The sequence below is a fragment of the Neodiprion virginianus genome, chromosome 4 (genome assembly GCF_021901495.1).
Source record: "Neodiprion virginianus isolate iyNeoVirg1 chromosome 4, iyNeoVirg1.1, whole genome shotgun sequence".
In the NCBI taxonomy this organism is placed as follows: domain Eukaryota; kingdom Metazoa; phylum Arthropoda; class Insecta; order Hymenoptera; family Diprionidae; genus Neodiprion; species Neodiprion virginianus.
The window spans coordinates 32,377,456-32,499,351 of record NC_060880.1 but is presented as its reverse complement, the minus strand read 5'-3'; the positions used below and the strand labels follow the sequence as shown (position 1 = coordinate 32,499,351).

Below are 121,896 nucleotides of genomic sequence, written 5' to 3'. Positions count from 1 at the left end.
TCCGTACTCAACACTACCCGAGCAACGAAAAGGGTATAACGATTTTTAACAAGGCCAATATCGCTGCAATGTATTCGCCCAGTTTGGATCTACAACATTTTCCAGAAAATACTCGACTCTTATTGCGCCCCGCGATGTGGGACACGAATGCCACCCATTGGACCTCGACATCCGTCACTTTATCGCGTCGGTTTCACCCTGCATATATTCTCGTTGTTTCTATTATTCATCCTGAGCCGCGTAGGTCGGGAAATATGTACAACGCCGTTGCTCTTTCTTATACATGTATATTCACACGCGGTACGTGATAACCGGGAGAGCCTGGTCTGAAAACGACGGTGAAAAATATACCAGACACTAGAGGTCGTTGAAAAGGTTCGAAACTATCACCGTGGAGACGGAATTCTCCGTCGACGTCGATTCCCCGTCATGATTCAACCCGCGACATTCGTGGAACAGGTTTCACTATATCGCTATTCGACCATGACGTATTGTAAAAGTAATACGTTCAATCGATGTCTTTCATAATATGTTTGGCAGACTCGGTTCATTGGTGAATTGTAATTTAAATTCAGTGGACCACTGAGCTAAAATAACGACTTGTCATTTGAATAAGGTTTTTATGCCTAACGACAGCAAGAATCTGGCATCGTTAACGTCACACAGCTGAGAACACAAGTGGCGGTGTGGCAGGTAATTGTTGGGTGGACGGTTTTTATTTCTCTCATTTAATTGCAGCATTTGTACCGTTCGCCGTTGGAATCGTTCAGTTGGTTTCATACGAATATTTTTCAAACATCACTCGTAAGGGTGAGAAATTTTCTTCACTCCGAACCATTAGAATTCAGAAACAGTGCGATTAGTTCGAGCCTTCACCGATGTAGAATACTCGTAATCAAGCTCTCCGTTACTTTTTACCTCGACTTTTACGTTTTCATTATTTACAGTAATTTTTCTATTCGCGTTTTTATATGCCTATATACATGCACACTACCTCAGGTGAAATTTTTCATCCTTATTCATTTCAGTTTGCCCTTTACCCAACCAGTCGACTTTGCACATTTCGTGCGTCTAGATCTAATTCATTTTAAACTTCGAGAACGTTTTTTGCTTGTTGAACAAAATCAATTTATTATGGATGCGCGGTGCAAAAGTTTTTTCGAGGGAATACGATATTGCGTTGCATAATAAACGGATATGTAGTTCTCAATTTAATAATGCTGTTTCTTTAGCTGTTTTCAAGATTCAAAAAGTTTTTTTACGAGATTCGATAAGTATTACAAAAATTTGGTTTAGTCAAATTTGGAAATTAGTCGGTAGAATTAACGTATTACGTGTTCGTTACTCACGTCGGTTACGTCGAGGATGAATTTATTTCTGGGCTTACACTGGAACAAGATGTAAGCGAATCCCAGGAGGCATTCGTTATTCAAACCCTTATAAATAGGGTATGAAGCATAAAGTTACTTGAGCAAAAAATTACCTAAATCCAGTTTCCTGTAGGTACCCCGTATTACACAATACCAAAGTAGGTTGAATCATTTCCGCGGGTATTTCCGGTAGCGGTCGTGAGAGTTGTTCTTGTAACAGGCTTAACACGCATGTGCCTACACGTGTATATATTTCCATGTCGATATTTGCCAGAGGCTGGAGCTTTGGCAACCATAGCCGTGCGCATTAATTGAACAATTCGACAAGCCAGATCCGGCGATATACGTAACTTCTTGATCTGGGTCGAGACGAGGCGTCGGGCGATTCGCGATCCACGATCCTCGAAACCGCAGTCCGAGTGACGTGTACGACTTGCACGCTTCACGCCAGCTCGCCTCGTTCCGAATTCCTCCAGAAATTCCTAGCGATATTGACCGAGTCATCGCGCCCACGCGGCATGAGAGGAAAATTCGCGATACCTGAACACCGTTGAACCGTGCGACGATGCATGTGCACAGTGAAACCGCACACGCCGCGCATATCGATACATAAATATATTAAAATCCTCTGGCAGATACACGCGGACGTGCACGGCATCCCGCCTTCCAGCTTTATGCGCAATTCACGTAGGCCAACGCTCGCAGATTCTGCCGAAAAGGACTTGACCCGGTTTTCGGTAGCTTTGACAGAATTTAACAAATACCAGAAACGTAAACTAATCGTGCAGTCTCGCAAATATTTGTTTATCCCCGAGTGCGAGGAGCTTGCATGAATTCAATGGCGAGTTATAAAACGAAATTTTACGAACAGCGGTACACCTGCAGCAATTATAACGTGAATTTTAAGCGGATATACGTATCACCTCGATTCACAACGAAAAACAAATCACGGGTAGGCGTTGCAACTTCAATCCCGTGGACAGTTTGTGAAATTTTCATACGACCGACTCGAAATTCTGTCTGATTGTCAGCGTGCCGCTAAATTTGCACGAACTCGTATACCTACCCACCGCGGTATGTATAACTGGAATCACACCTCATAAACGTGTTCAACAGCGCGTATAAAGTCAGTTCATTTAACCGAGTTCCTATCGGCACTAAAATATGGCTTAAGGTCCACAATCCGCCTGCAGCGTGAACTACAAGCGAACGGCAAAAATAGCGACCGACGGATGGCAGAGGGGGGGTCGATTTCTGCGATAGGTGGGGTCGTTCTTTCAAATAAAGTGCAGTAGCGTACCGACGACACAGGAATAAGAGTGTGCCCGCATACCTGGTCCCGTGCAGCAGCGTCTGGGGGGTTGGATAAGGAGCGAAGGGTGCGGCGAGGGTCGACCAAGAGGGAGATCCGGCAGGGGTGGTTTTGTCGAAAAGGTCCGAAAGAGGGACTCCGAGTCGAGGCGAGACGGCGAGTGGAGGGGAGGACCTCGAGCACAGCCAGTCGAGCCCCGGCCCCAGCTTGCAACGCGGTATTCAGTAGAGTGGCGAGAGCCGTTGCGAGCGGTGTAGGCTTCTCGCGATCGCTTCCGAGCTTTTAAACGCACGACGCGGCCGTCGTTCACCGTACGTCACACTGATATAAAGTTGTTGCGAACATAGTTGAGAGTGCGATACGTTTACCCCGACCAAGGATCGTTATCGAACGGGACAAATTCCAAAGGGAAGAAAAAAAGTAAACAATACGGTAGAGATATAAAGCGAGAATCTCCGTCCGTTTGGAGCAGGGCGAATAGTGACTCGGTACTCGGTTCGATTCCTACCCTTAGTTACAGAGGATCACGACAACGAGTGGCAACACGATCAGTGACGTTTTTGGATTATTGTGATTGTTCCGATTTACCGGTTACGTAGTCGGAAAGAGAGAGAGGTGACGAACGGAGGCTTGTCAACGTCGACTAAACTCCCGTGTCGGATTCGCTGCAGAGCCGATCTCACAGTGCGCGCCGATTTTCTTAAGTTCGAAACGGTTTCGTAGGCGCGATTCGAGGTGTCGCTGACGGCGATCGAATACGTCTGATTTGAGTGTCGAGCCTCTTCGGTGGTGTGACGTGTTTTTCGGTATTTGTGTGTGCTGAAGAAGGCGCAGGAAGAGAGGGAGAGTCTTCTCCAAGGCAGAGACGCAACCCATTACCGGACTGCACACAAACGCGATATCATAAAACGGGCGGCAGACTTGAAAGGAATCTCCGTCGAGCAAGTGGTAAGTTTTTCCATCCCGGACTGAAATTGGTTATACTTTGAGACGGAGGGGAGCCGGAGGATCCGGAAGGCTCATCTCGATCTGAAAGAAGGCCTTCCAGCGGCGCGCTTTGACCGTGATACGCGTGTGTTCGCCCACATTGCGTATACGATTATAGGTGGTGCACTAAAAGCCTTGTGTAAACAATCGTCCCCCTTCACCTTCGGCAACACCAGAAGGAGGAAACCCTTTACGACACGTTCATCCCGTTGACTAGTTCTTCAATCGCATTTTCTCTCGGTCCTCTCTGATACCCGAGCGCGAGACTCGACTGATTGCGAGACTCTTGATACGTTCGGGGGAAGTTGAGAATAAGCCTGTCATTAATCCAGCCGTGTGAATCGGTGTTCGATATTTTTCTTGGATTGCGCGTCGAGCTGATCTGTCTTCGTACAAATCCGTACTTTATATCCTCGTTTCCGATACCAGAGACAACTGCCGACGACGACGAGGGTGTTTCAATTCCAATGCGTAAAAATTCAAACTCAGGTCACGTAGATTCAGATCCGAGCTACTGATGCTGCCTGACGAAAGAAACGGAATTAGTTTTTTCAGCTAAATAGGTACTAATCGTGTCGAGGATTTCAGGCGTTAATTCGTTTGGCCGATTGTCTTTGGTTCCGATTTTTGTCGCTCGTAGTAGTACTTGTGAAAAATTTGTTAGAATTTCTTGATACTCACTTTATTTTATTTATTTTACTTCTAGAAATATAGATTGTATATTACGTGATGAGATTTAGATAAAATAAGACCACAAATAGGGAAAAGTGATGACCGAAGCGTTGGAGGTTGTTAACCGTCGGAACTAAATTTATTACCATCTTGGAACGGTGGTATTCTATTAACATGCAACGCATTTATATATCGACGCCTCTTACGAAAAGTAGCATGTTTCAGATTTATTACGAAAACTAGCATGATTTGGCTTTCACCGCGAAACTAGCACGTTTTAGGTGTTGTAGCGAAAATTAGCACGTCTCGGTTACCTCCGCGAAAACAATCATGTCTCGATTATTGCAATAAGGATTTTGTGAAGATTTGTGCGGTGTGCGGTAGACGAAATGAAAGTCAATTTGCGGATGCAGGAGTGTGTTTTTTCCCGTCAAAGTAAACTTATTAACATCCTCGAAATTATTATAATTACAGGTTCTTTACAGATATTTCATTTGATCCAGCTTTATTATCGATATAAATCGATCGGTCTTGTTATATTTACATCAAGTAGTCCTTACCTAAACTATGCGTAATCTTTCTACAAGAGTGTAACAATTATTGTAACTTATTGCAGATGACGTAATCAGTCTTTATGGATTTTCATACCCAGATATACTACACTCTTACTGATCTGTATTAAAACGTGTTAGTTTTCGCGATAAAAACCACAACATGCTACTTTTTGCAAGAGGCGTCGATATTTGTATTAATTTGAAATCGTAATTTAGTCGCAGGCAAAAATTTTTCAAGCTGTGCAAGTCGTCGAATTGTTTGTTCAGGTGATTAATATTATTGTTGACAATAACGTTCGTTGGTCGACGAGGATAGTTGCAAAGCGCCAGCTCGTCTTGGGTTAACCCGTAGATAATTGAGATTGTGTTCCGTCGAGAAAAAGAAAGAGTGAGAGGGAAAGTACTCGAATGTCTTCGTTGTGAAAATCGTCTCCTGGTCCTACAAGCCGTGGTTGAAGAAAGGCACCAAATCTCTCCAGGTTCGACGGTATGTGCAAAAATGCAGCCTCCGACACGTGACGATTGCAACGGAAAATTTGGCCGTTATGTTGAATACGAGTTGAATATTAGTGAATGATTGGATTTGGGCGTAGTGGTATTAATTTTGATTCCTCCCGGCCGGAGGATCCGGAAGCCGATTGCTGTCTTAGTCGTCCCTGATTTTCACAACGGCATGCTGCCTAATAGTTTTGTGGTTCCGTTCCTTCGTCTCTCTTTCTTTCCTTCCTCTCTCTTTCTTCTTCCTTTCTCTCTGTCCTCTTATTCGTATACCTCGCACGGATTCTTGGTTCCTAGAAAATTTGGATAAAACTGTAAGCTGGAATTTCCAAGTTCGGATCTCTGTGCGAGTCTTACACTCCAGCTTTATGCGTCAAAATGTGGAGGAAACCGTCGAGTTTCGTGGTTTGGGTGAGATGTAAAATCCCGACTGCTTCTACGCTGACGTATTTCTGGAAAAAAGTAGTCAGTTCAATTAAGAGATGAGAAAAAGAAGAAGAAGAATAAGAATGCTGGCACACGACTCTGCGAATCTGCAGCAGTGCTGGCCGCGGTCATTGTGCGACGCTCGATTATTGCGCGGGGAGTGAAGAAAGCCTCTTTTACCGAGGGCAAAGTTGCGGAGATCCTGGAAAACACAAAGAAGTTCTTCGCCTTGTCGTCGACGTCCTCGGCAGCTCCGCCCCCGAACACAAGGCTGCTCCCTGGGAACAACAAAACGAAATTAAAAGCATTGTCGTGTTGCTTACGGAAATAAGAAAAGTCCAGGTGAACTATATAAGCGTAAGCGTCTGCCCCTCTCCTCGACGACGCCGGAGAGAATTTCACTCCCTCTCCGACCCTCTTTTTCCCTCTCTCTCTCTCTCTATTTCTCGGAGGAGTTGCACGTGTCTGTAAATCGGACGAAAACTGCGAAGCGTTCGTTCTTTTCTTCTTTCTTTTCGCCTCTCCAAGTTTTCCCTCTTTCGCGTTTTTTTTTTCCTCCTGTTTTTCCTTCACATTTCCCCAACCCGAGTTTGGAATACACAATCAAAGTTATAAGCAGGAAGAAATGGGAAATAAACCAGGGCTCGGTGGAGGAGAGGAAAATTACCCGGCGACGAGAGCTGGGACGTCGAGCCATCTTTCTCTCTTCTTATACCCGTCGCAAAATCCGCTCTCCGCAGTTTGGATCAACGCGGATGCGATATCCATTAGTCGAGGAATAGCTGTTGCAGGTTCTCTCCTCGCAAAGTGGAGAAAAATTTCGGCTCGGATGGAACGAAGCCGGAGAGCCGGGAGTGGTCCAGATTCACGAGCATCTTTCATCGTCTTCGGCTATCCTCTTTAAGGATACCCCGAAGCTTTCTTCCTCTCTCCTCTCTTGTCAGTCTGGTTGGTTGCTTTTTGCGGGCCCGCGTTTTCGCATGAAAATGACGGCGGCGTTTTGTATGCACCGGTCCTGCAAAACGCTCCATTCAAACGAGCCAAAGAATATTTTCTATCCTTTCAACCTCCTTCTCCGACATTCTGACTTTCCGTAACGCTCGACGTTCCTCGTTTCTTCCGCCCGGCACTCGCGCTGCTGAGTCGCACGACAAGAATCATTCAATTTTCAACTTCCGACGCTTCGGCTCTTTTCTCATAATATATACTTGTATAACCGAGCGACATCTGTCACAACGCTTCCATTAAATAGAGAGACGCCCCGAGAATCCCAGGAGAAAACTCTATGCTGCTCCTTCCTTATGCTTACGTATTATTTATCCTAAATTGTATACCCTCCCTTTCTCGTTCCCGCGATCTGTCCCTCCGTCTGCTTGCCTGATTCAATGGCCACCCGGCACGAAACAACTTCGTTCGCCTCGAGCAAAGAATCAGCGTGTTCTCCGCGATGGAACAAGAAACAAATCGAAAGTACTTGTTCCTACTGAACAGTAGCAATACATTCGTGGAAGAGCGTGAGATGAATCGTGCAAAAAAAAATCGATGATATAACGCAGCCTAGTAGTAAAAAAATCGTATTTCGGAATTCGAATTATTGGCTGTCGGCAAATGCAGTGATTTCATGACAAAATTTATACATTTAGATAGAAGATGAGGTTGAAGTTAATATACCGCGATATCGCTGTCAAATCACTATTTCAAAAATTAAGAATAATTTAGGAGCAGTTGAGATTGCAAAGTACGAGTATTTTTTATTCAGTATATATTTTACTAAATTTCAGATAGTCCTAAAGTTACGAAGTAACAATTTTTTGCTGAAAACGCAACTTACGAAAATGAATAACACTGCCTTATTAGATACTCGATTCTGTATCGAACTATCTGCCAAATTGGATAACTGAGAAGTCAGGTAGGTACGTTTCAGCTGCCTGCGTCGGTAGTGACGATAATTGCGAGATGAGAATTTGAACAAGTATGCAAAAAAGTCGAGGGCTTATTCGGTCCGAATATTGCGAAACGTAGGATATGCGAGAAAAATATCGAGTAGGGGAGAAGCGGCGAACGGGAATTGTAACGATATAATAATTACACGATTTCGAATTTAATTGGAACTGATTGGACGCCGAGGCGGAGCACGTCGAATCTCTCCCTCGCGGGGGTTGCAGGCGTATATCACTAATGCGAATTATCAGGATTTGACGAGAAATAATATTAATTTGCACGTTGATTGGCGTCACTTTGCATACGTTTTGTGGACGCCGCTATAACCCGCCTGACAATGCAGTGGGTCTCGAAAATTAAAATAATTATCGAAGGGTTGTTATTGGCTAGGCTCGGACCTGAATTCAAAGCCGTTCTCATCCTGGAAATAATTGCATGTCTCTGTTACGGACCCGGTAATTTGATAACTTGTGATTCGATTAAGCCCCGGAGTGCCCGAACTGTTGGAAATAACTAGTGTTGTAGACTTCAAATTTTTTGGGGGTGAAATTATGTAACACGATTCATAAATTCATTTGAATTTTGCACACGCTTTACCGGTTCAGTTTCCCGAAGTTTTCAACAATACACAGTCGATATATCTCATCGTCAAAAAAAGGGAACACGCAATAACGAAGTTTTCATAATTTTAACCATCGAAAAATCCAACCCCTAATTATTCCTCAACGTTGAATACTAAATTAGAATAATTTATTATTCGCATGCTCAAATTCTGATTCCGAAGTATTCAAACACGCGCCGATAATTCACCCCAAATTTGCGTACGTATGAATTTGTCAAGAAACTCCCGAGGCACGGTACTAGGTCAATCAATTGTACGAGGAGTAGGTACCCACTCGATTCTTGTGCGAAGAAAGAGAGGGAAAAAGGGAGGGCGGAAAACAAGCATCAGAGAGTGTCTTCAATTTTACTGAAGGTGAAATTTAACGGGGCGGAAACGACAGGTTAATACACCGTAGATGTGCTACGTTCATTTTGGGTCGGACGACGTAGGCGTACGGCGATCATTGTATGGGAAGAACCGTTTGTTGATCTACCGTATATTACAACACCAAATAGAATTGGTCCTTCGCCGGAACCTTATTATCATCGTTTAGGTGTCACCCTAATCGTTTTATTTATCTTTCCCTCCCGTCGTCGCGGAGAGAAAGCGAAACTTTGGCCTCGTTGACGTGGTTGCCGAACGTATTTATTTCGCGTTGAGCCTGGGGTGCGAAAGTGAGAGGAAAGCTGAAAGATGGAGAAAAAAAAGAGAGGAAATGAATGAAAAATAAGGAAAGTCCTCTTCCGCTCCCGCAACGCGCTCACGTATGCTTTATTTTACAGCCACGCGTCTTCATCCCCTCCACCTTTCCTTGCCAAACGGTCCCGGCTACTCCTTCTTCTCGTGTTGTTGTTATTCCGACTTTTCCTCTCTCTGCTTTCCAGTGCCGTGCAGTAGTCATAAATCCTAGAAATATATCTAAACTGAACCTCCGTCGTCGTCCGGCGAGCCTGAACCCCTTGGCTCTGTATATTATTCTATGTATCTACGGTGTTTGTTATCGCCGAACGTTTCAACACCAACGCCACCGCAAGGCGAGAGGAATTTTATCCACCTTCTTGTTGCGCTGGATCCCTGGATTATGTATTCTTTTTTGAATTATTATTCCGACCGCTTTTACGAACTCGTTTTAACCAACCCGTACGCCCTACGCCCAAAAATTTTCGATGAACCATGGCTTCGAGAAAGGAAGCTACGCGACACGGCCCAGAGCTTTCAAGCTTCGGGTCTAACCTTGTTACGCTGTTCTCCGAAATCCTTTTTTTTTCTTCTTTCAATTGCAAGTTGACCCCGTTTCTTATGAAACGCACATAGTCGTTGTTACTATAGCAGCTTTTACACCGGACGAAATTATTATGTGTAATATTGTTGACGAGCATTATTTTTACCGTGAAAAAGAGACGCGTTACCCGGTACCAGTTTTCTTATTTGGCATCAGAGCACGAAGCTGACAAAATGTTTATTTTCGGTCGCTAGCTTCGGTCTCGTCATCAGGACTAAGCCGTTACTTTCCTTCTTTGGCTTTCGATCGATTAGTTATCAACGGAACAACGCGGTGTAACGTTAACGTTGTCGAGCCTTATTTTGTGTGAATTATTTATAGAATTTCACGTCGATCTGATAAGCTCAAGCTCGTCCGAGAAGACGGGCCGTTCCTTCCGACGTAAAAATAAGAAGCATATACGTAAAGGTATAACTAGACAGCTAGATAAGAAAAACAGGCATCTTCTTCCTCCACCCGTTGAACACATGTAGCGTCGCATTGCCTTTGAAGTGCATAGGACGTAACGACATCGGCGCATTTCCTGTGAATTAGAATTCGAGCCTGCCTCACCGATGTCACGTGGCCTAGGCTCGGATCGTTTACCAGGTGTCATCCGATCGTGTCCGGTCTTGGAACGTGTGTCGGTACCGGATCACGGTGTCTTGTGTTTGTCGTACGAATCGAAGGTGGGAAATACACACGGGGTTGGAATGTTAAATGCAGTGATGTACAAGAATCGTGATTGTAAAGGTGCATAACGTCGGTGAAACTGTTTAAAAATTGAAAAGTATATAATTGTATTGAAAACTTGACTCAAAAGCACCACACATGAAGTTTGTTAAATTCCACATGGTGAATTTAATTTTTCTACTCGCTTGATATAAAGTGAAAACGTATAATTAGCCTTCGAGATAGATTTTTTTTTTTTTTAAATTTATTTCTTTTTTTTTTTCTTTTATGGAACTGACCGGTTTCTCGTTTTTGGCAAGGTATAACATTTGAAAAATTGTTACATACCTATACCTGGGCTTTGATCCAGCCATGATTGTAATCTTCATCGAGGCGTGGGTCCAGGAGAAATTAATCGGCGTCCATGGGGTCACGGATGTTGGATATAATGCGGAAAAGGGAAGGGCTGAAGGGTGGCGTTGCCGGTGACGACCTCGCGTCGAATATGTGCGAGAGCTGGTGGACCCCGCAGGAACAGCGAGCGAAGAGGGCGTTGGTCGAGGGACGAGTGTGATCTGTAATTTGGTTGTCCGTATATGTATACTTATGAATTACAACGAATAGAATTCGATGGACGATATGACGGTCCGAGACGCACCAGAGGGGTAATTTGAAAGGGCGACGAGGCATTAAAGTCGCCCGTCCGCAGTATAACTGTCATTTGATTCGACAGTCGTCGCGTCCTCTGTAGCTTCTACAACCGGGGGGCGTTAATGGTCGGGGGTGAAGAAAATTCGAACCGTCATTTCCGCTTAAATTAACCAATATCAGTGCCTACTACTCGCCACTTTTCGGGGGTCGCAGACGCCTCGGGACAGACTCGCGCCACCACCCCTCGTCTCTCCTTGATTCGAACATTTTAATTGCGTCTTCTTTACATTCGACTCGGAACTCTCGAGTTTCTTTTGCGAGCCATTCTTTCGTCTCTGGCTCCTTCTATTCAATTTAGTTTCATAATTGAAAGTTATAACCATATAAATTCAATTGTAATTCATTTCTTTAGTGAGCAATTAAATTTCTGAATACGCGTGCCATTGTTTTCCTCATTTCCTTCAATCTTTAAAGGTACAACAGGAATGACCGAAATTCAAGTTCCTTTCTTCTGGCTAAATTTGCAGCTGAGAATATCTCACAGACGTATGTACAGTCTCAGTAGTAGGTTTAAAATACGGTGGTAAACAGCTGCCAAGTGACAGCGGAATCTGGGGGAAATTCGGTTGATATAAACCAATCCACAGAAATTCTATCCCCTCTCTAAGCGTGGTGTGGCTTCTTCTTCGGCAGCTATTCCTCCTCGAATTCGAAGGTTATCTTGGATTACTATTTTCTACCGATGCAAAAAACGCGGATGAACAAAGGTTACCCGGCGTAGGCGTGCGTCTAACGGCACGTACCCTGTACGTTATTATCACCATCAGACGCAGCGGCATCGACGAGGTTGGCCCAGTATCCAGTCTCTGGGGCGTCGAGGGGCGCTATTTAGGGGCGACAGACCCCGGAGCACCGGTTGACAGCACCGCAGGCAATTCAGTGACTGCCTTCGCCGGCTTACACACCACAAGCAATAACGCTGCAGCGTCTATAAATATACAGCATCCACACCGAGACCATACCAGACCATACCAGACCTGGAATAATATAATTATCCTGGTGATATACACACTGTGACTCTCGCGTACATTGGCCTGTTTTCTCTAGACCGTTCGTCACACAGCCTAATACGTTACTCGAAGACTCGACAACCGCCAGCGTGAAAGGCTCGTTCATTTAGGAAGGAGCGGTACGTATACGTCGGTTAAACAGTGAATGAAATACACGCTTCTAATTAGTTTCTGTGCCGTAGCTTCATTCAGCTGCAGATATCCTGGTTCGCGTATTCATGGTTGAGAGTAGAGTCTGTGGTACCAGGGACAATTTTTTTAGTGGCATTTCTCTGGTTGTATTTTGATCTCTTTCCATTGAGGCAATTTCTGGGTAAAAGGGAATGAGAATACTCTCGGCGTGCAGGTTGGTTGGAGCATTCTGAATGAGATCAGCGGTAACGATTCTTGACCGAAGCGAAATATCCGCGAAAAAGGAGTGCTGAGTATCCAATCAACCAGGGCTCCCGCTAATCGAAGGTAAAAAGGGTACTTGGGATTTTTCACTCAGCGTTTGCTGCTCCATTTTACCTGCAGCTGTAGTGGCTCTCAATATTTAAACGTAAGGAGTTCGCAATACCTTTTTGTACACAATACGTTCTTTGTATCGTAGCTTGTGATGCAGGGGCAAATCACTTTGCGATTAGCACGCATGTACTCTCGTTGACAAAAGATCGAGAAATGTTTTCGATTCATTTAAATGTACTTTCGAACGTTACGAGCGACGAACAATAGTATCTCCACTTGAGACCGAGCGAATCAAGGTACGATAATTGATTTGCGTTCAACGTACAATTAGATTCAGGGAGATGCAATCTGGAGTTTGAGGTTGACGCCGAAATGGCGGGTTAACGCTGACTCACAATCAAGTCAAGCCAAAGTGGCTGCTGTGTGGTGGAAAAAGTTTCGGAGTAATCTCGAGTAGTGTCGGTGACCTTTGTCAGTAATTCTCCTTAATTTTTCACTAGTTTTTACAACCTCGGATGCTTTTTGCCAGTTAAGCACAGCCGTTATACGCGATACACATCACGGTTGAGCGTAAATTCAAACAGGAAGAGAAAATTGGTCCCCCAGCTAGCTCGCGCTTGGTAAACACATGGTCAGAAACTTTGTGACGACGCGTTGCCCGCAAGCCGCGCTTATACAACTTATCACGAGCGAGACGACGGAGCGAGCTATTTTCTTTAGCCCTCGAAAGAGCGAGAGCACACCGGCATTATCACTCAATAAGGGTGAGCGGCGTTTAACGGGCAACATATGCGACTAGGTGACGACGAGTCCTTTCCCTCTTTCCCCTCGTCTCGTCTCGTCGCGAGCTTCGAGAGCTTCTCCCGCCGCTTCCACTTCTTTCTGCGTATCCAACGCAGCGTCGCGACGCCCAAGCTTCTCTTGACGAATGTTTGCGATGCAAAGGGGGCGAGTTGCGCCACAGCGCAAGCAGTCTGGCGAGCTTTTCGTAGGGGAATTCCTGCCACGGCTCTTCAGACATGCGCACCGCGACGATTAACGCGTAGGTGCACTTCGTCAGACGGAAGAACGACTCGCCTGGAGTCCTTTTAAGCTCGGGAGCGTGTGCGAGACCTCGTCGCCCTCCTCGTTCAACCCGCGACGCAAATTTATAAACCCCGCAAAGGCCTCGGAGGAAAAACGAATTTCAGAAATCTCTCCACGCGAATAGACTCGCGCCCTTCCCCAGCACACCACCGTAGGTACGGTATAAATTGATTGTTTGCGGACGATGGGGAGGAAGGCGGCAGCCATCGGCTTCTACCCGCCTTACTTAATATCTGATTTTCAGAGGATTCCCACGTCGCCTCGAGCCAGAGAGCTGAGCTGCCATGATAATTCCGAAAACCCCGTTCCGCTCGGTGAACCTTATCGCTTCTACTGGTGAATGGAGCGGGGTGAGCGACGGTTTCCTTCTTCGCGCCAATTCAGGAGCTCGATTTCGTCGAGCCAGAAAGAAACTCTCGATCCTCACTGCGCGATGGCGTTTGATTGTGATCGGTAATTGGACCGGTAGTTAACATTTGATTGGAAACTTTTTTCCTCTACCTTATACCTAGGAATTCCACCCAGGCACATTTCTGTGTGAATTACGTATGAGCGGTGTGCTTGACACACGGCAATGACACAAATTTGTCGGGTTCGAGTTTTTCTGCACAATCAATTTTGTCCGTGGTTCAAGTACCCGTGACAAATTTTATCAGTACTGGGGTGTACGGTGACTTGGAATAACCGAAAATTAGTGCGATATTTTCAATCGCTGGTCACGATAATAACGCAAGTTTCGCCGTCCTTTGAGAAGCAGTATCGCTCAAAACTGTTTCGAAAACTACCCATCGCGATTCCGGACTGTTCTACAATCAATACGAGACTGAATTTTGACCGATTTCGGTTCGATCGCGTACTCGCCGTGTGTAGATACATATATATGTTCCATCCGACGAATATTCTCAAGATCATAAACAACGCCTTTGAGAGGGGATCGTTGCCGGTCGCGGGACTAGAAGGCAGCAGGGTTCAACCCACGTTGTAGTTATGGGCGTGGGCCGAAGGCTGGACACCGAGTATGGATCAACCGAGTGGCCGAAGAGTCCTGAGGCTACGTCGCGACGGCGGTAACGAGTCGCGCATCTGTTGCCACGTGTATAATCTGCTCGTGCCCCGGTCGACGAGCAATGCGTCAATACGAGACATCGGGCGTGGGTCGTCCAGGATATCGCGACGGGACTCGGCCCTTCTTCCTTCATCCCTCTTCGCCGTTCACACACCTCTTTATCCTCCGGCTTTCGCCGCGTATCCAGCAGCTGTCCGACCCGCCATCGGTGTACGCGACGTTACCACGGAAGCTCCGGCTTAGCGGCGGGTGGAGACGCTCGGCTCGGGCGGCCTGTCGAGACTTCCGGTCCCGTCATGGGCTCATAGCCAAATTAAACTTATTACCTACCGGCGACGTTCCAGAACGGCCTCGGATCTCGCATGGATTCGCTCGAAGCATCACGTGTTTTTCATCCATCTCCGGTTACCCTTCGGGACTATTTACGACCCGCACAGACCGGCTTGATATTCCGGACCTCGCTCCGTGACGGGTGAAGGCTGCGGGATGCAGAGACTGATTCGGACCTAACGATTTAGTCGACTGACCCTCGAAAGGTGTCCGAGTACTCTGGACATTTTTAGATGTGTCACAAAATCGTTTCTATCGAACAGTCAATGTTGAAAAAAATGGTTTTCGAACTAATATTGGTACTAAAAATTTGATGACTTTTGTAATAGTTTTAAAAAATTACCAAAAACCAGTTTGCAACCGATTTCAATCTATAATAAATTTCACGGCTTCATACATCCAGAGTATCAGTTGTTAAAATCGGTTAGCTTGAAAATATTTGATCAAAAACCGGGCACTGCACGGTCTTACAAAATTATTTACAAAAAAAAAAAGGAACGGTTACTTAATTTTAGTTGCGTATAATGGCTGGGTTTGTAAAAACGATAAAAATTTCATCAAACTCACAAGAAAATAGTCCTTTCCAAATCGCAGAACAGTCTTCCTATTAGACAGCTGTAAGCTCCAGAAGCTTTTATCCTCACACTCGAATACGTTGGTCGAGTTGAAACGGCTCGTCGGTGCGTCTCAAGGTGGGTACATCTAGGTAATTTTTGACGACCCCGTCCTTTGTCTCCGGTTATGATCAGGATCGCAGTGGACTCTGAGAGACTTTGAAACACCGTCAGCCTTTATGCTAATCCGCTTTGGGCCTGGCCGAGGCGCGGCATTGTCCGCTAATAATCATCTCGGGGACGACGACTCGGGGCCTCCGCTGCGGGAGAACCAGACATCCCTGCGTCCGGAGACTAGCAATTATCACGCTGGTACGTGGTTAGAAAATTCCTGGCTATCATTACAGAGCGTAAGGCATCGTCCTCCGCGTCGAGGAGATGACACTAGCCAGCCCCCTCTGCAGGATTCATGCATCGTACGTGCAGTCCACCTTATCTCTTCAACGCACCCCGTGTATTTATATGACCTTTCGTATTATACGAACGGGTTCGCTTGGGAATGAATTAACAATTGTGAGGTGCGGGTTTCTTGAAAGGATCTGTTCGTGTGATGAAAATACCGCGTCGACGAGCTTTGGATGAATATTAAATAGTCTTGTGTCTGGAAATCTGCTACACTGCTTGGAATACTGTGCTCCGAACGTAAATTAATATTGCAGTGGCGATTTTTTTCCACAAGTGCAATTCGCGAATGTTCATTAATATCCTGATTGCTTTCCTTTTTGCTGCGCCGTGGAGTTTCGCTATTTCGGCGAGCGACTGAATCGAGTTAAAGCGCCCTACGAAGAAGCTGTGGAAATTCGACGCGAGGTGCGGGTGGGCCTTTGGTTATGTAAGAGATTCTCGCGGCCGTCTTGTGCTCCTCCAAGACGTTACGAGTCGTCATCGTCGTCGTCGTCGAGGATTGCGAGAAGAACGATTTAAATTTAAATAAGCGTGACAAAGCTGCGATAAAATATAATTAAGTTTCATAGCGGTGGCGGCGGGAGAGGAAAAAAAGAGAATAAGAAAACAAAGGCGACGTGGACGAGGAAGAGGAAGAAGAAGAAGAAGAAGAAGAAGAAAAAGAAGACGAAGAAACTGCTAGCTCGAGGCGAGACGGCTGGCGGGGAGGATCCTTGAAGTCCTGGCGAAAGAGGTCCTCTCGGGGTTGCGGCGCTGGGCGTCACGTCGCTGCTTAACTTGACGAACTTAATGGGAAAAGGCGTAATGGGTGCAGACTGCGAAAAAAAAAACGTAATTAAGGAAAGGAAGGATACCGAGCTGTTCCGGCGCGAAGATTTATGCATCGCTGCCCTCCTTTAGCGGCGTTCGCGTTTATATACACGGGGGAGAACGAGGAGCCTTGCCGCCTGCTGCAGGACGTTTTCCGTTGAACACGATCGCCAAGTCTCTCGAGAAGCAGCGTGTACGGTATCTCCGCGAAGGGTATGCAGATAGCGCCCGAGCATTTCTCATCCTAATGTGATTTATGGGGCATTTTTAACCCCGGGTAATGGCGCGTGGTGGGAGGAAGGAAACCGCCGCGCCGCTCCGGCTCTTCCAATCCTTCGCCACTCTCCCGACCGAAAAACCTCATACTCGCGGGTTACCGGCTCGAGTCTCCCGCCGCGAAACATCCCCGATATTTTCGCCTAATTATACAGGGGTCTGTGAGGTCCCGGCAATAATATTGCGATAAAAGGGAAGCAAGGCGAAGTAAGGAATACCATATACATTTATTTTACCTCCGTGGGTCGATGTGTTGAGAAAAAAAAATATTACAAACATTTTTTACGTTGATTGGTCTTGCAATTGGATCGTCCGAGGTTTAATGTTTCAAAATATTTTGATCCGTTCGTTGTATGTCTGTCCAACTAGTATGTGAAAGAGATACAATTTGAAGGAAAAAGGATTCTTAGGAATCATTTTTTGAAGTATACGATGATCGGGTGTGAGAATCAGCCGAGGGATTGTTCACCGCCGAGCATACTCGTTTCTCACTACCTTATTTAACTTTTTTTGCCTGTCTATCCAAAGACTCGTCGGTAGTCGCCGATATTCACCGACGAATCAGCATCTGCTGTGGCGAAAGTTCGCGCCCCGCAAAAAAGCATAGCAGTGGATGTAGTCGATTTATTTTTGTATCCTAAGATATGTTAATTAAACTCCTGATCTATTATAGCCCAACGTATACCTAATAAATGATGAGATTCGCCTTTCTTTAAGTCAGACTCATATTGTTTTCAAGTCCTTTCTGCGACCACTTGATCCAGAAACTTTTAACAAGAATTCTTTTCGTACTGGCTTATCTCGACGAGCGATGGAAGGTCAGCTCTCTAAAGGATTTGAGGTTGGGTAATGGAGGTACAGAGTTGGCAGAAAAAAAGAAAAAAAAATAAGAAACGTAGAAAGGAAGAGATAAAATACATGACAACGACGACGCGAGTGCGTAATTCCGTTTTCGGAGTTTCGGGAGAAGGAGGTGGAGGGTTCATACATAAAAAGGTTATACCGGTGACCGGAAGTCCTCTTCACGCGTGGATGGTATCGCTCGTTTCTTTCTCTGTGCGTTTCGCACCCTCGCGAACCCTTCGGATGTTTATCCGCATCCTCCGGACCCTCGCGAGAGAAGGAAATAAAAAGAAGAAAAATTGTGAAACAGGCAAAAGAAAATGTCGAGTTCGGAATTAGACGGCTGTTTTGCCTTCCAAATATCACGCAAAAACGAAGCCGCGACGATGAACGAGCGAGGGGATGCAAGAGTGGGTTCGGTTCGCTGGCTGGTTGGAAGGTTCGCGAGCTGATGAGTTTTTCATAAAGTCACGGCCATCGGGCCATCCTCTCCATGTAGGAAAAGAAAGGGGAGGGGGAGGTGGAGGGGTACCTTATTTTCAACGTTCATTAATCCCCGACATCCCATTACACTTTGCGTCGTAAATAATCGCTGGAGTCTCTCGGACGCGGCGCCTTACGTGTTGCGTCGAGACGCCGCGCAAATAACCACCGGATCGTAAAGCATAATCATAAAGACTGGGCGATGGACCAAAGATTGTCGGTCGCTAGCACAACGCCACTGCTGATCTTCGCCGCGTTGTTGCCGTTGTTGCTACTCCATGCATTCGGACCCTTCGGCCACCCCGGGAACCCGTCGATGATGCCGCTGCTGATGCTGCTGATGTTGCTGCACCGGGCGTAGGTGTCGGCTGTGGTAGGTATTTGTAATGAACAACGCCACTTACGGCTTCCCCTCCCCTCTCCTAACCTCCCCTACCCTACCCTTCTTCGCCCGCTCTCGCCAATTCACGTTCCCGTATATATGCCTTTGTAAATTCATAAATTGATACGCGCACGTACGCCTTATGCACCTACCTACCTTCCACCTTCTGCATGTATATGCCGCGTCCATCCACCCCACGCACAGCAATCATCTCCGCGCGAGATTCGCGGCAATTTGTTCGACATCGGGAGAAAATAGAAAAAAAAAACAACAACAAACGAAAAGAGAAACTCTTGTTTGCGAAAGATTTCGAACCGTCCAATTACGAAAAACGCATCAGATTTGTATGTCGGTCCCGTTTTAAAAAAGAATCATATTAAAATCTGATTGCAAATATCGTACGTGGTATTTTTTGTCGCACCATCGTGATTCATACATTATTATTCATATTCTGATTTGAATTCCATTAAAAACCGATCGATTCAAGGCGTCAACAGATCGAAGGCCTGAAAAAATTGATACTCCTATCATCCCAAGCACGAGTTAGAGAGAGGAATTTTTAGGTATTTTTGCATTTCGTATCAGGAAGCAGGGAAGTGCGGAGGGGCTATCCGAGTTTATTCCTCGCACTCTGTTCCGACCGCTTTTGTTGTAATTAAATACATACGGTGGGTAACGTCCCAAAACGACATTTCCGCAAATTACAAGCTACCGCAGTGGATTTTCCCGCGGTCGGAGCTGCACGGGAGGATGATTTCAGGGGATGTTACTCCGGTTCCGGCCCTCAGGGGGGTTTCGCAGCCATGGTTCTCCGGAGGAAGCGGGGCGATAAATACAACGTTGCACGCCTCACGTTTCATCGACGATACAATATAATAAACCGTGAACAAACCTCCGCACGCCCAACGATTTATGGAACGCCTTCTGGGACCAACAAATTTTTTTTTCTGCGCCCCTCCAATCATCTCTTCGGAGCAAAATGACTTGGGGTCGGAATTAAAGATTCTTCTCCCAACCGCGGATGTGCCATTGAACAATAACTCTACGACAGCATCGTCAACTATATGCCCCTTGGAGGTTGTGAAACGGTATTCCGAAAATGGCGCGCACGGCTCAGGCCTAACAACGTCCATTTCAAGCACCGTCATCATCATCATCCGTTCTTCTTTAAAGATTCACGAAGGAAGAACAGGAAAAGTCGGGAAGACAAAACGGTTGGATATTTTCAAGGTGATGCGACCTACTCTGTCTGTGGCTCGCCTTCTTATCTCTACGGAGTAAAAAATATCTCTCTACCTCAACTCCAGCTTCCTCCTGCTTCCATTCCGCGCCGCGGTGAAGAATGATGAATTATTTTAACCCGTCAGCCTTTCGTTCGTTCCCGCACTTGTACCAGCTCTCGGGTCGAAACAGACATGGATTTGCGGTGCACCGTTCGTGCATTTATCTGCAATATGCACAGCCAACTATGATTTTTTTTCTAATTAGACGTTGAACGGATCTATCTCGGGAGTGAAGACCTTAACCGTCTCAACTTACTTCAATGACCATGATTTCTCTCAATTATTGGATCGTTCGAGAGATGAAAAAAAGAAAAAAAAATTGCAAACTCAGAGATAATCGTACCTGTAGACTTGCAGTAAATATTGAGTCGAACGCAAAGATCAGAGCCGCGTGCATGGATTATTTTCTTTTTCACCTCGGCACTGAATTGTTCGTTATATCGATTGGAATCCGCGCAGCTCAATGCCAGGGTGAAAAAAGCACAGGTAGACAGAGAGCGGAGGCAATGACCCACCGCCCGGTTTCTCTTGCGCGAAGTCTCGACTATTATACATATTTATTTCGCGCGCTATGCGCACAGCTTCGTACACAATCACGGAAACTCGCATAAAGTTACGTAGGTTGTATCCGTGCGCACCAGAAGTGCAAGCCGAGCGAGCATTATTCACGAGTCGTTACAGTGTTTTCGCGTTTCTTTGGAACTTGCATGCGGTTCGCTCGTTCAGTTTCAGTCGTGCCGCACTTCCTACCGAGGTTTACGATGCGGATGACCTCAACGGCGGTTTGTATGCCCGGTGGTGGGAGGACGGACACGATTCCCGTAAGTAATTTGCGGGGACCCATTACCGTCCCAGTTTGTTCTGCCGATTATAGGCGAACTCTAATAACGAGACAATTATGCCATTTCGAGGGAATTCGACCGCCTGTGGTGCTACGGAACAATGGCTTCGTTAAGGACCCCGTACGTGTGTGACGCGCGTATATCGGATGCCACCTACACTCTTCGAGAGCTTCCTCCTGCCTGGACAACAGCTTCGACGCAGCCACGATGACGGGGGTCTTCGTTGCGGGTATAGTTATACGGGTACATTGGTGCCTTCGCCACACCTAGAGATCACCCTAGTTCTGTTTCACCCAAATACGTACCCCTGATGAAGGGGCGGACCTCTTACGGGTAGCTGAGCTGCAGGTATCGGAAAATTCGTCGTTTGCCAGCTGAATTCCACCGTTTTATCAGATCACGTATGTAACTCGCTTATTCCGAATCATCGCATCATTAGGGTCACAGTTTACATGGATTCCACATGCGTTCTTGGAACGGCCGGGACATGGAAGTCTTCTTTGAAAGATCCTCTTTAAAAAATTCTTTCCCACATTTAATCAAACTTTGTAGAACGCTCGGTTATGAAATCTTAATAGAACTACGGTTTGTAATCTAGGTCGATTGAGGAAGAGCTGCCTGTAGCAGCTTATTTTGAAGATCTAAATATCCGGAAAATTGGAGCAAGATGTCGATTTTGTTTGAAATATTCGGTATTCGGTGAGTGCGTGTGGCAATAACTGTTTTAAAATTCACGGATAGGGTGGGGCTTATCATCATTCGTCACTTTCGTTTCCGAGACTGTTTACCCTGGATCAAAAGCATTTTTTAAACCGGCGAAAGAGTCTGGAATTTTGACGTTAAGGATCACTGTTTGTTTGTACGTCGCGGCGTGCGTTAGCGCCTCACCGTTCGAACCGGAACTCGGTCCGACGTAAAACATCAAACTAGTCAAAAGTCGTGCTTTTGATGTTTGCGCAGAGCATAAGGCATTCGGACCTTCTCTCTATCACCTTACTCGAAATAACTCGGCCGCTCGTTACGTTTCGGGCCGATCCCGATCCGCGGCCCTCCGAAATACCGATATCAAAATCTCCGTTGCTTATGTACACAGGAGTCCGAATGTCGGCAGGCAGCATTTTTTATTACTCGATTTCAGACACCGCTCAGCATCCTGCCCGAATGCCATGATTCTCGCACCTCAGAAGCAGGCAGGCTGGCAGGTGGGCTTTGAATAGTCCCCAGAGTGAAATTAATCCGTGCCTCGTGTTTATTTTCCTTCTTCCTCGATGTAGATGTACATGGCTACGTATACGCACGTACATATGTGTATATACGCGACTTTCACGTAACACGTATCTGGGGCGGTGGATTAATGGTGACTGGCTGCTCACCCTTCTCGCGGACTGCCTGTGTCGGTAATCGAATAACGTGAAATTTTACCAGCGAAAAAAAAAAAATAAAAAAATAAATAAAGGAAGATGGAACTGAAAATGGTATAAAAAACGGGGTGCGCCGAGCGCTTCGTCGCTCGAGACATGAATATAAATAGCGTATGATTCCTCGATCCGCTGCCCACGTAATATCATCATCATCGCCACCCCGTTCCGCAATATACCCTAACTGCGTCACAAATATCCTCACGAATTCACGCGGCTGTATAAGAAGGATATTACAAGGAGGCGAGGATAGACCCGGTGCGTAACGAGGTTGCATTATCTCCGGACGGCAATTGCCGCGAGGCGCTAATACGGTCAATGAAAACATTGGTTCGGGCCCAATTTTCTCATCAAGCCTCCGAGCCCCCCAAATTGGAAGTCGGAGTATGCACGCATCCGAAGTTGGCTCTCATCTACACGTCGGAATATACCTAACAGTAGAGGAGAGCTGTCGTGCGTTTTTTGGATAGGTGAAACTCCCGCCTGCCCCCGTACACAACAATTTAATCTAACCGTGCAGCAATAACAAGCAATGACACGGCACGCGGTTTACGAGCCGTAGCTGAGGGACTTGGAGGCGAGAGAAGGCGTCACATAATTACATGCCGGCTGCCGGTGCTGTTAGTTCTGATGCGAAGAACTCTCTTCGGGAGTTCCCAGTTACTCGGAGCGTCGCGGTGTCGGGTACTCTCGAGAGGTCCGCGAAGACGGGGGTTCCTTATGCAGCGTTCCCGGAACGTGCCTTTGGAAGACGAGATGGAAGTTGGTGAAACACGTACGTTCACAGGGACGGATGTTTCCGGCACGAGGTGAAACTTGGAGGGTATGCGCAGGTAGCGGCGTTCCTCGTGTAATCGGGGGAGCTGAAACAGCCTCTGCATAAACGAGCTTAACGTCGCATCACCAAATTATTACTCTGTATTAATATTACATCAGAGCACTCGTCTACGCGGGATCTCCGCAGTATAGACACGGCCTTTGATCCGGAATATACGCGGCTACCCTACTCGATGGATTTTTAACGCATTAAAAATACACTCCGGTACACGTTGCCCGTGATCCATAAGGTGTGTGTGTCTGTGTGTTTGTGTTGGTGGATGTGCGATATACACGTGCCCCGTTTCTTTACCGGGCGACAGGATTTACGATGTCCCCATAATTCAACCTTTTCAAGCACCACCGGCTTCGCCGTGCTGTATAAGTTCAACGTTCATCGATCAAATCTTTTCAAAAGTATCACTTTCCGCCCTTGTAGTTCTCGACATACCCCCACCCCCTCACTCTTTTTAGAATTTTGACGTGTAATCGTCCAGACGTGTTTTAAACACTCGGAACCGTCGAACGTCATCACGATGCTGCTGCGTTACGATGTACGTGCGCTTCCATTTCACGCCCACCCCGACAAAAAAAAAAAAGAACATCAACGCCGATAAAAAGCACTTGAACTTCGTATCAAGACCTCGGATGCTTCAGAGTCAGTGAAAGAAACCGAGTGTAGTGAACTTGGATAGACACGAGAGACAGACGATATGTGTTCTAGACTTGTAGTTACATCCACAATCTGAATTGTAATCAATCCTGTTATCCGTTAAGTGCGATGTTCTTTAAGTGAGTTGTGTATGTGTGTGTATATACATATGTATATATGAAAATGACGCCGGCGGCGTCTGTCAATGCATTCGTTGCATTCTCCTCGATCTTAATTTCTACTATCAATATCTCGCGATCTTTGTCTTGCAATTACAAAGATATTTCTTTTCTCTCCCCCCCCCCCCCCCGCCCTCTCTCTATCGCTCTCTTTGTCAAGTTTCTTTCTCCGAGGCAATGTCGGTAGCTGCAGGAAATCTGCGATCACGCGATCGTCTAAGAGTCTAGACCCGTTCCCCGGTCTTCTTTTCCTCGTCTGCGCTGTTCGTATACATCGCTTCTCGCTAGGCTGACGGTGAAAAACGGTAAAATCGTTTCTCAATCACGCCGCGTCCGCTCAACTTCTCAGGACCGAATCTCTGAGAAGAAGGTGAAGAGGGAGAACGAGGAGAATGAGAATGAGAAAACGAAGAAGAAGAAGCGGATTATTATCTCTGAAAGGGGGCTAGACGGGTACTACCGGAAATGAGAGCTCGGGTGGCGAGGTGCCGGCAACAAGCGGCCCGTCAACATCGAGACACTGCGGCGCCGCGGCTTCTGCGTTCGCAAGCGTTAACAGTCTCTTCGTGATCGCATTCCCAGGCCTAACGACATCTTGCCTTCAAGGGATGCGTGCCGCCGTCATTCGGTACCGCTGCGGTATAATATTCACTCGATGTTTTGCCCGGTGTTTTTTCAACGCCTGTAATACCACCGCGTCACGTCCTTCGCGAAGTCGGTTGCAGTTTCTTCGCCGCTTCGCTATCCGGCTTATCTGCATCGCGCGCGTTGTAATAATAAACGTGACGTACCTACCTCGCACAAGGGTCGGCGATAAATGTTTCCGATAGCTTCTGACCGGACGAGAAGATGGTAAAGTCAGCACCTGCGACGAGACGCGGAGGTGTGCCATTTCTCGCTTCGCGCATCATGTTGCCGCTGATTCGTTTTATTCACCTCAACTTCGCTTTCCCCGAACGCGAATGAAGATCGGAGAACAGGCCGGAGTCCTCATTATTGTACCCAACTCTCGAAGATGACCGTCGATCCGCTTGTCGTAACGCGTACGAGCCACGTGATTTCAAGCTTTTTCATCTCCACCTAGGCACGCGGCCTTTTCTCAAGTTCATCTTGGGTCAGCCGGTGTCAGAGGTCGGAAGGCGACAGCCCCGGGTCGCGGTCCCGTTGCGTTCGTTGCCGGACCGACTCCGCGTCTGCGCCACATCCGAGATCTCACCAGATTCCGGCTCTATCTTGGGATGCGACCGATCGCTCCAGCCTGCGGCAGCCTCGCCTAACTCAGCTCCACGCCACCTCCGATTACACGCCGGCGAACCAGACGAGCCCGAGGTGTAATTCCGCCTGTTTTATTATCCTTGGATCACCGCGCCCATTCCGCTCGCCTCTCCTCTCCTTTTTGCGACACTCTTTTAGCCGCAGAAGCCGGCTAGATCTCTACCTCCGAGGCGCAGGTTGGGCCACCCTGGTCCTTCGGGTCGGCCAGGTCACCTCTGCACGTACCGTTACACACCTCGACTCGTTTGGCTCACGTTTTCTCAGAGGCCGCATCTTGCTCGTCGTCTCTCCCATATACCTCTACCTTGTACCGTCACGTACGGCCGTAAAATATTATGTTGATGTCGTGCCGCGATCCTTACTACAAACGCCACTGCGACTTACGATCTTGTACCCGTCTTTTGTACATACAAAGCGATTACATTTGCTCCGCTGCGGTATGTATACGTGCATTATACACTCGTACATATTTTCACGTCTTCGGTGGACGGGCAAACCTTTCGCTTGTGTGTTTTCCACACAGTGTGCGGGTTGCGTTTTTCATTCTCTTACGCGACACGTGCGATTCCCGACTACTTTCAGTGCATCATACACACGATATCGGTAGTTCAACGAATTCAGTTTTAGACGGAATTCTCCTTTATTTCACTGCGAGAATTTACTTCGGCTTTTCCACCAGCGATAACGTTGAAATTTCGCAAAACTGGTTCTTGTACTTTCTATCGGTGGCGGTACGCTATAGATTCTGTGACTTTGCCGTGTATTTCATACCGCGAGTATATCATGTAACCGCAGCGTACGTTTTATACCGGTCGTAAAGTGCAGATATAACGGTATTGCTTGCACATATCGGCTGCGTATCTGCCAGATGGTGTCCAAGAATATGGCACACTGACCGTGTCTTATACTGTTTGCAGATCGATGAGAAGGACTCTCTGGTATTCGTTCGAATGCCGTTATGAGAGGTCCGGTGGTCGTCTCTCACTCTCTCCTCGCGTCAGATTCCAGGCTGTATCCTCTCTCGTTCTATCCCGGACAATGGGCTCATATGTATTGCAGAGAACACCGCGTTATATCCATCCGTATTCCATCGATTTCGCGAATTCGTCGACACCCTCGGGACGCGAGGTCATTCGGAATCATTTTTTTTTCGCGCAATATCGTTTCTCGATGATATTTTTTTTTTTTTCGTCTTTTTGTCTTTCCATACAATTTTTTTTTCCTTTCACTCCTACCGTTTCTTTTTATTGCCATACGCCCAAACGCTATTGATCGCTTGTACGGAATTACTATTTGGGAATTGGAACTTGCCGCACCTGTGGCTATCAACTTTCCGGCAATCAAGCTCTGCGTTCTTGTACAGCGCTTCAACTTTTTCCCCCCACCGAAGTAAAAACGACGAAGAACGAGCGGGTTGAACCCAGCCGCGTGAACCAAGAAAAATTAAGAAGGAAAAAAACCACTTTGCCCAAACATTGATCTTTCAACTTGTTGATAAATCGTGGATGCAGCGTAGTTGTGCTAACGGTACGGAATGGTGAAAAACCGGGGACTCGAACACTTTGGACATCTGCCACCCTTTTTGGGGGATGGAAAGGCACGCATGTATAAACACTCTAAAACCGAACCTAAAATCGCGGTTGAACCGCGGGCGAAGAGGCTTGAGTGCGGAGCCGTTAAGTGACGAAACACGGTTCTCTGCTCGGTCCTGGGATGCACTAGGATGGGTCGGACAAGAGGATCACGAGAGTTCGGGTCGTCAATTTAACTCGCTGGGTGGGATTTGGCGGACCAAGAACTTCGTCCCGCCGCGCTTCCGAGGACATGAAACAAGTCTGAATTACAAAACACGGCTTCTTGAGATACGGCAACAGGGTATATTTGCGTGACGAGACTTACTGAACTGTATCTGGGTGTAAGCGAAAATCATCGCTTTTACACGTAGATCTGCAGACGAACGTTTTATCGGATTCCAATAGAAATGATTAACTTGACGAAAAGTTTGGAAATACGATCCGCGCCATTATACTTCGTGAAACCGATAGCTTCCTGGATCCTATAAGTCGGACCGACGGACTCGAATCCTGAGAAAAGCAGCTGCTTGTTGCTTCTGTACATCACAGCTACCCGCGGTGCGTAACGCGTGCATCTTGTAACGTAAACTGACACGTAATGTAAAACTGGGAAACGTGGTTAATCCGGCGTGTAACGTTTGCGCGGGGCTGCCGCCCGACGTGCCCGGAGTAAAGTTTGAAGTTTTTCGTGAATGGAGGCATCTGTTAGACCCGGGGGGAAACTTACTTTTGCCAAAGAAAAAATGACGCCAAGTAGGATCGGAGAGGAGGAAGGAAGGCAAGCGGATCGAGGTTCGGCCCGTTCGGTCGGCCGGAGGAGGTAAAAATAAGTGGAGCCCATAACTCAGCTCCCGGGAGTGATTAGAAGACTTATGTTTTCACAGTAACGTTGATGCGAGAATACGTACGAGAACGTCTTCGGCGCCAAGAGGTTTACTCATCATGGTTGCTGCCCAGATGCTCGTCTCGTCGACCGAAATGTCGACAGCATGACGTTTCCCGGTCTCCCAAAGAGACCTCCTCCTCTATTTGATGCCGAAACTTGACCTAACCAACCGTGTCTTTCTTGCTCCGTCTCGATATTCGCTTTGCTTCGGTTCATCCTTCTAACCGCCATGTTCGATTCTTTTTGTTTCAGGTGAGTTTCACGCGGTCCATATACCGATGCGCACAAGTCCGCGTGACGTAGATTCGCAAAGACGAGGATCAGCATCGCTGCACGGAGCTCGAAGAGTCTTCGTCTTCGTGGTCGTAACGCGCGGGTGTTGGTATGCCCGTGATGTACGTTCATCGAACGATAACTATACTTGATACCCGGGTTCGCCGATCAATCTTTCGAACCTTCTATTTTGGGGTATCGGGTTTTCACGCGAGCCCGGGTCAGAGGACCTTGGAATTCGCTCGTGTGTTCAGTTTTACGACCGAGTTGGTGAACCGCTCCGACCCGGGCTGCTGAAAATTCACCGCGTCCTTTTTCCCTCCTTGCAATTAAGGTTCAGAAGTATCCACTCGTAGTAATCAGAGGGCCGTTGCGGAGTCCCCTGTAATATAATATATTATCTTCGCCTGACGATTTCGTGGCACATATATACCCACGTGAGTTGGCAAGTATTTCTTTATCTTTTTCGCCTCGCCCCCTCAGAATTTCCTATCGTACATCCCTATCACGTCTTCCTGATTCGGGGCTGCTTCTATTCGGGTCCTTTTGTACCGACAAGTTGCGCTTCGCCCGACTGAACCCTTAACAAGCGTTCCTCCCTACTGCTTTTCCCGGGAACAAACTTGCCTGGACATTTTCGCCTTGATTGATTCTTTCGTTGTCAATGATCTACTTGGCCGTCTAGTAGAAAATTATGGACGTTTCACGCAAGGAACTGGTTACGCCCCGGATGAATGTTGCACGAGCCATTAGGTATCGTCGTGTCTTTGAAGTAAATTAGCCGAGGATAAGACCGGAATGACAATCCATTATTACACGTACAGTCCGTTAACGGTCGTTTGACGAGTCGTTTCTTTCGTTTCTTTCATTTCATCCGTTCGCTAAAGTTTGAGCGTGAGATTCCGTGTGGACGGTTTACTGTAATGAATTTCACTTTCGCCTTGGGCACTTTTTACTCCTATGAAGTCATTGCACATGCGCATCTTTTCAGTCATTAAAAATAAATTATCCCATCGTTCCTAATTTACGTCTATCATTTTTTACTGCCGCGGTCAGGCTTTCGGCCGTACAACTTTGAAAACTTAACCCGCTTTTAAAATACATTTTTACTGCTTGACCGACCGCTTTGTATCTATACGTATATGATTACGCATGCCACAACAAAGCCTGCGTCTCGACCTGTGTTATACGCTACAAGGCTTTCTGCAACTGTGTCGAGGAAATCCTTCGTAGAGCCGTAAATACGTTGTAATAAAGGCCGTTGAAATTAAAGCATTTGCCTAATTATTTTAAAACCCCGCTTCGTGCTTGTTCCATCCACCATCTCACGAGTGATTCTCAACTTGTATATCCGTGGGGATTACAAAAATCAATATGGAACATTTCTGGCATAGAAAAAGCACCTTCTTCTTTTAAAATTGCCTTTGCATCTTCTCTGCTCTTGTAAAACCCTGCTCCGTATTTTCAACTGCGATAGACACAAATTGCAGAGTCCACCGAGTTTCGTTTTGTTTTTCGTTTCTCATATCTTTGCCTGTCATCGGCGTAAGTTGTCCTCTTCAACTTTCCACGAACCAATTACAATTTCATTTAAAATTTCCCCCTTATTTTCCCTCCGGCGATTCTTCTCCGCATTCGGAGAGATGGTGAAACGGATCTAGGACGATGTTTCTTCTTCCGGGAATACCTCTGTGTCGTCCTTTGTTCCGAGGATCAGGAAAATTTCCTTCTCGGAAAAGCTAAATGAAGCACTCTTTGCGAGGCTTATGGGAAAGACTGAAAACGCGGAATTATGGAATTCTGGGGAAAACGATCGATTTTCTTGCTTCCATTTCCTCTCGCCCTACCGGGTGCGGATGTTACTCGGATACCAACAACACCTGCTCTCCACTGTTGGGGTAAGAAGATGCGGTTGACAAACGACCTAATAACTCAGCGCATCCTTGCAAAGTACTGCCGAACAGCGTTCCGTATAAGCCAGTCCTTGTTGTTTGCGAAGAAGACGACCTATATTGAAGTATCGTTCTGTTCGGCGACCGACCAAGCTTACGAATAGCCAAGCCGGGCATTTCCTGCCGATCCTAAATCCACAGTAACGGGAGACCGAAGGATTCTTCCTACGCGCAAAGACAGGGATAAAGCTATACGTGTGTGTACGCACGCTGCAGGATAGTCGCGTCTGTGGCGGATCTTGATCCCGCTGTTGGTATTTTTTATTCCCTGTTCCATTTCCAGACGGTGTTCCCGATCCTTCAGTCTCGGCCAAGCGGGGGAGGATTAGCCCCGATGACCAAGGTGTCAGGGTTAAGCTCCTCGCCATGATACGGGATTATGCCGGGTTGAAATATCGCCCGATACTCGCACCAACGAACGTCTACGAATTTCTCCGTAGGTCTTGCACGGGTCCTGTTTTTCGTTGCCCGAAACCTGATCCTTCTCCTTCGCCAGAGCTGTACCACCGTACCTCCTGCTCGCATTCCGTTGGCGTTTTGAAACGTTCGGTCGGCGGCAGTCAAGACGCCTCTTTTGAAATCAATTCGAAATCAGATATTCCTGCTTCTGGTGCAGCATGTCTGCTGGCGATGCGCCGCGTCAGTTTTGATTTAACGGGCATGGCTGTAAAGATTAGGCGTCACTGGAATTGGAAGATTCGATGTATTTTGCTGACGGTGAGTTCTCCTTCCTGAAATCCACTCGGTCTCTGGAATCGAATCGTGCAGCTTCTACCGGCCTTTAGCAACGTCCGTTAAACGTCACGTCCGTTTCACGTTCAACGTACGTCGATGCGAAAAGCCCCCGGGGTCCCGACGGGGCACCGGATTCCGCACGGGAATGACGGAGATCGTGACGAAGGGCGACGGAAAAAGGGGGCAAGGTGTCTCGCGGACAGCTCCGGTATTGTGCCGAAGCCGGCTTACGTGTAACGCGATATCCTGCCGACGCAACTACTGCGCGACTTCGTCGTCTTCGTCGTCGTCGCACTTACGTAATCCATGCGGAACACACCGAACACGAGCCCGACGCTGACTCCGGGATACATAACACGGGGCCAAAACAACCGACATCAGGCCCAAAACTTACGACGGTAGGTTCTTTGCCCTCTCTCTAGAATCTTGGATGCTGCGCAGGGAGTTCCCTTTTTGTCACTGAACTCCCGGCTAATTAGTCAAGAAGTTAATTACCCAACCTTCCCATAGCTCGCGGGTCTCTGCAGCTTTTAGATTAAATCTCCTTTCCACGGCGCGATGCAGATAGGTATATTATATCTCCGTCGTGTCGTGTTTGAGATCGAGAAATCTCGAAAGAAACGGAAATGAGAATTGTGCAGAGGTAACAGCTGCCGGTGAGAAGATTATTATTATTGCTTAATTAGTAAGGTGCGACGATGCTGATTATCGTTGCTGATCCGTCAAAGCAGGTGAGGAATGCGGCCGTTTCGGGTTATACCGTGAATTGAGACGCGAGTGTGACGCTGCGCAGTTCCGACTTAATCCTCTGACAGATCTCGGAAAGTCTTCTCATCGAGCGATCCGCGAAACTGAACGAATAAGCCGGTAGCTGAAAAGCGTCGTCGGTCGACAGCCGATTCTTGGTCGGAATGCATTCGGCGTGAAAGTAAATCTTCGCGAAGATTAAATCTAGTCTCGGGTGTAGTCGAGTATTGTATTTGACGCGATGAACGTTCACGCGCATGGATAAACTTGTCCGAGAGAGAGAGAGACGCCTTCCAGCCGAATTTTAAATCCGAAGAAACTAACTGGAATCGACGAAGCAAGGCGATAGATATTCGCACGAGCCAATCGAGCGGCAGTAATAGCGATCATGGCAAACTGCGACGGCGTCTTGAAGGAGGTGGTCGTATGCAAGGGATTCCTCCCATTCGCACTCTGGAAATTATGAGAGAATATTTCACTCTCATTTTTTTTTTTCCGACACCTTTCCCCCTCACCGAAGCTCTCGCATCCGGACATATTTTCTCTCTCTCATCTCGAATATTACTTTGCAGAAACGCGCTGCTGTTCTTTCGTCGCCTCGAGTCGGACTGCTCCGCAGATTTTAATCAACTATGCCTGCCCAAGGTAAAGAAAGTATCACGGGACCTGCTGCTTCGGGACGAACTTCATTTGATCCCAAGTATCCTGTTTTATTCCGCTCCTCTTTTTTTTTCCTCCCTCTCTCTTACTTTCCTCTCACAATCAGCTGTCATCTCCTTCTCGCAGAGACAGATAAAGCGCTGAATTTTCGCCATCTTGGCGCACGTGCGCGGGGGATAAAGAGGAATCGCATTCGCATTATAGATTCGCCTGCGGGGTTAATTTACACCAGCAATAAATACACGCCCCGAACAGTTGGTTGTATTTTTTTTTTTTTTCTTTTTTAAGCTCACGCACAGCTACGTCGCGCTGCCTCGGTGCGAAATCTCTGAGTAGCTCTCAGGTAATTTGTTTTTTATCGTGCGTCTACCATCGGAAAAAAGTTTTTTCTTGCAGAGTAACGCTCGGCGAGCTGCTGCTTCATGCTCCTGTGAATTTTATTAAGATGTCCGCGGATAAGAATCCCAGCTTTTATAAACCCTCGGCTAGGTGTTTACGACCGATCGTTCGCAATTGCTACTCGACCGTTGAGTGACTTTATTACGCCCAGGGGCAAGATATACCACGTATTTTTTTTTTTATTTAGTTCGTTTGCCCTGCATCGCCTGACTCGCATACGCGAAACGGAAAGGGGGTCGAGAGAAATTGGTCGGCACGTGCCCCGGTGTTGTTTGAAAAGTTGTGGAATTCACTTGTACCTACCTACGCCCACGCGATACGTCTAATCAACCGGAATCGGGACCCGACCCTTTTTGTCCCAGGGAAAACTAACGAGGGACAGAACAGGGGGCCTGTTTTCCAGTTTCCTCGCCGGTCTAACGCTCGAAGATTTATAACCCGTCGACCGACTGCGTCCCCCGGAATGAGTAATGATGGATTTGTTGGCATGCAACGCGCCAGAGATTGAAACTCGCGATAAGAGAAACAGTTGCGTCGGGCACGAGTCGGGGTGCCTGGTTGGTTCCACCCGCGGGTTAGTTTGTATGAAAACAATGTCGCCCGGGTCGTACTCGCCCCTAAAATCATCCCCCAGTGTCGACCGTGACCGAAGGTACCCATCTCCCTACCAGAATATTAACGCATCCTGGGTCCGCGAACCTTCGCTTATCCGGCGCAGCCACCGCCGACTCCGAATGCTTCGAGAGAATTTTAACCAGTGGTAAATTAAATTATGTATGAACCTTGCTTACGGCCGTTACATCTATATGTACGCGCTTTCACCTCTTCTTATACCTTTTGGGAAAACTTTCGCCATTTCAGCAGCAGCAAAGTTGTGCGTAAAAAATCCAAATCCTCGCGCCGAGATCATGTCTTGGTTTTCCTCGTTTCGCCGAGGCTGATGGAGCCCAAATTCCAGTCGTATTTTAGGGTCTTGTTTTTCGCTTTTCGGGGGCAAACACGCGGGTGAATCGGAACCGGTTGGCCCGAAACTTGGGAATACAGAATACGTATCGCGTCTTCCCCCCCGCGGCGACGGATGAATGTTATTTTTGTTGAGAAACGTTGAAAATGATGAGGAGTAAATAAACGCGTTCGTGGTGAAAAGAGTAGTGCGATTTTCCAGTGATCGGAAGACCGTAAAATGCCGCGTAAATACCAGGCATTGCAACGAATGCCAGGCATTGTTCCCTCGTCAGTCGCATGAATAAATAATAATGCAGCGGGCAGCGGGACCCGCTCGAGGCCTTCTCTCTTGTTCTCTTCTCGCCCTTTTCGCCCCCGCGGAAACCAAAATATAAATATTTCTATTGAACCGTCTTTAAAGCGATCCCACAACCGGCATTTCCCCATTCATTCACTCCCGTCAATGCGGCTTCTTACCATCCCGCCTTCCTTCCTTCCGTCCTTCCTCCCATCCTCGGAGCACAAGGATCACCGTTCGATGTTCCCGGCAACCACCACCCGTGTCCGTGATGCTGCACCGTTCTCACTCGCTCCGCCTTGCTTCACCTCGCCTCGGTTTAAGTGCCTCCGAACGGCAAAGGGTTGTTTGCTTGGCTTAGCGAAGATCGAGGCGTGTCAGGAACAACAAACTCCTAAGCAAGTCTGAATATTCCCTTTCAACGTAAATCCTTCTCATACTGCTTGTCTATCATCCCTGCAACGGTACGAGGTAGAGTGTAAGGGCGCTCGAGTTCTCGAACGTCAACCGAGCCGCAAGTTCTCGTTATATCCGTTCTCGGCGAATGATCATTATTATACCTGCCTCATGTAGACCTTCTCTTTCCCCTTAATGACCCTTTTGCACGCTTACGCAGTAGAGAAAGAGAGAGAGAGAGAGGACTTTGAATCGTGAAATTTAGGCCGGTTGTCGCAGTCAATTTCAACGACATCAGTCGAAATCGTTTCATCGATCGCGTCGCGTGGACCGGCGCTATCTTTCCGCCAGGATTCCAGCACGAAAGCACCGCAGGAATTATAGACAAGGATTAACAAAAGTGATGTTGGCACACCTGCCCTCCGACGTCGTTGTTTGCTCGGTGCACACAACGGCCGCCCAAACCATCGAAACCCAGCCGGAGTCCCGGCGAGTGGGCTGTGTTTTTAAAATAATATTTCACACGGATTATTGTCCGTACAGTCGTGAGGGGATGCCGCTGGCCGAACGGTGGATCGATCGTGTCCACCGATATAGTTGGCTGCGATTACAAATGCCGTTGGACTTTTATCGATGGGCTGTGGGGAAAAAATTGAATAACGATCAAAGATAATAGAAAGAAGCTCGGTGTAACGAAGCGAGCTTTCGGGCCCTCCGCACGGACCTGGTCCTTCATACACTTTACGGGATAAATGTTTCCCCGCGACGGCAACTCCGCCTCGTTGTCTTTCCGCCCGCCTGCCGACGCTGCAGGTAGTATAATCAGCCGGAACCTCGTATCCGTCTTGGTTGGCGTTTCGGGTATTCTTTGGGGAATACACGAGTTCCAAACGAAGTGTGCGCCTCTGGCTAAAGACTCTAATGACGCGACGTTCATCAAGGAGCACCGAGGCACAAGGAAAGGCCATGCCTCTGCGAACACCGGCGTTCCCGTTTCACTGAGAGGGGGGAAAGCGGATGGAAGCGTGAACCCGGGTTCCCAAAGCTCGGGAACTGGCTGGCTGGGAGAAAGGCTGGTTAACCGTCGAGAATACCGGCGTGCTATGCCCACCCGGAATAGAATGGCATTGAGGCCGAAGATCCTTGCCGGGTCGAAATATAATGTATTATGTGTGCACATCCGACCGCCGATGTTTGCGTTCGCGTAGAATTTTCCCACTTGTTAAAAATGGGAATTCCTCCTTGCTCGAATCGAGGAAAAGGAGGACTTAAAATCACGCGTAATAATGATCGTTGCGTGTGTGCAAACACCGTGCGTGTACCGTACCCGCGACGTCGCGTCTACAACAAATATTGATTTTACCTTAAAGCCGAATGCTACAAAACGACAATGATTTGTCGACGTTTCAAGGTGTGTACCGAACTTGGACCCCGGCACAAGATGCGGTGCCACGATGTTTGTCAAACCGAAAGACGAGGAGAGATGATAGTGGGAATTACAAGAAACCCGGGTCATCTTTCGGTCGTCGCTGGTTCCGACGTCGGGAAGGAGATGGACCGAGGGACCTCGAAATGTTTTGTTCACTGAAATAATCCGTTCCTGTAAAGCCCATCGACCGAAGTCAGTAAAAGCCATTACAAGACGCGGCTAAACGCGGGAATTACAACCTTGTTGAATCGTGTGAAACCCATTTGCGCCTTCATCCGATATCTGTCGCCGCTGAGATACCATACCAGCTATACACACGTACACGTACAGTCTCGGTTCGAGTGTTTTATTGCTTTTATAAAGAAATTAACGACCACGTTTCTTTCCGCCTTTAGACTTGCCTACTTGATGTGTAAGTACTCCTTTATACTCATACTTTACGACTAATTTGTCGGGAAGCATCATCGAAACGAGGGATATAAATATACCTGAAACAAGAAATTCTCCGCGACTTGAAATCCGTTAACGGGCCTCCGGCCGGTCGCAAAGACGGACACGATTCACTCTCTCTCTCTCTCTCTCTTTCTTTCTTCCTCTTTCTCTGCCTTGATATTCGAATTGAAATTCAATAAAAGAGCGGATAGAGCCGGGCATACGTGAACGAGCTAAGCCGGACGTTACTTAGTATTATCTAATTTTACGTCCGAAGCGTTGGAGTCGAACTTTTATGTTCCCTACCTCCCCCTTCCTCCTTCTTTGATCCGTCCTCAAAGGGTCATTTCTTCAAGTTTCTCGTGGTTCCCCAGCAGTTTACGACACGCCTTGGCTTACACCTCCTGCCGCTGCTCTCGTCCTCTTTCATGCCCATGGAGAGACGCGTCTAAACGACCAATTTGTACTCTTCGTAGAAATCTTGTTCTTCGTCAGTGTCACCACGACCACCGTCCTCACCACCGCTGTACCGGCGAAGACACGGGTGATTGTCACGACTATCGTCTCTCGACTTCCCCGCAGAGCGTTACTGAATGCCCGTTTTATACCGGCGTTTGTATGTTGATCGAATCTTTTATTAAGGGAATGCGACTGTAACGTCAAGCCTTCTTCTTCTTCTTCGCGGTTTTATCGATTCTACCGCCTATACCCGTTATTTCACGCCTGCTATTCAAGTCGAGATTCTAGGCGATCTTTATTCCCCTCGGTTTGCTTATTTTATATTTATTTTCACCTTCATTCCTTTCTTCTTCTTTTTCTTCTTCTTCTTCTACTTTTCCTCCTACTCCCCGGCAGGCGGCAGGGATTGTAGTTTTGCTCGGGTTCAAGTTTTAGCGTCATTCAATAATTATTCTCGCCTCAGTCCCTCTAACGAGTTTTGCGAATACCGTGGGATTAAAGGCCGAACCGTCGATCCGGGATAATCCCTTCTCGAAACAGACGAAAACTCGGAGCACTTTGAATATTTGGTTGGAAAGCGTGGGTGCGCGGCGATGTAGGTATACGGATATCGTAGATCGTTGTGTACAGAGGAATCGGAAACGGCATTCATATAAATTCACCAGTCGGCCTACCAAATACGACTTTCCATTATTTCGAGCCCTTGGATCCAAAAGCCGATATTTTATCGCAATATTTACCCACGGATTCCGGCGTTGTACAAACGCAACAAGCAATAATCCTCTCCTCTCCACCTCCCCGGGCAAATACGGGCGTTTCAAATTACCGGGTTTAATCAGAAAATTTCTGATTCCGTAACAAATAAATTCCACTTTCATTCTATTCAATTGTAAATACTAAAGAATCGGCAGTTCTCGATAAACTTTTTAAACCGCGATGCGTCCGCTTATTAAAAAAAAAAAAAAAAAAAAAAATGGATGCGTGGCGCCGAGTTTTAAAATTCATTCGTCAGTTGAGAAAAAAATACATCTTGCGGATGGAAGGGAAATTGAATTCAGAGCCGTACCTCGGTGTCCTTCGGGTACAGCTTTATCCTAATTTTGTCTACATCGAGTCCTGCGGGGTAATGCCGTCGTCACGCATAAAGCACCTGGAGTATAAATATCGACGGGGGAACGCCATTAGTCAGAGACGTCGTCGCGTGCGACTGGATCTTGTGAACTTTCACGGAGGGCGAGTCCGCTGCGTCATTCTGTAAACACATGCCGGCGTCGCAGCACTGTGCTATTTGTTGTAAAGCTCACAGTAACTTTCCTCCTCGTATCTCCTCACAATCTACTCTATGAATTTAACGATTCGGTTTTGAAATTTTTGAAATTGGTAAAAGCATGCGTGGACGAATGTACGACGACTGAGTCTACTACCTTCGATATTTAGACGGCTTGTTTTCGCTCCGGTACAATGAACAAGGAAGAAAAAATGAAGAAAGAAACGACAACCCTGGAACTTTCGGAGCAGGGTTTGAAACGACGGCGACGATTGCTCACCCAGGTCGCGAGGATGTCACCTGAAGTGGGGTCCTTTTACCTTGGTTCGAGTATCGAATGGATAGTAACTTCGTCCCGATGAAGACGGTGTACGTGTGGATGCATCTCGGCACCTGCATCACCACCCTGAACGGTTTTGTGACTACGTCACGATCTTAGAAAGCTAAGACGAGAGATATATGGGCTCGGACCGACTCGTGCCCGAGTAATCGATTGTCATCGACATCAGGCCGGTGTTGGCGACGCCCAGTTGGCCCGGAGGCAAGGGGTGGCGGGAAGGTTGGCTGACCCGCTTTGGCCGAGGACCGCGAGGCCACCCAAGCCGAGGGATCATTATCGTGAAAGTATTTTCCCGTCGCGATAGGGTTTTATTGGATAGCGAACGGGGTGATAAACCGGCTGAAGAACTGCAGATATTACGTAAAATGGCGGGTGCAAGAAAGAAAAGGGAGCGATGTAACAGTGGCAGTCGATGGATGGTGCGGGAGGAAGAAACGGAGGTGGTTCCGCACAATTGCCAATCTGAGAACAGCGCGTAGCGCGGCCGCGCGTGAAGGGGGGAAACGGAAAGCGGAAAAGGAGGACGGATACCGAGCTCACCAAAGGAGCATCAACTCCGTCCCGTTTCCGTTCCACGGCTCCTTGTTAGCGCCTCGCTACGCCAACGATTGGGCGAAACCACGCGAAACTGCGGAGAACCGTCTAAAGGATCCGGAAGCCTCCTCGAGAGCGGATCTCTGACCAGTCGTTTATCCTGCCCTTATTATTACCGTCGACAGGGACCATTTGCCCTGTCCGCCACGTTTGAATTTATCCTGCTGGCGCCTAAAACGTGCAGAAGTTATGGTATCTCCTGCGAAGTGTGCGCTGAACTTTATGGACTGTTGTACCGTTATGAAAAGATAATTAAAGCTCGGTTTGGTGGAATTTAATTGTGGCAACCAGTTGCTGCTTTTAACAATGAAGCTGTTGGCGGGTGTTCATTTTTTCTCACTTTTCACCAAACCGACGCTCCACCCTCGCGACCAGTGTGCTTTTTATCAGCTTCCAGCCTGCCGCGTCGCTTCTGATGCTCCGTTTTGTTCTCGTCGACCGGTTTTCGCGGGGTGACCTTGACCCAGAGTATTCCCAGCCAGACTCGAGTGCACGGCTTAAATAAACGCTGCTCAGACGCTCCTTGGAACACCTTGGAGACATAAATTTACCCATTTTTCGAATTGGCACAGAACCTCCGCCAACTTGGCTGGACTTATTGTGTACCATTTGAAAACGGGGCGCGGATCGATAAATAACTGCTGCATCAGGCGAGGACTACGATTCTCGATATAGTATAAGGTAAACTTGATCCGTGAACCCGTTTCAACGTAACAAGGGGTAAACTACGGGCGAGCTTCCCACAATTGGGAAAACATGTCGGCGAGTTTCTTAGCTCGATCTACAGCCCGAAGGTAATCGGATCAAGTATTGTTTATACTCGACAACGGCGACGCCGGGCAGACGGAGGCTACAACTGATATTTGTGTGTCTACAGATTCGGAGATTCTTAGAACTACAGAGAGCAACCTTCATAGTCGTGTATTATCGACTTCAATCATTCCCAGGACTGTAAAACTGTACACTTTCGGTGAATTTCCGGTTGAATAGAGTAATCTGTTATTTACTTGGGCAAGTATATTTGATGGGCGAATAGAGCAGAGGGAGAAAGAAAACGAGAGAGAGAGAGAGAGAGAGAGAGAGAGAGAGAGAGAGGGGGGGAAGAGAGAGGGAAATGGTGTAGGTGTAGTCAACTAACAACGGTATAAAACCGTTTCAATTTGGCGCCTATCGAGGAATATCGTCGTTTCTACTTTAAAAAGGGAACGAGAAACTCGCGGCTCCACTGTCATGGGTAACATTAGCTTAATTGATATGTTTTACATCGGGAATATGTATGTACATATAACATTGGCACGCAAACAAATTGGAGGATGTACCTACTTACTCTCTGAGTTTATAACGCAGCTCGGCATGGAAAGCGATGGGTTAAATCGCGAGATGAATTTTTGGGATCGAATTCTCCACGAACAAGAACCAATGATTGAAAAATTTACCGCTACGATTTTTCAACTAACTTTCTCCTTACGGCGCGTACCTGCCATAAATTAACTGGTTGTAGTCGCGGTGAACGCAATTATAGCGCCTTAATTAACGTGTTGTACCACTGTTGTAGCAGCAGTGGCGTAATATCCTCGCAGCAAAGAGCACGGAGGATGTTCTCTTCCGGTGATTTGAGAAGAAAAAGAATAATCTTCCTAAATGGAGTGGTGGATTCGAATTTAAAACGAATCTGATCAAGCGAGTACTTGGTTTCAAAATCGAACGGATCGTTGGAACCAGTCAATTCGGCTTAGCGAGTATTTCATTCGGTCATTTCGGTGGTTTCATTAACTTACGCCGTACAATGTGCCTATCAAATTTGTTATTTTAACACATAGTCGTGTGTCAGGTGATTATAGAAGCTTTATTTTTATCACAGATAAAACATCGGTGAAATTTTATCCGCACATATTTGTTCACAGTTGGTTCCATTTCACACCCTTCACTGTTCATTCGGTTTTCAATAACTGGGAGGAAAATACACCCTTTCATACAAACAAGCCTCTCGAGCTCCCGTGTTTTTGTCATTTCGAATATAAAACAATAATTCAGCGTACATGTTTTCCAGCCTACGAATAGTCTCACCGGAGTTTCGTCATCGGTGGAACAATTTAAAATAATTAACCCTTACGCAAAAGCGTGTTGCGGGGCCCGGGGGAATGGTCCATCCTTAATTAAAATGTTTGACTACTGTCTCTGCGCCGCGGTTCGTTATGCTTGATCGCCTTGTGTGACCGATTCCAGGAATAATCGTACGTAATCTGGATAGGGGATAGAAGAACACGAGGGATAAATATCGTACAGCAAAGTCTGTACGGTATTTGTATCCACCCATTCGAGAGCGATCTCGTCCAACGAGGAACTCACGTTCGTGCGACTTGGAGAGTCTTTCAAACTTGAACATAATTTTGAGCAAATTGCCCGGTAAAGTAGTGGAATATTGCTGCACGGAGGGTCGGGACCAGTACTTTGCCACAAAGTGCCCTCTCTTCGGTAGAGGAAACTACCAGATTCCGCGGGGCAGTTTGAGAGAAGATGGCGGAGCGCGACTCGCGAGACCTCGCAGTGTTGCATTAGCCTCTGGCCTCTCGGTACCTGAATTACCTATTACACATTCTTGTACTAGCCGCCACGTTGAGTTCGTAATTTCTTCTCGAATCACTTAGCTTTGTTTCAGCACAGCAAACTCTCTAGCATTCGTTAGTTCTCCATTTGCCAGCGTGCAGCGCACCAGCGGTATTATTATTGAAGAGGACTAAAGTTGGGCTGTGTTTTCATCGTTGAATTAGTATCGTTGCTCGCTAACCGGCCTCCGACCACCTCCTTCGCTCAAGATTTTCAACGTTTATATTTTTATTTGTTTTCCCGCTTGGCTTAACTCCGGGATCTAATTGAGCATGAAATGATCACGTTGAGGTATCTGTTTGAGTGACTTGGCAGAAAATCGAAACAGACCAAGTTTTGACCCGCGGACAAGAGTTTTGGCGAAGAACGAAGATCGCGTAGGCGTGGGTGAAAAAACAAAACGGAGCTGAAGTTAGCAGCCAGAATTAACAGCCAAACGTTCTAACGTTCGTCCGAATGAGGTAGTGAAGTTCGAAAATCAAAATTTTGCGGAATACCTCGAACCCCCGATACGTTCATACATTTATAAGGATAAGATTAAACCGCATTTTTCTACTTCCACGAAGTTTAACACGTTTGGCGGCTGCTAACTCTGGCTGCTAGTTTCAGGCTTCATGCCTCTTGGCTGCTAGCGGTCGCTGCTAGTTTCAGCCACATAAAAACAAAAAGGGTACTCGTGATACCTGCAAAATTTTCGTTAAGTTCAGATTGAAAATTTTTACCCTCGTGAGAAGAATTCTTTCCTACCTCGGGGGCGAATAACGCTGCTTTTTGTTTCGCGGAGGTTTACTTTCGCTTGAAACGTAAACATTCGATCATCCTCTGAAATTTTCATACGTTATATTGCCTCCATGTTTGTTATCATTTTTCTTCTCTTATATTTTTCATTTTAGTGCCAGTATACCTGTATTACGAGTGCGAAGTTATGCCAGGAAGGATACGGCGACGTTTCGCTGGAGCGGAAATTCGCTGAAGGTATTGCGAGCCGAATAAACAGGTCAAAGGTCGCTGGCAACATGCTCACTACCAAACGACTCGCAACTGTTCTCTCATTACGCGGGGGGCACAAGTAGGTCATTCATATAACACGGAACGTTACGAATACACGTGTGTATCCCTCTCGAGTGTTTAAACATATATTATACAAGGTATATACGGGCATATATGTATATACACGCTTATATACACTTATGCGTATAATAATATTGTTTATAATACAACGTAGGAACACAGCTACCTAAATTCACTTCTAATTCTCCGAGACATGGTAAACCCGAGAGGAGAAACGGCCGAGTAGTGCACGGCCATAGAGAAAGAGAGGCTGGCGGGAAACGGGGGGGAAAATAATAACGACACAACCGAATGTCGCGTGTTCACCACGGGGTGCAAATTGAATATTTTTCGTGGCAGGTCCCCGCATAACCCCCTTCGTTCCTTCCTTCCTCGATTTAGTACACGAGCATTTGCGCTCGGGCTGAATAATAATTATTTCTTAGTCGTGGAAAGTCGGTCCAATCTCATTCCAACTCCCTGGTACCCGAAACGCAGTTAGATTCTATCGGTAATAATATCTCGAGTTAATCCATTTGTTTGCGGGCCGTTTTTGTTTATTTCTCTTTCCCGCCCGTAAACAAATAATAATGACGATAATAATGATAATAATAATAATTTCGCAGCGTTTCCCGAAGGGGAACGGGAGCCGGTGCGGAATTGGGTTTGAACAGAACGCGAATAATTTTCCAGGTAGGGGAGCGGGAATTAAATTGACAAACAACCCGTTCCAGCATCCCGTATTGCTTTCTCAGCCGGAACTGACGAGGTTCGAAACCGCCGCAAATCCAATCGCCTTCATCAGCCTCGGAGAGCTGCGGGCAGGCAAATATCAGCTTTGCTGCGTGCTCGTCGCTTGCCGATCCTCGTAGGAAACGGTATAAGGTAGCGGATCGCCGGGGAAGTTTTCGACGATTGGCTACCACCGTGAGGGATGAAAAAAAAAGACAAATTCTTGGACCGAGAGAATTTGAGGCCAGAGTATAATGCTGGGTGCAGTATTGGTGGCGTATCGGTTGATCGACTCGTTCGCCAAATGACGAGAATCGGCACCGCTTACTCGCAGCTACAATTTTCACCGAGCGAAAAGCGCAAACCAATTTCAACCGGATCGATAGATTATTTCAGACGACATTCTCTGACTCGCTCGTCTCTGGAAAGCTCGTCTCACCGAACCACGCGACGCATTCCTTCGGCTTTCTTCCCTCACTATCTGTTATTTCCTAGGTCGATGCATGGTATAGGTATATCGGTATGACGTATAGCGGCGAGCCGCGTTTGAAGTGGATATCAGCTCGTTTTTCCTTATTCTCAAACAGAGCCGACACAAAGCTCTCGGATATTCCGATTGCTTTGATCGTAGCATCGCGGTACTGATCCACAATCGTAATTACCTTTTTGTTTATTCAAACAGTCATTTCGACGTCGATCATCTAGACTCTGTACAAGTTCATTGTTTACAATCCTTTAGCACAACAAATATCATCAAGATTTGTTGAATTTTACAGTATGCATCTAACAGTCTATCAATTAACATTCAACTTCCCGCACTCTGGCAATTATCATATTAAGTATCTGCAGTCAGCTTTGTCAGTCGTGTATATACGTAAACCGCAATTTGCTTAATTACCCGGAAATAGCGAAGGAGTAGAAAAGTAGACTTTCGATATATGTACAAGAATTGCAAATTTCAACGTGATTATCTTGGCTATTACGCGGTATAACAAAAATGTTACGAGGCAATTTGAAAATCATCGGGTGCGCGGGTTGCCTGTAAGAAAAAAATTTCAACCGTCGAACATGCCATTCTATTTCTGTATCCCGTCCGCACATTTGCATCCTCAACCTGGAAGCTGCGGCGTTGAAACTGGATGGGCGAATGCCCGTATCGTCACGTCTAGCGGTGTTACATTGCCGCATGAAATCTTTCTCCGCGAGTCTTCCACCTGCATCCAAATACTCGAATAACGTCCCCAAGTGGTGGTGCAGTGCTAATTAGCTCGTTAACGCGCGGTTTGTCCGGGAAACGTCTACCTACCATCAACGGTAATTGACCGTACGCCTGGTCGCTTTTGATGCCTTTCCGACCTGGGTGACCCGAGTGTTCCATCCTACGCGGTCAACTTCCGCCCTCGTCTAGTGCAGTTCGTTGTCGCCACCCGCGCAAATGCACCAGTCGTCTAACAAAGCAAACACGGGTCCATTTTAGAATCTCCGGCCTTTCTACTCGAGCACGGTCGGGAAAACGAGTCTGTCACAGAGCCGGGGGAGTGAAAATTTTTCGCGGAACGGCAATTCTCCGCTGGAAAGGGTCCACCCTGCGGAGCTTCTAACGAATAAACGAGGCCCCGCAGAATTGGGGCAGCGAGTATCACCTGGGTCGGCTTTGATTTGCGGCGTGTCGTTCAGTCGATTGCCTCCAAATTACGTCCAGCACTCCCGGCATCGTGTTGGAATGTCCAATAGCGGGCATCGCTTGACCGTTTCAATTCCCTCCGCTCACCTCCGCCGCTCTCGTTGACCCCGGTGCTGATGCCTCATTGCATCCAAACGTGCTATAAATTAAATGAATCTGGTTAAATTGTTGTCGAGAACAAATTCCGGATTTTCTGATATTCCGGTACAGGTCCGACCGCTCGTCGAAATTCAATCAGTCGACGGTTTGTGCTCACGATCAGAGCCATTTAAAAATTAGGAACAAAAAAACAAATCGGAGAAAAATAAATGGCGTTGGTGAATCGATCGATCAAGGCCTAATTCGCCCGGACGAATAACGAATACTTTCGGTCTGCTCAACGATTGTAGGTTCGTGTCGAACAATCCGCGTCAGGTTTCGAACCGCGATACTGTGATAAGTTTGGGGCTGGGCAAGGCAGGACTTGCTTTCGGTGAAACTTTGGAAATGGAACTATACGACCACTTGTAATTACGGCATGATACTCGTGGAAAACTTGGTCGAACTTAGTCAGCAGTCGGCGGGGGTCGTCTGGAGTCCCGGCGCGATATCGAGTCCAAAATTGCTCGAAACACGCAAGTTTCGCCGTGGCTGCCAACCATTGTCGAGGAGCAAGTGCCGAGGCCCCCGCATCTTTCCGAACCGGCGATCTTAGAGCCGGTACCTTTCACGGACCGTTTGAATTCGCAGTTTCGGATGATGCGGAACCCGGTGGAAAGGGAGGGACACGAACGCGCGGTGGGAAAAGCGAAAACGGGAGGCAACAGAGGCGGCTTGAGTGCCTCTCTCGTTCGCCTGCTCAAATATTAAAAGGCAATATTCTCACCTGGTCTACGAGGATGTAAAACTCGCCTAATAGGATCGTAGCGGGATGCTGATGCGGCCTTTATCGCCCGGATATATATACACGCACCGTGCGAATACCTGCCAGCTTAGCAATATTGCGAGTTGTTGCAGGGATTTTGCGTATACGTATTATATTCAAAAGCTGAAAATTCCATCCTCCAATTTTCCCCATCCGTGTCGAGCTCCGCGGCGGAACTTCACCTCTGTAACTAACGGCCGGTTATATTCTCTGACGCGAACACCCTTGTTAAACGGCCATTCGAAACGCCGCGTATCCTCGCCATTAACCTAGCCGCAGGGGGTAACGAAGACCGGAAAATTTGAGACTCCTTGTGAATATTGTATCATATGCAGATTACACCTGGCCTAAGAGATGTGAGATAAGTGGAAAGAACGGGATGACGAAATCCTGAAGAATTGCAGATATCGTCCCATTCGAGGTGTCGATGTTGCTGCGAAGCAAATGTGCTGTACTCAATCCGACCTGAGGGAATTTTGCTCAACAGTTGCGTTCACCTTTCTGTTCCAGATGCTGTGAGTCGCGTTACAGTCTCAAAGGCGAGGCGAGAGAGGCGCGGAAAGTACTCATCTCGAACGATGGAAGCTCTCGTTGCAGCTTTTATCATCGCGTTCGCTCTCTTCGGCAACTGCCTTTGCGTCGAATGGCGACACAGCGCGGTGCTCGACAACAATTTCCTTGTCCTATGGACCCCGGGTGAGAAGGACGTCACCTTCGAGGTCCAGGTAAAGACTCTGGGCTACGTTGGCCTGGGATTTACCAAGGATGAGGGACGCGCCGGAGCTGACATGGTCATTGGCTGGGTCGACAACAATGGACAGGTTCATCTCCAGGTAAGATCCTCACCCCCATTATCTCGCGATTAGAGAAATACGTGGCGTCAGCCTTCGATCCGGGGCGGGTTTCCCGTCATCGGTCGTTCGATACGAGAATTTTCGCGTCGAGCGACGGAACCTAATTACTGTAAAGCCGTTCAAGTTTAAAGGTGCAAAGCGCCCGGCTCCGGTAGTTGGCGCAAGCGGTTACATTATTTCTGGCTCCTTTTGTACATCCTTCATCCAGACATGCCGACACAATCGAGCCTGCATCGAGCGACGTGGAACGAACTCTGAAACATCCCGTTGCACTGATTTTTTCGAGGCTCGCTACCGTCGCGATCAGGTGTCCCGGTCAATCGTATGGTAATAACAGAGTCGAAGGTTATAACAATCCGCCGAGGGAATGTCGGTAATGATAGTCGTTGAGCTTCGGTAAGCATCGGGTGTCCGGTTTCAATCGGTGCATCGAACGGTAACGAATCCCACCAACTGCGGTCGAGGCGCCCTGTCATTACGCGTTATTGTTATTTTATACGACGACACCGTCGGTCGCGCGCCAAGGATCATCTGCGTTTCGCCCCCCAAAATTCAGGACGATTATTTCCCTCGTACGCAAGCTACGATAAAACCACGCACTCAGCCGCAGGGATCGTCCTGCACGAATTCGCCGTAAAACATACATCGCAAACTCGGAACGGTATAATAGAAGAAAGCAATCTTCCGGGAATACCGAGTGACCGCAAGCATCACGTGGCAGAATGTCGAGCCGCTTGCGAGATCGCAGGCATTGCAGCAGCAGCGTAGCGGAAGAGTCGGCAAGTCGCATATTTAAACGCGTCCGCGGTATGGCGTGTTCGCTATTTTTTCACCACTTCTATCGCCGTCCATCGCGTCTCTCCGTTCCATAATGCATGCCGGTCCGAGAACGAGCGTCGCTTCTGTTCGCCCGATGCGCAGGTCAGGCCGCAGGAGTCGCGGAACGCTGGGCGAATCTCCCGCGGTTCGGTTCTCTCGGCACAGTCGCGGTGCGGAACAAACGCAGCCGCGGGGCGAGCAGCACGACAACCGACCAATGGGAGTGAGAGGGCTTTTTCGTTATGATTGTAATCTTAGAACCAGACCAGCCCCGGGCATCTGGACCTCGAACTGACCGCGGGCATTCCCCGTACACAGCCGCCGCGGACACCTTTATAAAACCCATACCTGTAACGTGACTATTTTATCCGGCACCATGGGGCAGCGGCTCTCTTGTCTAGAACCACCGAGCGATCTCGACGCTGCAGCCGCAGGTAGTTACACACGTATAAGTCCATTCCCATTTCTCACAGTGACCAATATGAATAATTCAGTGACGCTTCGCGTGGCAAGTTTCTATCGCCGCGGCGAGTCAGGGGTGTTATTAACTTTCATTACAATTGTTAACAGTCCGGGAGCAAATTGGGCGGATGATATACACGCTTGACCTGATGCACTATATAAATTCTCTTGGTCCAGGTACGGCGCGCACATTTTACCTTTCGGTAACACGGCCAGGTTTATACTACAACTATAACCTGCTTGTCTATGGAACATTTCAACCGAGTCTTCTTTCATCTTGCCACTCGGCACCCTTGTTATTCATTCTTTCCACGTCACTTTTATCTCTACGCGGTTCGTTTCCCGATTCCACGTTACGGCTTTCGAATAGTTTCGCAGATGTCCCTCCGCGTCCTCAGTCCCGTCGCCGTGATATAAAACGCGGCGCGACGTGATGACGAAAATAGAGTACTTTTACCCCGGAGTTTCGAGTACTTTGAACTCTGCATCATGCTGCTCTGCAGTGCGGTACGTACTTGTTTAGCCGCGTGGATTCTGGCACATATTGTCGATGATCAAGGGAGGCGAGGGGCGGGTCAAAGACAGACAAGGGAGTCGAGAGAGCGGCGAGAAGCGGGGTAGAAGAGAGTTAAGGGAACGAGTGCTCTCGGCATAAATGAAAACGCCACTCCGTTTCTACATCAGGGTGGGTGTGGGTATTTCGTACACGTTGAAAGCGAGTTTAATGCATTTGGAAAATCCCTACGAGACTGCGACCGTCGCCTCGACGAATGCAATTATTTATTTCATCAAACGTTACCGCAGCTGTCGTCCCACACCGGTGAATATAAAATAGCGAAATTATTTTTCATACTGTTCATAAATTTCTATACAGTCAAACGGCAGCCGAGACGCGATCAACGTTTGCGAAACAATTAACGTTTTCGTTGCGAAAATCTAATTCCCGTTCTATTCATATCTCACACAAATGACGCGGAATTTTTTCGACCTCCTGCCAGTCGGTCGCGCTGATACGGCCGGATTCACCGGCGCCAATAAACCGTAAGCCTATTAAAAATTACAACCATTTATACTCGGTGGGCGCGATAGTGCCGCGCGGCTATTGAAAGCCTCGGATTCAAACACAACCACCGTCGCATTCACGGTCCGGTATAACTGCATTCGTGTTGAATCCTATTCACCGTGCCGTCACCCAATCGCATCCCAATCCAACTCCGACTGCATACTCCTCGCGAGTTACAGCCATGCTCCCTGTGCATGGGTAGCGAGCTACTGCAAGATACCGGGACGCAGTTGCCTTTCAATGGTTAACTGATGCGGTCGCGTACGATCGCTGTTCTCTGCAGCGTGCGGATCATGCATCCAGCGGAAAATGCACAATCCGGCGTATTTTATACAAGGATCGCCGCTCATTCTTGTTCGTAATGATTCCCAGTTTCTGTATCATCTTCGCACAGGGGACTGTATTTATGCGGCTATTCACTCGGCGATCCGGCTATTTTATATACCAACTTCATACCGCGGTTGGGTTCAATACGTATATTGTGGACATAATAGGGAAGCTACGTGCGACGTTTTTACCTAGCATTGCAGGCGAACGAATGGAAAATAGTGTGGGACACGTTTTAGCCGAGAAAATTGCACGTTTCCGAACGATCGCGTACACGTGTATAGGAGAAGGAAGATTTACTACCGTCGTCCGAGTAAATGAAACTCCCGTACCGAACCGCTTTTATAGGCTATCTTCGAAATCTTTGCAGCCACCGCATTCGCGACGCGCGCCGTAATCCGATGTAAGATTAATTCGTACGTGCGGCGGCGGCGGCGGCGGCGGCCAAGCTCTACGTGATCCCGTTTCTAAACCACGGTTCGTCTCGTTAAGTGCCCAACGGAATGGCCCAAATAAGGCCCGGCTTTTTTCGGCCCCACTGTCGTCACCGTTGCGCGCGCGCGCTTCTCTAGCCCCAAGACTTACTTGGCAGCGCGTATAAAACGACGGCCAAATTCCACCCGCGCTCGCGGATTCCTGCTTCCCAGATTTACTGTCCGCACCCTTGTTAAACTCGGCTATATGTTAATACCGCGACGACGTATGCGCCTGTGTTACGCCGCTACCGCGCAAATTCACCGAGGCTTTAGTCGCCGGCTGATATATCGCCGCATCCGTGCTGGACGTGCCGCCGTTCTTCAACTATCGTTTACTGTACAATTATTATACTCGCGGCCAATTAATTTAATTATTTCTCTCATACAATTGTTGTATACCATTGTATGAAATTTCGCAGGTGAAAAAAGAGAAGATATTCGAAGAGAAAAGAAAACTCGGGAAACTGTTATTATATATAAATTGAAAACGCGCTGAATACAAGGGACAAAGAACAGCGTGGGGAGTGTGGGATATTAAAGGAAAGAAAAAATACAATCGAAAACAATGGAATACTTCGTCAAGAAAAAAAGGAGTGAGGCTGCCGGGCCAAGTTTTGTGAAGAATTTACTCGACGCAACTTTCTGACCTATTTCGCGTTACAGTTGAAGCATTTTTTTCACTTTAATAATCTTTGTTTTTTTTTGTTTTTTTTTTGTGCCCATTGTTTTTTATTCCATTTTTTTCATTCCGCCCGAGACCCCTTTCGCGATAACCCAAACAGCCTGCTTGGATTATTCAAATAGGTTATCTACGATTTTAGGAACCCTCGCCGTTGCTCGAGTAACATCTGCAAAAAGCACTTGACCCTGGACGTGCCTGGTGGACGCACTGTACGTCGGCGAATGGCGGCTCGACAGTCTAAGGGATCGAGTATATATATATACGCACACGTACCGATAAGCCGGTTGATATAAAGGGTAACAACGAGTCACCCGAGAAGCTGAGTTTTATTTTACCGCATTGCATAAACTTTGCCGGGGTATAGAAAATCGGGGAAAAGAGACGTACGTGTTTCATGTAGGTACACGTACCGAGTTATACCTACCCATAATACACGTGTGTAATGTCGGATGTGTTAGAATTGCACCGACTCGCGTCGGCGAGAAACATGCGGGGCAATCTCGCATATCCGGGAAAGAATAAGACCTCGGAGAGAAATTTACCCCGTATACGATATCCGAAGAGCGGTCGAGGATTGTGTATGCACGGACCTCTGTCTGCGGTCCCTCTACGCCGGGAGGGTAAAGGAGAACGGAGAGCGAAATAGAAGGTGATGGATCACGCCTAGTCTCGTGGATACGCTACAGATCAATATTATAACGCCAGCCGACTGACTGACTTCGCGCCGGTACAAACGTCCAGCGGCTACCTTCCTGGTAGGACGTCGATCATAGATCCGATAGTGTCACACACGGATACGTAAGGTGCGAAGGAACGACGGAGAATCTTGAATCTTGAATCTTGGATCTTGGATCGGGAGGGAGATGCCCGGACGTCAGATACGGGATCGAAACGAAATTAGGTCGAAGGAGTCTGCGGCGCTATCCTTTTTCGGCTCTCCGGATGAACCCTTCCTCTACTGACACCTTGATCACTTATGTCACAGAAAATTTCCACCCAACAAAGGATAAATATTTTGGCTCCAGGCTCTCGAGTTTCTACCACAGTACGCGGCCTGTGTGTGTTGTTACACCGTGTAATACTTTTCTTCCCTGCTTATTTGTTCTCTGTAAAGCCGAAGCCTATCGGTCGACGCCAATCTGTTAGCTTCAAAGCCGAACGTTGCGCTCGCGCGGTACGTCCATAGTCAAGACGAAGTACAGCTGTCCCCATATCTTCGAGTAAAGAAGAAAAGAAGAGGAAGAAGAAGAAGAAGAAAAAGAAGAAGAAGAAGAAGATGAAGGGTTGCTGGCGCGTGTATACACGAGAGTACAATTGTACACGTACATGGATACCTACCCACATGTCGTAGGCACGTCGATATATCTTTTCACCCGTTAAGCCAGGCGCCGACGCCACCAAACGGCGTTGTCCTTATCTCGTCCCTCTAAATTCCGAGTCGTCGTTGTTGTGCCTTTATCCAAACTTTTGGCGAATGGTTCCGTTCCTTATTTGCATTTTTATTCGATTCGTATGTACGATACTTGAGAACACCGTGATTCTCCGTTGCTTGTGACGATATGACGCGAACTTTGACCATGAGCATCAGAGATATTGTCAATGGCGGTAGACTACCTACGGCAAGAAGACCGTTATCGTCGTATGGACTTATGATTACTGCTTATCTGGTGAAATTTTCGGAAGAGGCACGAGCGACGTAGTTTGATTATGCTCAAATACCGCGCATCGACTCGCTTGTCGTTCAAACAAGCGTCGTCCGAGGCCGGCCGTTGGAGGTTATATCGGTGGGTATCGAAACCTGATGCCCGCGCGTCTTATCGATGATCCTAGACACACACAGTTGCTTGTTGGTTTGTCGAGTGACTCGCGACGAGGCAATATGTAACCAGTTTATCAACTGACTTGGAGCCAGCGGACCTTGGTCTGCCGATCGGAGTCCCGTCCCTTCTCAGACTGGCTAATTGCGCCACGTTTTGACGTCCCGCTGGTATTTCCACAAATCACAATTCAGCTATGTCCGAGCTACCGTGAATCGTACGGCTTAGCAGCAAACACCAAGTCAGATCCGAAATTCTCGAAGCAGAAACACCCGATCGTCAGAGGTGACATCCGTCGGATCGGATCGGATCGGGGTCGTTCGATCCATCATGCTCGGGCCAATTAACCAAGCTGTCTCTTTGTTCCACATACATAATGATACGTTACACATGCACACGGCGCTCGTCGAACCATAGGTTTGGAATGACCGGCAGCGATGTGAGAGATTGAAGAAACACGCTCCCACACGAGCGATAGCCCGGAATGAAGGCACCGCAGGCGCGTTTTGTCAAATCACGCCTTGTCATTCTGATATTCGTTTTAGATATTATTTACTCTGTGTCTCGAGCTGCTCGCCTTTTGAAAGAGAACTGATTTAATACCATTTCCATTCTAATTCTAGTTTCGTATCTATCTCCCCCCCCGCGTTCCCCTACAAAGGATAACGAAGAACATCACACGTATATTATCCGTTCAGTGTGTTTCGTATTCTCGCGTACCTGCCTTCGGTACTTGACGCATCAGCTTTTAGGCCCGGTTCGGCTCCTGCCGCCGGTTGACAGGTTGAAGTACAGCTATTATACCTTACACGTGTTATTATTACGTGAACGAGCCAGAGGCTGGCTTCCTCGTCGACTCGATGGTAAAGATTCCTTGATATATCCGGACAAGCTCGCGGTATGCTGTAGCCGACCCGTACCGAGTCCGAACGCCGGCGGGCCGGTATCGCCGTCAGTTTGTGGTACCGCGCTGACACTTTGGTGTTGTGCTACGTCACCGGAGTCGTCGTATGTGGCTGTTTCGTTCGTACGGGCGAACATACGCGCGGCGTGGTGAAAGAGAGGAGAAGAGAAGAGAACGGGGCGCGAGGCTGGTCCACGGCCTGAGTCGAGATACGAGATCCTATCGCCCCTCTTATTATGACAATTTATTTGTCCCGGTTTATTCGGGCCACCGTCGACTGTTATTACCCAAGAGCCCAAGTGGTCCTGCAGGTCGTGCATGGTCGCGGTCGCGCCGGAACGGGACGGGGGCGACTCTGCGAGCTTGAGATATTATGTCGGTCCGTCTACGTCGCCCTTTGTTCTCTTTTAAGCCTTTCAAGTTTTATCTGAAATCTGCTTCAAAGGGTCCTGCGAGGCGCTCTTGAAACCCGCTTCTTCAACCAACTAGCGGAATGACGAATCACTGTCGACTTTACGGCTTGCCCCTAGTTCTGACCCACGCACACGCACGTGGACGACGTAAGCGACGCAGGTACGCGCGACGGACCGACTCTAAGATGGAACGGAGTTTCAGGCCTTCCGATCGTGTGTAAGTTACTCTCCAGATTCGTGAGTATTTTGGTGAAGAAGAATGACGCTGAACTTACGTCGATTGATGCCGAAGTATAAGTATTTTTCTCATCCTACGGAGAATAACGGATGGCAGCCGGTTTCTAGTGGGTGGTACAAAGCGGAGCGGAGGACTACACAAAGGATCAAATCTGCTGGCTTTTAAGGACCTGGCTTATGACGTAATCCTCGAGGCGAAACTGGCTTACACGGGCTGGACGGAACTGGAGAAGCGCTGTACCGTACTCGCGGCGATGAGGAGAGACACTCGTAGAATATACACGAGCGTGCCGCGATGTTCCCCGACACAGATAGAGAGTCTTGTTTCTAGCTGGCGGATGGAGATGTATTGCCGGGGAACCCCCTTCGCCCATTTCAAATCCACGTCCAATATCTCTGCGACGTAACAACTGCCTGAGCTGCAGCGTAAAGACGGCTTTGCAGAGTCAGCCGCTAGCCAGTTCTATAACCGTCCGACAAAATGTGCTAGTTTTTTCCACCCCTTGAGCTCCCCGATGTCCCACCACCCTTCTTCTTCAGATCGTATCAAACCGCTCTTTGTGGTTATATATATATATATCCTGACGTTTTTCTTTCCTCTTTACCGTCTTTACGAGTACCTTGAAAAAGAGCGACGAGTGAAAAAAGAAACAACAGGTATTCCGGCAGACAGACTGCACGGAGGCAAAATTCCGGACGTAAGTACAAAGTCAGCGAAAATTGGAGACCGCCCCTGGAAGAGAGGGTTGATACGTGCTCCGTATTGACTGACACGTACCTCTCTTTGGGGCCTGAAAGCCGCGTGACACGAGGTCGCAACCACCGTCCTGTTTCTCGATGGCAATCTCGTGCTAATTGCGAACCGGGTTCTCGGAGTCAGCCGACGATAACGACTTGAGAAGTTCCGAGAAGCTCCCGCACGTTTGTCGAACCGGTAGCCGAGGAGGAGGACGAGGGCGCGTGGCCCGGAGGTATTAAGATTCAGCGATGCAGCTGAGCCTCGCCGGCTTTTCCCCACGGCCCGGCACGCCACTGATCTTCTTTTTACGACGGGGAGTTGCCCACCGGCATAAGTCATCTCGGACATTTCACGGTCGACGAGGTCGACGAGGACCGAGAGATGATATTTTCCGTACGGTACGAGGTGTTTGTCGTGCAGACCGTCACGAGATACGGGGGCGAAGAGTCGCCGCAACCTATCAACCGCGTCATCTCTACCGGAGTGATCTTATAAGGTGCAGCCGGGCAGCTGCCGCCGCCGTTCTTGCGCGTCGAGACGGTAGTCGAGTCCGAGATCGTTTCTCCTCCTCCTCCTCCTCCTTACCGCGGTTTCCTGCAAGGTACCGAGGGTCCTGCGAGCCGGACCAAGAACGTGAATCTGTACCGGGGAATGATTCATGGAGGACGAAATTATACCGAAGGAGAGGCACACGAGGCGAGGAGGGGAACTAGTTATGGTAATGAGAAGATGCGCCGATAGCTTGCGAGTATACGTTAGGTGTGTGTAGCCAACCTTCCTACCTACCTACCTACCCACCGACCGGCAATCGTTCGCTGCTCCGCTTGGCAATGATCTCGAAATCGAACGAGCGTCCTATCGCGGCATCCCCCCTCCATTCCTACTCGTTCTCTTTCCTTCGTCCCATCCCGCCGCCGCCGTTCCGTAAGACAGGCATTATCCGAACTGTTGGTTGCAATCTGAGAACGGCCGCGTGCCCGCGTTGTTATACCGCAGGCACGGGTACGCTTCAAAAATAGGAAAATAAGTCGTGCTTCTTTCTTTTGCCCCCCAACCCCACCACCACCACCGCCACCATCGTCCTCGTCCCCCGACCCACCCCCGCCGCAAAGAGTGAGGCGCTTGTTAGAACGCTACTCCCGCTCCGCCAAACATTCCCGCGTCTCAATTTCCCCCTTCTTGTTTTCCTCTTTCGCTTTGAGACCGCTTCTCCTTCTCCTCGGCTTACCACTCAAATTGGATAGCTCTCGTTGTCTATGTACCTGTATACGTATATACATATACACCTGTAACGTTATTTCGCGTATAGAAAAGACCAAGCAGCAACGTTATTTTCAAACCAGAGTCTTTATCTGCGACGTTGTATACCAGCTGCACCGTGACAACTTCTGCACCGTCGCTTCTCGTTCACGAAGCGGAGATGGTTTTGAGACGGATCTTTAGTTTTTTCCTTGCTTCTCATCTCCATCGTTGGGAAGAAACCGGCAAGGTAATAGAACCTTGAGAGAAAGATGTAATTTCCGTTGGTTGATGATCAATACCTTAAGGTTGCGGTAGGTGGGGATTATCTGGTCGTTAATTCGTGTAGCTAACCAGCTTGCAGCTCCGTGCTACAGCTTGACAATGCCCTCGGAAAGCGTCTACAATACCCGTCACACGATCTTCTCAGCTGGACAATGCACACTTTTTTCCCCCCTTGTACCCACCCATCAGGTTGTGGTCACCGAGCGAGGTGAACGATTGAATGACACGACGCCGTGCCTCGCGAGAATGGAAGAATGTAGATGATCCATGATTGTGGAAATATATGGGCAAGAAGCTCGCCGTTTCTGGATGACTCGATTTTCGGGCTAGAATGGTAATTTCTCTTTGCGCACCTACTCGGAGTGAAATATTATACCCACACGGTTATCTCGGTCACCGTAAAGCAATGTTGACTCCATTGTAGCCGTAAGCAGTTCGCGTGGTGATCCTGGTCATTCTTCAACGTCACTCGTCTGGCCGGTACGTACGTCGAAAGCACGACACCGGAGTTGCCTACTTGGCACCGACGAATGTTAATTGCTGGAATGAGTGCAATGTTTCGTGAGTCACGTTTGGACTGGGTGCGGCCTGCAGCCCTTGTGCCTCGTGACCTCGGTCTCGAGTGTACCTACTTTGAGAGAGGAAGGCAATCGATCGTGAAGCTAGCACCGATCGAAACGAGATCGAAGCTCTGATCTCCCTTCTTGAAATACCCGTCGATTTTTCAACCGATAAAGATAATTTTTCTCCAAATCGGTCGATATTCCTGTTCCCGATAATGGCTACTCTTTCAATTCCGATGCACCGTCGTATCAACGACGTATATGCGAGGAGCAATCGGATTGAAATTGACCGCCGTGCTTCGATCGCCGGGGTAACGTCTTAATCGATTCCGGCTCGTATAAAAGAGAAAGTTTCCTTCCATCGGTCAAGTTTACATTTGTGAATGTTCGGCACGCGGCCCCTCCACGTCCGCCATGATCAGCTTCGTTCCGCCTATAAAAACGCCCGAGTTACGTTGAGTAATGAAATATCATTGATTTTTCCACGAGTTTTTACCCGGCGCAAGTTTGTATCCGTTTTGAAACCGGGGCAACGCGTTTCCTCGCCTATACTCTGCACGCGTCGTATTTCAATCGCGAAATCGGGCCCCCCGTCTGTTGTTTCTGCGACAGAAAACGATAAAAAAAAAAAAAAAAAAATGCGGAGACATAGTGAAGAAAAAAGGACATAAAGAGGAAAAAGAAAACACGAAGCGATGCGACGCGGCGAAGACCACGAGTCGGCAATAAAACGGTGCGGAGAAAAAGGAGCAGGACATCGAACAGGCGCGACCGCGCAGCGAACAGTGTCAAGCTGCGAAGCGCAAGAAGAAAACTGGATTGAGATCGGCGTGTTTCAGAGCTGTGTGTGTGGGCGGGGGCGTAGACCCAGCCGATCTCCACGCCTGACAACCAAGACGCCTATTTCTGGCGCCGCAGAAACTCTCGATCGCCTCTCTTATACGTGTCCCACGGAGTGTGCGAATCCGGGATGTGGAATGCAGTTGCGGGACGATATTTCGGAATAAAATATTTCATGGAAGCAATCGAGTGTCTCGGCTCAGCTGTCTCCGCATCTCCGACGTAAAAACACATTACAAGCTTTTCTAGCTTTCAAGTTGAATGCGATGTATAGGTATATTTGAGGAGAGAGAGAGAGAGAGAGAGAATGAGAAAAATACATGATTCCGATACAAATAATTTTTCAAAGATAAAGGCAACGGGGTAGAAAAATTGAAAGCGGTTATTCTGAACGCATATTTTGATCGTGAATTCAGGCCAACGACTATCTTGTTATTATTACAGTCCCATGAATGGGCTTACAACGAGCAACGACTTCACGCCAAGAGTCCCAACGTCGGTGTCTACACGACCCATTAGTCGAATTATCTCGAGATGCCGCAGCCATCATCGATAATAGAGGCTGGCTTTGACCACGACGTGGAATTCGAACGACCGACATTTGTGGAGATCTGGTTATAGGAGCGCGAGTTCCTCCTCTTTCTCCTTCTCATCCACCTTCTTTTATCCTTCTTCTACTTCTTCCCACGTAGCTTTACCGCGTGTACAGACCCGCACGCGTATACACGTGTAATACGGCTTCGCGTACAGACGAGTAAACCCACGCACACGCAAGCTTACCGACTCACACGCGTGCAGTGCGTGTGTCTCGTTGTTCCTCGCCGACGGTAGCTGGTAGCCGGTAGCCGGGCCCTCCGGATTCCACCGTCCGTCCATCCGTGGGCACGCGTGGAAGTCGGGATGGCAGGCGGCCCTCCTTGCTTCTCTCGGCTCCTTCCCTCTCATCGCAAACGCGGCTCCCCATCGCTTAGTTTATCGTCGGCGTATTAAGTAGTGCGGGTATACGTCAGGTATGTGTATACGCATGCTTGTGCACGAGGCAACTGACCATCCGCCCTTCATCGCACTGCAGTCAAGCCTGATATCTTCGGTCGGCGTTCTTGCCGAAAGAAACCTGATTTTGTAAAGGTTTCGGGGGGACGGCCGGAACGAACGGGGCCTTGTCGCCGGCCGGAGGTATTGTACAGCAGAAAAGCTCGACGACTCGCTGAATGTACGGGTTCTTTTTTTTTCAACTGTCTAATCTTAATTAAAGTCTGAATTTTCCGGTCATACACAGATTTGTAGTTACTCGTTTTACTGTACTTTTGCTGTCCATGAGACCCCGACTTTTAGAATCTCCGCTGTTTAATTCACAACCTAGATGCAGGGAAGTCTTCCTTTGCGCACCTTCAAGCAACCGACCGAAGAGACTCGTGACTCCATTCCAGATATTTTATTCGGTTTGTTTTGTTCCCAAAGTGTATCCCCGTATAGAGTCCCACGACATGAATGACGAATCAATTATTCAACCGGTTGAAAACTAGCGGTGCTATGCAACCGGGACGTCATATATCGACCGTGACGTACTTTGCGAGGCTTCGACGATACAATTCTAACGACATTCTTCTGTGTTAATTCATTGAAATCGTGAATCGGTGCGCCCGATAGAGAACTAGAATCTGCGAAATGATATCTTCCTTCGGTATCTTGTCACTGTTTTGCTCCTAGCGTTGTTTTCGTGAGAATGATTTCACCGTGTGTTACTAGTTTTGTGCGGACTCGGCAAATCCGGGTGCGAGGGCGGAAATTCTTCCACCGAACAAGCTTCTGAAACCCGTAAAACCTGTTCAATTTCCGCAAACATGGAACGTATACCTACCTTTTTCCGTTACGAAGGTGTTTCCAAAACGGGATCGGTGCGCCTGAACCACCCATCTTTCCATTTTCGACTTCGAGGCTTTAGTTTGATATTCAGATATGTTAGATTCGTGCTGCAGTTGATCCTCTGGTTTTACTCCATGCCTGGAAACGCCGCGTATTTTCTGTTACGGTTAACGAACTTACGCGTCGAGCGCAAAGGCAACACAGGTGCCTGCCTCGCTTGTACGGTTCGCTGGAAATATATCGGAGCAATGAAAAATGTCAATTTCAGGACCGGGCAGAAGTCGTTAAAACGTTTACGACGGTAGTCAGAAGTGACCGACCACCAGTCAAACTGAAATTATGGAATATTCTGCGGTTAGCAAATCGTTTTTCAATAATTGCATCGTGAGCAGTGTGCCTGCAGAGTCCGTTCCGCGGACTTTTGACGCTTAGTGACGCCCAACGTTAACGAGAAAATGCCGCGTCGTAAAACCAGGGCTGAAACTTTCACCGTCACATTCTTACATAACGATTATTGTTGTCGGTGTGATATTCGCGTGGAAAAAAAATTCTTGGAAACGAATTTACGTGGGTGCGGAATACAAGCGAGCGTCGAAACGCAAAAACACCCCAGTGTTAAAGACGGAAAAGCGCGCGGTCTTTTTGCCACTCCTGTGAATGCGAAAAAGCTGGAAAACGGCGCGACGCCGCAGGAGACTTGTGCACTAATTGTCGGTACATACCCACGTATAACACGTTTCTTTATTACGCGGTCTTTCGTTTCGCGGGTGTGCTTTTCACCTCAGTTTTCTTTCGATGCATTTTCATGAGGCTTGAAAAGTTTCCTCGTCAACTTAAGGAGACTCGTTTATTCAGCATGTAAGTTTCCTCGCGGGTTTTCATCTTTTTTTTTCTACTCGCTGCACGGGCACAATCCTACTCTCCTCCACCCTCATCCCCCCTCCCCCCCGGAACGCGGAAGCACGAGTCTTCACGTATACGTCCCGAAGTTAAAACAGGGATGTAAACTCGGTCTTGTCATGAAATGCGCTGAGTAAGTTTTAAACCGGGAGCTGAATTGGCCCGGCTTTGGGAACGCCGCATTGCTGCTGTATGTTACAGAGGCCAACCTCGGAAAGGGTGAGGAGAGTCGGCACGCTAGCGTGTGCAGACTGCAAGCGCGGTTCTAGAGCTTTCGGGCTTCTTTTTTCCCATCCATTCTTTCCTCCCGCCACTATTTTCCTTCCGGGTCTTCGCTATTTGCTCTATCCGCGCTCGTTGCAGCGAACATAGAGAGTAATTAGAAATTATTTACCCCGCCTCCTTGAAACTGCATCGCACCACGGAGTCTTATACATGCCCGGCTGTAGGTTACCCGGCAAAGATACAAGCTCCCGCCTTTGTCGGCGCATCAGCCTGGGTAATTCACGTCTCGGGTGCATTATAATTTACTAATAACGCGCAAGCTTAGGTTGTTACCTGTCGGAACGGTGTCGGGAAACGACGCTTTAAAATACCTCGCTTTACCCGCACCGGAAAGGTCGGAGAGAGAGGCCATTTCCTTCGCTTCCTTCCCGCCTGGCAGAGATTCCTTGTGAAGTTTTATACACACCCGGTAATTTTCAACCAAGATCCGTTAATATTACGTCAAGATTTTTCCCCGGGCCGTCGACGGGACGGGCACTGGTTTTTATATGCAACGTACAAACAGCGTTTTAAGAGTAGTGACACTGGGGTGTTTCGCAAATGCTTGAAAAGCACCGACAAGCCGGGGTTTCTTATTCACTTTCTCTCCCTTTTCTTATCGCCTGAGTCTCATCGTCTCCTTTGCACGAATTCTCGCGCCAGATTTTCTACCCAATTAATAAACCTCACTTTGATCTTAATTTATTCCCCTACCGGTAGGAAGGAGAACGAAAAAAAGAACAGCAAAGAAGAAAGTTAAAAGTGTAGTAGCTTAGCTCGTACTCCAGCTCCAATACCTTGTAAAGAGAATTCACTGATAAGGAACAGAGTGACGTGCGCGTCCCTTAAAAGCACTAGGTGGAATCTGGTAGCCGTAGTGGTATATGTATATCGTCGAGATAACATCTCCGCATTATGAATCTTCAAGGTGTGGTCCAGCGGGGTGGTCGCCTCGTCAAATTAATAATCGTTCGTTTTGGAATTTTACATGGCCGCCAGAGCCCTCGAGCCTCCGAACCGATTGCCAAGAGCATGGGAGATATCTCGTCGATAAACTGTAACATTACGTGTAACTGTAAATAACCGTTCAATCGCGTGCTGAGAAATGTCGATGGAATCGCTATCCATCCGTATTATCGAATATTGACGAAGGGAGGATGGATATTTAGAAGCGGTCTTATCGAGCCAATGGCTTCACCTTACAGCGTACGCGTTTTCTCTTGTGACCGGTGTAGTTTATGTCCGAGTTGCGTAACGTTGCCTTTCGGCATTTATCCGGAGTCTCTCTGCCGAGGGAAGAAGAACGAGGGTTTGATCAATGTTAACGGTATCGGCCTTGTCCGACCGCCTATGTATCTCTTTCATTTCTTCACCCGACTTTAACAATGTAGGATCACGCAGCGGCTTGGCCAACGCGCGTTTACGTAACTCGGAGGTGGATAATTGATCTATTTCTTTCCAATCGTGTTCTTCTTCTTCTTCTTCTTCTTTTTCTTCTTCTTCTTCGACTCTCCTTCGCTCCTTTACGACAATCGGAGCAAATCCTCTCAGCTTTGCCTCGAAAATGAAACCGCACACCTGACACGAGGTCGCGAAATTTTCCCCGCCTCGAGAAACGCGTGACGCGTTATTCCCACGGTGATACACTAATCCTCGATAATGGCTCTTGGGGTGGACGTTGACAGTTTCTGAGCCGTTGAATCGACGTCGGAACGGTGACGCGCCGTGTTCGGCGGGCATCCAAGAAGAGAGTGTGTATCGCGAATGTTAAACGCGGGTGCGTTGGCAGGGAGATTTGTCATTCAAGAGATTCGCCGACATGTCACCGGAGCACCGGCCCGCGGTATATCCATTGTATATTTAGGTGCACGCCGCGCGGTTAAGGCCGACATTTATGCATAAACATCGCGTCTCGTATTCTCGGTAGCTGCGCAAGATCGTGCTCTGGCAGCGCGGTGCGGTGCCGTGAGTTCGGTTCTTTTATCATCCGAGCCTCGCCGAGTCGAGAAGAGGAGGCCTGAGCTAAGTGGCGGGGAGCCGAAATGGAAGAGAGACGATCGGCAGAGGAAGGAGGAGACGGCGAGCAGCTAGTCGGGCCGATCGTATCACTCTACATATCCCGGAGCAAAACCGTAAAACTAATGTCGCGAGAGCACGTCGCATATGAATGCGTTATTTGGACGTTTAACCGAGAAAGAAAACAATCTGAAATCGGATCGAGCCTGGGCTGTTCCTCTTAAGTAGGTATACCAGAAGGAGGAGGAGAGAGGAAACGAAACGTAGGGTTGATACGCCGAGAGCGTACCGGCGATCATGCGGGATAAAGAGAGAGGCGAAGGTGGAAAGCAATAACCCGTTATGGAGATGAGAGAGCCACCGGACAATGCTTCCACGGGAGGAGAGAGGGAGAGGCGGATCCGGAGGACGAGAACGGGCCTGAATTCATAATCCTCGTTCCTACGGCCGGCTCACAATGATCCAAATATGTTTTATGTATAACAAAACGCTTTTATAAATGTTTATCATTAATTTAAATATTATCTGATGCGGGTGGCATTTGGTGTGCATATACAGAGAAGAATAGGAGGAAGAAAAAAAGGAAGAAGATACCCGTGGTGGACCATGATCGTCAACCGTGCTTCTGGCTCCGGGATGAAGAATGGCTTTGGGATTTTTCACCGCCTTCCACCGATGCAGGATCCGCGCGTTCCAGCGATCCTCGTTCATCCCTCATCCTCTCTACTTTTCGCTCCTCATCCCATCCTCTCGTACCTCGGGCAAAAGCTCTTCTCATCCTGCACTTGCGGTACCTGCTCGCGAAGCTAAGTTGGGAATGAATTGAGCAGAGCAAAGCGAGCTCCGCTCTCTGGTGCCCCAATCAGCCTATGACCGACCACATTTCAGCTCTCTTTCACCGCTTTCTTCGGCTCGCGTCCCTCTTACCCTAGCTCGCCCGCGGATATCAATAGCCGTTGGGTAGCCTTCAATCAGATAGAGAGCCGGGAAGAAGAGTCAGCACACGCCTGGACGAGCACCTACTTGTCTACTCGTCTGCCCCGAGGCTGCAGTTCCTTCTCGAAAGCTCACCTGCTTTTATCGATTTGATTCCGACCGAAATCGGCGTCACTGCTCGCCCTCTAGCTTCGCGTTTTACACGGGTCCCACCATCCCTCCAGGGTTTCAGTTCGAACTTGGAACTTGAGTAATTGCCAACCAAGTCTCCCGCTCCGTCAGGTATCGAACGCCGCCGGAATAGCGGTTTTCTCGTTTTAAATATCTTCAGCGGTCTCGCGTCAAGTCCGGGAGTACCAAGCTCCGCATTTCCTGCGACCGGAAGTTCAGGCTGCAAATGACGGGCCGAGTAATAGGGTCGCTTACGCCGTTGACAGAAGCGTCGTATACAAGAGCCGATACGCATATTACACCCTTCATATTATCGTCTCGTAACTTGAATACAAGATCCTTGACACACGGGAGGAAAAGACACACTCGATATCACGCCAAGGGAACAAAGCTGCTGTGGTATTCAAATGTGCCACTTGATGCGGCGACATTTTTGTGATGGAATACGAGATGGAGTGAAGTGGAGAACTGAGAAGCGGAGGAACGTGATGGCATTAACCTTGATTACTTCATTCGTATATTCTTTGTTTACTCCTCGTTAAGAGACCACTGAGACGAGAGACTACTTACTCTCACTTACCCACTTTGGACCTGGAGAGAATATTTTTTACCGCTGCTCTCGCCTCGCGATCCCGTATCGTGTTACTTGACGGGTGTAAAACTGCCTCACTGACTCGGGAAGATCTTTACCTAATTTTTTCCCCCTTTTTTGCTTCCCTTTCTTCCTTTTTTCAACGGAGATATTTTCTTCATTATTATACTTTTACGCTTCAAGCCACTACGCCTAAGCAGCCGAGTTCAGGAAACCGGGCATTCGGGTATCCCTTCGAAATTATCCACGATTAGAATGTATTAAAACATCCGGTGCTAGTCGATCTCACCATCAGCCACGAACCCAGAAGTAATTTCTCATCTTTCTCAACGATCTCTTGTACAACTTTAAATGTACTAAATTCTAGGCTGCCATACCGACGGTTTACCGTCAGTTATCTCTTCTGACATGCCTGGAAATATACATATTTATAACAGTCAAATACACAGCTGCAACACAAATCGGAAGCAAAAAGATACCAAAGACTTCTTCCATCACGCGGTAAGTTCGTCAAATCCTTACGGAATCGTTATTCCCTGTTTTTAAATAATCTTTTGCGTCACACTCGAGCCGCTCACGTGTATATTTCGCTCGTCTAATTATTAGCTTCTTGCAGTTGAGTACAAATCATGAACTCCGTGCGAAGCTGTCTGCACATCGAAGCGCGCAGAGTGGTTGTCGAAACAATTTCAAGTCCGATAGCTGGGTCATTATAACGACCGTCCGCTTGTTAGGAGTTTCCAGCTGCTGAACTATGAGGTCCGAGGCTGTTTGGGATCATCCGGGCAAGCGACGATGAAGTAATTAGAGGCTAACTCGGCCGCGAAAACGGAGTTTGAGACGTGTCAAGGAACTCCGTAAGCTCATGGGACGGAATGCGCGCCTCGTCGCGGAGAGGCTGTCCAGCTCTCATGATGCGCGGGTCCCCGGGTCCCGGAGGGCCTGAAACCACCCGGACCCCTCGCTGCAAAGGGTGAAAGTCAGAATCGCTGCATTCCCAGATGAGAACCGAGATCCCCGTCGCGGTGCGACGCTCCACCAGCGTTTATCTAAAAATCTCAAGATCTCGTCTCGGTGCCGTGCCACCCGGGCACACACGTGCACCGCAGGGACGAGATCTCGGAATTCTGGATCTCGGCTGTCGCTCCGGGAGGAGTTGCGTCAACTCGTTTGAGAAATATGAGACCGAATTAATCCCTTTATTGCGTTAACTGTTTCCATCTCGTTATCCCCACGCAGTCGCCTGCAGCTTCCTCAATTTCCACACACGGATCTGCAGCAGCAGATAATACCGACCACCTCGTAGCGTCGTCTTCCCCTTTCAATTCCACGCTCATCAATATTCAGCCGCAGCTTATCACTGTTTAGCGACGAGCGCAACAGAGCCGACCAAAAGCGCAGGCCTCGTCACCGCGGTGAATCCAAGACGACGCGCCAAGTCATGAGCGCGTCGAATCGGTCGCCCGTCTGCTCCGACACGGTCCCTGAGCCACGGTTATACCGGTCCCAAAAAACCGGCCTTATACTTCTTCGCGGTTCTCTCGTGTCACGTGACCCTCGTATTATATCGGGACCGCGACGTGCCTCGTGTTATTACCATTCGCAACACCGGCGTCACCCAAATCCGCGTTGCACGTTACAATCGTCGTGTCCGGACGCCGATCGGGATTACACGCACGGACGTTGAGCGATCAATGGCCTAACGTATGCGCGATCGAATGGTTTAAATACATTCGACAAAAATCGAATTAACGCCGTTCAAAAGTCATCGAGATACACCGTGTATTGCCGTACAGTTTTTCCGAGTATCGGAACATCGCGAGGTCCTTATCGAATTTTTTCTACTGTAAAAACATGCTCGGTGGCTGTTGACTCGTCGCGCGTCGGTACGTACATACATCGGAGTAAGTATATAGATTTCGTTTTGAGAAATCGCTGCGTAAACATCTCGCCTTGTTATATTGTATCCCGCGACGTGGAACTCGATAGCGTGACGTTTGTACAACGGGTACAAAGTCGATATGTATTTAAAACCTGTGAACGTGCACGAACGAAATGCGATAAGCGTTCGCGAAACTGTTGCATTTATTTTGTACGACTACTATACGCCACGGGGTGGATATTTATGCCACTTGGTGCAGAGTAGCTGATTGTGAGAGAGGCGCATCGAATTTCTCCATCACAAATCGCCGCGGCGTATGATCGACGTGACAAGTGGACTGATGTGTGATCGGTCCCGTATAATCGTAGTATACCTGGTGTCGAGTTATCGGGCTGGTCACGCCGATTCTCCAACCGAGTTATCGCGTTTATCAAGCAACAACGACAGGCGCTTCGTCGCATGTTCGAATCGCTTGAGGTTATAACATACAGAGGTCGATTCACTATCTGCATGAAGGTGTATACAAAAAGCGTGGATGATTGTGACCTCTGCTTTTTGATCGTTTATCACCAGTTCGCGGTGTAACGCGATGTTTCATTCTCATTTTGGAAACGGATTGACCCGCCACATACGAAAATCATCGATATCGAAAAATTCAACATTACACAGCATCGACAACTTGTGGTTAGAAATTGCCTACTATAAATGACCGAGGAAGGGAGATTTCTTGAAACGTCAACCTGCAATCACGGTGGGTTGGCTCATGTCAAACCGTGAAACGTCTCGCGGGTCGAAATGATCAGAAAGTTTTGACTGACTGACATTATACCCGAGTCATCGGTAATTCTGTCGTAGTTTTGTACGCACTGTGCATGATCCCGTCGACGTTCTCGTACCGCCCTAAATGATCGGATAATCGCTGAAGTAACTTGAGCTAGCGGTCAACACTTTACTGCAGGCTGGTGAAACCGATGTTTTTTTTTTTTTTTTTTTTTTTCTCGTCGAGAAAAAATAATCCTCTGATATTACCAATCGCGTTTCTGCGGGAAATGTGATGCATTCGGGGAAACGAACGCGGAAACAAATAGGGGAGAAAGGGAGAGATCGACGGATATTGCGGTGACATCGAAACCACGTAACCTGCAGCGGATTAGGAACGAGTGTTTCTCCGGTTTCCGGTGAACAAGGGCATATGCGGCACAAAGTCGACGGTTTGGAAGGAGAGGCGCGGTAACGCGCGTGACGCCTGCAGTGGCACGCAACCGTCGCGAAGCTCTAGCAGGCACGGGACCGAATAAAATTTTAATAAAACCCGGGATGAAAAATAAAAACTCGTTTAACAGCAAACAATAGTTTCCAATCGCGCACGCCGCTTACACGGGCATATACATTGTGCCGTGAAACGGTGCAACGCCAACCCTGGTTAATTATTTCGAGGCGACGGTCCGGAATTCTCTGGACAAAAACTCGTCCTCCAACCCACGAGGATGTTAAGAAGCCCAGGGCGCAGACCCACGGACGCCCAACGTCGAGGCTGCACGTACCTTGTCCGTGTCCCATGGACAGCTGACGACGGTGGTTGGTTATTCGATCGCACGGGAATCAGTCTCGGTGAAAATTGTGAAACACGTCGCGCCGTTATATTGTTGTGAAAACACCGAAGAACAGCTCGGGATGACTAGGTGGTTGTATTCGGTACGTAAGGAAAGCTGTTTCGGAGCTTCTGAAACGATGCGAGAAAACTCTAGCTGCTGGCTACCTCGGACGATGACGAACTATGCGCGGGTATATTATTCCGGTCTACTCGTCCGATCTCTCGCCGCTGCTCGACCCAATTTTTCCTCTTACCCATAAATCTGGAACGCGTGGTAATCGGCACTAATTGTAAGTTTTGTCGCTGGTCTCACCCTTTAATCGCGCCTTGTTTGTACGACAACGAGAGGCCGCGATTCGGGACGACGTGAGAGCTATTACAAACGTAAAGGTGGTAGGGAAACGTCCAGGCACCAATTGTTTCGTCATTAAACGCCCCCGCGCCAGGATCGATCGATCTCGGGTCACGCATAGCGGGGGTGGTGCGAAAGCTTCAACCCGTCCTGGTGCTTCATCGAACTTTCACCCGTGGTGGTCGAGAGGGGTTCGCCTTATTACGAACGCCACGGGATTTTCCATAGCCGGAATATCGTAGTTTTCGATCGATGCCCCGTGCCCTCAAGTGCTGCGACGCCAAGATCACACCTGTAGCTTTTCCCATATCCTCTCGAGGCCATCCGGGTACTTGGATCGCAATTATTATGACCAAGAGTACACTTTGCAGGGTGTGAAAACTTGTTTATTCACCGCAACCGAGTTCACGAGACACTCTTATCGCACGACTCGGTTCGCTTCGGGGTCTCCGTGCGGCACATGACACGCGAATAGTACCCCCAATGGAAATAGGTACCTACGTACGCGGAGGGAAGCGATGTTCGAAATCCGTCCCAAGAACATCTCGTACTCTATGTTCTTATTCCCATTTTATTTTTTTTCCCAGGATCGACACGTGAAGGATGCCAGCAGAGATCCGCAAATGGACTCCAGTCAGGACTATCGTCTTCTACTTGGATACGAGAACAAAACCCATACGGTACTGCGATTCAGCAGAAGGTACGACACCTGCGACCCAAGAGATCTGAAGATCACGGTGAGTGCTCTTTTCTATTGTACTTTACATAGATGTCTATTACACACACGCACGCACGCACGTACACACATATGTATATATGTTTTATGTATACATAACCTTCCTGCCCGTAGCCCAGCTGTGCTGGCCGGTTTCATTCTTCTCATTTCTACCTCGTTCTTCTCCTATATACCTTTTCGCTCGTAGTTGGACGATCCCCGCGACCTTATTGAATTTCATTCATGCCCCGCGGCAGCGACTCTCTTTCTTCTTATCAAAGGATTTGAACGAAAAATTGTCTTCCGCAGGGACATACTTACCGATCGGATGAAGACGTAATTGTTTCTAGATTCAATCTTCCTGTTCAGCTAAGGGATAGGATTTACGGAACGTGATTGTATTTTCCAAGAGGGATAGAAGTATCGGCGAAGGTGTAGGTGCCCAAGGTATACATACGTATGTAAGATGGTACATAAACGGAGAGATGTGTGGAATGGAATACTGGCACAGTGGCTCAGTTACGTTCCCTCGGAATCAGTGCGACGATTCGCGAAAATTCGGAGGGGATGCGTGCACAGGTAGTATCCTTCACGAGCTTTAAAGCCTTATTCAATTTTGGAGCATCGCGACGTTTCACAAGGGTAGGAAATTCCTCGTGCACCAGAATATATGTATATTTATATACGTATGCGCGTCCAATTGTGCCCCTGCTTTGAACCGACTATTCAAATTTCCGGGAACCTCGGAATCTAGCTGAAGTCATTACGCCTTTGGGTTAGAACAGAAACGAAACCTTCAAAGGATCAGAAATTAATTATTCCACCAGATCAAAGTCCCATCTCACTTTCCACCTGGCAAAGGAATGAAAATTCAGTTTGGCAAGCGCAGCGAGAAAATTAACGAAAGGGTTGATATAATGCCGGCTAAAAAGCTATAAGAATTCCAAGTAAAGATTTACGAAGGTCTTCTCTCATACCTCCTCCACTCTTCTCTAATATTTTATTTTTCTAAACCCGCTCACGAGTATCGGATTCAACTAAAACCAAGGTTAATAACAGACTCTCAATGGCTTCTGTCGAGCTGCAAGCAATTAAAGCGCAGTAGCGCAAGCGGCAAAAGGGAATGGCAAATAATTCTTTACGAGGCTTAAGTGGAAAATGGGCTTAAGCAAAGGCGGCGAAAGACCGTTGAAGCGTGTTCAAGATACAACCGGTGCACTAGAAACGGTATAGTTGTAGCTTTGAGATATATCCGCCTTGTTAAGGAGCCCAGTTATTCACGTTTCATTGTTTTCTGCCCACCAGGAATTCCCTTCTTTTGTATAGGTGGACTTATATACCTATATATAAATATATGTATATACATATTACTTCTTGCTCTTCCGTTCCGCGTGGAATTTATGCTGTGGCTACCGTAGTCTTTTGTGTTTACTTTATTTCTTCTTCTTTTTTTTTTTTTTTTTTTATTCGTGCTTGTTTCCATTCCAATTTCTCTCTCATAATCACTGCTGCAGCACGACACAGCGATCTCGATTGGATCCGGTGTAAGGCCACTATCGTTCATGATCGGTACAAAGTACAGTTATACTTTCGGTAAAACTAATTCTCCTAAAGAAGCCGTACGTCGTAAGAACTTTTTCTAATACCCGTTGCTCGATCCCCGAGCGACCTCTGCGGTTGATACATGGCACGCTTTTTAACGAGGTTGAAGTTCGTATAGCGTTAGCATAACGATGCGTATTCAAGAAAAAAAAAAGAAAAAAACGTTCACTTCGCAACTTCAGAATTGTTTTAAATTCAGTAATCCGTAATTGAAGCAGAACGTACTCGTATTGCGCAGACTAAACTTTTTTAAAATCGTTCCCAAATAGTAAATTAACGAGCTTTGTTTCGATGCGTCATTACTTTAACTTTATACCAACTTCAATAGTGTGTTTTTCACCGCGTGCGGATTCTAGACTCCAATTGGAGAGCAATTTTCGAGGTTTCGAGATCGGCCACGCGGTAATAGGCAGCATGCAAAGTGGGTAATTTCTGTAAAACTGCATTACCCGCACAGATATCCCCGTAAAGATGCGAATTTCGAGATCGTAAACCCCCCGCATCGGCGCTCGGCAGTAATACCGGAGACCTCATACGGTTCACGGTGAAGAAGCATCGAAGAACCGTTCCAAAAGGCGCGGAGCAACCAGTTGCGTCGTAATGACAAGCAGTGATCGCTCATCTTCCTCCGAATGAGAAAAAGCCACAATCAAAACGCGTGTTTAACAGAGCGGCCGTTTTATCGACGAGAATCGGGAAGTCGAGGTTAGGGAGCGATTACGCCATTAGCCGTGTTATATGCTAAACAATGGCGTATAATGATCAGCGCATTTATGTAATAATAACCGGGTACTACGGAATTACGTCGTTTCGAGGATGGCTCGCCGACGGATATTACTCGCCCTCGCCTGCCGATGCCGCGATGCAGCCTAGAGCCTAGGAGAGCCGCGCTCAGGGCTTATGTATTCATGTATTCGAGGGCGTCCGCGTCGCGACGCCCGACTTATACCAACGGCGCACAACCTCGCTGGTCTAGACAAACAGCCCTGCGTATTTACATATAATTAAGTAGAGACTCTCGGCTAATGCACCGGGTGGAAATCTCTACGGTTATAATTTTGTGGTTGCGGGTTGCAGCTGCAGAGTCGCTTCGAACGTCCCGCGAGTGCTCGAGGTCGGTGACTGTCGGTTTTATTATATATGCAGGGTTAAAATTGAGGGGTTGAGATCGGCTTGAAAGCCGGGGGAGGCGTGGGTGACACGCAACAAGAATACCTGCCTTTCCCATACATATCGCACGCGTCCCGTACGGCGGGCATGTGCTTTTAAAAATAGCAAACAAATCGAGATCTTATCCCCCGGGAAACAGCGTCCGAACAGCCCGACGGTCTGCATAACTTTATCTGATCGCGTGACGTCCTATTCGAGCCCCTGGGTACGCTGTGTGTTTTCACGCTGACTGCAACACGCGTGTGTATTTTTTCGTTCACACCACGCCGTTTGCCTGGAGTCACCGATCGAGTTCGATCTATCGCGATTCCGACAGCTCGGTCACCCAAATCTGTTTGTTTGTACAAACACTTGTGAAACGTGCAATCAAGCTGCAACTTGAAAACTCGGCTCTCGTTTTACGGCGTTTTCAGATGGGGTAGACGTCTACCGTGATTAAGACGTCTACGGCGGTTCTTAACTATCGTGGCGACACGGTTTCTTATCCGGGGTGAATTGTCGTATAATATTTACCTTTGCGTTGCATTACTTCTTATTAGGTGAATGAAACGTAACCATCGTCTGGTCGGACATGTTACGTGTGTATCGGGATCGCGATTTTATGCGGAGAAAGATGGAACGATGTAACGACAACCAACAAGACGAGTACTTTGCGATGATCGAATAAACGTCAGTTGAGAAATTTGACTGCGGCTGAAAAGAAGTACAATTAGATACCGGTAATATTTTACTCCGACCTTTCGGGTAATGCGTGATTCATCACGCGGACCGGCGCGCGGCGTGCGCTCATGTCGTGTATATGCAAGGTAAAGTAACTCCTTCGGAATTTCGTCTCGGCGCGCAAGGCGGATATTCAGCAGTATTTCGAAAGCTCGGTTCGCATTCGGTCTTCGTATCTAGAAAGATTAGTACGATATAGCAGGGGGGGGGGGGAGGGGAATTTGATTAATTTCCAACTGCCAATGCCTGGTGGCTTTGTCGAATATCACACGTGTACGTTGAAAATCGAGATATCCTGCGCGCGTCGCTGACGGACGAATCATGGCGGAATTTCCGTTGTAAGACCTTCCCTTTTCTCTTCCGTCACGAAATATCTCGAGGGAATCGATCCTCGCACCGGGTTATGGAACTAATAAGAGGCATTCCTACTCCAGGAAGCAATTCGTCGAACGGTTGGTTCGTTGGAAATTTACGAGGTACTACCAAAGAACGTGAGAGCACAGATGATGCCGCGCGCGATTCACGGACCGTCGGGACGTACGGCGAAAGCTCGCGCGAAAATCCTGGGAATCCCGTCTCCCTTTCTCGGTTCTCTCTTTCTCCCTTCAGATCTTCGCGAGACGCGGAACGATCGAACGAACTGCCTTGCTTGTTTGTTCCTGGTATGTAAATTCGACCCCGTCCCTCGGGGATTCTCGCTGCTCCGAGGAACGTACTCTGGGGGCCGAAATAAGGCGATGCCCTTACCGGTATAAAATTGGCTTGTTGACCTGGTTTCTACCTCGGTTTTCTGACGACTCTCGCCTACCTTTGCTCTACGAAAATACCTGCAATATCAGTGGCAGGCCGATGTCGTTGAACCGTTGCCCACTATCTTAGGTGAAAACTTTCTTAATTGACATTTGGTTGCTGTTGAATCCGATCCGCGAGTCTGGATCTCTCTACAAATGCGGCGGTACGGCATCGTCGTTTCTCGCTATTTTATATGCTGATTTTCCGTCGCGAATACGCGAGCTTCCTTGGTGAAACGGGGATGATGGGGAGGAAACCACTGGAGAATCCTATTTACGGTGGCAATAGTTTACCTCTGAGAAAAGTTTGTTTTATTTTCATTCTTTATCTTTTTTCCCACTCCGAGCAAGGGTATTTCGAGTTCTTCTTCCAGAGCGGTGCCAAAAACATGTTTATCCAAGATTTGTAAACAAACGACGGAAACAACTTTTGAGGAGCACCGTGTCATTTGAGCGTGTTTTCGATTTCTTAAAAAAACTAATGTCGGTTGCGAACACTGAACTATATCGTTGCAAATTTCGCAATTGTGAGAAAGAAAATTTATATTGCGCCGGTTCGATTGCCGTAGTGAAAAAACCGAAATCTCCTCCTTGTTGGATATAGTTTTCTGTTTGGTATACGAGCGTGGGAAATATAATGTCGCCAACTTTTGGTTCCAATTTACCAAACGCGTGAACGAAAGTTTCGTAAATCAGTTTCGCAATCAGATTTCTACCCGCTACAGCTATCCGGACCAATCCCTTGGAACGTCGGTCCGCGATTATGAGGGATCCGAAGGGTCAGCAATTAAACTCGTATTTCGGATTATCCTTAATTCCGGTCTTTCGTTGAACCGGCGCTAGTTACGAGATTAGTCACAGATTACACAAAGTTATACTCGAAGCTTCGCCGTGCTATCGTATAGTTATTAAAGTCGCGAAGTTTCTTTACGTACCACGAAGACGACTCGGAGTAACGCTTCCATACTTGTAACCGAAAGATCCTATCTGATCCTTTCCGACTGCGTCCCCTCGACGAATAGAAACCGGAGGTGCTCTTCTGCACTTTGCGATAATTATCAGAAGGATTTTATCCGCCGATATGGGAGGAGCAAGGAGTTTCGCTTGTTTTCTCAGGACGAAGATCGGCCCGATAGTACCTTTATACGGCTCATTGCAACTCGAGACAAACTTAATCATCGTAAGCGCAGGATCTGCTCGTGCAATAGTTTCAAAAACCCTTTCGGCCGTCTTGTCAACGCCAGCTGTGCAGGATGCCGCCGGTAAACGGAAGAGGATGATTCCATACGATAAACGCGTTTCTTGTTCGGAAAAAAGGGGTTCGCTCGCTAACATCGCACGATCAGAATTCCGCGTCGTTTCTCGTCAACGACCAGGCGATAACTTCCGGTTTGCATTGGTTTATTTTGTATGCAGCTAATTTGCATGCTTGACGGGTAAGATGAAATTGGTTATACCTGCAGGCCGCCGAGCCCTGCATGCTTCGATGCTCAGACCTGCACCGGGTCTCAAGGAGTTACATTAATCCTTCCTACTTACGCTAAGTCGACGAAGCTCTGCCGCTCCAGGAACAATCCATCGCCAGCCTATACAACTCCTCACACCGAGTGATTCGGTTAATGTTGAAAATTTTAGAAAGTTTGAAAAGTGAATTTGTAATCCTCGGGTTGAATTTTTTAAACAATTTACGGAGAAATAGCTGCGGGGCGCGAACACGACGCTGTCCAACTCTAAAAGGAAAGTTTGATCACACTTCCAGCACCCTGCGAGAAGGCGGGAGTCTTGCCCTGTTAAGTTCGCTACTGTTCCAAGGCGGGTGCTGAGGTTCTGAGGCGGGGAATAAGGTCACTCTTATCGCCAGGAGTTTGGAGACACGGAACCAGGAGCCAGCTGCACCTGGGCCGAGTATAAAACACCTGAGCAAGCTGTTATCGCGCGTATTTATTGGCGTGGACCAGCGCCTTTGTAACTGCGGGGTATTTTATCTCTTTGAAGGAATTTTACAGAGTAGTTGGATCGTCGATCCCCTTTATCGCGGATAAATATTGCGGCTAGTTCGTTACTTGCTCACTCGGCTAATACGGGTAGCGTATTTTCGTGCGCCAGTACGTTGTACGTACGTAGAAACCTCAAGAGTTGTACCGCTGACAAGCGAGCGAATGAGCTGCAGCAACTGCATCACGAAGCAAGATGCAAAAACCCCTTTTGTAATTAATTTATTGCCGTTTCTCCGATGAATAATCGTCGGTATACAAGCGAGCGAACCGCCCACCAGCAATTTATCTAACAAATGGTTTGAAAACGGCGATTCATGCCGCGTTCCGTAAATAGCGCGGGCCTGCCTCGTCGAGTGAAATAGCTCTACAATACGTAGACTTTCTATACACGTGCAGCGATCCAGCTCCGTTGGAAGTTGATGTGGAAGTCGAGCGGTCAACGACGGTCGTTCCTTGTCACTATTTGTTCATTTGCTAGTACAAATCACGACCGACGCCGAGGTGTTTTTCTTCCCTTTTCGTTTCTCGATCGTGATATACTTTGCTTGGATAGAGCAGGTACGCGGCTAACGGGCACGTCAAGTATGCGCCTTGACAACGGACGCTATCCATCAATCGGTGGTGAAATATGGGCGATGGTGTATTTATTTTAATACGCGTACGGATCGACGACGTCAGGGTCGCGAAGGCGCGTTGACCTTGCCTTGGCAGCGTGGACCAAGATAACATCGAGGTGAAACCAAAGAGCTAGATAGAGATCCATTGTCCTGGAGCGCAGGGTGGTTCGGTTACCTCGAGGATGAATAGCGTGTCCACGTATCCACTGCCCGGATGTCTATGGATGTCAACTTGACCAACTGCTACGGGAGTATAATGTATAGGTAATGCTAGGGTGGACCAGGATTTGGCTTTGCCGATGCAGAAGCGCGTGCCTGTTTCCAAAACCGAATTCTCAGTATGCATGACTTTCCCAATTACGTTTGAGCAGCTTCTACCCGTCTTTACCTCTCTCTCTCTCTCTGAGGGCGATAATGCAACTATTATGTCCGCGGTTATCCTTCAAATCAGAGTTAGCGCAGTCATCCTGCTCTCGGCGGCACCTGGAAGGAGGTAATCCCGAACTATCTCGGTGGACCGGGGATCCGATAGGACGTGGAGCCACCTACATACTTGCAGCCTGAGTTAGGAGCTCGCCAAGTTGGCGTTCAAGTTTACAGCTCCAGTTCTCGATCCGAGTGCTCCGACACCCTCGTGCCTCGAAAACCTCCCTTGGCTCCCTCTTTCTCGGCGCTGTCTTTCTACCGATCTTGGCTCCGAGGCGCGGTACCGGAGAGACGTTCCTGGAACACTTCGACCCGCGTAGTTAAGAGAAGTCGTCTCCGCTTCTGCAGGCAAAGTTGGAGCCTTAATCCCGAGCAAATATCTTGGAATCAGCGATAGTTTAACAAACTTATAGCCTGCAAAGCCTCACCCTCTTCTCACAGAACCCAGGATGCAGCTCGCTCGCGTCTTTCGACTTGAAATCTCTACCTTATTACCCTTATTGAGTAAAACCGCGTGTGCGGCGCTGGGAAGAAGCTACGGGAAATTGGTTATCTCTTATACCGTTCAACGTCACTTTATTTCCATCCCGGCTGTACCCGGGGGGGTGTACAGGAATCGTGCTTCAAGCATCAGACAAATTCATCATCCTTCTCTATCCCCGGGCACTTCCAAGTGCGATACTATAAACGTTCACGAGAAGAAACGTGAAATTTATATTGTGTTGATGAAACTAACGACTAACGATGTATGCGAAAATTCATGACGAGGCATGCGTGACGCAGGTAAGAATTTCGACAAGGCTACGACCAGAGACCAGGGAAATGGTTGCGGACCAATTTTGAACGAAATGAAAGGACACGAAGAAAGGAGAGTAAGGAAAAAGGGGAAACGAAACGAAAAATTACACAAATGTTTCCCCGGGTGTAATTTGGAGTAGCGGAAAAGAGGACTGGAAATTTGCGTGGGGTTGGTCGTTTGCTTGGAGCGAGCGACTCCCCGCGGACCAAATTGTAGCTTATTTAATGTCCCAGCCGAGATAAGAAGCGTGTCACGTTGTTCTTGCCGGGAGAGATAAAGCTGTCTAATACTATTTAGGGGGTACGAAATATCACCGTAAATACCGTGTTTCTTGATGCGAAATTGGCTCGGTGGGATATTATTTATACCTTTCGAGGACGGCGTCGCGCGACTCCTTACGATTTATAGTTTCACAGGTTCACCCACCTTCTCTCCGTGGGAGGGTGCGATCACCTATCTCAAATTCAATTCTTGACCTCCAGGGTGAGAGGCGCGAACGTATCGTCGTCGCATCCGGCCCCCGTCCAATCATCTTCTCCATTATTACAAATCACGAAGCTCGTATCTACCAAATGGGGAAACTAATTACTGATCTGGATAACAGTCGGAATGCCGATACGAGGTAGAAACGAGAGAAGTGGCGAGGTGAAGAGACGAGAGAAGAGCCCCTAAACGCCCTCCTTCGCTTTGTGGAAGGAACGTGTGCTCAATGTTGATAGGGAACAGTGCCATACCTACCGCTTGTACTCGGGGTAAGGTGCAGGATAGAGTTTCCTCGCAGACTCGCATAGACGAGCCAGAGCATCGCGTAGAAATGGCAAGGTCATCGAGTACCGCTTGTTCGGGGGGTGTGAAAGGCGTTACTATACGTCTATACCTCGTCTACTATATACGTTGAGACAATAAGTGCCGTTGAGATAAAACGGGGCTTAGATAACCCGCATGAACCTCAGATCCAGTAATGGAGGTGGATTCTGTTTTATGTTCCCACCATTTTTTCCCTGATAACGAACAAACGAGTACGTGCAGCACGGCTCTGGCTTTGCCAACCGTATATCCACAATTTCCTACCGTGACGATTGATCCAATTTCCGTTACGGCTCGTGCCGTTCTATTCATGCAGCCACTAAAACTGCACAGTTATCCGATGTATCAACAGTTTTTCAGCGTCTTACGGGAGTTTCGCTATATCACACGTCTATGACTGCGCGTGTTTGTAAATCAAGACTGCGGATGAAAAACCTACGACAGTTTGGTACTTAGGACAGAATGTATCACCAAGTTGAATAACCGATAGGAGAGTCGATTCAGCTGTTACTGTACGTTGAAACATACATTCGAGCATGAAAATTTCTACGGCATTGCAATCAACGGAATAAGGTACTGGTAAGATCTGACAGGTGCTGAATGAAATCTGAGACGATTTTGAGGATCTTGAATCCTTTACACTTCTAAACTTCCGGTGGTGCACGGACGCTGAGTATTCATTCGGTATTATCTGATGGCGAGTTGTAACGAAGTTCTTGCAACTTCTCAAAGCGATGGCTCATATTTCGCACCGTTCGAATGAAACAAAGAAAACTTGACATTTGGAAACCTGTAAATTATATATATTTGGCAATATTGGTCTGACAACGAAACGTCGAGTCAACCCTAAAAGCAGGGTGACTTTGACGCACAAACTTTCTCGCGCGAAAAATTTGGTATTCACTTCAATTGTTTATGCAAACCTAACCTTAATCTTACATGAGCGCATCGCGGAGGCAGTATTCACTTTCGAACCAAAGCTCGAACGCTGAAACCATTCCGCTAATTATTTTCTACCGACTTTCTTGCTCCGCCGTTGTTTCAGGGTTGATGTTAACAATGAATGGCGAGGGATACCCTCGTTTGAATGCGGTACTGTGTACGATTGTATGGGCGGGGATTTTTCTCGTTATAAAAATATACCCTGTATAATACGTGCGCTGCAACTATTGTTGCTATCTACTTGCCGGATCGTAAATTTTTTCATAAAGCATTGCTCACTCTGCTGCGTCGGAATGAGTAATCCGCATCCCACTAATGTACTGAAAAGGTGTACCAGGTTTTTATTTCGAATGAGAGATTAAGGAGTGTAAAAACATAGGGAACAACGAAGACTGCCGCGGTAAAATAAATTACATGCATGCAAGCCATGCCAAGCTGTTACCCACCACCAGCCACGCCGGCAAATACGGCTATTAGGCAAGATTATAACCACTGTTAACACGTCTATTAAAATATGCATTCTATCGTTACGTTGAAAATCTCAACCGAGACGTACGTGGCTCTACGCCATAACTATAATCGCAGGTCTCCGTGCACGCCCACACATTCAACTACACTTACGTTTCATCCATCGACGTATAAAAGACACCCACACAGAACTCGCAAACCGACGGAAAGTTCGTTAACATCGGACTGTTCGATGGTTCGATATTTCAACAATTATGATAGAATAGCAGAAATTATCCATCGATCAGGATACTCAAAGCTATAGTCGACCCTTCGACCTACTCTCAAAATGATATCAGAATCGTTGGTTGTTCTTCTCGGTTTTTTTTTTTTTTTCTTAGCACGGGATCGTCTAGTTCATTATCTATTCGATTTCTCATTAGGAAACCCGAACCGAAATAATTGGCACTTTGGTAGAGGTTTGTATCCCGGAGCGTACGTAATACTTTCCCGTGTCGTGTACAGAGCTACTTAAAATTGCAGCACGAGACGTAGATACCTACCGATCTCGTGCCAGCTGCTTGAAACAGTCCTCGTACCTGTATTCTCGTCAATTTTCGTGACTCATTTGAAGTTTTGAAGAAGTTTACTCACGAGTCACTGCTACAGCGGCGGATTATGTATTATAGGCAGCTGGGAGTGAAACGAGCGAACATTCCCGAGCTGAAACACCACCGCCACCGTCGACGAGGCGGCATACCTAAGAGCTAACATGTGTTTTACCTGCATGACTACCCATCCGTTCAACTATGTTGAACCGAGTGAAATGCGAATGTATAGCTAATCCCCGACGCATGATGGATAGCGTACGGCGCAATTCAATTTCCCCGCGTTAGCATTTACGTCGTTGCTGCTTGTGCTGGTGCTGCTGTTGCTGTTGCTGCGTGAAAACCCGGTGTTTCGAGCTGTTTCTTCACTCGCCTCGCTGCCGCTTCTTCTTTAGCGCGAAATAATCTCGCGAGTGCCGACACGTCACTCCGTATTTCTCGCCCCCCGCGTGCATACGGGGTGAAATTTAGTGCTCGAGAAAATCTTTGGGCTAATAATTAATCACGATACAGCTGAGAGAAAAATCGTGCGGTAGACCGTTATGGTTATCCACCTTCTACGCGTCGCTTTATAACTGCAAACCGGGAGTGTGCGTTTTCATTCCCTCCCCCCCTGGCATTCCGCTCCAAGATAACAGAGGGAGGATGTAGTAATTGCCTGTAAGTGAGGTTAAATATTTGAGTAGACCTCTTATCGAACCGCGTAATGGCCAGAGTAGCGCCCAAGTATAACTTGATGTCCGTCTAAGAACGGCGCCGAAAGCAGCTTTCGTCCGATAAAAAACGATTCGACGAAACCTGCATAAAGACGCCATGCGTCTCGTCGTCGTCCAGTTTCACCGTATCCTGGCCCTTTTCGCACGCGTAACGCACAACGGCCCACAGCCTTGTACTAAACGTGGTGCGAAGTTCAGTTGTACGATGTTGACAGGGGTTGAAGTTGGTGCAAAAGTTTAATCTTTCAGGCGGTGAGTCCGTGCGCGTTTCTTGCGGTTGACGTCATGCTTCTTTTTACGCGGTTGCGAAAGGGGAAAGTTCAGGCTATATACGGCGAAAACATCCCTCGTTGGGTCGTGTCTCCTCGAGCCAAGGGAGCATTTAAATTACAAATTAAACCAAACATTAACTTTCTTTGCAGCGCGGCAGCTCGCGGGGCTCTACGTCGGATTTTTAGGGCCGCAAATTATTTTTATGGTAATTGGTCGTTCTTAAGTTCACCACCCTCGTCGTCGCCACCACTCCCGAGTATTCCACGCCCTGTTTGCCTGCAATTTGAATGATTTTTTTCTGCCTTTCTTTCTCTCCTCGTCCTCGGGTTTTTCTTCCTCACCTTATTTGTTTTGCTTTATTTATTTATTTATTTTTTTTTTCATAATTACTCGCAATCGGTTTTAGTCACCTGAAACCACCATGATCGCAAACGGTGTCCGTCCAAGTCTTTATACCGTCACGACGACAACGCGCTCATGCATATACGCGAGAGTCCTTTTTCCTTCTCCGAGTTATCGTTGGCCTTCTTGAGCCCAGTTTAGGATTGCCGTAAGCGACGGTCTTAAAAATCTGCCACATGCGCGATACGTGCGGCTATGGTAAGTCGGGCAATAGCACTGCGCAAGGTGAGATGAACATCTCGAAGCCGCAGGAAATAACGAATAACATCGACCCTTAGCCTTGGTTATTCCAAGTCATGAAGAAATGATCGAGTGCCACGCCACGCGAGTCTAACTATAACAACGAATAGATACAACTTCGTACTGCGCGCAAGGCAGAAACGTGGTGTTTTCTTCCATTTGAAATTTTTATTTTTAACTGCCACTTTCGGCGAGGCCGGAAACAGACCAGTAATTTTACTAGATACGCAACATTATGACGACGTGCGTATTACAGTTATTTATTTCTGTTTCCTTCGTCTCGATATTCCTCACCGATAACGCCAACAATAGGGTGACTCAAGCTTGTTATGAGACGACGGCAGAACTAACTTTGAAATTCGCCGTTGAGCCGTTCGATAATGGGGTTGGCGATGGTGGCGAGGGGCAGGGAAGAGCCTGCTCTAGTTAGGGGTAGAATAAGAGTTGAGCAATGAGTGGTGGGAGGTGGGAGAAGGGCGGGGTGAGCCGCGGAGGGAGTTGGGTAAATTGGGGAGCGGACGAAGTTTGCATTCTGCGATAGCCCTTAATTGCTTTTTAAAACTCGCAAGTTTGAAAATAGAGAATTCCTCTTGCCGCACTTGACTCGATCGCTCGCTCGCCTTCGTACTTGCGCGGAAGGGAGGAATGTTCGATATTAGATTTCCATATCACGTTGCCGATATGTATAGCCGGCATGATCCACCCACGCCATTCGTTCTCTTCGATATTATATCCCCAGAGCGTAGTTCTCCAAACTCTCTATGGCAAACGGTGGATCGAAGGAATGTCCAAGTTTCTATTTTTTCCCTCGGCTCTCCTTCGCCTAGTCTAACTAATTAACGGTGTTACTTTGAAGAAAGAGGATCCTTTATTGGCTCACACCCAGCTCTTATATTATATTTAAGACGGCCACGGCTGCTACGAGTCTCCTTTCGCCCATTTTCAAAGTGTGTGTGTGTGTGTGTGTGTGAGTGTCTTCGCGGACCACGAGACATTCTCCCTCGACCGAGTGTAAATTGCTTTATATTAAGTTGACGACTCGGGGAATTCGCCGCTCTCAAACACTTTGGTAACTCTGAAGCACGTCAGAGGCAAAGACGAGGGAGGCAAACTCTACAATTCACGTAAAAGAAATTTATAATACCTCGCTGTAACCAGTGAGAAGGTACGAATGCTTCAGGGATTCACCGATCGGTCAAACAACGCTAGATAATTTGTATTCCTGAAACGATTTTCGTCAGTTGTACGTATAACCTGCAATTCGAAATCGATTGGTTGCTCATCGTCAGAGGTGATTGGTTTCGAGCTTTGGAGCAAACAAAATTTCAGGGGCTAACGTAACCAGATCAGGTACCACTGTATATCGATTCGGAGAAAGTCACCGAGGGATGAAAAGTCACGTTATCTTCCCCTCCCCGCCGGCTCTAAGCCGCGAAGACGGAATATCGCACGGTGCGCAACCCAAAGATCTGTATCACAGGGTCGTCACCCGTTCAAAAGGTTAGAAAGTAAACGATCTGGCGCTTTCTCCGATGGTCCCTTTGCTCGCTCCTGCCGGAAGAAGAAGCATGGGATCGGGTAAAAGCACCCCGATCCAAGGATATCATCGCCGGCCCTGATCCAGATTCAAACAATATGCTGAGACCCTATTGCGGGACGTTTAAACGGATTCCGCTCTATCACAGCACCACCCGGTTTATTTTCCAATACGATGATATGATATACCCGCTTCGACGGTGGAATCAATCGCTCGGAACTTACCGCGATTAAAATCGATATAGCGAACATGCCGCAGGGATGCAGGGGCGCACAGCCTGCTGCAGTTGCTGTTGCTGCAAGTTATATCGGCGGCGTGCTTGTATTGTCGAATCGATGGGAATCCCGGGTCGCCAGTTCGAGGCACAGATGCAATTACTGCGGGCATTGTGAATAAGCTCACCCCTTGGCCGAGAAAGCCTTCCCGAATCCCCTCCCCCGGCTCCCAGAGGACTCTTCTCACTCCTCCACGTCCTCGTCCTCGTCCTTTCTAGGGTGTAACTCACACCCCGTTGCCCTTGTGCGGCAGCGTCGAGCACGTTTGTAGGATGCACACCCACGTGACACGCGGCTAAGTCCGACGCCTGGGTGTGGATGAGGAGCAAGGGGGGGGAGGGGGGGCGAGGTGGCTCTATACGTTATTGCGAAAGCTCCCCGGGGGTACGTTCTGTCACGATGAGCAAGTGGGCTTTCGGAAAATGAAAATGCGAAATTTATGGATCCTTCTCACGAGAGTTCCTCACGCGCGCGATTGCGACAACACTAGGCAACCACCGCGTCTCTGACGGCATCCAACATCGTCGTCGTGGCCGTGCGGCATTCATCTGCACGGACGGAGAACGGGGCGCCGCTGTGTTACGCTCATTTCACGTCAGTTTCGAATTACTTTATAACGAGAGAGGAGAATATACCTCTGCAGCAGCCGATGTCCCGTCTCATTCGTTGAGCTCGGTTCCTATTTCATTTCCAACTTCTGCCACGCGGTGCGAGCCGCGAGAATGCGGATCGTAACAAGCGGTGCAGCTCAAAAGCACGTTCTTCCACCTTAAGATATTTCACCTCTCATTTATTCCCTGTTTTCATTTAAAACGTTGTATATGTAATTTACTGAAAATTTTCACTCGTTTTTTTCTCTCTCATATATTATACAACTTTTTGCAGTGCCGTACGAGCAGAACGATTTTGCGTAAGACTTGAAGATGAGGTTTTCTTTGATCGATCCCTCTCCTTTGAAGCCTCACATTTATATAGAATATACATATACCTCCGTGTGCACATTTTTTTTTCTTCCGATTTCGATCTTCTCTTTTCCGCCGTTTTCTCTCTACTCACGGTGAGCAACGTAGCGCGAGATCTCTTAGGTTCGTTCCTCGTTCCCCGGCTGCTTATCTTTTCCAATCGGTTCTATCGCGGGTCGCACTGTAGCAATGCCGCTACCCTTTTATCGCAGCTCAATAAACGCAAATAGATCGACGTCGGCTGATTTTGCGCTCGCAAGCTTGAGCCTCGACCGGTGCTTCGAAATAAGATCAAAGCTCCGACCTTTCCCTAACCTTTATCCTCAGCCGTAGAACCCCAGGCCGATTCGAGATTTTTTCCTCGATTGAAACACGAGTATATTTTTTATCCCGAAGATGGAGCTAATATTTACATGTATACTGCCGTTCATATCTCTGTCACATTACATTTTCCTTGCTGCGGCTGTTGCAGTGGATGCGAATCGTACAATTTTGCAGGAAAGTCAAAGCAGTAATAGGAAACGCGTTACCGCGTTGCATCCGTCAATTATATCTAGAATTTGCCTCTTGTGAGACTGCGTTCATAGGCTCGTCGTTACGTTTATTTATTTTTGTTTTTTTAATGAATACGATCTGCCGATCCTTTTCACCCTCGAATATTATGTGAAAATATCCGCTTCTCGTCGTTTCCTCCGATGTTATTTCGGTAGACCTTTTTTTTTTCCTTTTCTCGTCCTAAAAATGTGGATTCGGACAAAAATGAAATAGCTGGTACCGAAGAAATTCAAAATTCATTTCGCACGCGTTCTTGGAGACGAAGTCGCGGCATTGTATGTTTCGTGCCTCCTATGCCGACTCGGGACAGCGGGAAAAATCGTCGACTGCCACTGAGAGGCACGCTTCATTTACCTTGGCAGCAGCGCGACGCTTGAGAATTGAATTTTTCCACTTCAAGTGGAATTAATATCCGTATGTTATCGCACCCTGCCTGGGAAAAATGGTGAACAAGAAGATATGAGTCTTGAGAATATGTGGAAAACAAGCTTTCCCCATTTTTTTTTAACGTTGTTACATTTTTTACCTTGTTTTTTTTTCCTTCTTTTTTCTTCATTAACACTTTCCTCTTAGCTTGTCAGTTTTCTTTACGTATAACATCTAAGGAGTAGACAGTGCGAGTTCCTCAAAATTCCTTCCAACAAATGATATACGAGCCTCGGAATGTTTTTCGTATACACACGTATAAAAAATTGGCACGAAAAAACGCTGGTAGAAAAACAAAAAACTTGAAGAGATATACAACGGAAATGGGTACGGATTAAAGGAAATAAGGACGTTACTCCGAAACTGATCGTCTGATTATTTGTATTTAAGTTCACGTGAATACTCCGTATTAGCTCTCCTTTTTTCCGTCCGTGCTCCGGCACTTCAGCCTTCTTTTAATCTTCACGTTGAATGTTGTAAAACGAAGAACATTCAGCCACTAGGTCGGCCTCACTTGCACTTCTAGCCTATTCGCCGTTTCAAACGGTTTACTTCTCCAACTTACGGACTGTGTAAACGAGCTTGTATACCGAAGTAAACAGGCCGCATAGACTATGTATATAACACATATATATACATATATATATCCTCGGGCAGTCGTCGCCGCGCCGATTAGAGAGTGACTCGCTAATTTGTTTCTCTTCTTGACGTCGCGACGCCGAAACACGGCGAGGATGCGAAGGAAAGTGAGAAGAGGAGTACGAACCTAAGCTGGCGAGACATTTTCGACGTCTGTCAGAGAGCTTCGAGACGCCTTGGGTGTTAGGTCTAATTTCTTCTGCCTGTAATCTTGCGAACACAGTATTTCTCACACCGTCAATTCGACGCGTTTTCTATCCTCTTCACCCTCTCCTTTCCGATATTTTTAAGGTGACGTCTCACTAATTAACACCGTGATTTTCCTCCATGTTTCAGAATGACACAATGCAGGTCGTTTGGCAGTATCATGCCGAGGAGCCCGTATCAGCTGCGGGGGTTTTGCCCGATCACGGAGACGTCAGGGGGACGAGACCCCTTTATCTCGTGCAACGCGATGCGCAGCCACGTCGCAGCTCACGAAACCAGGAACCAGAGACGCCGCTCAAAATCTGGGACGTCTTAAACCAGCAGGTGAGTTGATCGACTTTTTTACAACCTAATGGTGTGATCTTCGTTTCGAGTAATCGGAAACTCGCTGATTTTTCGTGTAACAACCAGGAACTTTTACCGAGCATGCTCTCAAAATGATGAAAATACTTGGAAATTCGCAGGAATCACTCAAAAATCGCTCGATTAACAAAATTCCTGAGCTCCGGAAGGCTTCAGAAAATCAATGGAAGTTACAGGCAGTTTCTGCGATAAAAGGGTGATCATAACGCACGGCGAGTGAGGGTCGAGTTATGCATCGTAATCTATGACCTTCCAACGCTAATGAACGTATAGTTTTTGCCGGATGTGACCTGCGCCCGATTTATGTCGTCATAAATTCGGTGTCGTACAATGCCTCCGTTGGAACCAATTGCACCCCGATAAAAATTCGCCCTGCCTCCCTACCCTCGTTCAATTTGCTCGAGTATTCCGCCCGACTCGACTGCGATCATTCCAATAATCACACGTGATGAAAACTCCCGTAAACACCGCAGAAAACTCGATGCGATATTCTCGAATAGAGATTATTTACCGGACGCAGCTAAACACGTAAATATTCAGAGGTACCGTTCTGGTATTTTTGCCTCTCTTTGGTTCGTCGCTTATTTTTGTAACGGATGTACGAATTATGGAAAATGAGCAATAAAAGTGCTAATTTCGGTAGATCAAAATTGAAATTGGAACTTGGGGCATAGCAAAAACTGGCACGGAGAACGGGGAAAATTGTATTTTCCTATCGTATCAGAGAACGAGAAACGGCCACAAGCCACACCTTGGGGTGCAGTGCTAGAAGAGGCGACTAGCTGTTCCGAATTGCGATGTTCCAATTACGGGACACATTGCGACAACGGAAAGGAACTTTTTATTTTATTAACCTACAAAGGCTGCCCCGGCACTCACTTAGGTACCTGCGAGAAGACCACCGAGCCGGTTGTTTCAGCGGTTTTTTCCCTTCTCTTTCTCTCAGTGTCTACATTCGACGTAGAATGCAAGCTTAAACTCGGTAAGAATTGAAATCAGTGAACGTTAATAAAATGCAAAGTTATTCATACACGTATTACATATTTCTCGGCGCGACGCATAATTTCGAATTGTAGAACAAATATAATCTCTAAAAAGCACTTGAGGTGCAAAAACCTTGCGCCGAATACATGAAAGTGGAAGCAACCGACAAAAATTTACTTTTCAACTTGTTATAAATCACCAAAATGATAATGCACATTCGAATACGTATCAGCAACAATTCCCTTAAGTACAAAAAATATTTAAACCAAAATTCTTACTGCCAAGTATTTAATATTTTTGGGAAAATAAGAAATCAACACGAGAGTTAGGGACGAAATGGAAAATTCGGGATTAGTTCTGATTAGCGGGCCGTTTTGGAAAAATGTTTAGAGGAATAACTCAAATTTTATTACAATCGTTGTTTGGCGTGAGAGTCTACCGAGTCTTTTGATAAAGCGAAGCGGTTCAGAGTGAAATAAATCCCCGGAAAGTTTCGGCGAAGTGAATTATTTCTGTTGCTTGTTTTTTTCGCAACGTATTTCCATTTTCAACTTTCGCCACACTTTTCCCCCTGCGTTAAAATCACCCTCACTGCTACACAAGAATGCAGCCAATTTTTCAAGCTCTCGGTTTACCGGGAATTGAGACGACTTAAGCCAAGTCGAATTCGTGCTCGCGTATATTTCCTTGCGCCTGCAGGTTACACCGAGACTACCGCAGCACGCCGATCTAGCCTGATATGTATCTCGCTCGAGGTTATTCCGAGTGATAACGATCCGCTTTCGCGCTTCTGCCGCGACGTGGGCGTGCAAGGTAGGGCGAAAAAGCCCGAGAGGGATGGAATAGAAGCGGGGCGAATGAGGGAGAGAGACGGAGAAGCGGGGGTGGCGACGTTTACACCCGAGCAAGTTTTGTAGATTAGGCTTTGTCCGGCGGCAAACAGAGAACGAAAGAGTCAGCGTTTCGCCGAGGCCACGCCGCGTAATCCTTGAGACACGGGTCGAGCCGAAAATCAGCTATGTAATGAAATCTCCGTGTTCAAGGTAACCCCGCGTGATATCAGCTGAATTTTCACCACCCTCAAAAAAATTCGCACGCAATATCACGCGTCGACGCGTGATTGCGGACCTTGTATAACGAAATAGTATCTCCAAGATTTCAAACAATTTCTACGCTAACGTAATGTAAACTTTTCTCTGTATTATGTTCTCCAGGTTCGTCTGCCCATGGAGGAGGACACGTTGCTCTGGTGCAGGGTGCTCGAGATGCCGCCGATCCGGCGCAAGCACCACGTCGTGAGGGTGAGTACCCACTTTCTATCCGTCCGCCATTTTGGTATCGCGGAAATATTTCGTTCGTACGCGCACGTGTCGCGAAAGGGGTTAAGGGGCAACTTCTAACTGGGTGAACGGTGGAAAGGGGATGTCGGTAGGATGGAATTGGGCTAATTCAGGGTGAAGGGTGATCGACGACAATCAGGTGGAGGGCTACATCGATGACGCGTGGATGAGGGGTCGTCCGCATTGCCACTTATCACGAGCCCTTCGAGTTTAAATTGACGGTATAACGTGATTAGCGCGAACCCAAAGACGAGAGCGAGTCGTGCCAACCCTTTGATTATCCATTCCCTTTCGAGGCGCGATATGTTTGCTCTTCCATGGTCGTACACGTTTCGGTGCTAACTGCACACCGCTGAGTGACTCGCAAACATATCGCCTCACTTTCCGCCAATGGGGAGGAAATCGATTAATCGATCGTCCGCTTCCCTGTAATTTCCAGTACGAACCGGTTATCCAGCCTGGCAGCCACGAGTATCTCCATCACATGACGCTCTACGAGTGTCGCGGTTCCGTCGCCGAGTTGGAAACGGCGGCTCGTTCCACGGGTGGAGTTTGCTACCAATCAGGTCAGCCCACCTTGCAGTGCAACACAATAGCAGCCACGTGGAGTCTGGGGTCCGAGGTAAGCCGAGAGAAGTTACGAGTTTGATAATCCTATTCCTTTCGCGCAAAGAGCACAGAGCACAGACCGCACACACAAACACACTCGTGTGGAGTGATTGCCGTGGCTGGTGTCACTTTCAGCCCGCGTTCACGCGGCGTAAGGATTCTCGCGTATGTACCGCAAAGGAGTCGTCCTGCAGCTCTTTGCGGTTCACGTCGAAACTTGAGCCCCCTGCGAAGAAGATGATCTCGGCGCTCTTGGTCTAACTGCACGTTGCCCTCTTCTCGTTTTCGCAGGGTTTCAATTACCCCCCGGAGGCCGGTTACGCCCTCGACCCGCACGCGGGGCCGCAATTCTACATGCTCGAGACCCACTACACGAACCCGCAGCTGGACGCCTTCATCAGCGACAGCTCGGGCCTGCGGCTCCTCTACACGGAGCGGCTGCGTGTCCACGATGCCGGAGTGCTGAGCATCGGGATAGACCCGAACTGGAGGCACCTCATCCCCCCGGGTCAGCCGGAAGTCGTGTCCGAGGGTCACTGCGTCGCCGACTGCACCGGTCAGACCATTCCCAACAACGGGGTCAACATGTTCGCGGTGATAATGCACACTCATCAGCTCGGGAAAAAGGTCCGACTGAGGCAGATACGCGCCAGCGTTGAACTCCCGCCCATCGCCTCGGACACCAACTACAACCCGAGCTATCAGGAGTATCGCAGACTCCAGAGACCCGTCAAGGTGTATCCGGTAAGTCGGACTCCTAGTCCCGCGATTCCGGGAACATAGTCGATACCCACGAAAATGGTCGTCTTTACGAAGTGATTAATTTCCTGGGTTATAGGGTGATCATCTGGTAGCTGAATGCACCTATTCGTCCGAGTCCAGGGCTGCGATTACATTGGGCGGATTGACCACCAGGGAGGAAACGTGCCTGATATCTGCTCTCTATTACCCACGGATAGAGCTCTCGCTATGTTATTCGCTTCCCTCCCTGCCCACCGTTCTCCACAGTTTGGGAATCCAGCAGCTTACGCCGTGAGTATTACACTCGTCCTCTGTATCTAAGTCACGCTCTGGCGCTTCTACCGACGCTCCGCAGTGCCGGTCGCCACTCGAAAGAAGGGAATCGGAATTCGATGCAATTGGCACCGTAATTGACTTTGTTCTAACGGAAATTGGCAGTGGTTTCAACTTAGCTAAGTTTCATCGTACGGTAAAACGGAAGTCTATTGAAAGGAGAAACCCAAGAAAGGAGTTTCTAAATTGAACTGGTTTCTATTCCCCTAACCGTCGATTCCTTTTTTCATAATTGAGTGATAATATAAGTAGAGCTGACATACCGGCTGTTATGTATAAACTAATTCACACGTCCCTCGGCTAGAGAAAAGTTTACCGCTGTTTTTCGACATTGCGCATTGGCATCGTTGACCCAGTTGTACCTGCAGCAGCTCGATGTAGATATAACAAAGTTGGACCAAAGAAACGAGCCGATGCGACGTGTTGAATTACGTGACGCGTACTCGGGTTCAGCACTCCTCTCGTAATACTGTAGATAAACACATTTCTCCGAGCATAAATCTGATCCCTGGGTAATTTTGTTCCAGTAACTCGAGTCCCGTGAAGATTCAGGCGCCCCCTGAGCTCTCAGGTTTAACGCTGGAGGAGCGCCTGGTCAGCTACGACTGGGAGACGAGCTTTCAGAGCTTTCAGGAAGCCACGCGGAGCGGTACGTTCAAACCGCTCTGCTGGAGCAGTCGAGGCGATCTTTTGCCGGGCACGGCGCAGCTGGAATCACGCTACCCGCGGATAATCACGCCGTACAAAGAGCCGACGTTACCTTGCACGAAGAAGCCGACGCAGAACAAGTTCTCGAAGCTGTTGAGCAAGGACGGCGACATCGGAAGCCCAGTCGAGCCTGACAGCGACGAAGCGAACGCCGTCGAGCGGGGTCAGCTGGTGCGAAGCAAGGTGTCGCGGAGCAGCGAAGGGCCCATCGCCGGAAGTTCCAGGACCCGAAGCGTATCCGTTGCTCTAGTCGTCGCCGCCCTCGTCGCCGCTCTCAGATGAACGCCTCACGACGTGCCGCAAACTTGGTGGTGAATTTCGTTCGTTTGGTGCCGATTGTGTGTTTCGCGTTTCGTGTCAAGTGCGAGGTGTGGTGTCCCGCTAGGATTCAGGATCAAGGATCGAGGATCGAGAATCGGGGTGATCAAGGATACGTGGATCGGACACGAATGTGTGAGTATGTGATACCTGCATATCGGACAGAGGAGATTTTCCGCGTATCCGCGAACACGTTTGCTGATCTTTGTTTTCTTGTTCCCCGTCGCGATTTTGCGATGAGTATAAAATCGCGCCGCAGCGGTTTCCCGCAGGGTATTCTTCTTTTCGCCGATCAACGGATTCGCCTAATTTTCACTATTTATTCACAGCTCAAACTTGATAAATTAATTCTTACGACACAACTACGGAGAAACGATGCGAGGCTGTCGTACTGTTGGTACAATTTATGCTTATTTACGTTGAGCGCGTACCTCGCGATTGGCCGATGAAGAAAAATACCCGGCGACGGTGCGAGTCCGATACATGTAACGTATAATATGTGTGTTTCGGGATCTATGATCTATAGGTATTGTAATAGCTCCGCGAGACATGAAGTGAGAGATAAATTGTAATATTGAATCAATCATTGTTGTTGGCTGTTTATTTGCCCGACGAGAACCAGTCCATGTCCGATATACGGAATTTAAACCGTATATACATTATGTATATATTTATACACTCATATACTAGTTATCTCATTATAATATGTATAATACGTATATCGCGTCCGAGAATTACGCCTGAGCGTTTAAATTATTCCTCTACCGACGCCTCCAACTACTGACTCTATTATCTCGTTATTCTGCTCGAGGCATCTCGTACACATAGTTTGAGATATACACTACTGTGTGTACGCACACCGAGGGTTTCTATTTTCTTTTTACATATTTTTTTTTTTATTTTATTCGTTTTTCCTAAAATTTTCTCGTGTAAATTTTCAAGTGTACATAATTATTGTACATAATATACGTTTTTCGTAATCAATGCACGCGCATATGTATTATATATTTATATATTGTAAACCGCAATATTCGCCGGAACGGTCGTTGATTGGGTCTCGTCGGGATTTTGTAAATTTTGTTAATTATTAAATTTATTATATGGAAACGGGTCGTTACGTGTGTGACATTTTGTGAAATATATGTATATAAGCGCTGGTTGACTCGCGTGCCGAGAATAATAATAATAATAATGATAATAATAATAATGATGATGATAATAGTAATAATAATGTATACATGTAATAAATCGTTGCCTCAGACGTTGCTATTAATAGGCTGGTATATTTTTTTGGACTAGACGCGAACATTTTTTCTCTTGTTTCATTTACCGTTTTTCTTTATTTGTTTCTCTAAAGAAAAAGCTTTTCCGCCTTAAATTCGCGACCGTTGATTAATTACTTCACGACTTAACCAACGCTTATATATCGCAGGATTTCTCTTGTGTGTTATCATGTACAGTATAACGACAACCCAGTATTCTATTATTATTATTATTACTATTATTATTGTTACTATTATCATTATTGTTTTGAATACGTACCCTAACATAAAAAATGGAAAAATGAAGAAAAAGAAAAGAAAGAATGAAAAGTGAAAAAAGTAAAGGAAAAATATTATTTATTCATTTATTTAAATTACTGTAAAGAGAGAGATTATTTTGAAATAAGGTTGTTAACACTTTTCTATATATATTCATCCACAAATACGATTTGATACCTAATCTAATGTAATATCGAACCCCCGTAATTGATATCTATAATTACTGTAATCCTGAAACCCTCTAGCCTAGAGCCTTGTCCCTAAAATAGGTTTAAGACTAAAAACCGAACGCGATATAACAATATGTATAAATTAATCGTCACACGCGTTCAGTCTTTCTGCTATAGACGGTATACATGATATAATATACACAAGCAAATTAGCTCAAAGCGAAGGGATTGCGATGTCGTTCGGAAAATATTACTTAATCGGAATCATCGACCTTTTGAATTTTTCACTGATTTCGTCTGCAAAATATTTTCACCTGTATATTTTTCGTGTTATTTCTTATTCGGTAACAATTTGCTGCTAAGGGAACTGTATCGTACACCTGTAAGTATTTATCGATCTTCAAGCGACATCGCTCAGAAAGAAACATGAAAAAAAAAATAAATACATTGACGTACGATAATCGTGACAGAGAAGCAGGGAGGCAATATTAGAAAATTATAAAAACGGAAACGTAAGCCACGGATTCCATTTTTGATGTTAGACTGCCCCCCCCCCCCCCTGCTAATACGACATATGCACGCACTCTATTCATTCTCCTCTCCTTTCGCCTTCTCCTTTGCCGAACCTTAGGCAAGTGAATATGAATTCCTGCCACCATAAATTCGCGCGGAGGTTGAGAAAATCGTACCCCATCGTAGAACGTAGACATACAGTAGCCGCAACCCCGTATATAGCAGGTAATAGATAAACATTAATTATGATACGTAAAAAAAAATTTTACAATTTAATACAGTAATTCGTAAATGTAATAGGGATTTGTGTGTGTAGGCCGTAGGGCGGTTAACTTGCTATTTGAAAAAGAAAGAGAAAAAAAAAAAATTATAATCGTAAAAATTAAACGCTGTATAATATACTTAGGAAATTAAATAGTATTTCGAAAAAACGTCACCATTCGAACTGCCAACCCGTTATGCATATATATTAATCCGTTTTTCCAATGTTATCAATTTTGACATATTTTTTTCTACCATCGACATTCGATTCCGAATTTTCTTTCTTCGTTCTTCCCCACATCCACGAATACACTTTCATTTTTACTCTGCATTTTCATTGCATACGCTTACAATCGCAATACCATATACCTATTATACAACATTATAGTCACGGATATTCAATTCAATCTCCGAATCGTCCGGAGATTGCGTTGCATTCAAATTGAATAAAAGTATCGATATTATTGTTATTATTGTATTATTAATACTACTACTATTATTATTATTATTGATAAGTGGTAACCGGAATGCAATTGGTGTGGACGTCGCGTACAATGTTGAGTTATGGATAAAAAAAAAATATGTTCTTTCGTTTATATTAATTTTCAAAATTTGCGAATAGAAAAGAAGTGAATGTCAAATATAAATTTGGTCCGTAGTAATTATATTTTTCCATCCGACCACGCGACTCGCTATGCGGTTACCGCTGTATTAAGCCGACCAAAGCTACGGAATGAGAGATCCTGGGGGGCACAAGGAGCTGCCAGTGATATGACCAGAACAATCAGCAAAAGCGTGACAGTTTCGCAATGATAAGAAAAAAAAAAAAAAAATAAATAAAAATTAATGAAAAAAGAAAAAGAAACGAGTCACTTAAAATACTGGAATTATGTTAGATAGAAGACGATATTAATGCTATGTCTATATACGACGATCTTGTATCATGTGTATGTTATAGTTAATTTTCAATGCGACGCTCGCCTATCGCTCCTTTTTCACACGCAATGAACACGGGAAACTGCAGGGTCTTTATTTACAATCGATCGGAGTTTGCTGTCTCATGTTCTTGGGACAAATCGTCGAGTTGCATTTGTTTGCGTACAATCAAAGAGCATTTTTTTTTATAATCAAGAGTCGTTGATTTGTTGATCATGTGGATTAATATTTTTCAGAGAGTATGATTTATTTATTTATTCTTGCATTAGGAAAATTTTCCTCCCTGCATACCTAATATTCAGTAAAATGAAACATGTTGTGGTCAAGCGAGCGTCGCCACTTTATGTGTATATTGTATGTAGAAACCTAGGGAATGTCGGTCGAAATAATAAATTTAAACAAACACGACCCGCGTAATGCGGGTATGAAGCAAGTCAAAGGATGGCCGAGGTCACGAGATGAAAGAAAACCGGAATGAGTGAAATAGAATGAGAGAAACATGAAGAGCGAGAGGGATGGATAAAGAGAGAGAGAGAGAGAGAGAGAGAGTGAGAGAGAGAAAGTACGAACGTAGAACTGTGTAAATATAGGAATCCTGTATATAGTAATAATAGTAGTTTAAAACACGTCCTGATATATAGTTCCATAGACACACTCGCGAGATGAACATGTAGCAACATAGAAAGAAAAAGTGCAAATACAGAAACAAACAAAAGCGATAGAATAAATTAAACTAAAACTCGAATTGATTATACACGACTTGACTTATATCGTTGTAAATTGAGTTCGATTATATAATTTATTAAACACCGACTGCCCTGTTCCTTCACATAGTTTACGCCTAATCTAAACTTATGTACCGTTAACGTTAAATACCTAGCCACTACTATCATCTGTACTGTAACAAATTGTATTATATTTTATATATATATAAATATGTAAATGTTTTTCTAAACACGTCTCTCAATTATTTATGCTCTAAATCCCAATCATTCATCCAATCCCCCGTAGTGAATTCGAAAAGCCTCGCAGTTATTAATAACACTATCGTTTTGCGCTGCGATCCATGATAGGTATCGTAATATTTCATTGCAAACGTCATTTTCCAACGCGTCTTTCAGTATACGTCAACGTACTGTACGAAAATAAGAGCCCAAGAGCTTCTTCATACCGCGATATTCACGCACATTTCACCCGAAACGATCTGTTGTCAAGTCTTTCAGACGCCATATTGCTCAGTTACGCCCTTCGCAACCTTGTCACATTGCCTGCTCGACACTTGTGTTTATCAACCGTGAAGAGTCTTCATGGTATCAACGATGGTTGCCTCGTGTCTGGAATCAGAAGTTTGCCATACCTGGAACGGGACGGTCGCAGATTTGTACACATACCGCGAGCACATGTTTATTCTCTGCGATGATGATCGTGACTCGGAGAATTGAGACGGGAGTGTCAGATACGCGGGTGAGAGAGTGAGAGAGAGTGTTGTTCCGTTTTTCTCGATCCAACAGATAGCGCATAGCGCGCGTTGAGTTATCGACGTATCCGCTCGTACACAATTCAATATTTTTACACGCCACCTCGAGAGCTCGTTTTTTCGTGCAAAAAAACAATAATAATAATAATAAATGAACCCCTCGAGAATCCGATGATGGAGTCGTTTACACCCGAGTCACGAGGGCGAGTTGACAGTGAGGGAGAGGAGGGATGAAGCGCCAACCAATTTCATCGAGATTATGTCTACCTGCAATCGGTAAGTACAAGATTATCAGATTTTACCGTTCCTGCATTGGATTTCATTTCAAATTTACATAACTATAACATCACGATATTACCTCGTCACACTCAATACACGCTTATTATCGCGTGATGGGTGGCAATTTTAATCAAGTAAGAGGCGAAAGGAGGTGGCGTCTATATACACGTATGTATATTCTGCGAGAAAACAAGGCTGGGACAGGAATAGCGGGTGTTAAAGAATTCGAACAATTCTGCAATCAGGATCAGCCTTAACTCGTTTCTGATATTTTAACGCTGATTCGAGCATTTAAATGCATAAAGGTTCACCCTGAAAAATAATAAAACCTTCTTGCGTTCGATAAGAATCGGGGTTCGACTGAACGGCGGTTAGCGAAGAGGGTTGAAGACTCCAAATTAAATCTCACCAACGCAGTTCCCCGTGCTAACGACAAATGTGATTAGATCTCGAGCCAGCAGCATCTTTTTTTTTTTGACAATTCTTTCTGGTACTCCGATCGATTCGTCCCTAAACGGTTACATACGTGATGAACTTGTTCAAAACTCTTTCGTCAAATTTCTGGTCAAGTTGAATTTAAAGCACGAGAATATCCTCTCTGGATTCTGGAATACGACTGGCGTTCCAGGGGTCGCTAAACTGCGACTGTAAACATTGTACAGGCGAAACTTTCCGTGCCAATTGCGCTGCTATCTTTCACCTTTATGCAGTGCATCTCACATTTTACTGCAATTAACAAGCTTCCCATCATCAGTTCGAAAATGTTAATTGACCTAATTTTGAATCAATTTTAAGCATAAGAAAACTTTTCTACTTTGGATCGTTTGATTGGGGAAAAATACTGCGACAAAAGAGGAATAATCTCTTTCGGCTTCTGTCACAGAATATTTTCAATACCTAATGAAGAAAAAAAAGTGAATTTCGTAATTCGGTTCAAAGTATATTCCGTTTTGAATTGCTAGCTGGAATAAAACCGTACAAATTGCCAACGTCTATCGTATTTATTCTCGTTCAACTTCTACGGAAATATTCCATCAATACGATTCAATCGGATAAAAATTCGGCTATCTTATAACAGCAACCCAAGGTTTTACGAGGCTTCACATAATTCTGATCGGTTGTTAAGGGGTACCATCATCTCTGATTGGATTTCTGAAGATCCGATCGGTAGAGAAGAGTGGCTGGGTTACAATGTAAGATGTGATTGTCATCAGTGGCTCAAACTATAAACGGAATTGGAATTCTTCTCGAGTTAATGTAAGGGAGTACGATCGTTCCTACATTCTTCCAACCGACGCAACGAGTCGAAAACCGTCCGTGACCGAGTAAGTGTCCAGGTAATGACCTGAGGTAACACGATATAGCGATAAATTAGACAAACGCCTGGGTTCCCGGGATTTGATACGGTGCATTATAACCGGGCATGGCGCGTATGTGAAACACGCTGCTTCAAGAAGATCAATTCTCAAATTTTTCGAAGGTCGTGCGTCTGCCTACCTGCGTGCTTTTCGAACGCGCTTCACGCATGGACACCTACGCGTTAACCTGGGATGGACACGAGGATGCCATTAGCGCCCGCTAACCAAAGAGTTGACCGAATGCGTAACCTGCACGCGTCTCTGCGGTGTATTTGAAGTAACGTGCACGTCTACTACAGACGCGTACGCGTTATATACGATTTCACATCAGCTAGCCAGCTGTGAAAATAAGAGTCTGAAATTTGTTCACACAGATCGATAAATTGAAGTTTCCAAAAACTTAGCAACCCCCATTAGGAGCGTTCGGAAAGATCCCTCGGATGTCCTTGACAGTAGTAAAATTGCACGGAACAATCACAGACGTTACTTTTCGTTGTTTCCACGTTTTGACGGAACATTAGGGAAACATTATACCAATCGTGCAGCTCAAAAAAGGTCGTAATTTTAGAAGAAATTTATTTCCTTTAGATTTCGTGATGAATCTGAAGAAGGATGTAGGTAATTATCGATGAATCATTGAACGACGGCAACCGGGAATTGAGAGGATTCTTCTTTCTTATAAACCGAGTGTAACGCGGCGTCTGATCAAAAAGTGCCGGACGCTGCGTTCAACAGGAAATCGATCAAGAGTCCGGTCGAACGCAGGATCAAATCGCGAGGTGCTGCCGATGGCAAAGTTGAAATTGCCACTTCAACTTAGCCTTGCGATTAGAGAGGTTTGCGCAGCGCGGCGTGTAAGTGTTCAGAAATTCAATCCCCATTGGCAAACATGCCGCCACGGTTTATCGCTTCCCTTCAAACGACGCCCGCAAGTAGCGTCGCGTCAAGATGCAGGGTGTGCGAAGAGCGTTGCGAGGTGTGAGTCGCCAACACGCAATTGACTTCCGGTCAATCCGGACGCGTCGACGTTGATTTCTTATGGCAGAGGCCATGAATGCACGCGTGCACCGCAGGGACGATGGAAATTATTACCAGAGTTTCCGGAACCTCGTCCTTTCTGCATTACATAATTACCTACCTACATATGACGTAATTTCCCTCTGGCTCACGTTTATATCCGAGTATCACTGCCACGTGATACAAAGATGGACAGTAAACCAATCAGCGTAGCTTCACGCCGGCGTGCTGCGATAAATATCCTGCAGAGAGCGAACGCAAAGCAACGAGCTCAATGAGAACTCGATTGTAGTTCGCGGTCTCGACTCTGGCGGTCGGCGAGAGCTCTTGATTGAAATTTATGTCCGATGGGACCGCGCCAATTCTCCAACACCATCCGACGCTGCCGCGCGATGCCGTTTCTCACCTATTGTACCTACCTGCCCTCTGTAATATTGGTACAGCACCGTGGCGACGGACCGTGCGATTGAGATCGTGAAATGGACAATTATTTGGGGAGTTTTTAGTTTTTATTTTCATTCCATTTCTTCGCTATCCGTGGGTAGAGATGTACATAGTACTGCGACGATAAAAAACTTGGAGCGGGTTATTAATTCCGGTAAAATATTTCATCTGCTATCATGTTATAACTGTATCGAAAATTCGGGCACGGAATGAGCCCGTGCAATTATCCCGCGCATCGTATAATTGCCTCCGCGAGTATTATTGCTGCCTTAAATTTATCACGGATACGTTTTCCGCGGTTGATTTAATTTCATCTTTTCTTTTTGTTTGTCATTTGCGCGTCAAGTAAGATTGTCTTGAATGTTTGAAAAGCTAAGTAAACACTTAACGCGAGTTTGGAATGTGATTGTGATTTTTTTAGTATAACTGACGATAAATTAATGCAAACAGTTAACGTTGTAAATTATAAAAAATGCGTAAGATTTGAAGAAACAGAGATGGTAGAAAAAGACACCAAAGAAAAAATAACAAGAAACGATCAGATCAACTGATGTTCTATGAAAATAATGGAGACGTTATAAAGATCATTCCACGTCAGGTTTGCGAAACAACCGATCGATAAACGATCCTCACGACGACGAACACGTTACGAGTTCCGTTTGTACACACATACGCGCATACATAATACATGGATATTTATATTCCACGACAAGCTGGTTCACCACGTTGTGATTCATGATGCTGTTTGTTGCTCGGATTTGCCTTCTGATTGAATTGTGCTCGATAAGATAAATCACATCAGCCATACTCAACCGGCGTGCCACGCCACGCCACGTCGCCCTTCTGAAGATTGCCTCGTTGATAACATTTCGTGTTTCCCCTGCAGTTACTACGTTACGTTACGTAGTCCCTTTCAGGTACATATTTACATCGACGTATATTTATACAGAAACTCCAGCTGCCGCCATCAGCGTTCAAAGTAATTGCTGTGTTTACCGCTGTCTAAATTTTGATCATGTCTCCACCTCTTTCACACGTTATACTTCTTACCGACTGGCGTACACGACCGCTGGATGCTATCTATGCTAAATAATTCAACCAGCCCCCAGAATAACTTTCCGATTCAACATGGAAATGGTAAATAGTTACTTGCGCCGAGTGATTAATAATGAGCATCGAATGATTCATTCAATAGTTTGTGGCAATTCTACTTGACTTTAATTGCATATTTTGGTAAAAAAAAACCATGTTATACGTATTTCGTCCTTGCATTGCTCAAGTTAGCCTGCAAGCATATTTGTTCCTATCGAGCGTGTTTGCCAACGAAAATGAGTAAATAAATAAGCGTAATTGATTGGAACGTGACCAGTGAGCATGCATGCCGCCGAATAAAATACCTGCAGGAATTTGCAAATTTCAAATACGAATATTACATATACATATACACACACACACACGTATAAATATGTATACATATATTTATATTCTGCCATGCATACACAAACATTTGCATCCGACTTAATAACTCAACGGTAAATAGTGAACCCTTGACCGAATTATGTGCATTGCTGCTATTTCAAATGATCAGCTGCACGAGTAATGTAAATATTTGCGAATAATAGAGACTGTTGATCAGCGAAAATTTCAATACGTCGTGAATTAATATCGGACAGTAATTGCAATGTAGGAACTCAATTAAATCCACGCTTCGCAGAAAAACACTCGATCGGCATTGCAGCGAAAAAGTAAAAACGACGCGACCGTACGGACGAGAAGAAAAAACTTGGATATATACGCCGTAGGCACGAGAAGGTGGCCGGGATTTTTAAATGGCGGTAAATCGTGAAGGCTCGCAGCACGCGTGGGCGGTTCGTGGTCGCCGTTCGTTATCTGTGAGTGGGATTAAACGCGCAGCGTTGCATCGAAGCGCGCGTTCCGCTTTGACGAAGAACGCAAGAGGATGGCGATGGACCGACGAAGAGGAAGAAGACAGAGAGAAGGAGAGCGCGAGCGAGACGAGGTTCGAAATTTATGAACACCGGACGCACTCGGCCGCGAACTGTCACTGAAAATTAACAGCAAACAGAGAAACGAAATGGCCTTCCGCGCTGGCGCGAATGTTGTTTGCGATGCTACTCATTCGGCGATGAATTAAAACATAAATTTCAATCAACCATTCGCCAACGTTTGCGCACTTGCAGGACACGGACGCGTGTGCAAGCCATGAACGGGAATATGCGAAGCACGTGGATTCGTGTACGTACACGTATCCACCATCGTTGAATTTCCGTGGATTTATTTGGCCACAGGTGTCTGTATCATCCTCGCTTTTGCCGTTGTGCAATCAGCCTTGCGTGAAAATAAATTAACGAAATTTAACACTAGGAGAGACAGAGACGGTGCGCTGTTGCGACTTTTTGTTAACCGATCCGTGACGCGATGCCAATTGTTTATATCGTATACAGGCACGCAGGGAACGAAACTGGAATGTCACCAGTTTGATGGGCTCGTTAACCGTGCTTTACGCAAACTTTTTACCTTCTCTTTCTCTTTTTGTTTCATTGTTTAATCCCGGTTGATGAGTCTGCCAATTCCTCGTCACGCTTCATTTGTGCAGCTGTGTTTTATACTTCGCATGTGCCGACGATCGCGGCTTGGCTGCTTGAAAGTAACAAACACGCGCGGTCGAAACGACAATAATCCGCATCTCTCGTACGCGGACATCGGTTCTCAGTGAAACGGGGCCGGTACATTCGAATGGAAATTGTTCAAAGGCGCGCGGTAATTCGATGCCTGTCGATGAGACCCTCGGCGTTTCGCCGATTCCGGCCAATTCGGACAAACGGTATTAGCGTAATTGAGGCATTTTCATCCGACTCCGGGGGAAATTTAACGGGAAACAATCGTTCGATTACACGGTGTAGATGACTCCTGGTCATCGCAGGATGCACACAGGCGAGAAGAGAAGCTGTAAAAGAATCTCGAGCTTGCGACCTTAACCTTACACCTTGACCGTCCTCGTTATACTTTGCCCCGTCTTCAGCCCCGCATATCGTGCAAGAGAACCGCAAAACGCGGAGGAAACTTTCGCGACTTTAACGCACCGCCAGTGCACGGTGATAGACTCTGCCCTTCACCCTTCGCTGGGCCCGAAGATTTCGGGCAACTGCCGTAGGTACTTCAGAAGTACTCGGTGCGCCGCTCTGAGGCACTATTTCGTGGCACTCCGAATCCCGGCACCTGCAGGCGCGTAGTTCGAAGGTTGGGGTCGGTTTCGAGGTGTGGCGAGGATCGACGCGGCCCCCGGGGGGATGCCGTTATATAATTAAAGGTACATAGAGCTTCGCCTTGTCTGAGCTGGAAGGATGCGAGGCCTTCCACTGCGCCGTACCATAATGGTACAGGTGTGTAGTTACACGGATATCTATCCGTGTACGTGAGCCGTCCACGTCGGCGGGCATATTCGGTGTATTATATATTCACACCGTGCAGGATACAGGCGTCGATGCACCCGCGTTTCGTTACACGTTACACGGCGAGAAGGATCCGGGTGGATCGCGTCGGATGCTGATGATACCGTCTATACTCATGCCTCACATGTAGCTTAAGCGCCGGTACGAACGGTCTGCAGTTGAGAGAAATACGACAGGATCAACGGGAGAACGTTGCAACGGCATCAAGACCGATCCAATCAGCTGCATTGTTTAAAAGTACCCCGCCATGCACTTCGACTCAAGGCAGCGTTATTCCGACTCTGTAGGATCGTACGAAATGCGTTTGTTTCCTTTTCCGATCCATGATGCAGCTTGTGGTATGCGTACAGACGTATGTATGTGGGCACGTTCGACGTGAGTTACTACGACCGCGTTCCACTTTAATTAACATTAGTGGATTAACTCGATTTAATTCTCCTCTACCTGCTGCAGCCTTCCGCTATTCCAACACGGAATTGTCCTCCTATCTCTCTTCTCGAGTGGATTTCTTCAGCTTCAAACGATGTCCGCGATCCACGGATCTGAAGATCCCTCAGTCCTGATGGATAAATGTTGACCTCGAAGGTCAACCTATTTTATACGGTTCTTAACCTATTTCTACAACCTTTGGATAGAAAAAATCTTTCACTAATCGTTGAAACGGATTAACGAGGAAATCTTTTGCAGGCAAGTTATAAATTATGTAAGGATACCGAGGATGCAATCAAACCTGCGAAGCATTGATTTGCCTTTCATCGATTTTAGCTGAAAGCAACGCTTTGAAACGCAAATCGATGTCTATCTGGTGGAGAAATCTTGGATGCGAGTCAATTATCCAGAAAGCAATATCCTCACCTTTCTCAGAGTCCTGAATCCATCGTCCGCCGGACCGATCATGAGGGTAGAATTGATTAAATTTCTTTTGATCATCGGCCGAGGATCGTCACGTGTTCGACGAAATTACAAGCAAGTTCCAGGAACCTTTTGATCAGTTGGGAAAATTGCGAGTACGGTGTCTTGGACCCGGTAAGCCGTACGGCGAATTCCGCTCTAAAGACAGGCTTCGGGTGTCTGGCGTTCGAGGCGGGATCAATTAACGTCGACGACTCTTCGGAAAAGGAAGTCGCTTCGGCGAGCGAAGTCCTGCGGGAAGATTTGCTTGTGCTTCGCGTGGCTGCTGAGCAAGTCGAAATCGCGCGCGGCTTTTCACGTAACCTGATCGACGTACTATATCGCCGTTGAGAAAATGGGGACATGGGTAAACGGCGGGTGAAGGAGGAGGAAGGGAAAGAGAAAGAGAAAGAGCTGCGGACGGTTAGCTTGAATGGGTTGTTAGCGCTCGGTGACTACCTCAACGCTTCACAATCACGATGTCCCTTTGAAATTCGTACGTCCCAGATGCGGTCGCTCTGGTTTCCGACTTGCATACTAACTAGTGGGGCAACTAGTTACCAGCTACCTTTCCCGCAGCTATCGGGGATAAATTTGTGATTAATAGCCGATTCACGGACGCCGAATGGGGATGAAACTTCCCTAACCACCCCGAGTCTCCGAGTCTACTTTACGTATAACCGACGGCGCGTCCTGCCCTGTTATGAAGAACCAATCGCTACCAGCTTACGGAATTGCTACTGCTGCTGCCGCTGCCGCTGCGGGAGACTTCCAACTTTACTCGTGGATTTCCGATCCGATTCTCTCTCGAAAACAGCTCTTTCAGACCGAAATTCGACCAACTCCGATGAGATAAATTTTCAACGTTATAGCCGCGTCGCCCTCGCGCTGCAGTTTCACAAAGTCTGATGACCTAAGCTATGATCGTACCGTCCTGAACTCTATGATTGCTCGGATCAACTGTTGTTCATAGTTCGTTGAACGATAAGATGCTTCTAGTAGCTGTGCTACCCAGTCGTTTCGTTCGATTCAGCCGTCATTTGCGTTTTGAGTTGATGGCAGTTCAAGAAATTCCTCTTACCCTCGGTATTTTTGTAGAATAAGACGGCTTACGGCGTTTGTAATTATTGCCTAATTGAACAAAAGTTTTCTTATGTATATAGCTAGTTCGAAGATATATTTTCAGTCTTAAAAGTGGGAAGTAAAACACAAGAAATAAAAAAGAATACGAGTATCGTGACTCGTTTTGATGAATGACTTTAAGAATGGATGAGACAGCTGGCGAGTAGAAAATATCAGGACGAGCGGAATTTGGAGAGGTAAAAAATGCCCGACGCAATATGCATGTATAATTATACCTGGTCCTGAAACAACGGTTACTTCGAATGCTGTGAAAATAATACGAATGGCGGGGCGGCCAATTAAATTCGGCAAAAAGCGAAATAATTCGGGAATGGAAAATAATCTATTTTGCATGTAAATTCAGAAAAGCGATTTATGGAAATCCGTTTGTAAATCAAATAGCAGGCCGCGTTTGGCGCATTGCGTATTTTAACACCTTATAAACAAATCTTCTCCCCCGGCGGGCTGCAGGATTTCGAAGAGGCGATTCGGGTGGCTAGCTTCCGTTGGAATGGGAAGAGATTAGGATATAACAGACGCATCGGGGGGCGAAAAGGGGGGATAAAGAGGCGGGGAATCAGCGAAGAAGAGGCTCGGCTCTTCAAGTTTTTATGAAACTCGCGGAGGTTAACAAGAGTCCGGGAGAGACAAGAGGGATAAGGGTGGAACGGGGGGTGAGGAGGGTTTGAGGGAGGGAAAGTCGGCGGCTCGCTTAAGCCGGGGATGACGACGAGGAGGGTGAACCTTAGGGTCATTTGCAAACTCCAGCGTCTCGTGCCTCAGGGAGATAAAGGGAAATTCGGTAACTCTGACACAGTGATTGCGAGTCTGCGGAGACGATTCGCGGCGTTATTTTTACCGCGTTCTGAAGAGGCCGGGCTTATCTCACCTGGTAATGCCATCCGGAGTCGAGGCCCACCGTCGACTATTAGAGGGATTTCCACCGCGGCTTCAAATTTCAACAGGATATCCTGTGGGCGGTGATATTCTACATATCACGATAGATATGGGACTACGTCTTTTCGGTTACCCGAAAGTACCTACGCTCAGGGTAAGAAGTAACGGAGAATAGAATGAACATTGATTTTCAAATATTAGACGAAAACTGTGTTTATCTCTGTATTCACCACGAATCGAAAATTTAAATGCATAATTGGCTGCTCGAGTCGATGATTGTTGGAAGAGATACAGATCAAAGTGAAGAAGAAAATTTCCCTTGACTGTTTTTTCCGTTCTTGAATTCGAGTTTAATTTTATTCATTGACTTTTTACTTCATATACATTTCACTTCACAGCGGCAAGAGACGGTTCGTCAAAGAGCGGTCGGACTTACAAACAGGAATGAAAATGAGAGCTTGTAATCATAATGAGGGGGGGGGGGGGGGGGGGGCTGGCTTCACTTTGTACTACTTTTTCAATTAACTCGCATCGCTCGACAGTAAGAAATTTTTTAAGCTTAACAAGCCTGAAGGTACGCACAACGCAGTTTGACTGACGGCTCAAAGACCTTTATGTATTTATTTTCTTGAAAGTTGTTGACAATAATCGCCTTCATCTACACCCTTGAGTTTCTGTACGTGTGACGATGTTGGAACTCCAAAAATTTATACTTTTTATTAACTTCATTACGAAATAGTCGTAATAATAAAATGAGTTATCGCACGAGTGTGGAAGCGAACAAATCTTACGCCATGAATATTTAACGATTTTCAAGTGGTTTCACCGAATCAAGCACATCTAATCTCTTGGTTACAATTACAGTCATTTATAATAAATATCCTATCAACAATCATCCGATTGTAATAAAATCATTGAAAAGTACAAGCTTTTAGCCAACCAACCCTCTTTCGAGGATCAGAAGATCGCAATATGAATTAACGGAAGCTTTCAACGCTTGAATTCTTAACCGGAAAGTCAACAAGAATGTTCAATTCGACCCAATTCCTCCGGCAGCGGTAATGCGGAGAGGGCGTAAGCACCGGCTAGGTAGGTAAAAAACGGAAAACATTCAGCCGCAGTTTGGCTATTCGTTAGCGAAGGCGAACCTCTAATTGCCCGACGCTGCTCGAAAAGTGCACCGATCGCGATCGCAGCTTTGACCCCGATCGAGGGATCGAGCTTTTTTCCACCCCGTTAACCACCCGCCACGGTAGCGTGGATCCAACCGCTAATCGCCGCGCTTTGACGTGATGTTTATTTTTTATTGATACACGCGTGTTCCCTTTCCTTTCATCATTTTTATCAAACAATCCCGACACGCTATTCGGCGATTAATTATCGCCGTGTACGCACGTCGCCTCGGTTGATTATAATATGCAAATAGCCGTCTAGCCGACTCGCAGTTCCCGCGTTCTGCGCGCCGAGAAATAAGGGCTGCGCCACCTTTATTAATGCATAAAAGTTTACGGACACTGTTCCCGGGACTCCGATGCAGTTATGGGGATCGTTATACGGGCTGCTATTTGGTCACGCGTTGAACGACTCGCCCCGAGATTTCAGCTTTCAGGTTCCAGTTTTATCGCCGCTGTTCCGTGTACGAAATCGGTGGACAATAACGAGTCTTACACTCGCATAAATATATCATGAAATGTATATCTGATCGTGTCTTCCACCTACGTACGGAAGGTGCACGCTACCATTCAGACGGCTGAAGGATGTTGAATAAAAGAGAATACCGATAGAAAAATGATTGGATCAGGTTGAGAAGGAAGAATCCTTGAGGGTGTTCTTTGTTTGAAAGGAACCTCTTCCCCGGATGATCCCAATTCTCATTTGTCGGCCAGAGATCCAAGGAAGAGAAAACCGGGAAGAAATTTCGCCGTTCGTGATGAGAAGAGTCTGCAGGGAAGATCGTATCTCGAGATGAACACGTCTCTATCCGTATCTCTGTATACCTGTATTTATATGTTTGTACAATATACAGGTAGGTGTGTGGGCGAAAGAAAATTCAACAATTTGCAGAATCGTGCCAGCCTTGCCGACTGAATTACACGCGAACAATGAGGAGAATTGGATGAGGGCTTTATAATTCATTGATACATATATACATGTATGTAACTGCAGCCGTAGCGTAAATATATCAAGAAGTTTGTAATGTGTTATGCAAATATTTCCATGACTAGAATTCAGTTCGTGATTTGCAAATTGTACCACGCGCCGCTTGTTAGCAATTCTCAACGGGATCTTGAATAATTAAATTAGACGCCGAAAATCTTGAATTCAGAAATGTGACCTGGTGACCCGAGGGCGCTGATTTATACTTATCATTTTCCTCGTCTTTCAACGAGATATGAAATCTCCCAAGTACCGTACCTCATTAGCACGATTAACTGGAAACGAACGATGTATATACATTTAGCCCGGGATCCCTGCAAGGTGGTGGGTAAATTATTCACTCCGGTTATTTAATAATGTTTCACGATTTTCGGGAGTGAAAATTGAAATTGTGCAGAGCAGCCGGATTAGGCGGGTCAAGAAGCGAAAGCGGCGCGAAAGGACTCGGAAGTTTTTCGTTATTTTCTTTATTTGCGCGTTTTTCAGCCGCGTTAACCCTTTGAAACTAAATACCCCTAACACTCTCACGTCCCGCAATTAAAACTCTTCAACCAAAGCCTCGCGACCCCGCACCCTACGCCCTCTGCCCTCGCACACAAAAGTAAAAGCTCGCTAAACACAGTTAAGTATTTAAAAACAAACGAAGTTAGCTACCACCTAGGACACCCGATACTGCCAACTCGACGGCTCCGAGGACCTGAGGCATGCGCCCTTTAGCTCAAATAACACAAAGTTGTAAAGTCCTGAATGTTTCCTCCTTTGCACCCTTGAAATTCCAACTTCTGATACCGCAGGCCATTAGCGATTGACGAAAAACCAAAGTGCTGACCCAAAAGACCAAAGAAACGTCTTTCGAACAGGTTTCTTAGACTAATTTCCAAAATTTGACCGTTATCTGTTATCAGAGTTTCCAGGATGGAGATTCGGGCATGTTTCACCTATCGTGCATGAAACCCTCCTTTCAAAAGCCTTTTAAGCGACTACCGGCCGTGCCTGAGGAAGTGAGCAAAAGCGCCATTCGTTTTCCGCAATCTCCACCGCGGTAAATCCAGACCCTAACTGTGGCGTGCACGCGGACCGGACCAGCGGAATCGAAATTGGGTCGCCGTCCGCGTCGAGGCTTGAACGCTCTTGGAGTGAATCCTTGGCCGGTTCACGATCGGTCCATCTTGCACCTTCCTCCAGGAAGAAAGCCTCCCGGGGAATCAGCCGACCGTTGGCGGACAGGTTTCCGCGTTCCTCTAGGAGTCTCTTGACGTGTAATCGCCACTGCGCGTTATCTGAAGGGTTGAGACGGACTTGGGCTCTGGCCTTCAGAGGAATAGAAATCGTCGATGCAGGTGAAATAATGTCGAGGAATATTGCGCGGCGTAAAGTGTTCTTGTGCAACATGCTTCACACCTGCACTGCAGAATCTCACATCACAAAATCGCAGATCAGGCATCAAATTACGGCGTGTTGCACGTATAATCTACGAAGTTCAAAGTCTCAGGGTAGTTTCCCGACTCACGTGTGGAAATGCATTTCACTTCCAATTATGCACACGAGATACGACACAAAATTTTCACACAAATTTATTCACGTAGAAGAAAACATTTCGTTACGTTTCATGCGGGCAATTTTTCTTTCTCTTTTCGAACAGCCGAAAGACCCCAAAAATCGAATCACTATTGCGTCAAGGTGTGATGACTTTTCACAACTCAACAATCAACAATTCTTGCTACTGCGAAATCTTGAAATACAAATTGCTTGTGGATCGTAGGCTCTTACTCCTTACGATATCCAAACTATCGTGTTGATGAAAAAATAGTTACCACGTGACGGAATCTCCATTGTCCCCCGTACCCCATTTACCTTAGACATGTATTGTACTACTAGTTCCCAGAAGCATTTTCCGGTGATGCAGGATTCACAGAGTGGAATGTATATTATGGGAAGCGTGCACGCGCGAAAGCCATAAGTGTATAGCTTGAGTTGAGGTGGAGTGCAGTCCTGGCGGTAGGTAAATTGTGCGGCGATCAGACGAGCAGGAGCAAACCACCTGTTTATGTAATAGTTGAGTTATGTGACACGTTGTTAATCTTTCTTTCCCTGTACCTACCCCTACAGCAAAGTGGTTGCGCACGCTTCGTCACGTCTTCCCCATAAAAATAGTCGACTCTGTCGGGGTTTTGCGGTTCGTCGACCCTGTATAGTAAGTCACCTTCATTCCCGTCTTTGTCCACATTTCCGCAGGACGATTCCCTGCGGGTAAAAATTTCTTCTACCACCCGAATGCTACAGATGTTTGACACTTGAATTCGCAAAATACTGCCGTTGAAAAGAAGTCTTGAAATACCTTGGGTGTTTTATTTCGCTACGGAATTTCGGAAACTCGCTGATAAAAGTGACGTATACCTACCTTTCCGAAAAAAAAAATAAATAAATAAATGGTCAGATTTGAAAGACTTGCTCTTCCATACAATAATAAAATTTTCCGGTCAATGTTCTCCTGATCAACTTGAAAGCTCTGTACCTAAAAAACTTTCGTATGAGAAACACTTTCTAAAGCACTAAACTAGTTCTTGTTACTCGAGTCCATCAGAAAATTCAATATAATGATTTGCAAATGTTGCAATTTTATTAACGTGAGAGCTTAATATTGTTATGAGCTTAATACTGAAAAAAGATATTAACTCTGCATTTTCACGGTCATTATGTAAGTTCTTGTAAGTCTGCCTCGATTATCCTAAATTGGTATATTTTACGCTAATTATGGATAATAATCAATAACGCAAACATTCATGGCAAAAGTCTCTCCGTATGCAGTGACAATCACGGTTCACCGAATGAGGGCATGAAGCCAGATCGCAAGGCAGCGAGATGCACCGAGACGTAAGTGAATCGTCCTCGAAAAAATAACAAGAAAAGGTATGAAATATTTTTGCCTCAGAAAAAAAGCAGGGAGCTATACAAGTATGTAAACCTGCTTCGTGAATTTAATGGGAACGGCGGTACGAATTTACGTTTTCCCTTCGTATTTCGGAACCTTTTCATCTAACAATAAGCACGGTAATGTAGCCAACTCTGTCAATACAGAGGCATGAATTTTTGGTATTTGTAATGCGTGTGACTTTCTATGCGCATTTGTGGATGTGTAAAATATACTTGGGTGTATGGCTCGTGCGTGATCTTTAATGATGCCAAAACTTGGTGTCGAAATAAGTTCAGAAATCACGCCACACTGTGGAATGCCCGAATCAATTCTCAGTGAATATAAATTGCTGTATATAAATTTAGGGGGCCATTATTTTATACGCGCATTGCTTCACTTTAAGGTTGATAAAATAGCTTGTGAAGGTTGTAGGTCGAATTTATTTAACTATTTGCAAATATTGTTTTCCAGACACAGAGAAGAGATTCAATAAATTTAATGAAATAATACTTTTTTCGTGTATATTATTAAAATATTTAAGCAGAGTCTGGTATGTAAATTCAACTGAATTGCTTCATAAAGCTTATCGAATATATTTGGTGAATGAGAATTAGGATTGGTTAAATTTACAAATAATGAAAGTTGCCAATTGATTACCGTAATTAAATAACATGTTACGTAGAAAATCTATAAAATATTTTAATGGAATGACAAATAGTCTTTTCGACGCGTGAAAATCCTTTTTCCCAAGAGCAGTAAGACGAGCACTCTAGTAAAATCAGCGGAACGAAATCATTCGTGGCTAGATACCATTGAATTAGCTTGTCTATTCACAATGGGCATATTTCTTTGTCGTTGTTTGATGTGAAACTTAATTCGCACAGCATAGATTACAATTGAACGATAATTTTTTCGGTTACACCAATTGCATAATTATTTTGCATCCTTCAGAAAGTGATTTCATTGCATCTGGCTTTGCAGTCGCAACAAAATCTATGATATTTTGATGCGAAACTTTTTCTTAGATAGGTTTAGAGTATTTTTGTTTCGCATGCAAAGTGGCTTGATTAAATTTTTTTGAGCTGCTCCGACACAACATTTGGTGGGTTGTATATTAACCCTAAAATTTATTCACGGTGACGAAATTTGTCCGAATACAGACTCGAGTCGTATTGACCTTATAGAACTCCGTTGAGAGTAGCTGAATATTTAGTATCGAAGAAGTGGATTGATGCAGCATCTCACCAAATGATATTCCCTGCTGAAAGATGTCTTTTTTTTTCTTTTCTCTCTTTTTTTCCATTAATAACGTAACTTTTCAAGAGCAGCCATTAGCCATAAGGCTGAAGCTGCCGGGTGGAAAAGTAAATTCTACCTCATTAGTCGGGTGAACTCTGCAGTACGGGGTAGAAGTCTGAAAAGAGAGAGAAAAAGGAAGAAAGATTAAAAAAATCAATTGTCCTCACTTTTTATACATCGATGATCGAAAATCTCTGTTGACGCGATTCGTTTTTAACCTGAGAAAATGTATGATATGGTCTTTGATCTTGCGGGTGTAGGATAGGTATAAGAGAGGTGAAATGGGAGGTGCTTAGTTTCATGCGAAATTCAAATACTCGGAAATACGTAACGAGATTCATGTATTCAGCAAAAAAAGCTTTCTTCCCAAATTGGAACTTTCCTTTTCTTCTCTACACGACCGAATGTACATACATATATGTAACGTTTTGCGGTTAAAAAGTTCTCTCCCACATGCGGAAACTCTGATACGTGGTGAACCTCGATTAATATCAAACCTCTCTGGAGTTCCTCGTTTATAGGTGCCTTGTACTTCATGCCTGGTTGCATTCTAATGCGTTCCTTGCATGTCAAGCGGCTAAGCTGGTCCAAGAACCCGATTCGCCCACCGAGCAACACCCTTTGTACACCCGCTTGTGAATTACATTTGCTTTCTCGCTCAGCAATTTTTATCGGCAAGTATTCCAATTACCTTCATATCAGAATATCAGTCTGTAATGACGAGTTAACGAGGTTTTATCCTGAATCTTTTGCATTGCAGTTTAAAATCCAATTTTTAATATAACAAGTTCTCGCTTTTATAACTCCCTGGCCGTTTCAGAGCGATATTATAGTGGCATCCGGTATCGATGCTTCTTTTTTTTTGTAAATGTTTTACGCGCGAGTATAGGGAGAAATCGTGTTTCAAATGAAGGTAAATGTAGATAATCCGATCACTCTGTAGGAATTTTTTTCATTTTCTTTCACTTCGAGTGTGTAAGTATTCTCTTTATCCGAGATTCGTTCAATTTCCGGTTTGAACAAAAGCGGCCAGTCAATCCAAAGTGGATTCAGTGAGAGAGGTACGTATAATGAGGTATATCATTTCGTTTCTCTCATTTTTCCAGATATCAAATTCTGAAATGCAAATGCCGGGGCTGTGAAATATACCTATTTGAATTTAAAATCAAATTCTTTTTTCACCTCTCGTCCGCTATAGGCAAGCTGTCGCTTCGTAAGCTGCGAGTGAGCTAACGCCCGTTTATTCATTTGAGAGAAAATGTTGATCAATTGTTAATGACATTCAGCCACGTACTCGCTACGGACGGTTGTCGTATTGTACGAGTTTCTATAGGTATACTTATGCAAATATCACTTGACGGTGTGGATGTTCTCAAAATTAGAAATTGCGTGAATGCAAAGCTCTCGTTTCACGCATGCTCAGTGTATATTTTAAGAGGTTAAATAATCGGAAAAGGGTGAATATGACTTCTGATCAAGATGATGGTACTGCAAGTATTATTCCAGCTCAATTCTATTCGCGAGCACGTAGGAAGAAATATCCACAGGTCATGACGCTATGACGTCTATGCTAGAAATTGGCCACCTCTCGAGTCGAAGCGAAGTTTGTAAAAGCTGCGGTAGAATATTATTTTAAGTCTGCCGCTCCACGGCGATAATAGATTTGATGACGATACTCATCGATCAGGAAATAGGTACTTGGGAAATTACAGGAATAGAAGTAATTCGTGACGTAATTCTGTTGACGGAGAGAGGCTATTGAGGAAAAATGCTATTTCCGGGGAAGGAATTGTGCCAGAGGGTGAACTTCCTTAAATCAGCCTAGACAACTGACGGAGGGCAAAAAAGTTGTTGTCGTCGCTTTGCATCCGCTCGTTTCAAAGCGCCACCTGCCTGTTCAAACAGTCGACTACCAGAGAGCCTAAGCATCAGAAAGCTGTTAATATTTATCCAAGACTCTCGAGCTCGTCGCCGCTGGGGATTTCACCGTAGTCGCAATTACCGAGCTTACGACTTCGCACCCTACGGTCAATTTTTAATAATTAAGCCAAGGCGCCTGTAGGACGAGGGGCTCAAAGCGACGCTGAGCGGAGCGCTGCGGTGCGCAAATATATGGTGAAAAACGGCGCAGTCTGCCGTGCCACGCCGTCCTGATATTAAAATTGGAAAATGCCTCCTCCGTGCTTTACCCCCGATTTCTGATGACTGCGACAATATTCAAATAAGTTGCCAATAAGCCGTCTCCGTGCATCGATGTGACGCCATACTCGTCCTCTCACCCACACAAATATGGTCTCGCCTGGCTTGATTGCGTAAAGTTTCGAGGGTAACGCAGCCTCTCAAACTCACTTGGCGTCAGCGTTTCTTCGCCACCGGATGTCAGCCCCACGGCTCGATTCTTCACCCCGTCGTAACCAAGCCTAGGATTGACAATTTCCTCGGCGCTATCGACGCCGGGACTTGATGCACTTGGTGCCCGAGAAATTATGAAAAATCGAGGACAGACCGAGCTCGCGCCTTCGTGACTAGGACATCCGGTGCAAAGGATCAGCCGGACGTTGTTCCGAGTTCCAAAAGCGTGCCTGCGAGGTGTTTCGCACGGTCGCGTGCCGATTACGGACTGATCGGTCCGCCGGTATTACGCCGCTAATCGCTGACCGTTGACGCTGAAATTGCCGAGGACAAGGTATTTACAATTAGATCGGTTTCCGCACGTATACATATAATAACGCGATCCCGTCCGCATGTGTGCAACTTCGGGTGATTGGTCTCGGGTTTTAGCTCTACGCGCAGCAAATGCTGCCGTGGAAACTCTTTCGTAATGTAAAGCTGGGTCGGCGGAAGCTCGAAGGAGCTTTTTGTTCCTCGCTGAGACGGAAACCTGCTGGAGCCCTGGAACGAAGGAAAATAAATTTCCGTCGGTCTTTAGTGGAAGGATGAAGGCTGCAGGTCGAAGTCCAGGTAACGGGAAATCCGCTATTCTTGAAAGTCTTATTGCCGGGTAAGGTTCCCTTTTTCCAAAGGCGAATGTAATTTTCCAACTCAGGATGACCATTGTTCGCTGGAAATGTCCAACAATGAAGATTGAGGCGTCCCGTGGACTGACCCTGCCTGCATCGGGCGACTCGGCCAGTTTAATCAATCCGTTCTTTTCCCGGAGTCCCGCGAAAGCTTCTTCGATTCTTCTCTTATCAGACTTATTCTAGGACTCGAAACGTGGTCGTCCGTAATTTATTGATGGCTAGAAAGGCTATCAGAGAGGCTCTAACGTAGGTGGAAAATCGGTTATCAACGTCTTTCTTGTATATTGTATATACTCGGGAGGATCGATGATTTTGTTATTGTGGCAGGTTGAGATTGAGAGCGGCTTTGACGAAGAAACAGCCCATCGTTCATCTCCGAGGGTGAAAGTAATAAGACTATTCGAACTTTTTTGTTAAAACTCGGCAAAGGTTTGCGCAGTAAATAAGAAGTGGTAAAAAGTCGTTGAGAGCCTAGCGCGTCGGGGGTTGCGGGGTGTGGTGTAGGTATATAAGAGCCGGTGGATATTAAAAGTTATTCCGGCGCCGAATAAAGTATCAAAAGTTTCAACTTCCTGCGAGGAAAAGGTACTCCGTTATCTCCGTGATCCTCGACGCCCAACGAAGGCCCTTTTATAAATCCTGACTGAGGCCGAGCGCAAAACGGCGTCGCTATTTCAGCGTACACAACGGCGAAACGTCGCCCCTTAACGAGCTTCCCTTCTCTTTTTCGATTACCTCGTTCCTCCCCGTTTTCCCGGCATTACGTGCAGGCCTTGAGTATAATCGCGAACAATCGGGTCGACTCGTTCCGGAACGAATTTTCACCGAGTGCGTCGAATTTTTATTTTTCTACCCCGAGTTTCGGTCAACATCGGTTCGTGGCCAGTCGTGAGACGACATTTCGCGATCTACAGGAAGCGAAGATGGTGATGCACGCCGGCGGGATTACAGGAAACGGAAATACTCGGCATTAGGGAATAGGAGGAACAGCAGAGTCTACAGTCAGCAGCGCCGAACGAAGTCTGAAGAGACGTTGATTGAAAAAATAACTCCCGGAAAGTTTGAATTTATCCTTCAGCCGCCGCACGACCACCACCACCACCACCACCACCACCACCCTTCACCATCAACCCGCACCTCGCCGCAGTGCTTCCATTCACTTATGAGAACGACGCGGCGGGGGAAAAGAGAGAAAGGGAGTGAATATTATGCATAACTTTGCATCTCCGCATTACTTTATTCGAGCTCGCTCTCTTTGGCATGGGAATTGTGGCTTCGGCGTTGGCGAATCAGCACAAACGGAGCACGTGGGCTCGCCTGACACCTCGAGGAGGATTCAGGCCCCATATGCGATGGTCTCGGTGTTGGAAGCGAGACTTATTGGCGATTTGAAAAACGGTTGCACTTGTATGCACGCGTAGGTTATGTGGTAAAATAGAGGAGCGGAGAATGGTGCATGGGAAAAACTCGGTGCAGGCGGATTCGTTATTCATCAAACGTTGCATATGCAATCTTGGTGCAGCACCGAGGCGCTCTGCATGAAGTATGCACTGCGACCGCGAGCTGTTATAAAATGAACTAAATAAACTGTTATACGGTGAAACGTATGCGCTCACTGACCGATGAAAAGCTCCAACTTTTTCTCAAGAGCTACGTGCTTGCCCAGACGGCGCCAGCGATCATTATATCAGAAGTAGGTATAGTGCTCATTTGGGAGTTGTTTAACGACGCAGCGCTACTAGGGACCGCAGAGCGGACCATTCCGGGCTGTTTGTGTGTGTTTTGATTATGCCCAGCTCTATTTCTCCGCCGGATTCTTGCACTATTCTGGTTTTTCAATTTTGACTACTTTTTCCTTCACACAACTTAACTTACTCCATTTAACATCGTGCGCAAAAAATTAAACCACTAAATGAATAAAAGCAGCGTTAATGCTACGAACAGATGGGCAAAACGGTAATAAAATTTCTTAAACCAGTGGCCAAATTTTTTTAACGCATAATAGCTATATTTTTTTCTTCGATGGTATAAGACTTGTTGCTGCGGGCTGAAAAAAATATATTTTCACATATTGCATTTTTTATGTACATAACCAAAATTTTTTTCAATACCTATCTATAATCAACACTGTGTCTGTTGTTTTCGCAGGGCGTTGTATTAATTTTTTTTCTCTACTAGAGGATGTGAGGTTGAAATAGAAATGAAACCACTTTGCTCAATGAAGTGCAACGTGTACCAGAAAGCACAGGATTCTCTGAGGAACGAGGTTTAGGGGATAAAATAATATCTCGTTTTTCTACGATAATCTTTGTTTATTTGAATTTTGGTCACGTTTTTTTAATCTTACGAATCATCATCCGCCATATTGCAACAGGACGGTCCCACAAATACGATACCTGTAAGAGAAATATCTACTTATTTTGTAAATTTATCACACCAGTTGCCATTTTTGTTTTCCACTCTACTTTTAGCTAACCTGCCTAATTGTAAGATCACCGTATCGACAAAATGTTGATGTGCGATTGAATTTCGCTTTTCATTTTCGTCGAAGACGCTTCTTTTACCGGTTGTAAGGAGTGAAATGTTGTAGACGTCGAATCTGCAGGAGGCATAGAATTTCGCTGGGTAAAAAATCAAATATGGAACGGGAAAAATGAAGACTCGTCGCGGTCTCGGAGAACGAGGAAATCGTTGTAATTGAGCGTCGTAGGCGGGGAGAAAAGATACGGAAACTTGAGATCGCCCGCGGAATCAACGGGTAAAGAGGTTAGCAGAGCCACGAGATGGAAGACCACGAGGTCGCGGCTTGTCTAAACCTATTTTCGCTGGTACCTGGCTACGTATACCTGTACTGGCGATTCATACATATTGCATTTACTCACGCTTACCATTTCAAAGCGAGAGAATCTTATTCAGCATGCAACATTTCCCGGCATATTCCGCGGGACGTGTTCCTGTTTGTTCAGCGCGCTGCCGTTTCTATCGTGATTAAATTATAATTAAATTCATGCTAGCGCGTAGTGTTTCATCAGCCCCCCTTTCTCACCACCTCCCCCCCCCCCCCCCCCCGGATAACGAGATTTTATTTCGAAAGAACGGTGCCACTTCGCGTTCTCCCTCGCGGCTTTAGCGATTTTCCAATCCAATCTCAACGCAACCGCACGGCTCTCATCTCCTCGCGAATAAATCCACCACGCGTGAATTTTTATTACGTTTTTATATCGCGAAATCGTGCATACTCGGTGACTGTTGAATGGCTGATGCTCGGCACGGGGATGTGACACGATTTTATCCCGACTAACTCCACCCCTGCCTGGTATATCGGCTTATAGAGTTCAAAGTTGCGAATATATAATACCTTCGAGCTCATCACTCATAGTAATTTTTCATCGGAAAATGTTATAGCTGGGAGTCTATGTCACCTAGCGACAACGATATCCCGATATCCAGGAAACCTCTTATGAAATTATTTCTCTGAGCAATCGATACCTAATACCGCTCGTAACCTGGAAGTGTAGACTAAAAGTCGCTTTTATTATTAGCAGATCTGCACGCGTTTGTGTAGGTACATAAAAATCGCGTTGCACTGTTATTTTCGAAAGTCTTTTAACGCCTCGTTTTTAATTTATTGTTAACAACTTTTTTTACGTTCGATAATTATTCCCGCCCACGCATGGATGGTGAGAAATCATATTGAAATTTTATAATTCACTTTGGTATTTCGTCCGTTTGCTAGAATCTTTAGAAGTTTGTAATATCGGTAAAAAAATGATTGAAACCGTGTTGCAATCGATTCGGAAATTGAAACATAAACTGTCTCACTTATCCCCCCGTACGTCTTTCAATCATCACGTTATTCGGTGAAATTTTTCGCGTGGTACGTTATCTCGATTCCTACCGACTATTTTTTCTCTCTCTCTCTCTCTCTCTTCCCGCATACCTCGTCACAAAAATCCTCAAGGACTTACCCGGATTTGGGCTAGACGGATTTTGTGTAAAGGTGCAGGAACCGAGCATTGGAATAAATTCCAGAAAGGCTGTCAGACGGTAGTCAGACGGCGAAATCGTCGACATACATATAGTCAGTCAAATCCCGCGGCAGATCAGACGGATCTGTTCCTCTGTACATTGACGCGGGTCATACGTATGCATACGCCCTAAAATACTGCTCCGCAGATTTTGCGAGGCACAAACAATTTCGCGGTCCAATGCCGTACAAATTGGAATCAGGCATGCGAGTTATCAGTATATATTCGCATCTCCAGGCCCCTCTAGGGCAAAGTAGCTTCGAAAGGATATTCGAAATCGTAGGGGAACAGAGGAGGTAAAAAAATTTTTTCAACCCTCCATTGTTTCGCGTTCATTGGTCACGAGGGGGTTTATGTCTCGCGAAAATTCGCTTCATTATTTATGATCCGGCACCGAGCAAGTCCAGAGGGGCTACCAAATGCGAGACGCTCGAAAATTTTGGCAATTCGCGGATCCGTTTCGCCGTGACGTGAAAAAACGAAGAAAAGAAACGAAAAGAAACAAACAGTGGCTTTAAATATATCCGAAATTAACTCTGTGTGAGCTCGCAAATAATCTTTCTTTGAGAAGAAGGTACAGCTTCCGTCCACGCTCTCCTTGTACATAATTTTCTTGCCCTGTTGTTAGCCTTGAAACACCTTTGGTTACAGAAATTGAATCGTAGCCCGTCTACACCACCGAATATTTGATAAAAAATCAAATCTTGAATAATTATCGTAAGGACTTTAGTAATCGCTCTTGACGAAGAACGCCAAACGATGTTTGCCTTTTGTTTGTTAATTCAGAACGATTATGCCGTGTAGAACGGCAGAGTAACGCCTATGCCGTAAGTGTAGCCTGTCGTAAATGACACATTGGAAATCACCAATCGAAACTTTAAACATTCGCGAGAGAAATTGCGCGTGACATTTTTTCTCGAGGCTGACCTGCAAACACGAGGCGAGATTGTTCAATTGACGCGGGTTGACAGATTGTCGAACGGGAGGCTATCGCGTTTGTGGAAATAGCCACCGTGTTGTATGGTTTTATACCTTTCACTCGGTGTTTCCTTGGTGGCGACGAAAATCGTAAAGCACCGCCGACAGTGCGTTTGACGTTATTATTGGCCACAGCTGACTGTTCAAAGCTCACCGTCACCGCCACGTGATCAAAGTCGGAGGCCCGTCACTCTTTTTCATTCTCCATCTTCTATTTAACATTTTTATTACCTCCGAGCAGAATCGCAAGACTTATATAGGACTGCACCGGGGAGCGATTGCCGTCAGGTATAAGCTGTTATTCCGTAGTATATTTTTAATCAATCTCAGAACACCCGTCAGCGGAGTGATAATAGCCGCTTCGAGAGAAAGAAATATGAGAAAACGAACAGCAGAGAAGGCTCTCTGATGTTAAATGGCTGTTTTTCTCACTGATTACCATGGAAGTCTGATAAGCGTGATTAATTATTTGCATTTTTTCCCCTGTTTCTCGCTTTGGAGAAGATATGCGCTTCTCGTCCACTTTGGGCAACGTTTGTGAGCCCGAATAAGACAAGGTATTAATCACGCCGTTGTTGCGGAGTCAAAAATCTCCTTATTCGTCGATTCATATTCGTACGTGTCGTGATATATTACGACGAGATGTTACGCGCAAACTTCAGAATTTATATAAACGAGAATTTAATCCAACATCGAGGTCGCAATTTTTAATGTTAACATGAACTAAAAAAAAAACATCACACTGTTGTCCTTAAGGTAATTCAATCTATTAAGTTAAAAATTACTCTTATAAAAAATATCATTAAACAAATTATTTAATAAACCAGCCTTCATTATTTTATTCAAATTAATAAATTATCTTTTTATTACTTTATTTATTGTTCTAAAAGGTTTCTCTTATATCTACATAATTACGTATAGATAAATGATTATTCGAAGCTTACTATTTAATTAATCTGGACCAGTTTCCAATTGCGAATTTCGATGTTTTCGATCGTACAACAGAAGTTTTACACTGGGTGTAGAATTTTTATGAAGTTTACTCAGAGGATACTATTTGAGTAGACAACTTTAATTGAATGGTCGGAAATTGAACCCGTTGGTCGAGACTAGAGTAGGTATCAGCCTCCAGTTATCTGGGTATGACTTTGGATGGCTGGATTTATGTGCCGCACAATAAAGAATTGCAGTATCAAGAATTTTGGGACGCCCTGTGATTTTCTTTTTTTAACTCAATAATATGTCCAAGAAGATACGTCATTCAAATGAGCACGACGACTTTTAATCTCTGTATTTCATTCGAGAATATGCCCGAACTACCATAGGTGTGAAGATTCTGTTATTTCGGGGTGAAAAATGAGTATAGCCCTGTCAGAATATGGCAGAGTGTTTGCCGCCACGGTTAGTTTGCGCTGGCTTGGTGGTTAAATAATGAAAATGGTCTTTTAAATTTAAATAATAATTTACATGCACGGGCACTCTATTTGAAAAGTACTTTGGGTTATTTGCTTTTGAAATCCTAACGTGATCAAAGTTACGTATGTGCATTTTAAACGGTTGAAATTAACTTTACGTGGTAGGAACAATCGAGTCAGAGCCAGAGTTGGAGAAATAAGGGTTAATGCATTCAAACAAAGCCTGCAGAAACACAGCGGGCGTGTATATACATATAACTCCGGCTTTTCATTTATTTCTCAGGTAATGACAATCAGCTAAGCTCTCACATGTGTAAGTAACTTTGCACGAAAATTAATTTTATCCAGATTTGCAGCAGACGATAATTCAGTCGAAAATTGTACTTCATTGAGGATCAATTTCTATTTTCAAAGAGTTACGCGTATTTTTCGAATATTCTCATAAATTTTATTTACTCGCAAATCGAAGACGCACAAAATACATGCAAATATCTGAGTCTCGGAACAAGTTTGCTCGTTTATCAGTTCTCGCTTAGTTACGGAGTCTGGAGGC

General features: G+C 46.4%; 1 protein-coding gene across 1 annotated transcript; it reads left to right on the top strand.

The window, feature by feature from the left end:
• Window positions 1-2,895: 2,895 nt before the first annotated feature.
• Window positions 2,896-94,530, top strand: LOC124302349 (MOXD1 homolog 2). The gene is made up of 9 exons (XM_046758460.1): window positions 2,896-3,630; window positions 46,099-46,421; window positions 68,469-68,618; window positions 85,884-86,078; window positions 88,316-88,402; window positions 88,881-89,063; window positions 89,342-89,794; window positions 89,889-90,082; window positions 90,652-94,530. Exons 2-9 carry the CDS (start codon window positions 46,167-46,169, stop codon window positions 91,112-91,114), a joined length of 1,980 nt encoding a protein of 659 aa, XP_046614416.1. The 5' UTR covers window positions 2,896-3,630; window positions 46,099-46,166; the 3' UTR covers window positions 91,115-94,530.
• Window positions 94,531-121,896: the final 27,366 nt, after the last annotated feature.

Excerpts from the sequence above, each read along its gene's own strand:
- LOC124302349 (XM_046758460.1), top strand. The coding sequence starts at position 46,167 with ATGGAAGCTCTCGTTGCAGCTTTTATCATCGCGTTCGCTCTCTTCGGC. Across the intron at positions 88,403-88,880 it reads GCAAGCACCACGTCGTGAGG|TACGAACCGGTTATCCAGCC; the intron begins GTGAGTACCCAC and ends TGTAATTTCCAG. Across the intron at positions 89,064-89,341 it reads CGTGGAGTCTGGGGTCCGAG|GGTTTCAATTACCCCCCGGA; the intron begins GTAAGCCGAGAG and ends TCGTTTTCGCAG.